We start from the raw sequence: 144,179 nt of genomic DNA, 5'->3' as shown, positions 1-144,179 counted from the left end.
CAACTGCTCCCTTAGAGGCACTATAAACTGCATGATCATTTAGTGCGCAACAGCTTGCTTGGGATGATACATTAACAATACTTCCTGCGACTTTTCTTTCTATCATATTTTCAACTACTACTTGTGAAACATTAATAATGGATTTTATGTTAACATCAAAAGTTAAATCGCAGTCTTCTGGCGTGACAGAAAGAAATGGATTTAAACACGCTACGCCAGCATTATTGACCAATAAATCAATTGGTAAAATATTTTTTATTGCCTGTCGAGTTTCCTGCCAATTACGTAAGTCTACACAGATAGTTTGAATATTTGGTTCTTGTTTGGTTAAGATATCAAGGTACTTTTTTGTTTTAGATAATGCTATAACTGTTGCATTATATTTTGATAAACGTAAAGCCAAATTTTTTCCAATTCCTAATTATTAAAAAGTTATTGAATGTATTATATTTATATTTATTGTTTAAATTATTACGATATTATTGACAAATTCTAATAATAGTGTAAAGGGCTTTTAATTTTATATTATTAATTACAATTTTCTATTGTTTTTTAAAGATGATTTTATTAAAATATATTTTTACAAATATTTATATAGAATAATTAAACATATACAAATTTTTTTTTAATTGCAATATTATTAAAATAAACTATAATTATTATGTATATTAATATATAATACCTCTACTTGCTCCTGTGACAAGAACACGCTTACCATCAAAACTAATGTTCATAACGAAGAATTTAAATACTTTTGCTTAGTAATCTAAACGCTTGTTGTTTACTGTAGATTGGTCTGCTGTATACTGGAAAAATTTTAACTTGTTCCAGTTACATAAGATCTGTGAATCTTCCAAAAGATGATTAGTATAATGGCTGTAAGTAAAAAGTGAAAAAATAAAGAGTAAAGTTCAGTAGTTAATTGTGATAATGTATCCCAAATGTTATTCGAAATATAATTTTAAGTGCACACACACACACACACACACACATGTGCGTGTGCGCGTGTGTGGATTCTATTCAATATCATATGATTTGCGACGATTACAAAATTAAATATATTTATTAATGAATCAAATAAAAAAGAATATATTCCCAATATTAAGATTAATTAATTAAACACATTTGTTATTTAATTATAATTAAGTAAATTATTTTTAAATTAAAAAAAATCAATTTCATTTATACTTATAAAGTATTTCAATGTAAATAGAATTTAGTATAATACAAGTTTAGTTAAATAAAATATTTTGTACTTTGTATTTCGAATACATTTAAAGCTTGTATATTCTACTTATATTTTTCTTAACATATTTTTTAATAATTGAATATTATACTTTATCAAATAATTATGCATTAAGTTAAATTTTTAACTAATTATCTACTAATTTTTTAAAATTAATATTAAATAATTTATAATTATTTGATGACTTTATTGTATAAATATATATTTTTTAATTATTTTTTCAATTTTTTCTTTTAATTGTATTAATTGTATCTGGAAATTTCATATTTTTGTTTAATTTCACTTCAGATATATAATTATTATATACATGTGTTGAAATATATAAACAAACATGACTTTATTAGTGAGAATAAAACAAGTAATGCATATAAATCACACATATACAATGGGCAATTTTGGTTTTAATATTTAAGAAATTAGAAATTTTAGAAATTTAGTTTAAAAACTGTTTACCACATCAGTTATAGCATTTATTATGAATCTATTCGATATGCTATATCTCAGTCATACGTATTTAAACAAAAATGAATGTATATTTTATTCATTTCAAATCTATTTTTGTATCTTTTTACTCTCCTTTATAGTTATGTCGTTTATGCTTATCTAATGCTTTCATTTATTAAATATTGTTAAAATAATGAGTAAAAATAATAAAAATAAATTTTAAAAAACTTTACGTATAAGACTGTGCATCACTTAAAGGGGCAATTCCATTCATGAAAGAAGAAAATATTACAATTTTAATTCACATATTTCAGTTTTCTAAAAAATTAGTTAAATAAAACGAAACTAAAATGTATAGATTATGACAATTTAGTATCGATTCCATATAAATCTATGGTTTCAAACATTTTTTTATGATTTAATCTGGTTTTGAATATTATAATAAGTGAATTGAATAAATTGTAACTAAACATTTAGTAAACTCAATTTAATATTTTAGTATTCAATGTTCTAATCAAATAGTATATAATATGCTGAAAAGTGATGCGGTTCTAGTTTAATTAATTACGTTCTTAAATTATTCAATGAACTATATCACTAATTAATTTTATACAGTTTTTATTTATATATTATCAATGCATATAATCTAAAAGAAAACAAAGCAATAGTAGTAAATTGATTATTTAAATTTTTCACATTCTTTTTCACATATTTATTAAATGGAACAATTAATTATAAGGTAAAATCAATAACTAAAACAATAATCAAGTAGACTGCATTATTATTTAAAAATATTACAGAAAGATTCATATCTATTTTTCAAATATAAAATTACTCTATATAATAACACTTAAACAGAAGTCTTTCTTAATATTATTTGAAGGCAATCTATTATATTACAAAGTATTTAAAAATAAATTATATTTAATGAATCCTTCAGTCACATACAAGAAGGGAAAAGAAAGTATAACCATTGAATAAGTTATAATAAGTCAAACCAAGCCTTCTCAGGCTGTTAGGCAATCTATAATATATCATGACATAGCTAGAAAATATATATACACATACATAAAATACATAAATCTAAATTGAATTAAATATATTTAAAGTAACCTTTAGTTTTTGTTCATTACATGTATTAATTTAAATTGTTTTATACTTTGTATTTTATTTTATCCAATTTCGTTACAATAACAATATGTTTATAAAAATAAATAATATAATGTAAAGGCCAAATGATACTATTGATATTCAAAAAACTAATTACCATTTGCTTTAGGGTAGGTTACAGTTGCATTTACAAGATCTGAAGAACAACTAACTCTTTTAATGTTTATTATCTTATGTCAAAAATATTAACTTGCGAATGCATAATCACTGTATAATTTGATTTTTTATATTGAAGACATATTTTTAATAATATTTTTAAATACTCAACATTATACTATAATTCAAAATGTATACGTTAGAAAAGAAATAAGTAATATTAGATTAAAAAGATATAAAGTTTTATAATATTCGTTACAAAATTATATAAAAGTATATTGATATAAAAGTAATTACATGGCAATTGAATATATAAATAAAAGTGATTATGATTGAAAAGCTTATAAACGTTAGAATGAATTTACAGTATCATGTATATGAGTAATTTTTAAAATAAGAAAAAAATTAATTTTAATTTTTAATTTTTAATTTTAATTTTAATTATTTTAATTAATTAACATTAGCTTTTTAATTTTACTGAATTTTATGCAAAATAAAAAATTAATATGAATGTAACTTTAATTTATAAGTTAATTAATTTTTCTGTATACATTATATCTTCATAAAATAAGCTTTAATTATATTTAATTATAATTAAACTTTAAAATACAAAATATTTATAAAATATAATACAATATACATGTGGTTGAAAATAAATGTAAAATAAAAGTCTATTTACTTTGAAGAGAATACATTTATATTTTGCATTTTTGAATGTTCTATAATTATACAATACATTTTGTTCGTAAGTACAATTTTGCTTTCTTATTTATAAATTTTGAAAATATCTTTTTCATATATGATATATTTTGAAAAATTTTATATAAAAAAAATGTTTTACATTTAATAATGTTATGTATATTTTCATATTATATACATGCAATAGTACATAACAAAGTTTTTTTTGTGATAGAACATTTTATATCATACATTTTTAATTATACATAAGTATCGGTACGAATGAGAAATATAATTTGTTCGTATTCATGTGTATTCATAATTTTTATGTATGCGATGCACTAAATATTATCTTGATCTTTAATACATAAATTTTCTTTATATTAATTTTTTAAAATGCCTTTCTTTCAAACACTTGCTTTTACCTTTTTTAAATCACATCTAAATAGCATTAAAATTATTTGAAAAGCATAAATTTAATAATATTTAATTACAATAGAAACATGTAAAGATTTTCTAAAAAATAACTAGTTATTATTTTCAAATGAGTCGTGTAGTCCAAATGAGTCCAAATACAAATCAAATTATATTATTATCAAAAAATATATATGTACTTAGAGAATATCAAACTTCCATTATTAATGCTTTGTAATAATAATGTAATTAATTGATAAATACTTACACATAAGCGCGTAGATGTATGTTATATAGAGTCGGCTTAGCTGTTATCAAATAAGTAATATAAAAATTAACATTAAATAAAAAATATATTCGGTATTTATTTATGAACTGATGGAAAAGTTACGTATGTTAATTTTAATCAAATAAAAACGAATATCATAAAAGATAATGAGCATCACTGCGTTTTAAACATGTTGAAATTTCCTTTGTTGATATATTCTCAACTTGTGGTACTTGCGCCATTGTATTTGAGCCATGGATTTCTAGGCTTGAGTTATGACTGTCGTATTGTACATAGTTATGAAAAGTTGATTGCACTGAGTTCAGAATTGGACTCAAAGAGTTGCGATTAGAACGGGAAGGTAAGATTTCTGCAATTTTGGTTAGTCTGAAACGAGTAATTATTGTGTTATTATTTTTGCCATATTAATAGAAAAAAAACTATTAAAAATGTTTATGTAAATATAAACAATATATTTCAAATATATAGTTTAATATATACAAGTATATTTAACTTATATTTATATTTTATTTAAATAACCAGTCATTAGTATGTGTAATTTAATCATTTAGTTAAATTAAATCGTAAATTAAATTAAATCATTTAGTACGTGTAATTTAATTTTGATTAGTTATTAGACGGTCAATTTATATAAAAATTGGTGAAAAACAATTAAAATTCTATTGAGTCAACATGATAACTGTATTTTGTGTAATTTCTTATTTTATTATGAATATGTCAATAGAAATAATAGAAAAGCAAACAATGTATGAATTTAAATGTGCACGATTACGTAAGAACTATACTAAAATAATAATAACGGAATAAATCGTTATATGAATACTATTAATTTGTATTGAAAAAAAAGTGAAAATAAGTTTCCATTTGAGTTATATTAGATAACAGATTTTGTGAATAATGGATTTGTATAAAACTTAAAATATCATACAAAAATATCTCATAATAAAAGTTTCTCATAATATTGAATTAAACGAAAATATGGATTAATAATTCAATTTTTCATTATAGTTAATGTACGTATGTAAAAAATTACAATATTCATTTTTTATTACGTCTGAGGTAAAAAATTAAGGAAGTTTTGAATATTTTCTGGTAAAAACTTATGAATTATGAATAAAAACTCAGAAATTTAAACAAATTAACATTTTTCGAAAATAGACGAACAAACACAATTTTTATTACTAAGGATGTCTTAATAATAATAGTGGTTTTAATGATGCACAAATAGATTTTTAAATTTGAATTTAAAGAATTTAATTTTTTAAAAAGAAGTAACCCACTTAAATAAGCTTTGAGCTAATACTAAATCTATTATTTAGGTTATTACAAAAATTTAAAAAAATAATACTTTTAAAGTCAAATAATACTTTTTTCGATATTATAAAGTCATTGAGCTGTGACATGTATATTACATAGGTATTTCCGAACGAGAAAAGAGTAGTTTTTATGTAAAGTAAGTTTCTCATGTTACCGACACTTTGCTGATAAACTTTTCTCGTAGGAAAATTAAATGCATATATTTTTTCATTTAAAAATCGATAGGAATGTTAGTCTTTATTGTAAAATACAAGGAAAACTAATTACATTAATTAATATTATTAGAATGATTGAAGTAATAGTAAAATTATTAGTATAATTGAATTAGTATAATTGAATATTTTTATTATAATTTTAACATATGTATTGATAATAATTCATAAAGTGAACTCACATTTATGTTATAAAACGAATATTAATTACAACCACTACAAGTCGATATAAGCATGAATAATATTTTACTTCAAAATTTCATTTATATTGATGTTCAAAAATCGACATTATTATACCAGTATTCTATACATTATCAGTTAATATATTTTAAATTATTTTATATTATAAAAATAAATAATACTTAATTGTAAGTAAGTTTAATACCGATATTATGACTTATCGTATGTTCGTGATAAATATAGTTCATATTATAAGTTTAACATTTTACTTTAGTAAAATTATTAATAAAATAAAATTATTAATAAATAAAATAAAAATAAACTATTATTAATAAAAAAATTAATTTATAGACTCTTATTGTATAATAAAATAGATTTAAATATTTTTTAGTTACGGAAATCCAATAAATTAAATAATAATATAAATAGCTTTAAATTTAGTATGAGTAGTATAAAAATGATTGAATATTATTATTTTAATTTAATTAATCAATTAATTAATTATATTAATGAGATACATTGAATTATATTAGAAATTCATATTTATTTATATATTTATAGCTTCATTAAAAATATTATTTAATTGTACGTTTTATATAATATTATGAATATATTTGAATTAAACACCAATTAAGAATATTAGATATAAATATAATATTATCATAAAACAATATAGGAAAGAACCCGACATAAAAAATTTGAATACATTATTAATATATAAATGCATTTCTCATGGTGGACGGGTTTAGTCGAGTTCTTACAGTCTTTTGTGCTACTTATTAAATTTCAATCATTTTTATCTGGTGATCTTTTCTTATATTAAAACATATTTAAATTACGAAGCCCCCCCCCCCCCGTCGTACGCTCCATCACTTCATTCTTCTTTATGTAACTGCTTATTCGTCTATTTATCTAACTTAAATTTTTATCTATCATTTTATCTATCTAACTAGTAAATTAACGAATTCAATTTTTATTCTGTAAATAAAACAGAAACTGTTATTTCATTCTATAACAATTAATACGTAACACCATTTAAATAAACTCATTTATTATTAATACAACTTTATATGGTATTATTAAAATTTTTATTAAATATGTGAATTATATAAATGAAAAGGCCAAATAAATTTATTTAGCTAATTTTATAAGTCATATCAAAACATTTGCAATGCAAATTTTTATTTTAAGAAATAATGCAAATGAAACCATCATTTCTTAATGTATAAAATATACAAATTAAATATAATAAATATTTATTTTTCATAACAATAGTAATTTTTAAAATATATAAAATACTGTAAAAGTATTTTTAAGTATAATGACGATATGGTATAGCTATGATAAATTTAAATAAAATTTTTGAGTATTTAATTTTTTATTAATATTCTAAATTGATACATTTTCAATTGTAAAGTTATATTAAATATGTTTAAATTTTACATATAATCTATATCATATATATTACTCCATAAATAGGTCAATATTAAGGTTAAATCTACCTTCGATTATTACTTGATAATCTTGTAGTATCTATCGGAGAAAGTTTAACATTTTTCGGTAAAATTGTAGGATATCCTGATGTATTCCATGTTTGAATTTGTGGCTTTGATAACAAGGATGTTTTTCTTCTTTGAGATAATATTTGCTTTGTATTATCTTTCTTCATAGCTAAAACAATTACATTTAATATATTTATTATATATGAGGAATTCTATGTAGACTTAAAATTATAATCTAATAATATAAATTATTGAATATAAGATATGAATATAATAATAGGCATTATTTTAATTCCACTTATTTAATAAAAAAATTATTTTTAATAATTTTATACTTATTAAATTTGAAGGAAATATTTATAAATTATTCTTAATTAATATATATTAGTTCTAGTGTATTTTAAAATATTTATATAAGTAACTCACGAGAGCGATTACTATTAGAAAAATTCTGATTTTCTATTACAAAGTGAACTGGAGCGTTACTAAGAGTAGAAAAACTTTTTTTCGTTGTAGAGATAAATGGTACTGGACTAACGATGATCTTTTCGTTGAAAACAGTGCCTAATCTATTTCTTCGAATTTGTGTATCCTGGTAATTAGGTTTTTCCACTTCTTTCTTTTTTTGACGTTTACCTTTTGCTAGTGTATTAGTTCTCTCATTGTTGTGGTAAAAATAGTTCTTAACAAGAGGGTTTTTTTTAGTATATATTGGCGCAGGTACAATTTTCAAAAATTCATGATAATTATCATTAAAATTATCGACTTTTTTTGTCATTTGTATTTCAGATATTTCTTTACAAATGAAATCAATAATAATATCAATAATTTTATCTTTACATTGATTTCGATTTGACTGAAAATGAGATAATAAAGTTTTTTTAAATTAAAAAACTAAATAAAGTTTAAGTAAATTGTTGTAAAAAATACATTTTTTTAATGATTATCTAAAGAAATGAATAGAAATTGTTTAAAAATAAAAAATATGAATAGCTTTGATAAATATATATGTAGTTGTAACTAATGTGGCATAATTTTAAACGAATTTTTTAAATTAATTTTAAAATAAACAGATTTTTTTATAAATTTATTTTGATGCTTTTTGGTGTATTATATTTATCTTATTAGTTATAGAAATAAATTAATTTCATCAAGATTAAAATTAAATGATAAATATATAAATATTCTATAAGGGAGAGGATTTTAAATTCATATTTTTTTATGTATTTTGAAAAAATCATATTATATACTTGACTATTTTCCAATAGTTTCTGAATGTACTTATTGATTTATTAAGTAGTATATTATTTATTATTATTCATCATTTAATCTATTTTAAAGAAAACAAAACTTTTTATGATTGTATTTAAAAATATTATATTTAACGAAAAATTTATTATTCATATAATTAAATACACTACAAGTACTCAATCACTTAATATAGTTATGAATATAATAGATCTATTTTTTGAGTTTATTAAAAATATAATCATCAGTACGGGTTACAAATTTAATTCTTTGAAAGTAATTTGCAGAGCGTTTAACTTCATTGACTTGATTTTGTTTATGTACAAAGATATTTTTATTTTTATATTTTTATTATTTCAAATGACGAAGAAAAATTAACGATGTAATACATTCACAATCAGATACTTAGATTTTATTTTTAAGTTAATTTGTCTAAATTCGAATTTTTTTCTGATAGCTATATTGTTGCAATTATCATCATTCAGAGTGTCATTATTATAAATACGACTAGTGCTTTAATAATCGAACAATAATTTTGTTATATTAAGCCCTTTTACATATTAAATGTTATAGCAGTATTTATTTCTAAAGTTACTAAATAACTAAATAACTAATGTTTTATTATCATAAATGAAAGCATAATGCAATTTCTTTTCAATATATATTAAAATTTACGGTGCTACCTCTCGAGAATGCAATGATTATTTGCCTATCAATAACTCAAGCCAAAATAATTTTTGACTACAAAATAATGAAATATAACATAATAAATAAAAATTATATGACTAAAGATACTCAAGTATATATATATGTATATACATATATATATATATATATATATATATATATATATATATATATATATATATATATATATATACTAAAGTCCAAATTTGCTTAAATAATTGTTATATGAACTACACGATCAATAACCAAAACAAAACTATTCAAAATTGTATATCATCATTGCAGTTTTTGTTAAAATTTTTGTAAGATTTTCCAAAAATTGTAAGTAAATAGTTACCGTTAGATATCTGAAGCTAAATACAGTAAAAAAATATTCAAAAAATACTGACCTTCACAGAACAATCATACTTATAACTACAAAGATTGGTGCCGTAAGCATTCTTCTTGTTGCTCGCGTTTATTATTCTTGAATTTCTTTTATCGCACACAGCTTTGCTCGTTTTATTTCCTTCCTTTAAAATGTTCCGACCAAGGATTCTAAACTGACTCAATTGATTTCTCCACTGCACACATTCATCAAAAAGTAATCCTACCGATAATTGGTCCTGCTCATTAAAGAGTGTACGCTCAACAATGCGCCACTGTTCAAATATTTTGTTTGGTGCTGCATTTTCGATGTCTTCCGACCAGGAATTGTGATTTGTCCAATAATTACATCTGTATGTTAAACAATCCTTTTTATTGTCATCAACGCAAATATGTATGCTGTCGACGTCTGTACGCCGTTGAAGAACTGTCATCTTAGTAAATCGAATTTTCTTATTAGTCAGCTTATATATCAAGCTGCAAGCACAATTGGCCAATACTTTCCTCCTTATTTACAATCACGTATACTTTGTTGAAATATCAAAACAATCGTTTTAAGCAGCTAGTTTTCTATCATTTTTACAACTTCATCAAATATTTTTACTAAAATGACTATTTGCAGGATGATATACTGTAAAAATATACAATATACTTTTTTTTATTTTCTACTTTTCAGCACATTATATTTTAGAAAACTATAATTTTAGACACAGAAAATAAAAATCTATCTTATAAAAAACGATATAAATTTTATGCTTTTTAATTTAATAATAATTTATACGAATATTTAAAATTTAAAAATGCAAAATGAATGTAACATATATTGTAATATAGAATAAACAAATATTTTATCATGTAATTTATATAATTCTACTGATATTGAAGTAATTGAATATATAGAATTTTATAATAAAGAAAATATATATTTTACAGTTAATTTCTAATAGAAAATATTAATATATTTAAATTTTATAGATTATTTCAAATAAAATATGATATTTCTATTTAATTCTTGAAGTATTTATTTGAAAAATAGATTTTTAATTACCTATGTTCAAATTGATAAAAATTTTGTTAACTAAATTTTAACTATAATAGATATTTTTCATTTTATTATGTACACAGCATGTATTATCTAGTATTTATCTAGTTTTCTTTTATAATTATAATATGATAAAAAGTCGAAGAAATAAATAAATAGATTCGATAAAGAATATCTGTTGTAAAATGGAAAACGTGAGATTTGACACTTGGTCAAGTGTTATCGTATGTTGCTTTTGATTGGAATCTTTTTCCATATATTTTTTTATCAAGAATAGGCATAACTATATCTATCTTAATTGTATTATACAATCTTTTTAATGCGTCATTTTCAACCTGAAAATTAAAAGTAGTTTTAGAAAGGTTTAATATTTTCTAAATGAAACTAAATAGATGTAATATAATATTGTAGTTAATAAAGATTAATACTTCTGTATTGAAAAACATTTACAAACATAAAACAGAAATTATAAAAGTGTGTAACTACTAGTACAATTAGTTTGTATTATTATTTTTTTTTTTGTTAATTACACTATCTAGGTTTGTTTGGTGATTTAATATATAAAGAAAGCTGTGCAAGAAATCTCGTTGCAATATATATTTATATATTTACAAGCGTGCGTGCACACAACTCGCACGCGCGCGCGCACACACTAATATATATTATATATTATATATATATATATATATATATATATATATATATATATATATATATGCGTGCATTGTTTAAAGATTGCTGTGGAAATATCACGCATACTTACCAATATATTTTCATCAATTTTTTATACAGCACGTTTTTCTTTGTTCTGAAATATCGCTCTGATTAAATTTTGAAAATTTCCTGTATCTTCGTAACAATGTCATATATGAAAATAGCTGTTTATGCTACGAGCCTTACTTCTTCTTTGTATCATCCTTCAGTCACGTCAACTTATTGATTTTTCTTTTCATCAACTTTATATTTTTCTTTTGAATATCACTGTTTTTCACTTATTCGGAGCAGCGGTATTTAGTTAGATTCATGCTAATAAGTAAATTGTGAACTAAATTTTCAATGATAGTAAAAGTACGAAAAATTTGAAATAACAGTCAATCTAACCAATGGAAAATATACTGAATAAGACTTGTAGATCTTGCAAGTACCTATTACTATGTAATAAAAAATATTTCGTTATTGAAAAGAAAAGTAAGAATATCTAATAATATATAACGTATAAATTACGAGAATTCATCCTTTTATAAGATAGGAGCTAACAATTAAATAGGTTTTGTTGTGTTTTTGTTAAATAGCTTCTTAATCGGCTGCTATAGCAGAAGGTTCAATCATCGCGGCAGTGCCATCTGAAGACGCCGCTGCAACTAAGTCATGACATATTAACAGTTGGTTGACGCACTGTGAAATGGAACATCGAGCAGTGTCTAGCATTGTTGAGTCGCATTTTGCAATGCTTCTGTATTTATATTTCTATCATTAAATATAATTCAAAGTACAATTTAAATTATTTATCCTAACTGTTTTTAGTGGGCATAAAGACTTATTTGATTAAGTCTACATCTTGGGAAAACGTTTTATTCTCAGATATTATTTTGTAGTACAAATTTTTCTTTTATAAAAGGAAAGAAATGGCACAAGAGGAAACTTTCGAACAGGTAGAATAATCATACCTAACCTATAATCATTTTAAATGTTTCCCATTCAATAGTTTTTCATTGTTTTTTTGAAAATTGTGAAGTTTCATTCATTCTAAAAAAATATCATGTTAATTAAAGTTTTAATTTATTATTAATATAGTATATTAATTTTCTATTAGGTATAGCAATGAATTGCAATTATTTTTTAAAAATAAAATAAATGAATTATTTTAAACAATTTCGGATAAAAAATTAATTAGATATTTTGTGAAATATTTCGTTTTTAGGAATTAGAAGAACTTTATTGTATTTTAACACTAATATTTGAAAATATGAAATTCAAATATATTTTTATATTTTGTGTTATGTTTTTCAGTTTGAAGATGAGGAGAGTGAAATTCCTATCGGGGGCACTTTAACTAGTGGAAAAAAAAGACTTTTCTCAAAAGAACTTCGTTGTATGATGTACGGTTTTGGTGATGATCAAAATCCATATACAGAAAGTGTTGATTTACTTGAGGATCTTGTAATAGAATATATCACAGAAATGACTCATCGTGCTATGGAAATAGGGAGAACTGGAAGAGTTCAGGTAGAGGATATTGTGTTTTTAGGTAAAAATTTTTTTATCAACCATAATCAGAAATCGTCTTATTCATTTTTATTAATTTGTAAATAATTATAAAAGAATGATTGTCTTTTTATTTTAGTAAGAAAAGATCCTCGAAAATATGCTAGAGTAAAGGATCTCCTAACTATGAATGAAGAATTGAAGAAAGCAAGAAAAGCTTTTGATGAAGTTAAATATGCAGGTAACGTTACTCAATAAAAAAAATATAAATTGATGTAGTTGTGTTAATTATTTTCTTAATAATGAAATTTCTTAATAGTCTATAATGCATTAATTAACTTTGTGTGACAAAGTTTAGTATTAAGTTTATACCGAAGAAAAATAAAATGCATGTTAAATATTACTTAAGCATGATTAATTGTTAAAATTGTTAGATAAGATTTAATAGTTATTTATAAAAATTTTTATTATTTTTTATTCTTTTGTGTATAAAATACTCTAGAAATTTATACGTAAAAAAATTATTATTTAAAAATTATTGTATAACATTGATGTAATATAACAGTATTCTTATTTATTATAACATATATTTTACAAATAATTTTGAATTTTAAAAAGAGGTTTGCCCAGAAATTTATTTCCATTGTTTTAAGCTTAGAATAATTATTTGCAAGACATCATGTTACATAATGCATGTGAGCATGGAACCTGAGCTTTAAGTAAAAGGCCAAATCACTAAGCAATGTGAGAAACGGCCTTTTTTGCCGACAGAATAACATCATTCAAACCAATTCCATCAAATGATGAACCACAAAGTGCCAAGGGTATTTTATGTGCTGATATATAGTTTTGAATCCGTTGTACTTTTTGATAATGACCAACAACATATTGTGGGATGCAGTCCTTCAACACAGTTACATCATACTCTACTGGATCCTTTTTCATATTAAGTATACTTTTTGTTTGATTCACTGCTGTCGACAAGAAGTGTTCATTTGTTGGATTATCACCAAAGTATTTATCAAACCATACACCTCCCATCATAACTGTCAGTACCTGCAAAATGATATTTTTATCATAGAAGTATTATATGTGCCATTTTAAGAAAATATACTTTTTTTAAAATTATCAATGTATTATTTAAAAATTCTCAAATTATTCTTTTTTATGGTTAATATATGACTTATCAAAACATGTTACAGTTTTAATTATTTACCGTGCTCGAATCCTTTTTAAATATACTAGAATCAAACACAATTCCCAATATTGGTAAGTTTTCATTTGGTGGTACAAGCAATCCAAAAGCTTCAAGTGGTAAAATATTTTCAGAATAACGGAGATTAACAACAGCTACAGTTACAAATGGTATTGTTTTAATTTCTTGCGCCAATTGTGGATGCTGTTTTTCTAACAATGGAGCAAGACTTTTTGCTGAAATGCTAGAAATTACTTTGCAATATTTTTCAACTTTACCATTAGTTAATAATTCTGCCACACCCGGTTTAAAAGTCAATTGTTCACATGGTGTGTTCTTATAAATTTTAATATTAGAATTAGAGTTTAAGTTATTTTTTAAAGCTATGGGTAATTGTTCAAGTCCACCATGTAGGCCCCATGCAAACCATTTTTCAACTTTAGCTCTATTAATTAAATCAGTTGTCAATTCTTTCTCTTTATGACTATTTGTTTTAAAATTTGACAAAAGATGCCTCATTAAGTTTAAAACAATACCTTTCGTTATTGAACCGTATTTTTGTTCGTATTCAAAACCATTTTTCATTAAAAATTTTACACTTATTTCTTTAGCATTTCCTGCACAAATTCCAGAAATAAGTGGACTAATTAAAAAATCAGCAACATCTTTTCCTAATCTTCTTTCTGTAAAACTATATATACTCTCATCTTCATTTATTTCTTTTGGAACTCTAACTTCATTCCATGCTATTGAAATTAAACGTCGATTAAATGGTTCCTGAATTTTAAATAAGTTTGTAACATTATTTGGTAAAACATGTAATGTTTCATTTGCATAAATTAATCTATTAGAATATGCTGGATGGTTCCATTTAATTGGTATAATTTTAGAATTTAAATTTAGTTTTTCAATTAACATTAAAGTATTTTGCGCTGCTTTATTTCCTAATCGAATAGTTCGTGGACCTTTTTCAAATATTACTCCACTAGGTGTTGTTATACTTTTAATCCATCCTCCAAGATGCTTTGATGATTCATAAAGAGCAACAGACCCAATTTTTGAATTTTCAAGACAATAATATGCTGCACTTAAGCCCGATATTCCTCCACCTAAAATTGCTGTCATTTTAAATTGAAATTTAATATAAACTTTATATAAACTAAATAACTTTATATAAAATAAAATTTTATATAAACTTTAATTTGTAAATTTGTAACTTAATGAATTTCACAATATTTGAAATATGCTAAAGATGAATCTTTCTAAAATATTTACAAAACTGTTTTATATACACTTAATTCGATCTTTAGAATCAAATTTAATAAGACTTCATTCAAATTTGAAATAAAAAAATGTTCGACAATTATTTTAAAGAATTCACATTTTTAGAAATATTTTCAACTTATTTCTAATTATAATTAATTATTGATTGTATATATTTGGTACAATGATGCTTGTAAAGTTTAACCTAGTGACCCATAAGATCGTAGATGGCGATAGATAATGTAGAACAGAAAAAAAGTAGCAGAATATTTAACAATCGATACATCGTCTATATTACGTATTTGTTATCGTCGTATCGTGGCGAGTGGTTTGCGTTTATCTTGTTTTGACATTTATCAAATCTATTTGACAAGGAAGAATTTTTATAAAGGTAAATATTATTTTGCTTTGTATAAACACATTGCATAGATTTTTTGTATAGTAACGAGAAAGGAGTATTAAAATGTTTCTGCTATTATATGAACTCCAAAAAATTTATTTGAATTCTAAAATTTCTATATAAATATGAAAAGGTATGAATGGAATGTATAATATAACCTTTTCAATTATTGTATGAGTGCGATTTTGAATAACAATAGTATTTTGATGTAGTTAATAATAGGATTTGATATTACTAATGGAATTATATTAATGCTATTCAAGAGTTATCTTCATATGGATTCTTTGTAAGCTTTAGTTCTAAAATCGAACACTAAATTGAAATAGTCAAATATTAGACATTTTTTACTTTTTAGAAAGAAATAATATTTTTTAAAATGAAGGACGGTAGTCGACTTTTAAGAGTATTACTAAAAGTATCTGAAAAAGCAGCAAATATTGCACGAATTTGTAGACAAAACAAGGCATTATTTACATTGCTTATTCAAGAAAAGTCAGCACAGGAAAAAAATCCACGATTTTTTCAAGATTTTAAGACATTAGCCGATGTTCTCATACAAGAAACAATTAGACATGATATTGGATTAGAGGTAGTTACTTTTATTTAAATTTTCAGAAAACTTGAGACAATAAAAATGTGTATAAGCAATATCAGTTTCCAGAACTAGCTGATGCAGTTAAAGGAGAAGAAAACAATGTTTTTAGTAATACTTTGGGAGAGACAATTATTGTTAAAATTTGTTCTAGTTCAGAAAAAACTGCTGAACTTCTAAGAAAAGTTTTAGATGATGATCAAACAACTGCAGAATTACTTTCTGAAGAAGTACATAAAAATATAGTTTTAACCGATGTTGCAATTGATCCAATAAATATTCCTACAGATTTTGAAACTGATATATCAGACCTTGGAATATGGATTGATCCAATTGGTATAAAAAATTGATATATTATATATTATTATATCTATATATCTGCAATTACTAAAACTAGAATTAAATTATATATCTATATATAATAAATTATCAGAATAATAATATATTAGGTTTTTTAACAATAAATATCATATGGTATATATTATTAAAGCATGTAATTAATGTTTTTAAAAAATATTACATTATTATTATAAGGATATAATATATATACATATAGATCATTTGACTTACAGTATATTATATACATGTATGTACATCTAAATAGATTCAACAGCTGATTATATAAATGGAGGAGAAGTTATTGATAAAATTACTGGACTACATATGAGTGGATTACGTTGTGTTACTGTACTTATTGGAGCTTATTGTCGAAGTTCTGGCCTACCAGTTATAGGAGTAGTAAATCAACCATTTTACTCACAAATAGAAACTCAGTAAGCATGGGAAAATATAATGCAATTATTTATATGAATACTATTTATATGAATTCATGCTTCAATTTTAATTGAAAATATTGTATGAAGTTAATCATTATTTTTTTAATTATGTTTTAAAATTATTGGTTTTTATTTTCTACTTTTAGTGTAATAATTTTTATTATATAATGTAATATTTATGCTTCAATGGTTTAAAATATTATGAATGATTAAGTATAAAAGTATTATAACAAAAATTTCTCTCTTAAACATGTTGCAATATGTGCATGCACGTGCGGGCACACGCACGCACAAAGTAAATATAAAAATCAGATGTTCATTATTTTGTTAAATTTGATGATACTATAAAATAATACTCTTGTAAGTATTTACACTCTGTAATACATTAAAAATATAAAATATTCTTTTGTGTTAAGGTTAATGAAAAATTTCAATGAAAAAATAGAAAAATTGTTATTTTTTTTATATCAAAAGGAGGATAGAAGATAGTAAATTGATTATTTTATTCTATAACATCATATTAATTCAATTATAATAAAATATTAGTTGAAATTATTCCTTTTTAGATAATTGTATAATACATTCATTTTCTTTTAATATTAATGTTTATTTTATTCTAAGAATTAATAGTATAACAGATTACTAACTATTAAAATATATTTTATATTTGAAATTGATTAGAAGTAGAAAAAAGTAAAAGTGATTTCTTTCTTTAAGGTGGAAAGGTATGTGTTATTGGGGATTTTCTGATAATAGTATATCTTGCTGCTCAATTCCTAACAATGACGAACCACCAAACAAAATAGTTCTAATTAGTAGAGTAGAGGATCCAAGTATAAAACTTAAATTAGAAGAAGCTCAATTTAAGACTGTGGAAGTTGCAGGAGCAGGTTACAAGCTTATAAGTGTTGCTTTGGGCCAAGCTGCTGCTTATGTACTTTCTAAGAGTTCAACTTATCGATGGGATATATGTGCTCCTCATTGCATATTAAAATCTCAAGGTGGTAGTATTTTAGATTTTAAAAAGTACATAAATAATTCTGATTGTTATACTGCTACTATAAAGTACTCTGGTTTTGACAATGAAATTTCTAATGATGGAGGTTTGATTGCTTTCCAAGATACAAAAACTTTAGATATTTTAACAAATGTCTTATGTTAAAAATACTCATAAGAGATATCTACTTAATATCTTTTAAGTTTGAAAGCTAATATCTTATTCCATTTAACGAATTTGTGATCTATTTGATTTCATTTTCTTATTTTATATTAGTTAATATTTTAAATAAAATTAAGATATAATAAATAATGCAAATTGTTATTTTAATAAATTTTATACTTTATAGTTGATTATAAAACATTAAGTATAAAAATGATTTGTTCTTTTATTTTACATATGTATAAATATGTTTCTTCTAGTTGGACTTCAAGACGAATATAATCCATCTAAACTATTATTTATGTTTTTAAAGAATTATTATTTATAAATCTTTATGTGCTGATATAAATTGTATAAATATTTATTCCTATTATTTTATTACTGTACTATAAAACCTAAAAATATTATACAATTTTATTTTAATTATTTTGTACTAATAAATTATTTATAAATTTACTTATTAATTAATTCATTGATAATGTTATATTTAATTTAAATAATACAACTACATAATACTCTCGTCAACTCGATTTCATAACAAAAATTTAAAATATGAATTCTATTACGAATGCTAATATATAATACTGCTGAATTATCTTGTTAGGTGCAAGCTTAAGGCCTGAATTAAACCTAATGAGAATAAAAAGGGAAAAGAAAATAAAAAAAAGGTATTGATTGAATATAAATACAAAATGTAGAAAAAAAGGTACGAGGAAAGAGCATAGGAAAGGGAAACAGCAAATTGTGTACATTCTGTTTTTATGAGAGAGAGGGAGAGAGGCAGAGAGAATGTAATCTGCATCATAGTATAAATTGATTGATTTTTTATCATGATTTATGTAATTATATTGAACAATAAGCATATAATAATAGCAGTGATCTAATAAGTATTTTTATATCAGCTTCATGATAATAACTGATTTATTTAATGCATTTCTAATTTACTATCGAAATGTAAGTGAATTAACAAATCTTCCAAATTTCAAACACTGGATAAATTAGGAGTTATCCTAATTTAATTTATCCTTAGAATAATTTATTAATTTATCCTAAGTTATTTATTATTTATAATTAAGGTATAATATTATTTAGATTGTTAAATTCTATTACTATATTTGATAGATATTTGTAACGAAAGTATACTTATGTGAAAAAAATGAAAAAAATTTAATTTTTTCCTAAATTAAAATTCTTTTGAATACTTTATTTAAAATTCTTCTAGAAATACAAATTACAACTAATTTATAAGTTTCTGATTAAAATTTTTTATAAATTAATCGATTTATATTTTAACAACGTTTTTATTCTTTTTTTCGTTTTTACAATTTCATATATACATACATATTTAAAGAGTATAATAAATATTTCTAACTAATTTTGTAACAAAATAACAATATTGTAAATTAGACCTTAAACGATTTTATAATTTAAAATTGAAAGTATCCGTAACTACAATTTCATTTTTTTATTGATAATTCAAAACAAAATAAAAAAAAAAATTGTAAAAACAATTGTATCATAACTCTTATATCATTACTACATATTTTTATTAATTTTTTTTAAATTATTAAGGAATAAAAAATTAGAATTTTCTTGAAGTAGTACATTTGATTATAGTTAAGTATAGTCAACTTTAAAAACACAATTTATTTATTTATTGTATAATTTTTTACGTCTATATTTACTTACTTTATGTAAGTATGTAATTATTAAGTACAAAAAAATGACTATATTTTCCAGGAAAATATTGATGTTCAGAAAATCTTCAATTTTATATGAATGATAAATGATTCAGTAATAATAGCAAGAATAAACCCAATTCTAATATAGAGTTGAATTTGTTCACTCATAGTAAACACATTAAACGTGTAATAATGGCACGTACAAAAGAATATTTTCTGAATTATAAGATTAATTATACTACATTGAATTGCATTATTATTTAATAATATTTTGAAAATTGCATAATTTTAGTCATATCTGTTATGCAATAAACATTGATTACTAAGTTTAAAAATTAAGTTTTAAAATTATATAGCTTCCGACTACATCATCAACTGTAATCTTTCTAATTGTTTCTGCTGATTAATTTGATATTTTATCGTATACAATGGCAATTATACCCTAGATTCTGCAGACTGGTGATGAAAAATGATAATTTATTCTTTATGAAAATTTAGATTTACAAAGTATATGAACAAGAAGTAATAATAATTCTTTTTCTTAACGTTAACTGAGTTGGTTTTTAACAAATCGAATTTTACAATAGTATAATAGTAGATTTAACTCTATATTAAAAATTTGATTTAATAAGTGAAGTATAGGTTCAAATTCTACAGTTTATGCATTATTGGATATTATTGATATCATGAAATAATTTATTTAAATGTCTTTAAAATGCATTTAATTTTGTCGATGAAATTAATAATCATGTATTTATCATTGCCCTTTTCACCATAAATCATTATTCTACCGGTGACAAGGCTACTACGTCTAAGCTTGTAGTTGATAAATTGGAACGATAACGGAAAGAGACTAGAGGTATGTATTTCGCATACTAGAGCGATAGATAAATAAAACAATATACTTCTAGTACATTCAAAAAACAAATGGGTAAATAAATATTTCTGATATGGTAAAAATGTAAAAGATCCAACATAATATATTTTTTAAGCAGTATAATGACAAAAAACAGAGTGAAGGTGTCTTATGCTTTAAGAAAAATGTAACAGAAGAGTAATAAAATTGAGGTTTGGTCTTATTCAACAACGCATTTAGCATTGTAAAATCAAGAGAGATATACAACAGTATGAAATTAACGAAATGAAATCAAATGCGTTACAAATGTAAAAAGTATAAGAATGACTACAAAAATGATTATAACTGCAAGTTTATAATAAAAAAAGCAGTGATAATCTGATTTCTTGATCATAATATTAAGCTGCTTCATGCAATAGATTTTTTAAAAAGCTGTAAAATCTCTTGATTGAGTACTAATAATAATAAGGACTGATTCGAAGTCTTAAAAGACATTCTATTTTTATTTATTTATAATATTTAGTTTCAAATGAAAAAATCTTATAATAAAGTTAAAAATTAATTTAAAAATTATCAATAGCTATTAATTTATTATAAATAAAAATATTCAAGCGATAATATATTGAACTTACAAAAGTATAAAACTTGTATATTAATACAAATTTATCAATTTGTTTATAGTGATTTAGAAACTTAAAAGATATTTTTATTAAATTAAACATGACTACAAATAAGCATTTATATAATAAATAAATAAACATTATAAATATATTTATAACATGTAAATTTAAAACGTATTTCTTGAAATTTCATAATATAAATAATCTCATTGCGGAGGCTTCTATTTAAATATATAATCCTTTGAAAATACTAAAAAAATTAATATGATTTTATAAAAAAAGGGATATATCATATAATATACAATAAAATAATTATAGACTATGCTTTGCAGGAATAAGCACTTGTATTGAAAAATGTATACACAAAAATTAAATTATTAAATCAATATATTATTTATTTAGACAATCATAAAAGTCATTTAATTTAACTAATTAAAAACTTACATTACTTTTTAATTATAACAATGCTTATAGTTTTAAGTTACTATAATAATTGTACTGCGATCAGTTTTAGTTTTGGTATTATAGGTATCAAAATAATTACAAAAATAAATTATTTACAAAGATATTGAACAATTAAATAATTTACGGCGTGACCTAAATAAATCGCTTTCCAAGTTTTCTTTTTTTCTTCCGGTTTAAACAGTTCATTGATAGTGCTGTTACATTACATTGCAACGGTCTATGTTAATTCTGAATTTTATATTTCAATTTATATTAAAATATTTTCCCTATTTTTTCAACAAAAAGTTCAAAATAATCAAAATTTTATATATTAAATAATCATTTTATTTGTCATGGCTTGTGTTAATAATATTTACTATTATTTATTCATAATAAAAATTTAAAAAATTTTTAATTTTAATTTTTATACATAGTTCATTATAGAAATATTTTCTAGGCTCACATTTGCTACTTTTAGTTTAAGTTTTTATAACTTGTAAACTACTACTGTTAACATTGTGAAATGAAAACTTCCTGTTTTCTTTAAAACGTAAATGACTTACCTATGTCTACATATATTTTATCTTTTCAGTCATTGTTCTTTTATTGTTGTCATTTATATATTTTATTTTTATTTAACTGAAAACATTTCTATTTAAAAAACATTCCTTATATTTATTTATATAAAAAAATTAAAATCGTGCTTCTTCTAATCGTAAAATCTTTTTTATAGATAATATAATTTAATATATAAAAAATATATACAATTGCATCTAATATTAAATTAAATGATATCTTTCTCATGGCATTGGGAGTATACTTGATTGTTACTATATAAATGGTATCAACTACAACTTTAATGCACTCTCATTTTCTCTCTCCACTTAACAAATTTGGTATCTGTTGATATACTAGACCCAATTTCGATACTACACATATAATTTAGTTATACATTATTGTAATGTAAAAATATAAATTCAGTTAAATTTTATATTATAAAATATCCTTGATCTCCATTTATATTGACATACGCTCCAGGAATAAAATGACTGATCCAATGTTGATTTCTTTATGTTATTACAATCTCATCGGATTTTACAATTTTAATGATATATATTGCCACAAGATTTTTACTGACTCTTCTATATTTCTATTAATTTAATTTATATATGTTAAAACGTATATATATCTTTTGTTCATCAATAAACAATTCTTTATATAATCATATATCAGAAATATTATATAAAAAAATTCATCTTATTAATCATAAAATTAACTTTACGATCAACATAAATATAATTTTATCAATTGCCCCCGAATAATTTTAATATATAATTCAAATATAATAATTTTATTCGTAAGTTGGACAAAACTATAGCTTCTATATTTATCAGCTAAATATATTGATTTGATTATATGATTTATTGTATTACTAATAAACTATAGTCTATTCTATTTTTATTCTTATTTTTATTTAACGATTTGTTTGGTCGGTACGAGAGCGCATGAAAATCGTGTGACTTATCAGTGATCATCAAGCAAAATGAATAAAGTATTTTTTATTTTATATTTTAAGAAAATGGAAGAAGAAGCACAGATATGATTTTCTTCAAAGAAAAGCCCTGTTATAATTTATACATTTTTTGTTATAAATTTATTATCAATCTAGATACAAAAAATATGTTAATTTTTTATTTAATTTTTAAATAATTCTATGTCATATTTTTTTAAATTTTGAATGCTTGTGTAAAAGTTAAACAAAAAAATATATAAATAGTATAATCAGATAAATGCGTAAAAACATAATATAATAAACTGAATATGAAACGTGAAAAGTGTTCTCAAACAGTCTCTATTCTTAATATATTTTAGGTTTTAATTTGCATTTAAAGAGACAAAAAATTCGTTAATTATTATTATATTTGACTTAATTTATGCGAAACAAGACAGTTTTTAGTTATACAATTCAGTTTAACAGTAGTGTTATACGAATATAAATTATATATATATATATATATAATACACTTCATTGTTCTTGAATTATTCAAATAGAATATCTAATTCGGTAAATATGCATCTTTGAAAGCGATGAAAAAGAGGTATTATAAGGCATTACATAATCTAGGCGTACAAAACTTCTATGTTATGTTTAATAGAATTAGAATAATTTAAATATGTATAACAATTTACTGTTCATGTGGTTAAAATGAAAAATTGAATTAATACTTCATTTAATGTTGTTATATTTAAATACTATTTTATTTTGAAAGAAATTAACTTTTCTTAACAATAATATCTAATTATTGTATTTTTATAATTTTATTTAATGTTGTAATTCATTTAGAATTTCATTTTTATGGTAAAATCGTTTTACATTACTATTTAAAAGCCAGATGAAATTTTAAACATAACTATTCTTTAATAAATATTATATTGTAAGTTGAATTTATTGAAATGAGATAATTACTTCAAATTATGTTATGTTGTTAATTGATATATAGAAACCTTGAAGTAAATTACGCGCGTCAAGGTATCGTTAAATTAATAAGGAAAAACTGTTTTGATAATATTTTAAGTATTAATTTTGTGCCATTAGTGCTGATTATTCATCTAATGAATATTATTAGATAGTTTTAGTTGGCTAAAAGTAGTAACTGCTATATAATAATAATGAATTTGGATAACACTATTATCTATAATTACTATTAGATCTATACATAATTTTTATTTCTATTATAATGAATTAAGTGAATATTTAATTAAACATTAATTAATTCATTGATTAAAATAAAATAAATTATTTTTTATTTCATTTTTACATTGTATTTTTTGTTATTACTATTGAAATTCATAACAATATACAATAAGAAATAAATTATTAAAATATGTGTAATCGATATAATTTTTTAAAATAATTTGTTGTTAAATATACTTACCTAATAGTTATGAATATTAACATTATATTTTAGAAAATTTTCATAAGTCCATAGATAAATCATTTCTAAGATAATAAACTGTCTCAAAATGAATGGATTACATCAATTCTGCAGAGTCTGAATATTTTCTACATTGTTAATCTTTTAATATACAGAAATATTTCCCCTTATTTTTTATCCTTGGCCTGTCCGTTTAGATTTAACTCAATTTTCCCGCGTATCTTACCTCTTGTGCTTATTTATCATATCCTTCCTTTTTCATTCGTGCGCAATATTTCCGCTTCGATTGCTATGTTCACATCAGGCCATAAATTCCCCGCCGAAACGTGTACGTGAATTAGTTAAGGTTTAAAGCTTATAAATTGAGTAAACGAGCAATTAAGCCACAGTCGATAGAAATATATACAAATACTTTATATCATAAATAATTTTATTCAAACTATGTATACAATTTTGAATTTGTTATTCTTATTGCCGCTACTAATCTGCGTAAATTGCAATTGTTTCATGCGTGAGTATCGTTATTTAGTTTATACTGTATTTTAATTTAAACCTGCGAAACTTAACATAGATGTTTTATTGTTACGTATCAATATTTATTTTTTTATAAAGTTCCCAAAAGTATTAATTTTTTAATATTATTAATTATATTAACTGGAAGAAACATAAAAAATATTAAAAGTAATGAGTTGATTATAATTTGTAGAAATCTCAACATTTTGTTATAAAAATATATATTTTTGATATATTGCAATTGAATTATTTATTTAAATTGATTTAATGTTATACTTAGCTCATTAAATAATTATAATAATTCAGAAAAAGATAAAGAAATAGGATGAAAATAATGAAAAAACATTATGTATATGATCTAAATAATTCTTAATTAAATTTTTATTGCATATTTAAAAAGTAAATTTATTTTAAATATAGTCCTGTTGAGTACATATGGAAATGAACATATGAAATGATTAAAAATTTTTTAATTTCTAGTAGAAGAAATGAAACAAAATGTTATTATTTTCGCTGAAACAAAAGCATTAAACATATTCAAATTAAAAATTTTTAATCATGTATAACAAATATGAATTATTTATTTTTCATTTGTATAAAAAGTGATTAATTTGTTTGAACAAAATGATATTTACTCAACTATATTTCCATCCTTACTATACGAAACACATATAAACATATTGTCTTATATATATTTTTTTAGTTTAATTTAATTTTAATTAGGTTTCAGTTTGAATTTAATCATCCAAATAGATTTTTTTATTGTTGATTTTCTGTAATGCCCATTATATGCAAATTGATAAAAATTATTTATGTTTATTCCTTTTACCAACAAATAATATATAATTAACAAAAGTAAAAATTATTAATAATAATATAATGAATATGTAATAAAAAAAAATTTTAACTAAATATTTTAAAAATTTTAATTACATTAATAAATCTTATTTATTTATATTTTCTATATTTTTTTTCTTTAACACGAATGTTAATGATTTAATTTTCTAAATATAAGAATAGATAGATAAATAATATGCTTTTAAAATAATTAATAACCAATATATTTCTTTAATAATTAAGTGAAATATTTGTTAAATATAATCATTTTTTTACGATTTCATATATTTACGAAAATTTGTTATATATTAGAATTGGTATATCAAATCAAACTATGATTTAATGTAACAATATAGAGTATTACTAGTATTTTTGTAAGAATACCAACTACGAAAATGAAATGTAAAGTTTCAGTCTATATTGTATTCATCATGTGTATTACATTGTATATATATATATATATATATATATATATATTGTGGAATAAAAAACAAATGTTTTACATTCCAACTAACAAAATGAATTAATTATATCACACTTTTACAAATTTACTTGTACTTATTTACAGAAAAGAAACCTTTGTGGCTTGAAGATAGTATAAACAATATTTTCTATAGATTATATACTGGGTACTTATTCTTTTTATTAAATTATATAAAAATATAAAATATTTCAAAACTATAATTATATTATATCTTTTTCATCTAATGTGGAAAATTCATTTTTACATTTTCGTTGAGTTATTAAAAATGTTTAATTTATTATATTTAATGTCAATACTGAAAATTTTTTTCTAATGTTACTTATAAAATATAAAAAGCACAAAGCAGTTTATTTGGGATAAAATTATTTAAATCGAAATCAATTTTAAACTCAGAATATATTAACATGAAATACGTAAAAATTACTTCAGACGAAGTTTTTTATTTCTGTTGACCGATGAGTTTGTAGTATTTTCTAATTTTTATGAATATTGATGCAAAATTCCAAAACTTTTATAGTATGTTGATGCATATTCTATTATTATTTACGCATCTATGAAATTTTGTTCAATCTAAGTATTTTTTTATATTGTCATCATTAAATGTAGAAAATTCTTTCGTTTCATGAAATATTATAATTGTTTTATATTGACATTAATATAATATTTTTATTTTATATCATTTAATTTGCTTTCAAATTAAAACGAAACAATTTATATATATTTATTTTCAATATTTACAGAAAAATTATTAACAAATATATTTGAAAATCTTAATTAAGAACATCATTTTATCAAAAATAATAAGCTTCAAGTTTTGTCATAATCTTATTTGAAATAATAGTCATCGGGTTAAAAATATGTTCAAATGAAATGTAATTTACAAGTGTATATATGTTCTTGGAAATCAATATCATTAACAGTCAGATCGCTTCATCTACTTCATATATTGTATATTTATTGACATTGACAAATTAACGCAGATGATAAAAATTACATACCGTTATAAACTTTACAAATGACATTTCCTATAAATTTCGGAATATTTCTGAATAAAATGCAAGGTTTAGATTTCTTAACGTTTTCAAATTTATAGTTAATTATCGTCATTCAATATAAATATATAATATATATTTATATAATATATAATATATATTTATATAAGAGATATAAATTTATAAAAATTAGTTAGATATAATAAAAATTATAATAAATTATCAATTAAAATTATAAATATATTATTTATGGGTAATTAATATTTCTTCTGTCTTATTATATATTTATCTGAAATAATTGAGCATAATCTATTATTTATATTAAATAGATGTATTATATAGCATTATTTAAATTAATAAGTAAATTAACTGAAAAAATACTAACATAATTTTAAAAATGTTTATTTCATGGAAATTTTCGAGTTTAGATTAGAGTATAGTTATTTATTTATCGGATTATTTTTTGTTTATAGTATAAGCATCAAAAATTATAAAGATGCGTTTCTTCAAGACATTAATAAGCTAGTTACTGATATGGATTCCAGAAAACCAACTGTAATATATTTACATGGTTATCTAGGCAATGTTGAAAGTGATGACGTTATTGCTATTACTTCTGGTATGCAATGAATATAATATTTTTAAAGTAATATATTATAATTTAATTATTTTAAAATCAATAGTTAAGATTATTTCTTCAAGCATATCAATTTTAATAATTAAATTCGTTACATTCGTCAATCAAATATTTGATTCAGTTTCCTAATATATTCATATTACTTGTACTTGTGTATATCATATTTTCGCCGGCTGTAAAATAATAAGCAAAGAGAATAATAAAAAACAGGTAATTTTCAAAAATAAAACAGAAATATTTTGTAATAAACATTAATAATAAATGATACTATAAATTCGTAATAAAAATAACAAGAATGTTTTCAAAATAAAAATAAGCTTCATAAAGTTTATTATTTTAATAAATTTTAAATATACTGAATAGAAATACTTTCATGTAACCTATATGCTGTAAATATCTTTTTTCTATAAATTATTTATGATCTTAAATATGATTCAAGTAATGAATGATAGTTATTCTTTAAACACTTTTGATATAAAATATAGATAAGTTGAAGAATGTTTGCTAATAAACATTTTATTTAAAATGCTCAGATTTAAAATAATAAAATGTTTAAAAACATTGTGTTGATATTACTCATCTTTAGATTGATCGTCGATTTTCCTATTAAATTATAGTATTAGATAGCAGTAATTAAGTTTGTCATATAATCGATAATTTTTCAGTTTTTTAAAGCTTTATTATAGTTTTGATTAATTCAGTACCGATTATAAAACTTTTATTTACTTTATGATAGGATATCTTCAGCGTAGAGATCATAACGTAATAGCTATAGATTACAGAAATATATCTTCTCAGAGTTATGCAGATTTAACAGATAGTGCAGGTTTAGTTGGAAAAGTAATTTCTGGAGGTATTAATCAACTAATCAGTTATGGCATATCTAAGAGAAGTATTCATTTGATTGGGCACTCAATGGGTGCCCAAATTGCTGGCATCGTGGGACGTACTATTGGCTTTAAACTTTCTCGAATTACTGGTGAGTATAATTATTATTGATTATTTAGGAATATTCGGATATAATGTTAATATATCATAATAAATACTTTAATAAATATAAAATAATTACAATGAAACATATTCATGATTTTGCTTTCTTTTAGTATTACATAGATATATAAGTAATTAATTAGTATATTTCTGAGACAATACATTCATATAATGTTGTAGTTATCATTCTAATATATAAATAATTTTATTTGATACACTAATAGGATTAGATCCTGCGGGTCCAAATTTTAATTATCCAGAAGCGCATCTTTCTATGAATGATGCTGCATTTGTAGATACGATTCATACAGATGCAGGGGCATATGGAACAGCACGTCTTTCTGCTACGGTACAGTTTTATGTTAATAAAGGATATCGAGTTCAACCCGGATGTCCGATTCATTATGAGTTTTTTTCTGATGAAGGCAAGTGTTATTCATTTTATTTTTTATTACAATATAGTATATAATATTAATGTTGATTTTTAATTGGTAAAGATTTTTATATACAAGAATTATTGCTAATAAAAATTAATAAAGTGTTAATATTTGTATTGTCTGAAAAAGTTATCCTAAACAATTCAAATATAATATTTTTTATTAAATTTATAAAACTTGTAAAGGTATCATAATGAATTTATGAATTAAGTGGCAATTTATAGATTTTTGTAGTCATCATCGTTCATGGAAATATTATGCTGAATCTTTAGAAACAGAAAATGCTTTTATTGGCACATATTGTAATTCATCTCAAATGTTTGATTGTGGAACTTGTAATAAAAATATGAAAATACCAATGGGATACGCAACTCCAACTAATGTGTTAGTTAAATGCATAATTTAAAAATAATTTATATAGATTTATGTTATTTATAATTAATATTCACTTAAATCTAATAGTTATTATAAATAAAACTAATCAATTTTCATTTTAATAAATTTTTATGGATTCATCATGTTTTATTTATCATATTTAATATTAATTATAAATAATATTTATCTTTGCGATATTATAAATAATATTAATCTAATTTTCTCTATAATTAACTATATTATAATATAAGAACTTATATTAACAAAAATTGTTTTAGAATGGGTACATTTTACCTGAATACAAGAAGCCAATCACCTTTTGGCATGCAGATACGAGGGGCAGTATCAAACAATTTGTATATTGAACTCGAATAATTTTATGACATTAAGATAAAATACATGTTGAAATGAATATATTTTGTCTTCAAGTAATCCACTTTTCTTTAAGATTTAAAAATGTACATTTTAATTAAATAAGAATATTCAAAATTTAGTCGAACTTTACAATCGATGGGTTTGATTTTAATAGTTTTTAACTTAGTATTTAATTTTGTCAATAATTATTTCTATAAAAGAACTTATATGCTTAATGTAAATATTTATATAACTATTTTATAAAAATTGAAATGCAATGGTAAATAAAAAATCGTATTATTATTTGATAAATTGTATTAAAATTAATATAAAAAATAGTGTTAAAATATAGTAATTTAATTTATATAATGTTTTAATGTCAAATCGATAAATATTATTTGAACATATTATTAAAATAAAATTATCAATATTTTTTATTGTTATTTTATTTATGTTATTTTTAATGAATATTTGATTCAACATGTGATCTTGTATATTTAGAAATATTGAATATTAAAGTATCGTGAATGCATTAACGTATTTATTAATACTATCAATATATTAAAAAAATTGTATTAATTCTAATATTAGACGCTTGGATTAATTTTATGTGAAGTTAATAATAAAAACTAATTTAAACATTTTTTAATTATGAAATAATAAGTACTTTCTGAAAAATTTCTGTTTAATTTTTCTTATTTGAAAGCTATCAATGCGTAAGCCTTGAAGTACATGTTTGTATTTACTTTTTCATTTATTCATTATTGTCTCTAACAAAGTACTTTACTACATTTTAGTTAGTTACTTAGTTGTTTACGAATAAAAATATAAAATTTCAATGTCGAATTTCATTATTGAATAAAAAAAATAATAATGATGATGATGGAAAAAGAGACGCGTTCAAGGTTCATTAAGAGAGCGAATGATGATTATAGACAATTTTGGAGGTATTAAAAATCCAGTAATTGGAGATGAATAATCTTGAATCGTGTTTGTTTATAATATTTCTATTTTAATATGCTTAGCCTATAAATGTGTATAGTATCATCCGCTACACGCAGTTATGCAAGCTTCAATTTTTTTATGCGCTGGCTTAGTATCAATATGATAGGTAGTTCCAATAGTTCTTTTTTCAATGCCGCTAGCGCATGTTTGTGGACCAATTTATACTTGATAACATTTCTGCGGCTTTCATATAAAAATGTACAGGTTATAACGTCAATACCATTTATTTAAAATACTATGAACTATGAATATACATAAGAAACGCATACTTTGGATTATTGCAATGATGTTTATAAGATTTTATACTATAAAATTTAGTATACGTGAAATAATATAAAAACTATGAATATTTTATAAGTTATGAATATTAATATTTTGATTTATTAATTAAAATGTTTACATTAAAATGCTTAATTAAAAGAAAATATTTTGCTTAAACAAATAAAAAAAGTTTTAATAGAAAAACCTTATTACTAATGACAGTATTTTATTTTAATTTATAATCAATTAAAAGGAAACGTGTACTTATTTTAGGGATTAGAATTATATCGGCATCATTGCCAAAGCCCTTGGTAATTTGGTAATTTTAATCAGGTGATAGTTCACAATAAAAATATAAAAAATTCACGAAACAAATAAAATGAAATCATAGTACTATAATGAAAAGCTATTTGTTAATATTTACTTTTGACATAAATGTTTTATATTTTTATCTCAATTTAGATTACTAACAGTGAGCTCCATATTCGAATTAAAAAAAGGCTTTTACAACAAATTAAATAAACGAACTTATATATATATATTTTTAAATTTAGTATATTTTTTTACGTTTGTCCACGTTATTTATTCGTATGATTTTTAACGTTAAATTTGATATCAGTACTATTTTATAGACATCTAGCAACAATTTTTAATCATAATAAACAATTAGAATTAAATTGAAATATTTATATCCAGTTACAATATAGTCAATCACAAAATTTTTAAAGTATTTTTTAATATATAGTTTATAACAATTGTTCACATTTTTTATAAAATTCTGAACAGAATATTAGAAAAAAATATGCCAGCAGTGAGAATTTATTAAGAAACGAATTTATGTGGGAATTCAAGGATAAAAATAGCTTATCCATTATAATATGATTCAAATTGATGTAAAATAGACATTTATTTTACAATTTATTTAGCAAAATAATTGAGTAACTGTTTTTTTTTTTTGCTAAAAATTCAATATTGTATAAATAATCGTTTCAGATAACACGTGTACAAAGAAAACTTAACGAGGAAAAGTTTAATAATAATAATTTGTTCTAGTCGATACTTACCTCAATATAAGTATGTATAATTAAACATTATAATGGAAGCAAAGATATTAAGAAATATTAAGTTTTTAAAATTCCAATCTATAATTAGCTACTCGTTATTGTGTATATATTCAAAATACTTTAAAATTTTTATAAAATTAATATATATACATAATATTGAAAATAATTTTAATATTTTTTTATAAATATGAAATTATGTATATAATAAAGTGGTTATTTTTCGACGTAATGTATTCGTTTTCTAAACAAAATAGCACAAAAGCAGTGCATTGAAGAGTTTACACTACTATAATGCAATTACATAAATTTAATTGTATGATAGATATATCTATCTATCTAAAATACTAATATCGTTAATTTAAGTAATTATTATGAATTACAATATTAAATTTTAAAGGAGCAAAAATTAAATTAATCAATTTTCTACTTATAGAAAAAAATATTTGCCAACATTCAATTTTTTTAATTTATATGTGCAATGTAATTATTACATTTCCCGCTTTATTATTTAGATTAAATACATATATTTTTAAATGCCTTCAAAATAATGTATTAGATAACTTTAAAGAAGGAAACATAATGTACTCCAAAAATTAAATGGTCATATTCCTTTAAAAGAGAAAAATAACAGATTAATATTTGTAATCGAGAATTTTCTTATAACTGAAGTAGTCTGCAAACTATATAAATAATTATCTTTGCTGGTTCTTAAATTAAAAAGATACATTTTTATATAATCTTAAGATGTGAATAATATTTAAAATTATGTGTAAATGTAGATTTGCTAGTTATCTTTAAAAAACTTTTTATAAAAATATTTATATTGAAAGACTTCCTTCGTGACAACAGATCAGTTATATTTTCTAAATTTCCATTTAGAAAGAATTACATTTGTATGTTTCAAATTTTATTCATTAATTCTCATACATTTAATAGGTCTTTGTTATGCTGAATAAGTTGGATATGTATGTGTTATACAAGTTCGCTTTCAAACATGAATTCATTTCAAAATAATTTAATTGAAGAAGCAGGAAATCTAACTTTAAAACATTAAGTTTGAATTGATATTAATTTGTACAATTTATTCAAGAAATTAATGTATTGAGCTAGAAAATAGAAAACAAGAGTAATTCTACATTATAATACAATATTATTTATGTCTAAGATACAGTTATCAGCCTAGAAATAATTCTATAGCGAATAGTTTATTGGGGTTTTATTTCATATAAAATTAAAAAAAAAAAAAAAATTAAAAACTATTTTAAAATGTAAATGAAAAAATATATAATAGAAATTATGTGAAATTGCCATGTTTCAGTTTTTTAAATAATATACTTGATTTAAAAATTTTTTTAAAATTTGTTTAGTAATACTATTTATAAGATCAATATGTACACATAATATGTACACATACTAGATATTGTAAAGATATATATATTTAATGAAATTCAACGTGTAACATACAAACACACAAAAAATACAGACAACACAGAGAGCACGCGCACGCAAGAGAGAGAGAGAGAGAGAGAGAGCTACACGTAGCAATAAAAAAAATTTGAATACATAAAATAATTATTAATACGGAAATAAATACAATTAATATAAATTATACCATAAACTAACACACAGATAAACAATAATAAATAATACTCAAAACATTATTAAGTAAATTTAAAAGTAGTTTTATCTACTATATAATAACTTAAATAAAGGATTGATTTTTGATAAATATTATAATTATATTAGTTAAACTAAAATTTAATTAATTTGATAAAATAGATATAATCCTTTTAAACGATTCGATTAGTTTCCTTTTTGTCTTAAAAGTTATGAAATTATATTATTATTATTATTATATTTCTTATATTTTGATTTGTTTAATATTGCAATAAATAATTGAAACGTAAGTTGTACGTTCAGTTAATTATTAAATTTTACAAATTATTTAATGTATCTTAAATTGTAATCAATTTATCAATTATCGTTCTTACTTTCTTTTATATCACGTGATGAGCATGCTTATACGCACACACTCATTCTTACATTACTTATATAGTCAATAGATTTAGCTGAGTGACAGATACACTACGTCAAAACAAATAAACATTTTATCAATAACGTATCAAATACTTCGTGATTAGTATTTTGTATTTGTTTTATCGTAATTCAAGTTATTTTTCTTATACAAAGAATGATTGGTAAAATGAAATAATTATAGTCATTGTATTTGAGATATTTTAAACAATTAATTTCGTATTTTTTGTTATTTCATTTTGTATATTATATTTTGTATTCATTAGTGTTTTATATAGTGCAATAGTTTATAATTTAAAACTATGAGTCAATGGTATATGCTTGTGCTTATTATTACAAATGTTTTAAATGTGATTTCTACTGTTCCTGACAGACCGCACATTATTTTTATTCTGGTTGATGATTTGGTAATTGTAAAATACTTATTGTAAGATTAAATTTTTTAAATTAAGTTTTTTAAAAAAAAGTTTAACAATTGAAGATAATGTAATCGAAAATAGATATTCAATTTTTCATAAAGTTTAAAACTATTAATTTCATTATTAATTTTTAGCAACTATAATTTATAAATACTATTTACTTAATATAAGTTATAAATATATATCTATTATTTATTTATGTATTTATTTAAAAATTAATTAAGCATAAGTTTATGGAAATGATTGTTATTAATTTATTCAATTTAAAACATAGATATTTTAAATAATTTAAAATTATTTTAATCAGTTTTGAAAATTTTATCAATTAAAATATATATAAATTCTATATTCATAGAAATATAGATTATGTACAGAAAATTATTACACAAAGATAGAAAGTTAAATTCTGTTAAATAGTTTCTTATTAAAAAGACTCATAAATATTTGTAGAAAATATAGACAAATAAAATTAATTTATGATAAGACAAAATCATAAAATATAATGTGTTTCGTAATAATTAATATTTCAAATTATAATTTTTTTTGTACAAAATAATTATGCATGTTTATGTTTGGTTATATATTTATGTTTAGTTTTTTATCATATTTTTGGATATTTATCGTACAAATTAATACAAAATGTAAATTGCAATAGTACTTTTTAATACATTAATATTTATATTAATTTATATTCGCATTTAATTTGCAAAAATTAGGAAAAAACTATTTTACAATATACTCATTACTATTGTTAATGTTAATAATATATATTTTTTAATAGTATTAACTGAAATTGTTATTAATTACATACAAGTAATTACATATTAATCATTACATCTTCATAAAATTAGGTTGAATAAAATGATAATAAATAATCATAAAATCAAAATAAAGTATTATCTGATTGTATTGTAAAAAAAATTTATCGTTATATGATTATAATTAAAACGCTTTTCATATAAAGGACAAGGAAACATTTCGTTATGTCATATATTGTTTATAATAAAAAAATTTTAATTAAGAATGTATGCTCCCAATAGTAGTAACATTCATAAAAGTGTATACATTTAAAAAAATGTATAAATTTAAAAAATAATTTAAAAATTTAATATAACTTTTAAAATAATTAAAAAATTTAATAGAAATTTTTTATCCCATTTTGAAATAAACAGTTTGATCCCATGTTTGAATTTCTATTGGATGAATTAAAATTCATTTCGCAAGATATTTCTAAAAATTATTTGGGATTTGTTAGCTAATATTTATATTCAATAATAAAATATTTATTTAAAAATTAAAAACAATATAATTTTCTGAACTTAAAGGGATGGAATGATGTTGGATTTCATGGTTCAGGGCAAATTCCAACGCCGAATATCGATGCACTTGCTTACAGTGGTTTAATTCTGCATCAGTATTATGTTACACCAATATGTACTCCATCGAGAAGTGCATTAATGACTGGAAAGTATCCTATTCATACAGGCATGCAACATGGGGTAATTTCCATAAAATATATTTCAAAGAATCTATAAATAATAAAATAAATGAAATTTTATGCATTATTATTTGAATTATAAATATTTATGTCTTTACATCTGGAAGATATGTTAAGTATGTATTTGGATCATTTTATTAGAATTACTTTGAAAAAGAAGTAAATTAAATAGAGATTTCTTTCGTTAAAATCTGAAAATGTTCCCAATATTCACATAATATAAAAAATTATTGCATTGAAATATTGAATCAAAAATATTAATATTTTTATGTAAGATGATATTTTACAGTTTCAAATATTCATTTAGAAAATGAACGAATAAAAAGCACTTGTAAAACGCTAATAAAATCTTAAAGTAACCATTTTGTATTAAAAAGTAAAGCATTTTTATTCTGATAAGATAATTATTTGCATTTCCACTTAGATTTGCGATAAATCTTTGATTTATATAATTCTTATTAAAATTCTTTTAGTAAATTTAATTTTGCAATATTTAAAATAATACAGAAATTAAAATAGATTAATAATAATAATTTTTTGTTAGTATTGATTGACGAAAAATTATATTCGATTATCATGTTTAAATTATAATAGAAGAAACTCTCTCTTATTTTTAATATATAGTTAGTAAAAAGTTTTACAATCTGTATCTGACAATATACATATATGTAATTTTTAAAAATAGTAATAATACTATTTAGGTTGCACTATGATACAATATAAATATTTTTTTATTTTGTTAACTTGTATAATGGAAAATTACGGATAAATTAATTAAAATTGAAAATTATTTAAAATTTATAACACCATAATTTCAATAATCTAAATTTTTTCAATAGAAATAAATTCAATTTTTTAAAAAATTACTTATATATGATTTTAACATTTCATTCCCATAAAATGGTCACACATAAATATGCCTTTTTAAAAATTAAATTAGAAAAACAATATATGCACTAAATTACGTGAGCTTAATTTTAAAAATATTCATATAATCAGCTAAATAACAAACACATATATATTTATGTATAAATTGTTTGTCAATTGATTATTTATAAGATATTATGGTAACTTTGGTTACAATACTGTTTCTTATATTTCTTTAATATAGACGTCATCAGGTGAATTAATTCATCACTCATACAATAATTATAATACTATCTACATACTATTCTAGATTTTATAGTAAATAAAGAAACTACTAAAACAAATATAAATGTATTGTTGTACCTTGTTTTCTTTTATTATAAATATTAATTAATATTAATCATTACAATTAAATGAAATAAGCATAATCAGCATCTTACTTTATATTATAAAAACTTAATTTATATATACAAAATAACATTATAAATACATTTTTTACGTTTATTAATGAATTAACTAAATAAATTGTAAATGCATGAAAGAAATAGATATTTTTTAAGAGAATATTAATAATTATAATGTTAAGATAGGTACTCAAAGGAGCAGAACCAAGAGGCTTACCATTGACCGAGAAATTACTCCCTGAATATCTTCGGGAACTTGGTTATCGAACACACATTGTTGGCAAGTGGCACCTTGGCTTTTATAAAAAAGAGTATACACCGACTTTTCGTGGTTTTGAAAGTCACCTGGGATATTGGACTGGTCATCATGATTACTATGATCATACTGCTGTTGAAGAGGTGATGTGTATTATTTTATATTACGTTTAAGTGGTTTAAAAATCTAGTTATGAAAAAAAATCCCAATTGTATGTTTTGTATAATAGAATGTAAATATTATGTAGTTGAACTTAATATTAAATATTTCAACGTTTTAACTGAATTGCAGTTTACTGTAAAAAATGTTAATTTATGCGAATTATTGAAACGAATAATAGAAATGAATTGAAACCATCTAACTGACTATCGGAATAGTCTAAGTTCAAATTATATATTAGAAGAGAAATACCAGAAGTTTGTGGGCCAATCTATTAAATATGTTAATATGATATACGTCAGAGCACGCAGTAGACCCGTAAGTTCTTACGATCTTGTGTGACTGATTTGATATACTAGTGAGAACTTTTAATATTTGTATAATTTGATTGGCTTACAAACTTCAATTTGACATATTTCAATTCAAGGTTAAATTCTGATTATTTAGTAAACGATCCGTATGAATCGACATTGATATTATTATAATTATGTGCCAGGATTAACAGTAATCCAATCATAATACATCAGATGCTGAGTAACCAATATTAATAGTAAGGTTCACAGGGTAAATACTACAAGAAGATAACTTTTTTTTCACTTTTTTATATATATAGATAATATATATAGATAGATATATATAGATTATAGACAAAATACAGTATATTACTATGAGCAAATCAATGTTAAAAATAAATCTCAAATTACATAATCAAATATATTAACTAATCTATTAAAATTAAAAAAAATTCATTAATTAAAAACAATAATAATATATTTAGTTTATAATATTTTCTATTAATTATATTTTTAGAAACATGCTTGGTTGATATGAATGTAAGTATTTCATTTATGTTAATGCATAATCATTTAAACCTTAACTTGCTCATAGTTCAGAAGATTCATTAGAATCGATATAAAAGAGAATATAAATAGCTATATAGAGAGAAGATAGATTTTAATATCACAATTTAAAATAATTGTGAATAAAATAATATGAAAGCTAATAAAAATTAAGCATTTGTTTCTTTATTTTGAATAAATTGAATTTTTCATTTTCATTTTTTACAATAAAAATTACAAAGATTTTATAAAACATATAAAAAATTTAATTATCAAATAAAGTTAAAGTATGTAACAGATATCAAGATAATTTCCGAATAAATACATAAGTAATAAACTTTAGATTGCTTCAAGATAGATTAGTAACAAAAGTTATAATCAAAGAAAGAAGTGTCAGAATAATAATTCTTGACGCATCGTCATGCTAGTTCTCTGCTCGATAATGTAAGAGTATTGTCACTTCTGAAAATGATAGTAGTGAGAGTTCATTTGTGGAGTAGATTTGAGGTAGTGTTTATATATGTAAAATGTTAAGTATTTAATTGTTTCCTATTATACAATAATATGTCATACGACAATGTGTCAATTGAATTACAAAGTGTATTTCTTAAAAATGATTTTGTTTATATATATATTGCTTACACCCCTCAAATCAAATTAAAATAAAGTAATAATCTTACAGTATTTTTTTTTCTATTAGTATAAGTTTTAATGAAACTTTTATTTCCATCACTAACATTAAGTTTTCAATTAAAGATTAATCTGGATTACTATTATTTATTGCCAATCCAAATAAAATATATTAAATGATCGTTAAGCTCAAAACAAAACGAGACTATGTATTTTATGTAAACTAAATCGAAAAACATAACAAAAAAATTATGATTTTTCTAATGATATATAATCAAAGGTATATTATTTTTATTATATTCAGAATTAATATTTTCTAAAATATATAGAACCCATCTAATCCTATACTTTTAATCTACATGCATATGAGATACTGCTTATGGTGGTATAGAATTTTTTTCTTTATAAAAATTATCTTTATACTTCTAATTAAAATATGTAATACAGAAAAAATGTACAACATAATATATACTCTAACAATTACAAGGGAGTTATATAAAAGATTTCACAATAAAAAATAATTTCTATAATTATACCGACAACTATGGATTTTTGATAATTAATTGATAATATTACCATTACTGGGGTTCATTATTGGTGTTTAACAGAATTTAATATACATTTGTTTACTTGCATGTATTTAAAAATTTATTCATTAAAATAATATTTATCGCAAAATTATATATTTGGTATTTTAAATTTGTTAAAATATTTTATACGTAAATGTTCTATTTTCAAATAAGTTTTGAAACCATTCATGAGATAAAAGAAAAAAATAATATTCATTTTATATGTAACGAATAAACAACATAGAATTATAATGAAATTTAAAATAAGAAAAATAGTCGAATTATATTTATATATATATATATTCTTTCTTTTCATCTGACATTCTATTTGTTATTTTTTTATTTTTTTCGTAAACAATATCGATATAATTTCATTATTGACCCTGATCAAACTTCATTACATTGATTCTTTTTTGTTCAATTCCTAGTCACCTATCTTACCTCATTTAGTTATTCTAACATAGCGATAATTTATTCATAAATTTATCCTATTTCTTTTATATAATTCAATTACTTAAGTAAAATTAAAAATAATATTATATATTTATTGAGTAAAAAGCAGAAATAATACTATTTTTTTTAAGAATAACATTTATAATCACACAAATCAAATTTAATATTCAAGAAATAACTAGTTTATATATATTTAATATATAATATGTATATTAATAATAACATAATTAACAATTCACTTCAGTATATTGAAAAATAATTTTGTTCATTCAAACATTAGTCTAGAATAATATTAAAATAAAATTGAAATATATTAGTAATGTATTAGCGATAATATTTGTAGGAAAATATCTTTAAAAATACTCTCGATACCAATTATACAAATTCAGATTTTTCTTTTCGTTCTAGTTTTGGAGTATTAGACTGTAATAAGTCGTATTAAAGAATAATATTTTGAGATTATAAAACATCAATAAAATAAAGTAATTTAAATAATATTAAAATCCGACATATTTATAATAGATAGTGCATTAGGTTTCTTTAAATAAATTATATTTATAGAAAACAATTAAATAAAATATTTATTAACTAAATTAATTTAAAATATTTTAAGGGTAATATTCTTAAATGTATGTATTTTAGTAAATTTCAATAAAATATGTGTAATAGAATTGGAATAATTATATGTATTATTGTATGAAATTACTAAAGTCTTTCATGATCGTCATGACATATATACGTGTATTGTTGAGTTCATATTATCATAGAGACAATTTATAACAATATAAATAATATATAAAATATATTACATAGTATTAAAGCACTTGTACTTCCTTAAATATAGATGCTTTTTCGAACTTTAAAAAAAAATATTTACGTGTCTTGACCATCAAAATAGTAAGTCAATTAATATATATTTCATGGAAACTATCGTTAGTATATCCTCTAGATAGTAGTTAGTTAAACTTAATTTATTACTTTACTACAATAAGCCTTTGCTAATGATATTTTCATGTATTTTACATTTAGGCTTGTTCATTCATCTAAATGTACTAATTTCTGTCTGAGTACTCTATGATACTTTATATCGGTAGTTGTCCTTGAAAATTTTCTTTATTAAACTTGCTTTTTTTTAATTTCGCTCAATGACTTAAGCAGTCTTCGTAATCTCTATACCTAAAGTTGTAGATTAAAAACAAAAACAGAAGAAATAAAAAATAAAAAGTAAATGCAATAGAAACTAATTTATAGTCACGAAAGAAATGTATTGATCGAATGGTTTAGTGAATATATATAATAATAAAATACTAGAACTTGTATTTATTATATAAAGCAGGATATCAACAATAATGATGTCCTTGTTCAGATGTCGTATAGAGGTTCTTTACACTGATTTATTTTTTAACATAGATTGTTCGAGATCGTATCGAATTTTATTGCAAGAAAATTTTGATTAATTATATAATTTAAAATAATCTCAATTTAAAAAAATTCTAAAATATGAAACCTCACAAAGTCTTAAATATATTTTACACCTGAATTAACAGTTTTTACACATACAATTATAATAATTATCTAGTAAACTAATAAAAATAGGTAATTAAAATTATTTTATTGACATCAATTATTTAAAAATTAATTTTTGTGGGAATAACAAACTTAATAATAGAATTAAAAATTCTAGAAATCGAAGATCAATATTTATATTAGTTTTCGAAATTTCAAAAACTTAATATATATATATATATATATATATTTAAAATCAAATATAATTAATAAAAATTTAAATCGCGATAAATAATTTTATTTTGCAGCCATATTGGGGTTTCGACATGAGGCGTAACATGAAACCCGCTTGGGATTTACACGGTCAATATTCAACTGATGTATTCTCAAAAGAAGCTGTGAAATTAATAAATAATCATAATGTCAGTGAACCTATGTTTTTATTTCTTGCACACGCAGCGGTACATTCAGCAAATCCGTATAATCCATTACCTGCAGCTGATGAAATCGTCGATAAAATAAAAATACCTGAATATAAGAGACGTCGTTTTGCTGGTAAATGAAGTACAAATTATTCTCCTGTAAAGGTCTCTGTATTAATTTAATGAATTAATTTAAGAAATTTATAGATGTTACATTTATAAATTACCACTCATTATATTAATGTATTCATACTATATTTCTATTATAAATTTAATTGTTAAAAATTGAATAATTAAGTATTTATCATTGTTTTAATTTTTGAAAATTTAAATTCTTGTAATTTCACGAAAATTCATTTGTAAGTATTTTAAGGGTAGGATATAAATGAAAATGGCCTTTTACAAACGAAATGCCCTCTATTGCATGAGAATATCTTAATAAATGTATACGTGTCCGCGTTTAGGGCACATTTCACGATACGAGTGTATTCCGTGTGATATCAGCAGTACTCGTAATAACATCGAATATTGCCTCAAGAACTAAGAGGTAAAAAATCCAAATCTTATGGTGTAAATAAGGTTTCATGCTTCAATACGTTTTATATAACATTTAATAGTCAAATTTATTTTATCGTCAAGTTTTCATCCGAGATTTCATTTCAATTATTATATGTAGATTTGTTCAGCTTTTTTCTCATTTATACAAATTTATTCAATTATTACATAGTATGCAAGAAACTTAGTATTTAATTTTAGTCTAATACGTGATCTTGAATCCTTCGTAAAAATTTGATATTCAAATCTTCATTTATTCATTAGCATCTTCATTTCTGATTATTTTTGCAACAATAAAAATAATTTTTCATGAAATGTATTAAATAATAACTTTACCATCATTAATATAATTTTAATTAATTTTCTAAAATAATTATGTATTAGCAAAATATTATATGTAAATATAATTGTTGATACTGAATATTAAATAATATAGAATAAGGATAGAGGATAGACTACTTACTACTTTACTATTGCACTTTGATTATTATGAATATTGAATAATAAAAAAGTATCCCCATTTTTATTAAAAAATGAATGTGTCACTATTTCTTTGATATTAACCAATAAATTATTGAATACTATGTAATCAATATTATATACTTTTATTAATGATAAATTAATATTTTGATAAAATATAAGCTACTTTATAAAGATTCTGACGATTAATTTGTTTTGAAGATATTATAACTAAAATTGATCTGCAACTCTTTACAAATACTATTAATATTATATGCAATAGAATTAAGAACAGATAGAAGTAATAGAAGTATATACTATTACTGTACCATATAGATAGTTATTGCTTTTTATTTTAATTCCCAGTATATATATATATATATATATATATATATATATATATATATATATATATAGGTTATTCTTTCATTACTGTGGTATGTTTTCTACTTCACTTTTGGACATCATTTATTTAATAATTAGTTTTGTATATTTTTACTACAATATATTCTGTTATTTTTTAACACAAATAATTTAATATGTTAAGTTTCATTAACGATTTCATTCGGAAAACATGAATTTATTAATATATTTTTATTTTAAAAAGCTATAGCAAATATCATGGATTCATCTGTTGGTAAAGTTGTGGAAGCACTTGGGAAAAAAAATATGTTGGAAAATAGTATTATTGTTGTTTCTACGGATAATGGTGGACCTGCCCAAGGTTTTAATTTTAATGCTGCTTCTAATTGGCCATTAAGAGGTGTTAAAGATACTTTATTTGAAGGTACATGAGATATAATTAAATCAAATTATATTGAAAATATTTGTACAAAGAGTACGCTTATATTAAATTCTACATATTTTATGGATATTTATTTATTATGTTTTACAAGTAAGTTTAGTTCCAACTTTAAGTCAATAAATAATTTCTTTTTTTATTATTCTAAAGCTATCTATCTTACATCTTTCAACTAATTATATATGATAATAAATTTATAGTAGTTTTTAAAATATCTATGTTCTAGTTCAAATTTATAATAAATTTAATTTAAAGTTTTTTAGAAAATAATATCCCTTGAGTCATTGTTAAAGGTGGAGTACGTGGTGTTGGGCTTATTTGGTCAAAGCACTTAAACAATCCAGGACGAATTTCAAATCAAACACTTCATATCACTGATTGGTTACCAACTCTATTGTCAGCTGCTGGGGGATATCCAAACAATAGTAGAAATATTGATGGTCTGGATGTATGGAATGCTTTAAAAAAAAATACACAATCACCTCGAAAGATAATTTTACATAATATTGACAATATCAAAAATATTTCTGCAATCACTGTAGGCGATTGGAAACTCATCAAAGGTAAATTAATTAAGTTAATTCAGTATTAAATAAAAATAGAAATTTATTTTATGATGTTTTTTTCACGTAATATCGAATCTTTTTAATGCTATTATTGCAATAAAATATTTTTGGCATAAATATTATACACTTACATAATAATAATTATTATTATTATCATTATGGACATAACTATATTAGTAATTGTTATGCATAAGTAAATTAACAAAATTTAAATGCAGTTAATAGATGCAAGTATTTTGTATGTACTACATACGTATGTATGTTTATTATATATATATCATCTAAGTTGGATCGAAGAAAAAATAGAAAAACTTTCGCTAATGGTAAGAGTCAGATGTAGTCTAGTTGATTTAAATGAATAACACTTTATTAGTTCTCGATCATGCAGTGTTGGTAAATTTGGAGAATTTATATTATATTTATATCAATTTATATTGTTATATTAATGGGATAACTAAAATATACTGTATTTCAAAAACTTGGCTCAACAGTATAGTAAATGAAATAACTTTATTCTAGTCGTTACAACATTTTTTGTGTAATTACACGTTATTTATTAAATCGCGTATAATAAAATTAACGTTGTCATTGCGTAAAATACTGAAGTTTTATTTCCTTGTTATCTCAACAGGTCGAAACTTGAATGCATAACTACTTTCCAACCATCATACTTTTTAAATTCTTCATTTTATTTATGTATTGAATATTGACAGTACCCTCAAAGATAAAAATTCATTAGTTTTATGTCAGACTTTTTTCTTACAAAATGAAATTACGACTTAATATTGAATTCGAATGATCTCTTTCAATGTAAGATTTAGTGTTATTTTTATGGTGATTTTAAGTATTTGCTTTGAATAATATCATATTTTTTAAAAAATATATATGAAATTTGAAATATACAATTGTAAATGTATATTTATATAAAGTACTAACAATCAATTTCAATCATGGTCCACTTTTGGTCACTGGATACCACTGAAATTTTCTTCTTATGGTGGATGTTTCTGTGTTCATATAGATAAAAAAATAGAATAATACTTTGATTTAATGCAAATTTTAGGCGTGCTTTATTTCTATCATAAGAAATATATTATAAATTAAATAATAGCATTAATATCTCTATGATCATTAAATGTATATAACACTAAGATTTTTTTAATTTTCGTATCTGAAGTGTTAAACGCGAGTAGATAAATTAATATAGCTATTAATTTTTTTGTGTGTATATTTTATGTAGTTTCTGTATTAGTTAAACAATTATATTAAAATAATATCATATGCACTCGCTTAAAATATATTATATAATGATTAAATTTGTCTCTAATTTACAGAATAATTTTTTTATATTAATAGTTTTTGTTATAATATTATTGTAAATCTACATCAACCAATTAAATACATGCATAAATTTCATATTTATAGAAAAAAAGCAATTTAATTCAATACTTATTAAAATATTACAAATATTATTAAAAAATTGATATGTGATGAAATATATTCTGTTTCATAGAAACATGCTTAATTATATGAAAATAAAAATAAATATCACTACATTTTAAAATTATTAATAAGTAAATTTTTTTGTCTTCATAATAGTAACTATTATGTATGATATTCATGTTTTAACGTGAAATTTCCTAGTTGAATATTTTCTTGATCAAAATCATCGTCTTTAATTATCCAAACTTTGTACTCTTCTTTTTCATTTGATCATGTGTAATCTTCTATGTCCGTATTTCCATATATAATTTTATGTATGTATTGGTAACGCTCATAATCGGAACATAGTTACATGTAAAATATCGTTATTATTCAAATTTAAAAAAATTTGTATTCTAATTTTAAATTATGCCGATTTTCAAAATATATTTATGAAAACATTTATAAAAGTGATAAAAGCCTTTTTACATTTACTTTCCTTCAAAAAATTTATAATATTATTATAAATAATGAATAACAAATAAAACAAATTTATTTTTCTTTATTATGAAAATATAACTAAAATTTTTATCTAAAATTTTTAAATTAATTTTATTATATTTAATATTTATGATTAAAATTAAATTGTTATTAAATTAAATTACATATTAAATATCTAATTAAATATTAAATATAAATTAAAATTATATATCTGATAAATTATTATGTATAAATATGAATTATTAATTTATTATCAAACTTATTAAAACGCAAATCTTTTCATTTGAGCATAATTATAAAAATTTAGTAAAATCTGCTATTATTTTTAATTCTTTCTTGTATAATAATGTATAAATGATATATATATTATATAATCATGTTTGATGAAAATATAGTATAATTTTTTAATATACTTAAGTTATAATTTAAGAATTGCTTTTGATTCACGTTTTATTGTAATCAAGTAAATTTTATTATCAATTAGATTTTAATATATTATCAGTTATAACTGACTATGCAAAATGAAAAACAAATTTTTTTATAATCTTTATTGTTAATAAATAGAAAAAAATTGTTCATAAAGGATGGAAATGTATAAAAAACTTATAGTATTTTCATCTATCTGAATGATGTTTTATTTTGCTAACAGGAAGTTCGTATAATGGAAAATGGGATCAATGGTATGGACCATCCGGTCGTGATTATGATTATGATCTAAACAGCATCATTAATACATGTCCGGTAGCCAAGGCTTTAAATAAGCTTGGGCTGAAACTAAATTCAAAAAAAATTTTAGTATTACGAAGTATGGCCACAATAAACTGTGATTTGGAAATGGTTAGTAAAAGCCCATGCAATCCAATGAATTCATCGTGTCTTATTAATATTCGTCAAGATCCATGCGAGAAGCAAAACTTGGCCAGCAAGTAAGTATCATAATGGGTCCAGATTTTACTATGATACATTAGACATATAAATGTCAGAAAATTCTTATTTCTGGTTTTTGAATAACAGTGTTTATTTTCATTTTTTGCTTTCTAATTCTCACGGCCTCTTTTTGGTTTGCTTATATTTTCTTTATTAAATATTGAATAGATTTAATATTTCATTTTCCAAGAGATGTTTAATTGATTATTTCTTTATATTTCTTTATAGTTGATTATTACTTTTAAAAAATTACTACAAATATTATGAATACTATTATATAATTTAAATAAAAATATGAATTCCTTATCAACTTAATAAATGATTTGAATAATATATTTGAGAATAATACTTATGACAGTTTCGTAATTTGAAATGACATTTAAATATGATATCATTATGATATAAATTTAGATTTCTTTAGTGGCTTCTCAAAAAAACTACAAATTATAAGTGACTTTTTGAGTTTTACTTCAATATAACTGATACTTGGAAAGTATTAAGGTCTATAATATATGAAGCATAATTTATTGATGAACTTGTAAAATTATATAATTTTATAAAAATTCTAAAATATATATTTTATATAAACGATACTTAGTAAGTAATTCTCGTAGATAAAATATATATTTATCTAAAATAACACTATTGATAAAACTATTAATCAAGTTACTGATTTATTACCAGAATATTTATTATATGAAGTAGTTATAATTTATTTATGAAAGCATCATATTTTACTTTATAGTTAATGAAATATTGGTTCTAAAAATTAATATTAATTTATTTAATAAAAATTTAATCTAAATTAAATATTTTTACTAATTAGTTATATATTAATTTATTTCTGGTATTTTTAATGTATAAATAAACAAATTGCAGTTAGTTAATGTATTGAAATTGTAGATCGTGATTTACAATTATAATTCGAAATTTTCAAACAATCAATTAAAAAATAAGATAATATATAAACAATAGTATGATAAATTTAATAAATGTATAATGTCATATTTTCATAATACAATAATTTTACCAATTAATGTAATGTAAAAGTAATTTTTTGGTATCGCTTTGCTTTCGAAATACTTAAAAAATAGTAATATTTTATAATATAAAAATGATTTTATCATTTATTCATTTTTTTTATAAATTATTTTCTTGCTGTATGTTGTTTAAAATATAATGAACTCTTTACGTCATATTTTTCAAATCTTCAATTTTAGAATATTTAGAAATATTTAAATTTTAGAAACATCTAACTTACAAATTTTATTCTATTTCATATTATTCTTAATTATACTTAATTAATTAGCTATTATATTTATTGAATATTATTTTTAATAATTATATTTATAACAATCATTAATTCACAGGTCACTAGACAATTTAAATTTTTATACTATGTAATATTATTCAGTATTAAAAATATATTAAATATTATCTATATTATAAGTATATAATTTTACCATAAAATAATAGTTAATTTTTTAACACTTATATAACTTTTTAATTATGTAATTACTCTTGTTGAATATCTTATAAATATAACTATAAATGTAGGTATTCTGAAATACCCAAGAAAATTCATAAAACATTAGCTTTGAACAAATAGTTAAATCAATTATTTTTAAAACGTTACTTTTATTGAATATGTATCAATGAATTAATTTCAGTAAATTTATGAAATATTTAAATTGAATATAAACATTTTTAATCTTTCGATGTACATGCTAACATAATTAAAAATGTCAAAATTGTATATATTTTATTTATATAAATAAACAGATTACTAATGAAATTAAAAAAATATATAGTTTTTGAAATATATTAAACTAGATTTTTCTTTTAATAAATTCATCACTTGTTATGTGAAAATCTTTAATATTTTTATTTAATTTTTTTTTAATTTAATAATTTTTATTTTCAATATTTATTTTTTCTACAGTTCTGTTTATTGTTTAATTTAATTTAATTTGTTAATAAAATTTTATACATTTAAAATGTACTTGTATTATTTTTGAATGTATTTATAATTAATGAAATTAATTTTATATTTTTCATAAAGGTAAATATAACGTATTATAGTAAATATCAATTACAATGTAAATTATGAAACTATTGTTTCTTATTAATTCTTATTAATAAAATGAATAAGAACCATAGTAAATATTAATAACGAATAAGTTTTTTCTATATTTGTTAAAAGATTTCCCACAATAGTTAAACAGCTCGAAGAAGAACTTTCTAAACTAAATTCATCTACTGTAAAACCAGGAAATTTACAATGGGACCAAAGAGGTAATCCTGGAAACTGGGATCATACGTGGAATAATTTTGGCGATTATGAAATAACAACTACAAAATAAATATAAAAATCTATTATATGGTATATAATAGATAAAAGAATAAGGTACTCTCGTGAAAATTTTTCGTAGTCTATTTTTTATATTATTTTTTATATTAAATTTTATTGTACTTCTTAATTGTCATATGTAGCATTTAAAAAATATTTATGAGTTTCAATTTAAATGAAAATATTAAAATTTTAAACAATACATACAAAGTTTTTATAAAGAATTTTCTTATAATATATTCACTTAAAAATATATATCTTTTTAAATTATGTTAACATTTAACGTATTAATATATTGTACTGAAATTTTCAATTATCAATTAAAAAAAACCGTTTAAGGCCTGCTGCAAAGCTAGAATATATTTAGTATCTTTAAATTTTACTTATTATTTTTTTAATACAGTGCAGGTCGTGAAAATATAACTGGAGCAGGTATACAAATGATTGGAAACGAGCATAGACTGAGAAGGTACATTACCAACAACGAACAAGAGATACAATATTTTATATTATAATTTTACATTGATTTATTTATATTAATGCATAACTCAAAAGTAAAAGACAAACATTGTATCTCATGTATCTCACAGATTAAAAACAATTAAAATGTATACATACTAAAACATTCAATTATTTATGGTATGAAAATTATTTATGGCTCGACTTTTTTTCATTTATTTCCTTATTTCTGCTTTATTGATACAGTTCAATATAAACCACACACTTGTAATGTCGCTCATTTTTAAGCGTGAAATTGTATTATGCTTTTTATTATCTGTTGCAATCAGTATATATATATATATATATATATTTATTTATTTATACTATATAATTTCTTAAATTAAATAAAACATGTTAATTTTCCATATTTTCTTTCTTTTACGTCTCATCAGGAACTTCATCATACTAAAGATTTTGTATACAGTTTATCTGATGCTTATTTTTCATCATACCTTCCGTCCTGATACATATACTATGATACTAGATATCTACTTCGAAACTTATACAATTATTGCGTCAATAGCTATAGAACAAAAAAAAAACAAGATAAAAGAGTTAAAAGAGAGAAGAGTAAATTGGCTTGATTCGCAACAAAGATGACAGAGAAATTTATTTTTCGAGACTTCTTACTTAGTTAGGGTATTTTAGTATAACAGCGTTTGTACTTTTTTTCAATGTTCTCAAGGTCAGTGAATAAATACAAGCTTATTTTTTCAAATTCTTGCAGTTAATTAGAGCGATATAATCTTCTTAACAGTTAATAATAACTGCGTTTAATTTTTAAAATCTTTCTAGTAAGTAAGTTATCGAAAAATACCAACTATTTTATGAAAGTAATCATCTGTGAAAAAAAAATACACAGGTCCATCGAAAAATGAAGTGATGAATAAGTTTTTTACGTAAATTGTAAGTGAGCTACAGTCACTTTAATAAACACACACGTGCGTAAGGCCTATAATATTAGTATTGATTCAATATGATTAGAACATTAACACGAGCATTGCTTCCATCAAAAACCACATCTCAGAAATATTAATAGTCAATACGAAATAGCAAATTACTTAAGTTGAGTAATAATATAATTAATATTTTATATTTTAATAATTCAATAGAGTATTGCATCTTTTTTTAGTATTAGATAATGCTCAAAGATGATATAAGCATACGTGTCAGCGATTTCAAAAGAATTAATAGTATTTTGAACGACAATCAAAATGATAGCGCCATTTCCCCTAGTAAAAAAGTGAACAACAAACAAGCTTTTGGCTACATGTCTACTGTTTTTCACTGAGCATTCTTAGAAAAAAGTAACGATACTAATCGCTACAATTAGTAGCTTGAATTTTACTGTCATTTAAATTACTAGACCTACTATTCAACGATCCGGAAATTTTTATTAACGATTGCAAAGTGTTATTTATAGAAACGTTTAATAAATACCAGTGGAATTTATTAGTTGCATAACTACGAGTAGATACAATACAATAAAGAACAATTTATTGAGCATGTAATTTTTGTTATATGGTATATGGTATATATATAAATATAAATTGAATTTTATAAAATTCCATTATACTAATTTGTTTTTAATAATATAGAAAAAATTATTAGATTCTGTGACTTTTAAGAATTACATACAATAAAAGGAATAAATTTATATTGATATTGATTTATATATAATATAAGCTAAAACAAGTATTCAAATATTCGAAAAAGTTACATAAGTATAAAAATAAAAAAAATCAATGTTATATAATCTACATGGCTATAGGCTAACTAAATTTTGATAAAAATTCGTTATCTTAAAAATTGGATATACGAAATAATAAAAGATTAGATTTATGTTGTCTTTATTTTCAAGACTACGTAAAAAAACAATTATTAAATTTTTATTCAATTATTAAAAATATAATTAAATTTTGTTAATTATATATTTTTATTATTAATTAAACCACTTGTCTTTATGTCTCGTCTTCTAATTAGGTAAATATTTACAGTAAAATATTAAATAAATTAACAAACATTAAAAAAAATAAGTCAAAGAAATAGTGCTTGTATCTAAGGAATCAAAGACTGATCATTAAAATATTAGTGATTTTACAATTATTAACAATAATTAGTTCAAAAGATTTTGTTTTGTCAATGCAGAGCATATAATGAATTCTAGTTTATAGGTGGTTCTCTTATATTTATCAAATGAAAATTCGTATTTTTAATAAGGAAAAAAAGTGTATGAACTTTATGAAATTTAACATTCGATTAGAAAAATGAAAAAAGTTTTATTCTTAAAATTTATGTCTTTTAACATTTTTGTATTTATGTTAATAATTTTGTATTCAAATTAATTTTTTAATTTTTTACACAATTACGAAAATAATTCTAATTAAGAAAAATTATCGCGTTTTTTATATTACATTATTTTTATAAAACCAAAATAAAAGTGAATAGAAAGTAGTTTATAAGAAAACATGTTTTCATAATCTTAATAATATTGTAGAAAATTTGAAGTTTAAAATTACTGTTACTATTTTACGTACTTTTATAAATTCATAACTATGTATAATGAATCATATAATTGCTAGAATTACGATTTTAATATTATTGCTCAATATTCTTTTTTTTTTTTTTATATTTGCTTATGTTAATATGCTTATGTTAAATTAATTATTTAATTGAAATACAATAAAATTAAAAAAAAGATACTTACATAAAAAATATTCCTATTGAATGTAAAATAACGAGTGTAAAGTCTGGATATTGTATGTACCTCTATGATATTCCAAAGATTGCCATAAAAGTTGTTGAATTATGATTATTAAACTCTATATTTCATTTTATTATACATAATATGTTTTAAATATATAATTTTAAAAGAAATATAAAAAAATATAAATATAATTTTTTTTAAATAATATGGTTTAAAATTGTTTTTACATTTTCAAGTCAAAGTAAATATAAAATTACATACACACACATATAAATAGTTAATATATATTAATATATATCCATTAACATAAGGAATATTTAACTTAATAATGTAAGAAATAATTGATTTTTAATTAATAAAATATGACAGTTATATAATAATTATATTTAATTATTAGTGCTATTTATACAGAGATTTTAATAAATAATATTATTGACAAATCTTCTTCATTTGATTTTATTTCGCCAATTTTTATATTTGATATAAATTGATATTGAAGTACACTAAATTTATTATATTATTAAATCGTAAACTAAAATACCACTTGTCGGTTATATATTGTTTATACGCCTAGAAATATATGTATTAAAAGAATGTTAGATTCTTTTTTAAAAACAATTTTATTATAATATAAATATTATAAAATAATTATAGCAAGTGGAAATTTAGAAAAATTGAAGATATTTTTATTTCTTTCGTGAATTTAAGGCTGAAAATTCCTTTTTCTTATTGACACCTAAACCCATCCGAATAAGAGGGTTTCCTGTAAATTTAACGTGACAACAGCAGCTTACAGGAAATTTAAATACTTCTGGCTTGATCTGACCGGTCGAGGATATAGCCATCAACTGTCTATAAATATATTTCTGCTTGCACGTAGTTTTATAACCCTCCGCAAAGTCATCGACTAAATTACATACACTATTTTCTTTTCTAAAACAATAAACATAATAATCAATTTCAAGTAAAATTATATTAAAATTTCTTAAGTTAATTATATTATTATTATTAATTTAATATTACGGAAGATATAAAAGTAGGGTGTTAAAGAAATTAAGACTTTCATATTATCTTTTAATAATCTTTCCAAAAAATATAAATTATTTATAACTCATAATTGTTGATAAAAACGAGTCTGGCAATTGATCATACAGTTTTTCTAATGAACATTACATGTAAATTTGGGATGTGCTATATTATATGAAAGATAAACATAAATGAAAATTTATTAAGAAATTAATATGATTTATTCTTTTATAAAAAATAGAATTTAAATTACATACACACATGTTTCCACTCGAACGCTTTGAATGAAATCGCCTTGATTAATAACAAAAATCCATTCTTTATCTTGATTCTTAGCGGCCTTTGGATAAATAACCATTTCCTGTAATATATAATTTTTTTATAAAAAGTTGATAAATAATATTCCCTTGATACATATAAATAAATGAGGTATTAAGAAATTTCTATTTATTTGAATTTATAAATAAGATTTCGAATTTGGTTGAATTCGAAATTCTTGATCATTTTAATTATTACACAAATTAAAATAGTTTTTTTTTATATTTCTGTCATAGATAAATATTTAATAAATAATTAAATTAAAATTAAAACCTTTTATTACTATTATTTAATAATATCGTTGTTGATAATGATTTTTTAATTATCATGATTTCATTAATCACCAAACACTTTAAAATTATTCCCTATTCTTCCATTTTCGTTATTTTTTAAAATCAAATATACATATACATCAAGTAATATATACATTTATTCAATATTTGTGAAGATTACATTGTCTTTATTTCTCACATATATTCTATTCAAATATATAAAAATTTTATGAATGTAGAAATGAGGAAAAACACTTCTTGATGTTCATTTAAAGAATCATAATGAATTATATTGATAATATACTATTATTTAACATTATAATATATTAACATTACAATAAAATAAATGAAATAGTCGTTCTTAATAAACGGAGCTTACTTTAGAATCGCATAATGGATAATCTTCTGGTGGTACATTAACTCGATGTACTACATCAGGTACCTATACAAAAATTCAATGACAATATTTTAGCTTTAGACATTTTGAAAAAGTTACATATTGTATTATTAAAATACCATTTTTAATATTAATTATTAAAGTTAATATTATAGTGAAATTATAAACTTTTATAATCTTTAAATAATATAATCTTTACCTAATCATACAAAAAAATTAATATATAAAAAAAAATTTACGTACTAAATCTACTCCCGGAAGGAATTTCAAATTTTTATTCATTCTTAAAGCTGTTTCCACTAAATCGTTTGGATAATTTAAAATATTTTCACAAAATGTAGAGTTTTCGCAGATGGGGGATGGTTCTGGTACGTATCTCTGCGGTTGATTATCCGTGTCATCTGATGGAAAAATTATTTTGCCATCCTTTCTGTTAGTAATATCTTTATCATATACAAATATGTATTAATAATTAAATATATTTGAACTCATATTTATGTAATATTATAATTTTATGAAATTTTTGTAATCTAATAAATATTGTGTATTAAAATATAATTACGGGCCAATTACATTTTAATAAATAATGCTTTAGCCATATGCTTTTAAAATAAATAAAAAACTTATTTTGATCTTATGTTTAAATTAGAAAATAATACTATTATTAGATTATATAAATGATTAGAACTTGAAAAATCATATACACTTATGAATGGCTAAAATTATAGTTATTAAACATAGAAATTTCTGTAAAAATGAATGATTATTAATATTTATAATAATTGAGAATACTAAACAATTTAATTAAAAAAATATTATTAATTTACTTAAGTTTAATTAAAAATTTAATGATCCATAAATTTTTACCATAATTTCCTTTAGATAAGATTTTACGACGAATGGAGATAGACTCCGACATATCTATTCTTTGAGGCACTGCTGCATGCGAAATATTAGTCATCATATGTGTATCAAACCACCTACGAGAGTACCCCATGGTAGTATTAGTAACCTGCAATAATTAAAAAAATTCTGCAATTTGATTATAAAAAGGATGTATATATGGGTACATAAAAGTTATTACATGTGTATATTTTAAATTATGTAAGCATCAAATATAAATATATTATAGTCAACTAAAACAGTTTTTAACTAAGAACTTCAAGAATTAAAATAAAACGCTTTTATAAATTTTTTGAACATTAAAATTTCATTTATAATGAAAAAGAAGAAGATAATAATGAATTTTTCTTAATTTAATTTTAATATAATATCCTATATCAATATCTCATAATAATCTAATCAATAAATAATGTTTTTAATATTTTGTAAATATTGCTCATATTTGATTTTAGAAAAATATCGCTAATATTTAACTAAGTCAGTTTCATTATAATATACTTTAAAATTATGACTTAACTGTTTTTATTAACAATATCGTAATAAAGCAATATTTTAAATAATTTTAAATATATAGTTTTCCATTTTTTTTTTAGATAATATAATAAATTTGATTTCTCAACTTTAAGTATAATTCATTTGCGTTTTAGATGCGATTGCGATTTTAGAATTTATTTTTTAAAATAGATGATCGAAAGTATTCTTTTATATATTATTTTAATTATTAAATAATAAACAAATTTAAGGTGCAAGTAAAATATATACAGAAGTATAAATATCTTTATGCGATAATCACATTATAATTATATTTCTAAATCAGCTTAAATAAGCTTAAATAATTGCTAAATTTCAATATAATGTAAACCTTGTTTTGTTTTGTATATTATCAAATCTGATGTATAAATTTATTATTAACTTGAAACTTAAAATGAACTTGAAATGACCAATAACTAAAATTACTAAATTTTATTTTTTATTATCATATAATATTTGTTTAAAATATCTAATTATGAAAAACCATACATTTTTATTATAGTAAACTCTTCATTTCATTTTCGCTTATAATGAATTAAACATTGAATATAATTTATAATTACATGTTTTAAATAATTTAAATTAATATTATTTTAAAAATTGAAGTTTTTGCATTGTATTTATTGTGTAATCAGTTTTCAATTCATTAAATGACGCAAACAAAAATTTTACCGCACACTCAATTCATTTATGTCGGTAGTAACTTGCAAATTTACTTTTGCGGAAAGTACTTAATTATAAAATAATCACATGTATGAAATATATCATGTAGATTTTTATACGATTAAAAACAGTTGTTTCAAATAATATATAAGGTATTGATATACGTACATATATATTTATGATAATCACCTACTGAAACTTTTGTACATCTAATTTATTTAAATATGCAGTAATTTCTAAATCTTAATTTTATAATTAAAATGAAATCTATTTTCATTAAAATCGGCATAAAACTTTTTAAAGAAATTCAATTATTTATTAAAATCAATGATCATTACGTACTAAAAATGAAAAAAACTTTTTCTTCGCTATCAAAATTATATCAAAATTTAACTTGATAGTGCCCTCTATCTGATAATGTATGATGTAATATGTTATTAATAATACTTCAGTAAAGTAACGATAATAAAATGAATATAAATTTGTTTTGTTATTAATAAAAATAATGTTGTAATAAGATAATAATATCTTTATATAAATATTTAATTGTTGAAAATAGAAAAAGATTAACTTAAATTAGCATATGCATTGAGGAAGATTATAGTAAGTTAACTAGTTACAGAGTAATATTTTTTAACATTTCTTATTTCTTATATTTTTCACTATACTATATTATAATTTAATATATTATATGGAAAATATTTAATCTTATATATTATTAAATATGAAGAAATTTGTAAATATTTATCACAAAAATGTATTTTAATTATGAATGATAAAAAATAGAGAAATATTTTAATTCTAAAATAGATGTTAATAAATCTATTAGATCAAATAGTAATCATATTAAAATAATATCGTTGATGAAGTTGAAATTATTTTTATTGTGATAGTAGTTTAAATAAATATACATGTGTATTGAAGTCATTTATGATTTTTCGTTCTAAAAAATAACTTATTTAAAATAGTTATAATGGCCCTAATATTTGAGTAAAAATAATTTCTTAATATATTCTTAAAATTATTATCTTACTATGAGTATCAAACGTAATTTATATTTAACTAAAAATATATATTTTTAGATTTTGTATAATATTTATTATATAAATCGTTGCAAATAGTATAATGATGATTTTTATAAATCAATGGTCTTTCTCTCAGTAAAAAATATATACAACTTAACAGATATTATATATAGTTAATATTATAGTATTATTAATCGTTAATATACTAACTAAAATGTAGTTTTTTTTAGTTCATAAATTTTCTGGAATTTTGTAATATTATTATTGAATAGAAAAAAAGGTTTTATATACATTTATAAATTTTCAATTATTAATAATGAATTTTAAAATTAGAATCTGTAGTAACATCGACTTACATTCTAAAGTAATATCTCAATTGGTTTATATTATAAAATTATACTTTTAAAAAATTGTTATTGTAAAAATAACATTATATTATATTTAAAAAATAGTTATTAATTTTTTAACATAATCATAATCAATTTATCTACGTTAATGTGTAAATGATATTGATGAAATCTTATATACTTATACTGAAATTGGTTTTAAGTAAAGTAGTTATAAGTTTTAGTTAGTTTCATAAGTTTAATCACAATTAAAATTTTATTAATAAAAATATTAAATTTAAATTCAAAAGAAATTATTGTGACATTGATTTAAAAAATGAAATATAATGTATAAGATAAAAAGAATTTTTTTATAAAAAGTAATTTTGGTATATTATATTTTTATGAAAGGCACTCAATTTTAATTTATTAATCATTAAACTTATCGGTTATATTACTAAATATATTATATTTATTAATTTTTTCATTTAGTCTATTATATTTATTAATAATTTTATTTTTTCAATTTTATTTATTAATCATTATATTTATTCAATTACAGTTATTAATCGTTTCATTAATTCAATTACACTTATTAATCATTTCATGTATTCTATAACATTTATTTACAATTTTATTTATAAATTATGTCATTAATTGCATATTATTTATTTAATTTTCTTGATTAATTAATATTTTTTATAGAATCTTATAATATTTCAGTTAAACTTTGATAACAAATATTAACAAGCGATATACTGGTTTAATTATAAATACATTTAAAATATTCTCATACGAGTTAAAATCAATTAAATTATTTAATTGGTTTTAAAAACGATGTAATTGTTTCTAATTAATTTGACATGATAATTTTTAAAAGTAAATTATTTTTCACAAATTTAATTCTTTGGCATATTATCTTTAATTAAATCGTATACTTTGATATTAATTTTTATTCCACTTAAATAAGCTGTGTATCTTAACAATTTAACTATGTAAATTTCAAAATCAATATCATAATAGCAATATCATTGTATTTAATTAATAAACAGTAGTTACATAGTAGTTTAATTGAACAAATACAGTTTATGTTTTAAAATTTACATAAACATATATGTAAATTTAAAACTTAATAAATGAAATGATAGATTTAAATAATACTTTAAACTGTGACTAAAATCATGAATAAAGGCATAAACAATTTTAACGATAAATTATATCTTTCGGATAATTTTTATGTGTACTTTTAAATTTACAGCATTGTAGAATTGTCAACTGTTGCTAGTGTCGTAATAACTTTATAATGATGTAAAGGTAGAACGTTACCACTTGCAAAGGCAGTCCTTTTTATTTTATTTATCATAGCATTTTGTATAGATACAATAACACTTTTAAGATATATATAATCCATTGTGACAACGTAATATAATACTAATTAATAGTGTTAGAATTATAATTTTTTTATTAGCCTTGCACTCCTTCATATATTAACATACAAATTTCTAAAAACTTAAGTTAAATAACGAAAATTATTTTTTATTTCATTTCCATTTAAATATAAATAACTTCAAATGTCAATGTTATTATTATTCTGAATGTGAAAAGTACTGTGTGTCTATTTTTCGATGATAATATATTAGAGAATTCAAAAATTCAAATACATTTATAATATGCGATTTTTAAATATTGTAGCGTGGAGTTATTTGTTTCATTTCATAAATTATAAATAAATAAAAATTTCGTACTAATAACTAAATAAAATTATTATCTTATTTGAATAATTGGATTATAATTTTTTAAACGTTTAAACTTATTAAAAACAAATTTATGAGAATTTTAGAATTTATTATACTCTAATAATATAAAACTAAAATTTCAATACAAATATATTAAATATATATTATTATAAAAATATAATAAATATTAAAATTAATCTTTTGCTGTGTTTAATTCATTTATTCTTACAATGGTTACGCTAAATCAAACATATTTATTTCGTATGACTTAACTGATAAGATAAATTTATCCGATGAATTAAAAAAAAAACTTTGCTACAAAATAAAAATCTTTAATTATAAACTATTTTATCTAAAATTTTATACAATCTAAAATATTCAAGTTTTTTAAATTGGAATATACAAAGCTCGGTTAAATAAAAATATATAGTTCTATTCCATTGTGAATAATTATTAGATAATTATAAGAATAGCAAAACAGCAGACTCATCACTGATGGTAAATGGAAAACACGCCATTGATCAAATGCTGAAACTATAGTATAAGTAAAACTAAAGGAATAATTAAAGCTATTAATTGTTTTAAAAAATAAAAATGGAATTACCAAAATTAAGATAAAAATAGTGAAAAGCAGATCCAAATCCCTTGGCATTTTACACAAAAATTTTGACCACATTTGTATAAGCAGCAATACGTTTTTGACATGTAGCAGCTTATGTACTGTTTCGTTGTTCACTTAAAAATCTTTTTTTTCGCGAACATATTCGCTAATATATTACTAAGATAGATATAGTCTTCAGTGGAATAATATATACTCACATCAAATAGGTAATAATACGTACGAAAAATAAGATGGCAGTCGCTCACGTTACAATCGAAAATAAATCGTTGAGAAACAGCCGAGCTTTTATACGTGTAGCTTGCCCTTAATTCGCAAGCGCATTCTTATAACTTGTATATATTTATGTTAACAAAATTTTCAATATACCATCAAATAATAATAAACACTTGAAGCGTCTGGAAGCCGGTGCGCATATAGCTACTTAAATATACAAATGAATACCGGCAAGAAGCAAGTAAAGAGCTCGTAGTTTCCAACTCAACAATGGTGGGGATTACTTAAGTAGTCACACGACGAAAAGGCTTCACACGATTGACATTCTCACACACTATATTCTCTACGATGCTACAAAATGCGGTACATCGTTTTTTATTTTATGTTTAATTATTTATCTTAAAAGTATATTTTCATTTATCGTGAATATTTATAAGCATTGACATATAGACAAGTTTGCTATATTATTACATGATGTAGTAAATGTACTTTTAAGTACAATAAATTCAAATAATAGGTTTGCAATATTTTTCTACATTAAGTAATATTATACGAGCACATTTTTAAATACAAAACTTTTTTTTATTATTATAAATGCTAATAAAGCATTATTCATCAATGATAATTTAAGTAATATATTAATACATAATGATGGCAAATGATAGCACAGCCATTAAAATACAACGATATAAGAAATAAATTATATTAAAAATTATTTAGTATACAAAAATTTATTTATTTCTATTATTTTATTTGAATTTATATTAATTTTAATGTATGTATGCTTATGATAACTTATTTTATATTATACTTATAATAATATAATAATATTTTTATTTAAACTATTCTATAAGAATTTGATCCTATAATAAACATTTTCATACAAGACTTTCTTTTCTCATCTTATCATACATATAAAAGTGATGAAATCTATATTTACTATAACAAATTTTTATTATATTGTTATTATAAAGTATTTGAATATGGTTAATTAAGAAAAATAAAATAGTTTTTTAAAAATAAAAATGTATAACAATTATCAATAGCTATATAATTAAAAACAAAACATTTTATATAAATAAAGTTTATGCAACGTCAAACAAAAATTTAATTGTTTATATATTTACAATATCATTTTGTTAATACTTCTGCGAAGTAATTTTGAATTCCATAATTTATTAACCTCAACATAAATATAAAAATTTAATAGTCGTTTTAAATTTTCGATTAAGTTTTGCATCAAGATACATTTATTAAAAAATCATTTTAAGTAATCAATTTTATGGTCTATATAAAGATTTTATTAAATATAAAAGTTAAAAAATCAATAATTCGGATAAAAATTAAATTCTTAGGAAAAATAATATTTCATAAAAATTACTAAAAATTTTTATAAAATTCTATAAAATATATATATAATATAGTTGACTATTGAAAATTGTTACTCCTATATTTATACATAATTTGAATCATATCATTTATAATTATGTTATTATATTAATCATCATACACATTTTACGTATAATGTACAATGTTAAATATTTTGCTATAAAAATTCCATATATTTTGTAATTTCAAATAATATATGTAATGCTGTACCTTAATATTTTCTTCGCAATACTTATATTATTCTATATTATCACATCCTAATTAAAATTAAATTTTAATTAATTTAAATATATATTTATAACTATTTTCAAGTTTATAAATCATTCTCTATCAATTTATATAAATTAACAAATATTTTTTATTTATATTTAAACATAAATGAATAACGATAATTATTTATTGAAATTAGATTACAATAATAACAAATTCGTAATAACTTCAACATAGTTGCCACTTCATGAACCTAAAACAAGAATTTTTATACTAGAATCACCGCTTCAAAAACGAAATATCAGAATTAATATTACATATCTCTATATATCAAGCATGACATAACTTAATATATAAAATATTAATATACTTTTTATGTAGATAAAGAATAATGGCGATGCTAATTAAAGTTAATATGAATTATGTTTAGTCAGTATTTCATTTACTTAGTCAGCATTAAATAAATAAAAAATCATTTTTTCTATTTGTATATTCTCAAATAAAAATATAATCTTACATTAAATATTATTATAAAGTTTTACAAGCTTTTTCTGTTTTATGAAAAGAGAAATTTTCTAAAATGAAACAAGAATCATGTGTAAATTTGATAGTTATCATTTAAGAACATTTAAGTTGACATCATCGTAATGAATCGTAATATTATTAGCCCTATAATTTTTATTATAAGAAAGCCTGCCATGGTGAAAATCTCTGTTTTTAATATATATATATATATATATATATATATATAAACGAATAAAACATTTAATTCTATAATAAATATCCTTGTGCAATTATATTTTTGTTTTTTTTTTACTTATTTTATTATTTTATAATAAAAAATATTTAAACGAAAATATAATAATTCAGATACTGAAACAAAAAAATAATGTGCTTTTTTAATGGTACATGTAAATAGAAATTGCTATCAAGACCTTTTTAAAATATTGCCATTACGTGCGCTTACCCACTAATATGTATATTATGCCAGATTTTTCTTGTACAAAAAAAAAATATATTTGAAGATTATTGTAAATTATATTTATAATTTACATATAAATAAATTATAAATTTAATGATAATAATAATTTAATTAAAAAAGGCTAAATATTTTTAATCGTGACAATGGATTTGTTTGTCATCAAGATAAAATAAACATATTTATAAAAATAATAGTATTAATTTTTTTTAAAGAACTTTAGACAATGAAAAAAATTGTGAAAATATAAAATGTATAAATTAATGTATTCAACTAATGATAATAGTATTTTGTACCACTCATGTATTATATTTTAAAAATTATAAGATAATACGGTGAAACCATGAAAATTGAATAAGTTAGAGTACGTTACAATAGGTTTGTTACCAACTTGTTTGTATGAAAGGAATAATATAAAATTTATTCGTAGTGTATATATTGAGTCTAAGTATAAAATTATATTTAATTAAAAATGTACGCGAATGAAATTCAGCAATCATTGTGGGTGAAGATAATAAAAGAGGATTAACAATTTACATAAAGAAAATCACATTTACTTCAAGTTGTTAAATGATTTTCTCATGACAAAAAATTTTTCAAAAATAAATAATTTATCAATTTATATTCAAATTTATAGTAAATTTAAAATAATAATTAACTTTAATCTTTGAACGAAAAACGAATAAATTCTTCTAATTTATTGAATGAATTAAAATTCTGACTACTAATGCAAAGCTTTCAAGGTAAATGAGAGAATAAGTGAATGATTTATGATCTCTGTAATAGAAGCTTTTGAGTTATACAAAGGGCTTTTTTATTAATGACATACTCTTGCTCTTAAATAGTGGAATTAAACTCGTTCAGATAAACAGCACTAAAATTTGGACTCCAGAATAAGATGTATATGTTTTTCGTTTAGAGAAGGGGTGCATGTATAACCTCTACCGGCTTGTTTAATAATTAAGTAAGATTTTTTTATTTAGTAAATTAAAATAGCATTCATTAATGGAAGAAAGTATTATATGTATATACAATGCGTATACTAATTGACATTTTAAAAAGTAGAGTAAAAATATGGTAATGTTGACAGAAAAATTATATTGGATTTTGATATGAAATAATTGATCAATGCCTAGAATTATTGCGATGCTGTAAAGTTAGATATCTTTAAATCATAAAACATCACTGATGTTCAGCATAATGAAGAAGATAATTAATAACGATAAATTTTGAGATAATAAAATTCCGATTAGTAAGTAGTATCTATCAAAGGACAATAAATAAAGATAAATTTGGAGACAGAAAAATTCATTGCGTATCTTGTAAATCAGCTACGGACATTAAGTATTGCTTAGGAATATTCACTTTTCTTATTAAAATTATATATTCAGAACTGTAAAGTTGTTTCTATTCTTATAAAAAAAGTATATTTTTTTTAATTTTTAATTCACATAAAAATTTAATTTACGTTAAAAATGTATGGATCTCTGCGAAACTATAATTATTGATTGAAATAAATTGATAATTGAAATTGTATCCGCATTGCCAGCCCTCTGTAAGCAATTGTTAAAAATTGGTGAAAACAATATATCTTATAAATATCATATTATTTCTTATATCATCATAATATATTACATGTATAATGGTATTTACTTTTACACTTTTTTTCTTCGCTCACTAAGATAAGGATTTTTGTATACTTTTTTAATAAGATAATTTAATTATTCAATTAATTCAACTATATTTATGAACATTATTAAATAGTATATAAATTTTATTTTATTATAATAATATAATTAATAACAAAATAGGCGTATTTTAATATTTATATAATAATATTTTTTTTAACTTTTCTTCTACTAAACTTTTTATATTATTTATTAGATAAATTTTTATCCACAGTAATGATATTTCATTTTAAAAAATTCTTTTGTGCATCTCGGTATTTTACACATTGTACTGTATATATATATATATATATATATATATATGTATGTATTTGTCAATTTGAAATATGCTTATATCGCTACATTTTTAATTTTACAAGATTTATGAAGCTCACCCGTGTAAATTCGTATCGAAAATTTTTATTCTATTTTGATATATACTTAATGTATAATTTCTATATATATATATATATATATAGAAAAGTAGAACAATTTCTCAATTGTTTACAACAGTTAGAATTTAAAACCATAACGTAATATTTATGATAGTACATAAAAACAAACAATATATTAAGTATTTAAAAATTTTAATTTATAATAATTATCTTATATTAAGGATAGTATAAAAAGTGAAACAGCATGTCAATTGTTTATAACAATTAAACGGTCTGATAACACAATTAATTGAATCGCCGATGATTAATCTCAGCCGATAGGAAGCAAAGTACGTCTTTTTCCAATTACACTTAAAATACCTTGTTAAGTAAAACGGAAGAGCCTTAGAAGAGTTGTAAATACATAAAAAAATAATATGCTTTCTCACACACGACTTTCTATGGTAACATAATGACCGTTTTCAAAGAACTTCCAATTTTTCCTTATACGAAATAGAAACTTTTAAATAATTTAGATATAATATATATCAAATATATATTTTTTAAAAATATAATATATATTAAATATAAAATTATTAAAAATATAATATAAATTCAATAATTAGTAAACTCTATAGAAGAATATCTAAAATAGTTTTATAAAATTATTTGTAGCTATTATATCTATTATATTTAATACACTTTTTGAATAATTACTTAAATTATAATATTTTGTTTCGTCACTTTTTGTAGATAGAAAAAAAACATTAAAAAGGTGGAAATAAATATAAAATATTACTAATATAAGAAAAACTATAAAGTATAAAATCTATAAGATGTAATTCGGAGATGTTCAATATGCTAGAATCGTCATATAGGTACTACACAATCACTATTAAATGTTTAAAATGGCGTAAAAAATAAAAAATTATTTATATCAAGATCCTACAAAACGAAGCTTGTTACTTTAAATTATAATATTTTTCTTCGAACATTTAAAAAAAAATTAATATATTAAATATACACGCAGAAAAATCTATCAAAAGCGATTATTTAGTCAAATATTGAATGGGTTTTTTTGTGAAATTTTCTTATGAAATCATAATTAATAGGATTGAATTAAATATATAAAATAATAAAAATATACAAAAAACTAGCAATATATTTCCAAATACAGAATACATTTGCAAATTTCGACAATATTTGGAATGAGTAATTTTCAAAATAACGTATATATTAAAATTCAAATATTAGATTTATAAATTTTTATTGTAAATTTAACATAATGAAATAATATTATATATGGATTATTTTCTTATTTTGAATGCATAAATAATTATATCCAAACTATATTATAGAGCATATGTAAAAATTCTTAGTTAATATAATTATAAATATATAATACACTTATGAAGACATAAATGTGCGTGGTTAATTGTATACAATTTACTAAGAAGCATAGTAATTTTCATATTCCATTAATATAAATTCAATTGTTTTGTTTTACTTTCATCATTACGTACTTTCAAATTCACATTGGGAATAGATTGGAAGGGCGCGAAATTGAATGTTGTATATGGATGGTGCATGCGACTAGCTAGAAGTGGGAGTGAGTATAAAGACTGGAAATAATCGATAGCACTAGTTAGTGAGTTTAGTGAGAGTGCCGTGAGCTTCGACTCATCGCGAAAATCTAACATGAAGGTATAATGTAAAAATATAACAACTTTTTATTTTCATTATTTTTTTATCAACTTAAATTCTTTTCAAAGGTTAAAGTTATTGCGGCATACTAAAAAATACGATACAAAAGTATTATAGTAATAAAATGAATTCTGGTTCGTAGAATGCAATGGGAAAATCTGGATTAATCACTTAAGCAGTTTTTCGAAACGATTATTATAAAAAATGAATTTCAACACATCAATTTGTTTTTTATTTATTTTTAAAAGATAACGATTTTTTCTACATCATATATACATATATATTATTATTAATTATTTTATTATAAAAAATTGGACGTATTTCAATATCTATTGCTATCGGTATTATATTTATATCGTTATTTTATATACATTATTAAGTACAAAAATAATTATTTTAAATAATAAATTTATTGTAAATAATAAATATTATCATAATTATAGTAATTCATTCGACTATTATATTAAAAACTCATTTTTATTTGTCAATTAACTTAAATTTTGCAAAATTAATAATTATATTCTGTTATATGTAATACATTATATATACATACATACATTATATATATAATTTTATTTCGTAAGTTAAAAATAAAAATCAATTTAGAAATAAAATAACTATAGCAGTGTAAATTAAAAAAAGGCAATGGAATCATAATATTAAGGAAATGTTGGATTTACAAATTGAAAATTTCATATGTAGATATACAAAAAGTCATTTGTAGTGTTTTTTGCTAAACAAATTTCTTATTATATACTTTTCTTTTTAGCTAAAGCTAAGAAATAAATATTCACTTGAATTTGGATATATGAGCTGACAGTGATCGTACACATGCATCTGTATGTGAAAGTTACATGTAACCTGTAATCTTTTATCCGATCTCTTTCTCTTTTCTGTATATTTTCATTTTCTTTTCTTTTTTTTTGCCTTGCATGTTTTCTGTGGCTATCTTTCTCTCCTCTCATTCATATTCCCTTTAGTATGTTCTTTAATACTTTTAATTTCAACTAATATCAATAGAAATATCCAAGCTTTTTAAATACATTTTCACAGTTAATGATAAGAATAAATATGAAAAATAACTAAATCAAATACTAAAACAATTAATTGCTGATATTTTCAATTCTTAAGTAAGTATGAGTGAAAGAAAATATATTTGACATAGATAATTCTTTGATTATTCATAATTGCAAGTGTTCTTGAATATCATCTTTTTTACGATATACATTTATTTTTTTATGTATCAGCAAATGTAAATAAAAAAGGTACATAATTATTACTAATACTATAAGTAATAATTAAAATAAAAAAGAATTTTATACAATTGAAGATTTATTTTAATATCTATTGAAATAATATTGCTAGAGAAATAACAATAATTAAAGAATAATTGTATTAATGATCTATTAATGACAATGTATTAGAGAATTTTTCAAAATAATATAATAAATTAATATAATGATAAAAAATGTTAATATTTATTTTAATTTTTATCACATTAATTTAAAATTTGAAATATTGGTTTATACTAAGTTAAATAAATAAAATTTATAATATTAATAATTGAAATATATATGTATAATGAAATATTGGTTTATACTAAATTAAATAAATAAAATTTCCTCTTATATAAATAATTTAAATTTAACTTTTTTTGGGAACAAAAATATGTTTCTTTTAAATAAGTACTTAATTTAAACGTGTGAAAATAATACTTGTAAATATAAAAATGATTCCAAAGTCAATAATTATTTCTTAACATAAACACCAATGTTCATTTGGGAGTTATAGAATCAGAAATAATGAATAAAGACATACATGTGTAAAACATAATATAAGCATTATAACATAATTCATAAAAGAAATTGTAACCACCTTAAAGTATGATTTTTCAAAGTAGTTTTAATTGATAGAATTTTCTATATTTAAGCAATATTTGTTGTGAATCTAGTATTATATTTTACATTAAATACTATAAGTTTAATATTCCCATGAAATAATAATTTGTTGTTGGTCAGTGTTTTTATAGTTACTAAAATTATTTTCTAGTTATATAGTTTTTTATTTCGTCATATTAAATCATGATGAAACTTTTTTATTTTTACAAAAAATGAATATATTTCAGCGAATAAAAATAAATATACAAAATTTATTTTTCGCTTACAATTTCGAATGCTAATATATAATCGAATATATTGGATTATCTTAATACTTAATAATTGAATGAAGATGAATTTAATATATACATATTTCAAGTTATACATTAATAAAAGTTTATTATACTAGGGTGCTGAATTAATGTACACACAATATTCAATAGATTTTTATAATATGAAGCATGACAACTCTCTGTAAGGAATTTATAAATCGTAATAAATCTCTGTCATGAAGAGTGTATTAATATAATAAATTATAGTTTTTGTAACTATTTTTCAAGTTTCTTTCATTTCATTTTTCCTTTTTCATTTTTAATGATTTTCTTATTATTTTTTTTATTTTTGTAGAAGCTTTAACTTTCACTACTTACTTATTTTTGAATACTATTAATAAAGTAATTAAATACAATTGCTATATATATAATAATACATATAAAAGCGCAAGTATATTAAACATAATTAGGTAACAACTTTTCAAATAAATTCTATATGTGATATATCAAATATTTCAAATATAAATAGTTTCTTTAACTATCATAAGCTCTTCCGTTTGTTAACTAAATAAAAACTATAATATTTCGATAAATATATTGAATATTTTTGTTATGTAATTTGCTATTCAAAGGTAAAGGTTTATATTAATATATTATATAACTTTAAATTGTTTATTATTTATAATACCTATTGAAACAAATATAAAAAATTATGCTAATAATAAATAACCCATATATATATTTTTCAGATTGAAATATATGATTATAAATTTGAAATTAAATTTGATATTAAATTGATATTAAATAATATTAATTTATTTATAAACTAATTTCAGTATATCATAAACAAATGTTTATATATATATATATGTATATATATATATTTATTTTTTTTCGGAGAATATTTCGTTCAAAAAAAATTTTTTCAACGTTGTACATTTCTTTTAACGATAAATAAACACTTTAAATACAGAATAATAATTAAACTATTGGAATATTAAATATGATTAAAGTTAATAATAAAGGAAAAAATTGATTTTAGTATAATATTATTTTTAAATTTTGATATAACTTTCTTAATATAAGGGTCGCGTATAATAATTATAGAAACAGGAAAAAAGAAAATTATAAAAAATTCGAAAGTACGTCACCAATTTGACAAAATTGTAATATTTATGTTAATTGAGAAAAATGAAATATATTATTTTAATCCATTAAAACTTAGGAGCGAGACGACTCATTACCGAAATTTATTGTCGAAATCATGAATAGAAGACAATAGAATGGTAAGATTAGTAAGGAGGAATTCAATTTTATAGCAATTCGTAAACTCTACCTTGAAAAAAATGTTCCTTTCGATTTTCCTTTTTCATTTTTCATTCAACCGCTCTAATATGTGACTGTACTTCTAAGTACGTCAAATGCAATCGACATTGAAACGTTAGAGATCAAGGAGCATATATCAATTGCGTAGCATCTACGCGATTTATAAACTTTCACCGTAAAGCTATGAACTATTCGTTCCACTTGCCTTGACGATTCTCGAGTCGCTTTCATAAAATACTCCAATCGGTATTTATTATTGACTGCTATGTCAGTATGCCATAATCATGTTGACTATGATTTTAATCTTTTACTTATTAAATTATTATCGTTTGTACTCAATTTTATTACCACTTTCCAATATCTATAAGAATCGTCATCCATCTACTATATGGAAGCTACTTGTGACATACTTATTTCGCAGATTGTAAAAAACAAACAAATAAAAGAAATTCTTCATTTTTTAAAATATAGTTGTTGATTATTATATTTGTAATTGTTGGAATTAAGATATTTGGTGCATATTTAAAAACAACATTAATGCATTAAAATACATGTCTATGAATATTTTATTTTTATAATTTTTCAACAGAATCTAAAAGATTTTATTCTAAAAATATATAAATAATGAATAAATTCAAATAAAGTATATTTATGTATAATTATTAAATATAAAATAAAGTATTGCTTTTGATATAATATACTTTTATTATACAATTTTATATATTATAATTATTCTCGTATATATACTATACAATATTAAACCATTTTTATCTGTATAGAATTATATAAAGGTTATATCTATTTTAATTTATTTCAGTTTTCATACCTACCATACCTTTTCATACCTTTTGCATATTTTTCGTTGAAATTTTTCGATAAAAAATATTCGGATAGTTAACCGATATTAAATGAGTCGATGCATTTTGACACTCGTTGATTGTAATTGATTCGGGAAAACTTTAGTATATTTCAGTTTACGGAAGAATAATTTGTTTTAATCTACAGAAGGTGTTAATAGTTTTACCATTATTTTCAAACTTTTGAATGCTTAGAAGTTTGCGATGATATGTATAATAGATATTATTTCAACTACAAAAATAATATTCATTTGATTATAATGAATAATATTAGCTCCGCTATTCTTAATAATACTATTTGTTGATTTAACAAATGATGGTGATGGCTGAAAGATATTACATATGCTTAATCAGATCGAGTTGTGGCTACTGGAATGGAATAACTATTTTTTATTCAAGTGTTATTAATTCAATTAAAAAAACTACACAGTATATCAGCTAAATATGAATCGATCGAAAGAGCTTGAGTATCATTGGAAATGATGATTTAACATTACCAACTCATGTTTAATTATAATTTTATACAGGGTTTATTATTAAGGGATATTAACATAAGAATTTGAACTCTGATTATATATATATAAATACTATTTCTTGATACAATTAATAAATTCCATATTGTAATTTAGTTTAATCAAATTAGAAAAAAAGTTCAATTAATGCTTTAAAATATAATATTTGAAAATATTTTAAATAGAATTTTGACCTACTAATATATAAATGATTATTTACTTAATTTTTAGTATATGGTAAAAATAATAGATCTCTAATTTAAATTAAAGTCTACATTACTTTTTATGTCTAACTTAATTTTTAATTCTAAACTATTTTAATTTGAACTTATAAAAATTCTATACTTGTTCAAGTTATAAAAGTAAAAAAATTTTGTAATTTTTCTTTATGAATATAAATTGAATGAATAATGTTGCTAGATATTATATATACAATAATTTTAATACAATCAAGAATGGTTAGTAAGCGTATACATATTCGCAAACATTAGTTATTAATATAATAATAAAATATAATAATATAATAATCATATAACATCATAATAATAATATAATACTAAATCCTTAATCATATGGTAATGCTATTTTATGATAATTAATTATGTATTACATTTTCAAATAAAATATGTATAATTATATACTAGTTTGTATACCTTTTAAAAATTTAACGTACTCAATGATGTGTAAATAAGTATACATGATCTTGTATCGAGTAGCACAAGCATATTTATATTCTTTCTAAAGGCAAGTTCTCCTTTTAACGACCACAAAGTATACATCTTTCACTATTGACAAAAAACTAACTTAACTTAAATGGTGCAGATAGCGGTGTTTCTCGTCGTTGCTTCGTGGGTGACGAGCTGCTCGTTAACAAATGAGGCCACATTCTCTCGTGTGACTGCAGTCCAACTACAGAGACTTGCACCTTTTCGATTATTCTTTTTAGACAAGGATACTTCTAGAAGGACTAACAAGCCTCTTCATCAATATCTACAAATTCCAATTGATTTTAATGAGCTTATACGCATTTTCAATGGCTCGGAATCATATGATAGGCGCGTAAATTCCATAAAGCTTAGTTCTCAACAGATAGATGCTCTGAACAGGTACACAGACAAACTGATACAGAACGAGCGTGTACAATCGTACGTCCAGGAACGAATCAAAAGAGATGGTTACGATGGAAGCTATGGAACAGGAGGGGGTGGCTCCGAATCATTTTTATCAGAACTAGCAGGTCAACTAGTTGGTGGTGTCGTTCAGTTGTCATCAACCGCATCTAAAGGGTCATCTAGCTTTAGTGGATTTAAGTCCCCCCCGCCGGTATATGGAGCACCAGTATACCACTCGGTTAGTTTTATACATATTATTTAAGAATGTAATACGTCTCCTATATATTAAATTCTTAGTCATAATAATATTAAATTATACCGATGTATTTTTACAAATAATTCGATAGGAAATTTAATATGTTTGAGAAAAATTAATATTGTTATAGATAAAAAATATAATGTATATAAAAAGTGTATTTCGATCGGATTATTATCTTTACTTATAATTCCATTATAAATATTCCAATTCAACTAATTCTATTTCATAAAAATATCCAATATGAGAATTGGATATATTATACGTGAATATTGTATGAAATTGTGAAAACTGTTAATTTCTAGTAATAGTACTTAGCAAAATAAATATAAAAATTCAGAAATTTATTCTTTATAGCTAAGTAAATCGAAAAATACAAATCTACATGAAATCGATTAGCAATAGTCTTTTATAATTTTGCAATATTGATATTATATTCATTAAAATGTTATTATATCATTATTAATTATTATAGTTAATGTTATTATTAATAATTACAATAAAATAATTATTATCATAATACATTATTTTGAAATTTTATCTGTAATTTTATAGAATTTATAAACAAAATGGATTGTAAGATATTTGAATGCAAAATTAAGCAAACTCAAATTAAAGATATTTTTTATTTTACAATAAAAATATATTTAAAAAATAAAATATATGTGCCCACGTACTTTGTTGTCTTTGAAGTATATGAATTTATATGAATCTTTGAAGTATATGAATACTCTTGCATAAAAATGAAATAAATGGATACATTATACTGTGGAGTCACATAATACATTTTCATAAATAATCTGAGTATATTAACGTTTTTATTCTTTTTTCAATTTATTCATTATCATTTTACGTGCTACCTTTATTATTTCATACATACATACGCATTAATGCACACACACATACGCGCGCGCACACACACACACACACCCATGCACACCCATGCACACCCATGCACACCCATGCACACGCATACACACGCATACACACGCATACACACACATACACACACACACACACACCCATATATATATATATATATATTTGAACTCATTCTATAGAAATCAAAATTCATTTCATCATAGATTTTTAAATGTATATCTGTTTATACTACTTAAATTTTTATATAAATAGGTACATTTAATTCAATTGACTTAGCAAAAAATAACAGTATTATAAAATATATTTACAAAATAATTGAAGTAAGAAGAAATTTATGCCCAGAATATTAATATTTGTTTTAAATACAATTATAATTACATATATATTAATTTTTTTAATTATTTAGATTAAAATACAAATTTTTTCTCCTATAAAATATAGTACAGATTTCAAATAGTCGGTTACAATTTAATTGTAAATAAATATATTTAGTTTATTATATAAAAATATAATATATATAATTTTCTAATTTTCATTTATTGCAAAATATATTAAATTTGAATTTTATAATAAAAATAATTTATCATAATGTATTAAGAACATATAATTTCAATAAATTCAATTTTCTTTCTAACGAGTGAATCATATTTTTATACACTCTGAAAGAATTTTAATATAACTATATTATCATTTTTATTAATGCTTAATAAATAAAATACGAAATAATAAAACTAATTCTAGTGTTTTAAAATTTTACTTTTATTTCTTTAATTTGTATGTATTCATTTACATATCTTCAATATAGCATACGTAACATAATTCAATAATTCAGTTAGTAAATATGTTATTAATAAAATTTCTATAAACTAAGGGAAATTCTTTATAATTTAATCATTGTGCGAATCAGAAATTATATAGATAATAACAACTTACTTAATTACACAATAATTTATGTATAGGGGAGAATTACATTCCAATATGTTAAATGTAAGCGAGTGATTTTAATATTATTTTGAAGATTATTATAATTATATAATTTACATATAATTAAAACAAAAATTACACAAAAAATATATCTAAACACTACAAGTCAATTAATATGGATGCATATTAATATGTATTTGACTGATCATGTATTAAGAATAATTATACAGTAATAAATTTAAATCGCTTAAAGAAACTGTTTTCATAGTATTCACAGATTTAGTTTAGGTAAATTAATTTTATGGTATTTATATATGATAAATGCAAATAAACCTCAAATATCTTAAAATTTTGCATTATAATATAAATGTAGCTATTTATATTTTATATTTATATTTTATAGTATACTATAACATATAATAAAAAATAATAAAAGTATTTTATTAAAATTAATTTTTGGCTTCATAACCTTTCGTTTGTAAAATTAAAATAATAATTGAAAATATTTATTAATTCATTAATAAAAATATATAAATAAAATTCACAATATAAATATTTGTATTACCTTATTGTCTTTTTGATCTTTTTCTCTACTGATATTATCAAGTAAATTAAGTGGAAAAGTAGGTTTTTTTTATTTTGAAAAATTGACTTATTCTTTATTATAAATTTTATCTAAATTACGTGTTTTTAATATTATATTAATCTAGAATATTAAAAAATATAGTATAATTTTTTTCAGGTAGTTTTAATGATTGCAAATAATCGTTCATTTTAAAGTATAAGAGACCTACTATATCTAGGTCATTGTTGTTTACACTTAAGGAGGGAAACGCTACTAAGAATTTCCCAATTTTTTTAGTTGCTTCTCTAACTTCGTTTATATAGATATCACTTGCTTACTATAAGGATAAAAAATTCATAGCTTGCTAAATTAATAGTAAAATTATATATAATGTTAAAGTATAAATAGAAAATAACTTATGAAAATTTGAAATGATAGGAAATATTTATATCTAGTACAATTTAAATTTTTTTACAGATATTCTTTTATAATTATATTTTTATAAACAATAATTTAAAAACAAATTCTCTATAACACTTTTAAAAACACAATTATTGATATTAATTATTATAAAGAAAAACAAGAAGAGGTTCTAATTTCATATGCTTTTATTTATGTCACATTAAACTATTAATCATTACTATTATGCATCTTATAACTTTATATTTTTCTGATTTTTTAGTATAGTAAGGATAGTTTCAATATCTGGGACTTCAAACGGGCTATCTTAAATACGCTTATCCAAGCAGTGAAGGCGGTTGGCGGTGGCGTGTTAGCCTTAAAGGGTCAATTAATAAAAGGAGGCGGCTTTTTAGTGTCTACAAAGGGCCGTATAATTAGTAGCGCTGGAGAAGCGATTTCGGGGTTGGGTAAGAGTCTGGCAAGTAGCGCCATTATACAACCTCTTCCACATTATCCAGCATATGGGCAAACAGGAAACAAGTTAGAGACACCCCAAATTATAGGTGAGAAAGTGATAAATTTTTTTCATACTACTTTTTACGATTGTCTGTGATATCTTTTCTTATGTTTCTTAGATTCCACAATAAGAACTTTTTAATAATATCTGCAATTTTTTAAAGAAAACATTTTTAAAAAGTTCACAAAGTAAAATCATTTAGGCTTAAATTTCATTGGAGAAGCAAGTATATATATAGACTCGGTCAGTTGCGCTTAAGTTCAATAATTATTAATTTAATAAAAATAAAAGCAATACCGGAACCTGTGTTTCAATTTATTTTTAAAAATATTATTTTTAGATATTACTATATCATAATCTCAATGTTCATTCTTTATAATGTACTTGCGTAAAGAAACTTAAAAGAAAAGAAAACTTGTTTAGTTTCTTATAGTTTATATAGCTATAATTTCTTATAGCTTATAGTTGTAAAGAAACTTAAAAGAAAAGAAAACTTGTTTAGTTTCATATAGACTAGATACCAAAAGATATAATTAATTTAGTTCCATTTACCGTACACTAAATAAAGAACTCAGTATACAAAATACATATAGCTCTTCACTTCGTTAAAATCATTACTAATGTTTACTTTTCTCCTCTCATACTCATTAATAATATTTAACAATTCATTTCAATTATTAAATATAGTAATGTATTAAATATTGCTCTCTTAAATTCTGCTAATATATATATATATATATATAGTATTAGATATATACAGTGTTAGAACAAATATATTAAATATAAAACATTCTTAAATTGATATAAGCTAAAATAAATTAAGTATTTAAATTAAAAATAATGACATAACGAAGTATAATATTGATTAACTATATCATTTAATTTTATGTTATTCATAATTTTTATATGATTTGATAATATTACTAATATTTTCCACTTATTTTTTATCGAACAAATCTTAAATAATAAAATTATCCCCTACAATGTTAAGTTGTCTATATAAAAAATTTGGTCTTACTCTATCCTAATGTTAATACATTAAAAATATATTTTCATTAATGCTTTGTCTTTAATAATAACAGCTCATCATGAACATTATGAGGGTCCACCACCAAGTCCAGATGAATACCATTCCTCATTTGGGGCAAATTCGAATAGTGAGTTTCATTTTTATATAACGACATTACATCATTTACTTTCAAGTTCGTCAACACGGATAAAAAATTGTTTTAAGCTATTGATAACCGTTTAAATGATTCTATTATATTAAATGATACTAATGAACTTTTCAATTTGCTTGCTTTATATTTAATTCACATTTTCAATCTTTCTGTTGATTATATTAGAAATATGCCATAATAATAAAAATACACTACAATTAATACGTTAATTACATGAATTAAATTTAAATAAAAGAATCTATGATTTTAATTATTTACCATTTATATTTAATATAAATATTAATATAATATTAAAAAAAAATTATAGTTCATAATACTTATTATATATGCATTGTAATTCTTATACATATAGATATAAAATTAAGGATTAAACTTTAAATCGCTTGAACGAAACTAGATCAAAATCCATCGTGATGAATAAATATTAAAATTATAATTTATATACTAATGTAATAAAAAATTGCATTTTATTTAAAACATTCTAAATATTTGAAATTGTAAATTATTTGTTTTTTCTTCTTCTTAAATTTTCACAAATAATTGTTACATAAAAAATAATTGAATACTACTGAAAAATAAAAAAAAATTATAAATATATTGACTACAAGGTGTTAGTTGAATAAAAATATATAATTTTTGTTACACTAGGATACTTCATGCATGCTATAAATTAATAATGCATTTATTTAGGATACTTAAAGAGTTAATAGATCGAATATTATTAATTTTCAACTATTTTTAATAAAAAATATTTATTTTAACAATAAAATTTTACTTATTTAAATATAATTAATAATTGCTACTATCACTACATTATTATTGCTATATAAAAAGTAATCTTTTAAATGTAATTAATTAAATATACAGAATTTATGGTGTTAAAATTAAAAATAATATAAACGTATTTTTTATAAATAAGTAAAAAATTAAAATAAACAAATTAATTACTTTATTTTAAAAATTAATCTCATGTAATAAACTAATAATGAACTGACATCTATATTTGGTAATTTTAATAACTCTATCATTATTGCATTATCTTTGCAGTCAATTGGTTCACGTATATTTTAAAATAATAATGTTAAGTCCGGATTATTAATTATTAATCCAAAGATGTCCGTTATAATTCATATGAGCAAATTTCAACGAAACCATTATTCAATTGACAAAGATAATATTAAATATGAACAAACAAGACTTAGATTCTCATAATCCATACTGCAGTATAAAATATGTGGTAAAAAAATAGTTGGTATATTAAATTTCAATGAAGAGCATGATTTATTGATAAAAAAATTCATAATTTTCAGCAAATTTTCTTTTAATATTAAATTATAATTCAGGTAGTCCAAAATTATACCCTTCTCTTAAAATTTTTACAAATAAAATATATTTTTAACTATTAAATTATAAAAAATCAGTTGTTTATTTCAACAGTTAAACTAATTAAATATGAAATATTCACTTTTCACTTATATTTTGTCGAAATTGCTTTATATACTTAGCGAACATAGGATATTGACATTAAAATTTCAGACGGGGATAACAACAAGTTCGCGTTGGGAAGCTACTCACTATATAGTATTCATCGACCTGGACTTCATGTTGTTACTATACAAGAACCATTAAAAATACCAATTTTGGAGTCTAATATACCGAAAAATCTTGGTTTTTTGACAAGTTCCCCAATTCCGGACAAATTTAGAAAATATGGATAAAACATAAAATTTAAATAGTCAGTTAAATACGGGTTGCAAATATGTCAAGATAGTTCTAATATTCATTAGAAATAAGAAATAATTTATAATTAAAAAACTTTCAAATACATAAAAATAGGAAGTTAACGTTATGTCACAATAATTTATCTACAGTAAAAATTATAGAAAATAACAAGACTGACAATACGCGGTAAAAATTAATAAAATTATACTCAGTTTTTTTTAAATTTTAATTAATTTGGATTTTATCATAAAATAATAATTTTTCCTTTGTATGTAAGTAATATGTTCTTTAAAAAAAACTTGTAAATCTATTCTATACTAATAATTAATTATAATATTCTTGTCTTACTTTTTACTTGACTACATTATATTATCTATTAAATGAATACTTATTTTTAAAAAATTCTTTAATCGGTACATATTATAATACATATAAATATAATGTAATTTATAAAAATAGTATTTAAAATACTAATTGATTTATTCAAAATGTACATAAATCGTCAAATTATTATGAATAATTTAATTATAAAATTAACCAATATACATTCATATTCATTTCAACCTATATTTTCTATATAAAATATACAATGATTTATTTGAATTAATTTCTACTTGTAACTGAGAATGTCGAAGACTAAAATACAACATTATAGAAATGATTACAATATTGTTAAAGTACATCTTGCATATATTTTTATTATTTTTCAATTTCAGTTTAGTAATTTCAAATTCTATAAATACATTTAAAAATAAAAAAAAAAGTAAAATATAAATGTATTACAATATTTTCAAGAAATTTCACGTATTAATAAAAAATAATTACTTACATATAAAAATAATTATTTAAAATAACTAATCATTATATTAAACGATATGAATTTTGAACGTTGAAAAAGTGTAATTATTATATTTCGTTTAAAAAAATAAAACTCAGAATGAATATTATAATTATTTATGAAAATAATATATTTTTCCTATGAAATTGTTTGAATATTTAATTTCAAGCTGGTCCAGTAATAAAATGTTTTGCATACAATTTTAAGTATTCTAAATGAATTTTATTTATTATTTTTTTAATTATATATTATTTAATTCATTCATTTAATCAATTGTATTACTTAGCAATATTTTAAATTATGTTTTTTGAAAGATACATACTTATTATAAATAATTAAAATACAAAAAAAAATAAAATAACTAAATATAATTAAAAATAAATACTGAAATTATCGATAATTAATTTTATTGTTCAAAGATTTTTCTTACTATTGTTAATAAATGAGCTAATGTGATGAGTTTATTTATAACGGTAACAACAATAAAAGAATAAAATATTAAAACTTTACTTTGCAAACATAAAAACTATATATGTTCTTTTTAATAGTAAGAATTTTTGTAATCAAATATGTCATTAGTCGTTTCGAGAATATTTTAACTGAAAAGGTAATAATTATATATCGTGATTACATTACTTAAACGTCGTAAAACAGTGTTTCAGAAGCTGCAACGTTTATGAAGCTTACATCGTATAAAAAGTATATTGTTTATATAGAATTAAGAACTTGAAATAAGAAATTATAGTATTTAATTTAGTATATGTCTATTTTGTTTACAAATTTCGAAGGAAAATTTAATTTATTAGAAACAAAATATATCGCTGTTTACATATTATATGTGCCGATATTATAAGTATACGAATAATACATAAAATTCTTTAAATATCATATTAAAATATAATTATATTATATAATAAATATTCATAAATTTTATAAATGAAATTGTAAATACTATGAAGAAAAGAAAAACGTTTTCATCATCGTTTCTGTCGTTTTTATACGATTTTATTTTCATTTTCCTTTAATCTGTCCTCGATGCTTTTTTACATAAATAATTTCATATGAATAGTGAATCTTTTTGAATTCGTTCAATAATATTTAATTTCTTATTATTTAATATAAATAGTTTTTTAAGTAACAATAAAAAGCTTTTAAAGCTTTTATCATACCAGTACATTCAATAGAAAATTAAATATATCTTTGAGGTGTGTACACTATTTCCAACATAATAACATAATAATTACAGAATTAAATTAACAATTTTCAATAAAAAAATCAAATATTATTATTTAATTAGGAATACAAATATCAAATATGTAATATAGTATAATGTCTATATAACATATAGACTACTAAAAATACTACTAAAAATAATTATTCAAATTCAATAAAATATTTTATAATTCATTTCTAATTCGTGATACATTCGATTAATCTTTAATAATAAGTAAAAATTTTTATGTACAATATTATATGCTTAAAAGCTACAGAAAATTATTAAATTTTAAATGATAATAATGTGTTACAGCGGTATATGCCTACGCGTATTATCCACAATATCTTCACTACGATTACCGAAGATCTAAGTCAGTTGGTTGATTCGTGTGTGTGCGTGCATGCGTGCACGTGTGTGTGTGTGCGTGCGTGCGTGCATACGTGCGTGTGTCAATGGCAAGAAGTCTACGAAGCAGAAGATTACCCAAAGATCTTTAACTATGATCTATCACAGTTTCCAGCTAAATTTGTTGACTCCAATTATTATTAATTCTTTTCGTAATTGAATGTTTTTTTAAATAACTACTATTAAATCATTGTTTAAGTATTCATTTATATTTAAGTATTCTTATTAATGAACGTTAAGGCAACAAGTGAAATGCTTGAAATATTGAAATTGTATATCTTTTCCAATATACTGTGTATACAGTCATTTTTGTAACCTTAATAAAACAAAGGCATATATATTTAGCGAAAAATAACATAAGCTTTTATTTGCTTTAATTAAATATAAATAGCCCCATTTAAAATTAAAATACTTCAATTAACAATGTAAATTTACAATATTCTTTATAAGTTAAAAGAAACGTATATTACATTATATTATATTTTTATTATAAACAACACTACATATAATTTTATCGGCTACTTATACATTATTTATAGTTTTGGCAAAATTATTATTATATGAAATCATAAATTCATTTTTTGAAGGACGAAAATTATAATACATTATTAATTTATACTTACCTAATTAGTTTAATCGATATTGATCGTATTAATTTTAAATGATCAAGTACATTGATACGTGAACCTCGAAACATAGCTATAATATTAAGCTTCCATATGTAGCAAAACTATTTATTAGGTATTAACAAAACTGTTATCTAAGAAGTCAGAGACTGACGCCGTTGAAATGATCAATAATTAAGAATCGATGCAACAAAAACTATTATGAGACTAAATCTGGATGCAGCTTTTTCAACGCTATAAAAAAAATAGATGAGAATTCGTCAACCTTAAATTACATATTCTCGTAAATATCATCAGTAAAAATGGACAAGTTTCACATTTCACTGGTGTAACGAATTATAGCGTTAAATACAGCATGCGTACGCTGTCGTAAATCTATACGAGAAAATTGGGACATGTATGGGTTTGAAAGAAGGGAAAATATACTAATCAAAGAAAGATCTACAGAAACTGGAATTGGCAATATCTCAACCTTATTTATTATGCACTCAACCTTGCATTCGTTTTCTTTCAATCTTTGAGCTTTTAATTCTCTTGCATTCTGTTTTTTTCCCTATTTTTTTTTCTTCCTTACTTTTGTCTCTGTGTTATATATACTTATTGCACAATGATGCATGCATATTACAATATTTATACATAAAAATATATTTTTAATTTCTTTCTTTATAGAATATAGAAAGGTAGAACAATTATTATTATTTATAGAATTATTATCTTTCGCATCGCATACGCTTACATTTGATTCATATTTTTAACATCTTATTGTAATTTCAATGCTACTAAATCTATTAATATGAATCATTGAATTATATATTACTACCATCTGTTCCCTTTTTTCCTAAGGTAATTGATTGGTAATTAAAATTCGATAACTCTTTACTTTTTGATATGCAGATTGACTTCTCATTTTCTATATTAATATTTTTTTCTCAATTGCAATTCAAGTATATGAAGAATTGTGTATACAATTAACTTATAAGCCATGCGACGAGGGAGTAAAACTTCCGATATATTTGGTGCAGTTTTTAATCTCCTGATATAATCTAGCTTTATGTAGTCATGATTGGTATTGCTAGTGAAAAAACTTTTATCGGCTTATTGATGAAAAGGTAAAATCGTGTGTAAATTATATAGTCATGATTTTATATATTATTCAGCAGATCGTGCATTTTACCATAATTTGTTATTTTTATTTGAATAAGTTTGATTAAGTCTGTTAATTTTGAGTTTGATTACTGGACATATAGTCTCTATAGACTAATTATTCTTTACTGTATTGTATGAATATATGAATATTGATTAAGCCTGTTTACAAGGTTCAAAATTTATTCACTCATTGAAAGCCTTCACTGAAGCGAACCATTTTATGGTGAACTTAGATAACGTTATATGTATTTAGATAGAATATGATAAAATTAGAAATTTACTCGATGGCTATTCTGATTCTGAAAATACAACTACACTTTTTTCTTAACGCTGAATGACTTTTGTTTCGCAAATTATTATTAGGAATTCCTTCATAATTTAAATTGTGTGATACTGTGTAAGCGTATTTTTATACATATTTTGTACTAGTAGTAATCAATGAGTCTTAGCCGTGTGAATAATATATAAATTTAAAAAATAATAGCATAGTTATTCTTATACGGTCAATACAGAGATATGTTCTTCAATATAATTATTAATATGTATTTATATTAAACTATAAATAAATTTCCATTGTTTTATGCATACACAAATTACAGAGATTACCACATATATGAATACTTATAACTATTTTTTCATAAAATTTATGAGAAAAACTATTTTTTTAAGGTTAATTTGAAATATAATATTTTTCTCTATAAAGTTTAAAAAATTTACTCCGAAACACATAATGAATTATTTATTTTATACATTGCACAAAATGCAATAATAAAATATGAAGATTATATAAAAAAAGTTAGGCAACGTCTTATTTAAACTTTTGTTATAAATACATTGCTGAGAGAAATTATCTAGAAATAAATAAAATCCATATTTGTAATATTCACTTATGTTGATCGCAGCTATGTTTAATGTAGAGTAAAATGTATTATGAGATATTTATTTTTTAATTATGCTTTTATAATTAATAAATTTATACATTATAATATATTAATATTTTAATATATTTATACATATATAAATAATAATTTACAAGGGAAATATTTTTGAAATTACTTTAGAAAGTTATTTTTATAAGATATAGTGATCGTTATACAAAAGTAAAATGCAAGAAATTACTTATTCTGGAATTTAGAAAATCATAAATAAACTTCAGTAAATATTTTTTCACACTTTAAATAAAATTAAAAAATATTTGATTATATATAAATATTATTTTTAATAAATTTTGGATTTAAGAAACCACATGGAATATTAAATATATATATTTATAAATAATAGTAATTAGTAATATATAGATTTAAAATGTATGCAATTAAACATTAATCATATATTGTTAATCGTACATCATTATAAAACTTCGGAACATACATTTAGATTTAGATATATAATGATATATATAGAAACCTACTTATGATTAATTCAATATAAATAACGATAAAAATACTTTGTTCCATTCTCCAATAACATTGTAATATATATATCATATATTTAAAAAATTTTTAGATAAAATTTATAAATTTTACAGTCATAAATCATATTAATATAATATTATTAAAATTTTGTTAAAATTTTTTTAATTAAAAATAATATAATTGTAGAAACTATCTAATTAATTAAAAGTATTATTATGTTTGTTCTAATTAACTTAAGTGAAAAGTAAATTATTGATTTAATTCATTGTAATAAATTATTGCGTTCTTTTAAAAAATTTCTTATTTAAAGATATTTTCATTATGTAGTGCAAAATGAAACGTAGCAAGAGGATGCATGCACGTTTCTAAATAAATTATAAGCTATAAACAAATTTGAAATTATTCTCAAAACGGATGTTCGGACATAAGATGATAGAATATATGCAAATAAATAATACGTGAACTGAGTCATCAATTTGGTGCATCTAATTTAGAAATATTTCTTCTATAAGGGGAATAGAGTATGGAGTTAATCATACTTTGTATCATAGAGTGTAGGATAAATTAATATTTATTAAAATGATTTTTAATCGTGAATATGTATTTAAGATTATTTAATATCAATATGAGAAGATGTTTAATAGCACTGCGTGTCTTATTATAGATTTCATCCAGTTGATTTGAAGCTATATAATTTAAAAAAATATTGTTTAATAACTTCGTATGATTGTATCTTATTTATTCACGTGGAAGTATAAAAACTGTTTCGTTATAAATATATTATAATAACCTAAAGAATATAATTACATATTTAACACTTTTTTCATGGAGATGAAATGGCAAGAATGGCATTAATTATTTTTTAATAGGTATGTAAATATCGAGACAAAGATGGATAGATAATTAAAGATAGAAAGAGAGAGAGAGAGAATCGAGTTTCACAGAACAAGTCGGTCAACCGGACCTTAACGCCATCGTGGTCACTGCTTCACATTGCTGCATGAGAAGACCTCACGTATACGGAGGCGCCGGCTACATGCGAGATAGAAAGATTCTGATACGTGCACACTAGAGAGAGTGACTGCAAGAAAGGAATCTAAGAGAGAGAGAGAGAGAGAGAGAGAGAGAGAGTGAGAGAGTGAGAGAGTAATATAGCGGGAAAGAACGGGAAGAAGGAAGACAGTCTGGAAAGTATAAATGAAGGACAATGACCTAATTGTGTGTAGAATAGCCAAGTGCTTCCTCGTTGCCTAACCAAGTGAAAAATTGTGTATACGCTCGTGTGAACAGATACCGTAACATCAAAATACAATATGAAGGCAAGTAATTAATTTTTAACCACACATCCCTACTGTTTCTTACAGTATTTCAATCTTACTATAGATTTAATTGAATGCAAAAAAATGTATATTTGCAAATAAAAGTGAATATGTCATTATCTCATTCAAGATCCATTCATCTGTAAATTAATTAAAAACTCAATAAAATATAGCATTGAAAGTTTCATTCTATTAATATAATTAAAATTCGCTAAATAAATACTCCAAAAACAGATAGCAATAAATATATTGACGTTCTACACTTTATTTTTTTTTCATGATAAAAACTTAAACTTTAATTTTAAAGTTAAAAAATTTCTATTACGAATTGACCGGAATTATTTTTTCAATAAAATTTTAAGGGCAATATTTGTACTCCATAATATTTTAATATAAATAGATTATTTTTTTTCTTTTATTCTTATTTCTTATTTATTCTTATTTATTTTTATTCTTTTTCTTTCAAATCCCGTAATTAAATTAAAAACTATCGGTGAAGTTTAAATATGAAGTATTTCATTTGATATAATAAGAGAAGTCGGGATTACTTTATACTTATGTATATATACTATTTAAGCTACATAAAAATTTAATTCAATTATTGATGATTCATTTTATTTGAGTTTTATTTTTTTATCTTATTTTTCATTTTATTTCTTTATTTTTATTCCTTTTATTTCATTATATTCAAAATAAATTAAAATTTTTAAAATACAATAATCTATTACTAATGAATAATAGATCGAATAAAAATCTTAATTATAATTAAATATAACATTTTTCTCTTTTTTTTTATTGGCATTTCCTTATTTTTACAATTTTCGTAATAATTTCATTAATCGGCATATTAATTGTTTAATCTAATACCAATTACATAGATCAATGACACAGGACACTCAATATTATAAATAACATATATATAGTTACATGCAGACAAGCTACAGATGTTATGGGATTAATAGATTTTCCTTTACTATTGAAATTTGTAAATACAGTATACTTATACTTAATGTATTTAAAATAATTATTTCTAATAATTAAATTCGAAAAGATTAGTGCAAGTTCATTACATAAACATTATAAGATCATTATTACAATTGCCATAGTTTACTCAGAACTATTATATAATCTTATTTTGTCTTAAGGAAGAAAAACGAACTTAAAATAATTAAAAAAAAAATTAATTACAATAGCAAACATATTCCCTTTTCTAACCATTTAAATACACATTTGTATAGGAGTACAAAAGTTTTAAATGATTCCTTCGATAATTTGTTGGTACACTTTTTATTTAAACTCTTGATTTATCAACATTATTTACAACTCTGTTTGAATTGAATCGCATGTGCAAGTATGAGCATATGTAAAGGATTTTTGATTCATGGTTTTTTAAAGCATCTTTCTCAATTCAAATGCTATAGGCACAAGGCTGCAAAGGCTTGTTTATAAACATGCGTTGTACCGTTTAGCTAATACCGTCAAAAGATCTTCATGGGTATGTTAAATGTGCCGCGACAATATGATATGGAGACGCGGTAGATTTCATCTAGTTGAATTGTTCATGTAATAAAATTGCTTAAAGACTTTTAGAACTAAATTGAAAAAGCTTTTGAATAGAGAGCTTTTAATATTTTAATACTTTTAATGAAAGGTCATGACTGAAGCTTATATTACATTTTAATTATATTGTTTATTATACATATTTAAATATTTAATTTATCAATAAGTCGCCATAATAATAAATAATATTAAATTAGAATCAAAATTATCTTATAAAATAATAATTACTATACCTACTTTTATTAAAAATTTATGAGCCATATAAGTTTCATTAATTACTGATAATGTTTCAAAGAAATAAAATATTTAAAATAACTTCTTTAATACAATTTCAAATATTTCTTGCTCATTATATAATAAGACTTTGATTTTAAATTAAATTAAACAAATTTCATACACAAATTATTTTTATAGAATGAAATATATTAAAAATACAATGTACTGATTATAAGAACAAAAATAATAAAACAAAATATTGATATTTCACAAAATTTATAAATTAATTTGAAAAAATCTATAAAATGTTCATAATATTTTATTAGTAATAGAATATTAGTAATTTTAATAAATTTAAAAGATTTAAAGACAAAATTTTAAAATATTGTATTATATTATATTCTATACATTATAGCTTTATTATTAACAGTGTAATAATCAAATTGTATTTAAGTATTGAACAGTTGAATTAATTAATATATATAAAAATTTATTGCCGCAATATTTATTTAAATTTTTAATAAATTATAAAGATAATAATTATTGTAGAAACATTTTTCATCATATTTACATATTATTTTCTTATTAATATTTCCGTAAAAAAAATTTAATAAGAATTTATAAGAATTATATATTTTCCATATTATTAAAGTATTAATATACCGTTAAATTCAAAGGTCTTTACAAAAAATATAGAATAATATATTATTTAATATTAAATATATTTATTTATAATCATTTACTGTAGATGAATTAATTATATTGTAAATAAAAGAAACTAATATATTTGATAATATTTTACTTATGAAATTTTCTTGTTTTATAAATTATTTAGTCATCAAATATTTTTGAAATTGTTTTGTTATAAAGATATGCATGAAATTCTAATAAAATTTTTATAATAAAATTGAAATATTATTTACAATCTAAAGTGTATTGTATAATTTAATATTTAATTTAATAATTATAGTTTTAAAAAATATAAAATAATAAAAAATTAATAAAATTTAAACTCTAATTGTTAAATATTGTTTAATGTAAGATTAATCAATCCAATACTTTTTTTATAATATTTCGATAAAATTATTTTACGTAAATCTTTAAATTTGCAATAAATCCTATTTTCTTTATTGCCAGAGAACTAGTTGGCTATGCTGGTTCTTTGTTTTCTCAGTTATTTACTCTTCAGAGGCGCAATACAAGTTTAGGAGATTGCAGCTTCCATCACCATCACTTTCTCGACCACCACCACAGATTTTCAAAAAATCATGGACACCAGGATCGAGAATATCTTCAATGGGAAATTCTATTCATATTGCAGGGAATTTACCTCATAAAAGGCCACCATTAATTCCTACCAATTACCGGTAAAATTTTTATTTGATCAATACGTTTTACAATTTTTTACATTTATATAATTAAAAGACTTAATTCTAAATTGAGCTCTTATTATATTGATATAAAAGTATATTGAATTTTTATTTAGATTTCAGTAAATTAAAGTATTGTACTTAATATAATATATATTAATACGTTACGCTCTATATAATTTTATGAAAGAAAGCATTAGTTTAATTTAATTTTATTTAAAAATCAATAACATCCAACTTTTACATTAAATAAAATTTAATTTTAGTTAATAATGATATATAAGTTGATATTTAAAAGCAAGTATTTGGTTGAAAGAACTTTAACATTTGAGTAAATATTCACTAAATTATATTTAACAATTACAAAAGTTTTTCCGTATGTCTAAAAAAAAAATTTACTTTAATGTAACATAATATGAAAATACAAATTTTATTTTATTTAGATTATAAAAAAAAAATATATTAATTTGATGATGAAGAAAATATGAATGCATGTAATATAATAATATAAATTTTCTTTAATAATATTGAATGAAAATTTAAGGTTTTATCATAAATTATGATCGCGAATATTATCAATTCTAAATGAAATGAGTCAATGAGTCAATTCATTTAAAGTATTTTTACAATGTGAAGATTATTTATCTATATATAGAGAGAATCATTTGTAAACATTGTAGAATTTTGTAATATTGTTAATTTTTTATTGTAAACGTTTAAATAAAATAATTAATAAATGTAATTAATTAAAAATAAGAAAATTATTTCATATAATATGTCGAAATCTGTCTATAGATGTAATTAGTAAAACTTCTCTTTTTAAAACTTAAATATCAATGTAGTTACTTAAAAATATATTTTAAGAAATTATCCTACTCAAATTATATATTGCTAAATATTATTAACTAAATGTAAGTGACTTATTTTAAAATTATGAATTGTTTTATTTGTCTTTAAATGATATATCCTTGTAAAATTATTATTCTAATAATAATAGAGAGTATTTTCCATTAAATATAAGCATTTAATTACATTATAAATTTGCTATAAAAATATTTAAAAATTATAAATATAACAAATATAGATTTACCGATTATAATAATTTAACTATCTAATGTTTTATAGTTAAGTAAATTTCTCAAAAAATATTATTTGTATAGTCATAATAGTCAAAATACCTAAAGTATTGAAGTAATTTAAATTATTTTAAAAAAAATCAAAATCCTATTCTCAAACTGAAAATAATGTATAACACTTACATATAAACACTACATAATTCTGATCATAAAGATTTCGTCGTCCTCCTGGACCACCGCTTCCTCCACCACCTCCGATGTACAATGTTTTGTCGAACGTATACAAAAATCCAATACCACCCGTCCTAGGAAAGATTGATACTTATGGTGGTATGGTGCAACGAGTATCACCAGTTAATGAACTTCAATCTATTGTAAAAGATCCACAACAGTATAATTCACAATATCAATTAAAAATTGAAAGTTTATCACCAAATATTGACAGTTTCGATGATGATAAAGGACCCATACACACAATTCCTGCACCAAATTTAGGTCCTGCTAGCGCTTCTTATCAACAACAACAGCAGCAGCAACAACAATATCAACAACAAGCATTGTTTAACAGCCAGGGCACAAAGAAAGATGAAATAGTTAGAAAACCTTACGCAGTTGCTCAAATAGACTATACAGGCGCTTTTGGCGATCATGGTATGTTGCTAAATATGAAATTTTTATAAAAATTTAAAATATTTTTAGATTGATTTTAAATTTCTTATTAAACATCTATTCCTTTTCAAATTGGAAATTATTAGAATAAATTAACAATTATAAAGATATTTAACTTATATTAAATATTTACATATATTAAATAAAAATTCAAATCATTTTTATAATTTTTTTCTATATTATTCAATATATTTATAAAAATATTAAAAATAAATTAGAAAATATTAATAAAAATTTCATCCTATATATATAATTAATTACCCTATGAGTATATAATATTGCTAATTACTCATTATTTTAAATAAACTCGAATAGAAATATCTCAATATTAATCAAAACAATTACTTTTATTTGCTTATAAAATTGTAAACATTTACGCATTAATCAATAGAAAAATATTATTATTGAAATAATATAGGATCTAGCGAAATATCTCAACGAATAGTATCAACTAATAATAATCAGCACCAATATGAAGTAACAGAATCAAATGAAGTTAATAATGCAGTGCCACCATTTTACTTTACACCTGAGTTTAATTCAGCACAATATTCTTCGTCTGATATTGAACAACAACAGGTTTGTAACATGATACTTAAAACGTTCATATTAATAGAAATAAAAAATTTGTACATTAAAATTAAAAACTAAAACATATTTTAATATTATTTTTTAAATATTACTTATTTAACCTTCTATTAATTTTGGAAGCACATACACACATACATTTACTCAGGGTAAAAAGGTTTTAATTTTGTTATCCTGAGTATCCGATTTCTATGATGATATACGTTTCTACAGACAGGCGAAAACAATGTTTATTTGAATCATTCACCTACTCCAACGTCATCGTTAACAAATTCACATTCAAGTAGTATAGAGCCAAGTACTTCAATGCAGACTAATCTACATAGATCAATGCACGTGGGTGTCTCTGGGCCTGGAACGGCAATCAGCCAACCAACTTATACTTCAGATTTACATGAGGATTTTACTAATCCTGATGAACCTTCTATACCCACTGCAAAATTGTACGAATTGCTAAATTCTTTTCCTCGTCAACTTAGAGATCACTATACTTCCGACCAGCAACCTGAAATACAACATTTGCCCCAACATCAGAATAAACAGAGCGATGCCGTAAAGGTAAGACTTATTAATTTTATTAAATAATCATTATCCATTACAATTTTCTAGATATAAGACTCTTTAATTTTAATTGTATAAGTTAATTATTATTTAATATAGGACCTAGAATTATGTAACAGCTGATTAAATAATTATATTTTTAAATATTCGTATATTTTCTAATATTTTATGATCTGAAAAAATTATATATAATTAATAATGTCATTACAGTGGATGATTATTAGTTTATTAAAATTTAGTTTATTATTTATGTATATTTTTAATTTTGTACTGGTAAACTAAAAAATAAACGTGTATAACATTGAAAGTTTTATTTAACATGTTTTACGATAAGAGTAACAACAACAAATATTTAATAAAATCGTAATTAATGTTTCTATTATACGGATTATACGGCATTATACGGATACCAATACCAATGCATAATATGCAATAACTTTAATTGCACAATTCTGTTTATGTTTATATTTTTAAATTACAATATAATTTATATTGACTATAAAAATTGTAAGTAATAAACTTTACACTTTACATTTATTAAATATATTTAATATAATTTTTATAGTTTATCATTTTATATTGAACATATTTATTAAAAAAATTAATATAAATTATTATGATTTATAAACATTGAACTTTTTATGTATATATAAAAAATCACACTTACTTTTTAATAAAAACGTTATACCTTATATTAATATTTAATATATTAGTATTTTTTTTAATAATTGATTTTTGAATATAAATTAACATTAACAATATATAAAAAATACAAATTAAATATAGAAAAAATATAAATATATACATTTTAATATTTAAACCTTAATAAGCAATACTTTTAATTATTAATTGTGTTTCTTATTTAATCAATATAATATTTTAATTTTGTTGAGCAAACTTTTAACTTTTAACTTATAATGTATATATTTCTTATTTAATCATATGCATAAAAGGTCAAATACATAAAAAAGTTAATAATATTATACAATTTGAAAAATATAAATATTTTATAAGAAATTAATATATTAAAATCTATTAATTATCAAACCAATTTTTAAATTAGATGTGCTACATTATTTTCCATGATAAATTATATTTTGTTTACAGCCAATATTTTCTCAACCAACATTTCACTCATTCAGTTTCGATGAGCAAGCTAATAAGCAACAGCAACAGCAACAAAAAAATATATTCATAAATCAAAATTATGCTTTGGGAAAAGTAACTGCAGATTATAGTTTAGCCCCTGATACTTTCAATGGTGCGGATACAAGTGAACATCAGGACAATAATATAGAATTTCAGAATCCTGCAACTCAACTTAGTCCTGCTTTACATTTTAATAAGGTATGAAAATTATTAAAATAATTTAAAGAAATAATTTGTTTCATTTTTACTAATTTCTTAATAAATGATTTTAAGCGATTTTATTTTATAAATAATCAAATATTTTTATAATAAATTATATTTATTATTTGATTACAGTGATAATTATGTATGTTTCTATATTATTGTCAATTTTACATCGAATCTAGTTTTTGATTATCAACTGAATATAATTCTAATTTAAAAAGTATTTACTTAATTATTATTTTAAATATTTTTTCCCTCATATATTTATTTCCGTGTATAAAGATGACAGATTTTATTTTATGATGACATTGATTATTTATATAGACGAAAGATGCATTGATTTTTATTGAAAAATAGCTAGAAAATTATTTCATTATGCAGATTAAAGACCATCAAAACATAGCAGCACAATTTTATACAACACTTCCAAATCAAGAGACGGCGGAAAAACTAGCAGCTCTAGCAGCAGCAGGTATTGTCAATAGCCAATTAATTAATCAATTGAAAAATCAACAACAAAGACAACATGAAAGCCAAAAATTAGGACAACAATCGGCTATTGGCCAATCAATTCCAGCAAATCATAAAGAGGAGCATGTAGGCAATGACGTTGCAGCCGGTGTCAATCGAAGTACAAAATATAGTGAACAACATCAGCAAGAGGAACATCAAAAGAAACTTCTTCATCGCCAATATAAAATAAAAGAAGAACAGACACGAATAGAAGAGGTAATTTTTATTAAAATATGCCATTGGTTGAATATTATTTAAAATGTATCTATTTATATACAAAATCTTTCATTTCTCTACGTCTTTAAAGTATTTATATTAATTTCTATTAGAAGTTATACCCTTCTAATATGATTCATATAAAATATTTTTCAAATTTTTATATATTTTTCTAAGTTTAATCGGTTTAATTTTTTAATTGTACTGAAATCGAAAGATTTTTTGAAATTACATAATTTGTTATTCGTGCTTTTATGATCGTTACATTTTTGTAGTATAATTTATATACGTATTTTATTTTCAAATATTTTAAATCAAATTTTAATAAATTCTTAACAAAAATATCTTCTCAACATAAATTTATTTATAATATAAAAAAATATAAATGAAATTAATATTTATTTTTAGGAAAACGAAAAATACAGACAACAAAATAACGAAGAAACAAAACGACCATTAAGAATATTTGTACCAGAAGATAATACTGAAAAAGAAAAAGATTTGACAGCAGACTATGAATATGAAAATGATGAAGTAGAAGTTCCACGACATAAGGAATCTTCTATAGAAGATTCAGAATATGGAACACGTATTGTCTCAAAAACTGGAAAGTGATTTTATGTATATAATTGATTAAAAATTTTTTAAAAATATTTTATTAACACAATACAAAAATAATAAAATAATTTTGAAAAGTTTCATTTTAGCAAAAGGTTATTTATAAAAAAAAAAAAAAAAAAAATAGAACATTTATCAAATCCAAATAGATTTGTATAAATACTACACATTATATTTGATCAATTATAATAATAAAATGTAAATATTAAGCAATTTTTTAATTGTATTCAAAAGGTTTTAAATAAGACTTTTGAAATTATAATATAAATTATTATGTACGTAAAGAGCTTTAAATTAATGTTGTGTATGTAATCAGTTTTATTTTATGTACAGTATTGTCAATGTTATTGTATCTTTTGTACTTATTTATTTAATTTATTAAAATTTTTAAAGAAAGTTTGTTAGTCTGATTGTTTAGTCCCTTCTTATATATAATTTTAAAAATTAAAAAAACTTCTATTTTATATTTTATTTTCATGTATTTATTATATATAATTGATTTTATGAGGAAAATGTCCATGGAATCCTAATATTCATCTCCGATGTCTCAGTTATATAATCAATAAAAATGCATAAGGTAATGTTCAATAATTATTCTGACTAAATAATTGTAATTAATAAATAATAAAGTATTGTTTCTTTGCATCATCTTTTCAGGCTATAGGTTGTTGCATTTTCAGCCCAATAGTTCGTGCTAATTGGATATTTTGCAACATTTTTTTTTATATTTCAATATTTCTATACCCAGATTAAAAATTTTACTCCATTCCTACTTCGTCCTTAAATATTATTATACTTCTGTACTATATTTTTATGTTAGCTAAAACAAATACTTAGTATATTTAGTATTAACCAATATTGCATATTAACTAATTATTATTGGATGTAATTTAAATTTATAATTTGTGCACAATAAATATAATCCTAATGAATATAATATGCATGAGAAGAACAAATGAAACAATAAATATAAGATTTAATTTTTAATAATTAAAAGATGTATACAATAAACAAAAAATATAAATTATAAAACCTAGTTGGTAAAAGACACTGTACATATAACGCATATTAATTTATCAGAAATGTATTGATAAATTCTCTATCGAATACATAAATTTATACATTTTAAATTGTATACTATTTAAATCATCAAAAAATAGTTTGAAAAATTTTATTAAAAATTAGAATTTTAGAAAATTTAAATGTTAGTATTAAATATTCAAATATCGATTAGAGAATTTGTCAGAATAAGCTTTTATATTATATTACTGACATAAATTTTCATTTATTTACACCAAATAATTTTTAAAGTATGTTACTAAGAACGGTCCATGAACCAAGGGCTACCATCATTAGATAGTCTTTTTGTTAAAATATCGCAACCAGTTTCTGTAACTAAAAGTGTATGTTCAAACTGTGCTGACCACATGCCATCCGCAGTAACCGCAGTCCAATTATCAGGCCACATTACATCACGCCATGTACCTTGTGATATCATTGGTTCAATTGTAAAACAATGTCCAGCTTTCATCACTCCAATTGCTTTATTTTCTAAAAAATGAAAAGTTTGTTTATTATAAAGATAATTAAAAATTTTCAAAACGTGAAGACTGAATTTCATTTACTATATATTATATTCACAAAAATATACAAACATTCTAATATATTCTCTAACAAAATTTGATTTTATACTTTATAAGCTTTTAATTTAAAATAAATAAATTTTAAATAATGGTGATTAATTATATAAATATTAAAAAATCTTACTAGCATAATGTGGAATATTTGGAGTTGTATGAAAAAGTCGATGAATACCATGTCCACAATAACTTCTGACAACACTGAAACCATGTGCTTGAGCATGTTTTTGAATAACATTTCCTATTTCTCTATATTTTTCTCCTGGCTGTACAATTTTAATAGCTTTAGAAAGACACTCATGAGTTACCTCAACAAGCTTTCTTATTTCAGGCTTAACGTTTCCAGCAAAAAATGTTTCATTTAGATCTCCGTGAAAACCATTGTGATAAACAGTTATATCAACTATAAATTAAATATATAGATATACAAGTATAAATAGTTTTTAACTACAATTAATTTAGTTATAATGATAAAATATATATAACTATTGCAAATATAAAAATTTCAATTAATCAATTAAACAAATTTTCTTTGAATGGTATGATAAAATAAATAATCTGATTTTTTTTAAAATAAAGTATTAAATTCATTTATAAAATATCAGTTTTCTATGACTATTTTTTTTATTTATTTAATATAAAAATAATGAAATTTTATGAAACATAAATCAAAATATAAATATATATATATATATATATATATATATATACCATTGCAGATATCACCATTTTCTAACGGTCTTTTATCTGGAATTCCATGACAAATTACTTCATTTACTGACGTACAACAACTTGCTGGAAATTGATAATAATTTAAAGGTGAAGGATAACATTCTCTTTCGATACAAGCTTCATGGACAATTCTATCAATTTCTGCAGTTGTCACTCCGACATCACATACCTTTGCAGCCTCATCTAAAACTTGTCTTCCAAGCTAATAAAAATACAACCCCTTAATATTAAATATGAATCCTAATTATATCAAAAATTTAATTATAATACAGATTATCTAAGTGAAATTTTTAAATAAAATTCAAACCTTGCATGCCACGCGCATTCCCTCAATTTCTTCATCATCTAAAACTTTGATAATCGCTGAACCTTTAAGTGCTTGTTCGCTTAATGGTATACCTGTTGGATGTAAAGCATAATCTGGTTTAGCAATTGATTCTGGTACTTTACGAATATGCTCTCTAGGTGCTGGATGTAATTTTCCTGTAAAATTATAATATGGCCAAGGATTGTATACTTCTGCTTCATTTTTGTTATTGCCTTCTGTAATATAAATAGAATGATAATCTCACATTATTTAATTAATCTGTAATTCATTTTATGTAATTTTGTGCAAGTAAAATATCAGAAATTTACTAATGCATTATATCTATGAGTAAAGTAGTTTAATAGTGGCTAAAAATTATTTAATTATACTGTATAAATAAAAATTTAAATTTACTTGCAAGTTGGTGAAGAACTTTATGAGATTTCCAGCTACTTTTAAAACAGTCCTGCAACTCTCAAAATAATTAACATAGAAAACGAATAAGTACATGAGGTAATGTTAAAATTTATATATATCTTACCTGAGTACAAAAATAGGAACCTTGAATTCCAATTTTCAAACAAGTTGGACATTGTAAATTAGCAGGAGCTTTACAACCTGGAGTTTCACAACAACCTTGTGTTTGTGGCATTATTTTCAATATATTTAATTAAATATTATTCATTAACCGGCTCCCAAAGGCAGCCTACGAAAAAACTTTATAAATACGTTCAAACGGAACTGCGTTAGTTCAGTTTATGAATTACATTTGAGTAGAAAATAATTTTACCGACCGAGACATTTGGTATCATATTTATGCTAAATATCGCTAGATAGAGGAACTACATAATTATATACACGAATGAAAAGTAGAAATACTTTGCCCCGATTCAAATAAGATAAATCAGTATATATAAAATAAAAGAAAAGAAAAAATTGTTATACAAATTTCTTAAAGAATTAAAAGTTTTAATTTATACAGTTTTAATTATTAAAACTTGTTAAATACTAATAAATATTTCTTAGAAGCAGTTTTATATTTCCAACATGGTTATAGACAAATATAACAATAAAAGACTAATAAAAAATTAATATTTGAAAACGAAATAGTAAAAAATTTACAGAGAAATCATCGAATACACTGTATACTATAAATCAATGGTTGTGACAAAATAAGAATAAATCAAATTTTAAAATTTCTAATTTTTTTAAATAAAATCAATAAATCATGACTTTTCAATCCGCAGATGTAAAATTCTACTGTTTTTTTTTTTTATTTAACATACAAAGAAATATGTGTGTATTAAATATACTATAAAATCAATAGAATATTTCATAAATATGATTGTATATCAAATTTATAATGTTCATATAGGGAAAATTGAATATTTATCAATATGTATTATGCATATATAAAGTATAAAAAGTTTATGAAGAATATAATTAAAAATTATTCAGAATATACAATGTCATTTCTATTATTAGAATTCAATAAATTTAAAAAATAATTATTAATACATTTATACATACATTTTCATATTAAGAATAAAATACTTATTGAAATTGACTTTTCAAAAATGAAATTACTATTTGTAATTTTCTTATTTATAATAATATTATTAGTATCTTGTCAAAACATGTCACTTATTATATAATTTTTTGAAAAATGAATACAATTTTATTATTGCATTCAAGTCTACTCATATATTGATACGTTCTACGTTCCAAATATAAATAAATATATATCTGATAGCATACCGATATATATATATATATCATATATACACATCTAAAACGAAGATAGAATCATTGTTTTATTCCGAATTTTTCTGATTAGTTTAGAATAAATCAACTTGTGTATTCAAAGAACCAACTCGTTGTAATTTTCTTCTGATTGATCAAAAATTAATTTAATAATTGATGAAATATTTTACTTTCTATAGATATTCTATTAATATCTATTATATGTAGTTGCTATATTCGCATTTTCTATCGTTAACTCTATTTAAAGAATTTAACTAATTAAATTGATAAAACTATGCATGAAGTTTATCGTCACGTCTTATTTCCAATAGAAAACATTTAATAGAATGATATAAATTTTAAAAATATAATTTTAAATATATAAATTTGTTACAGTGAATAAAATTGATAATCTACGAATTATATAACGAAAAGCACAAAAATTGGTTGAAAAATATAATATAAATGTACTGATAAATTTTTTTGAAGCTAGCACAGTACAAAAAACAAAAATAATTGATTTTTGAATAAATACATGGAATTCAATATTAATCTGATCAGTCAAGTATTAATCCTTGGGATTTACAAATTGTTATAAGTGTACTATTATTAATAAAAATAAGTATATTATGAACTATACAGCCCTAAGTAAATAATATAATTTTATTGGTATCCTTCAATTTTTGTATACTATTTACAATTATATTTTCAATTATATGCCTTTGTTCTTAGTAATAAATTCTATTGTAAATCATCAGTATTCTTCAATTTTTATTTACATTTCTTTAATGTTTTTTCTTTAATTTGTTTTTTCTTATAATTATAATGTGTCTTTATATATTTATCATTATGTTAACGTTTAATTTGATCTTAAAGTAATGTCAATATTTTCTTATCTTATAAACTTGAAGTAATATAAATACACTTATATAATTTTACAATTTAACGCATGTTAAATTTAAAACATTAATTAATCAAAATAGAACTTTAATTTATTAATATTTTCATTAATATTAATTATATTATATTTTTATTTATAAATATATTTATTTATGAATATAATTTATATTAATGATATTATAAACGATAATAATGGGCCGTTTTTACTATGTTTTTTTAATTAGATTTAATACTAGACTTTTGTTCTACTTTTATTTTCTACAGCAAAAACTCTTTATCTAATGAAATTTAATATTTATTTAATAACAATATTTATTTAATAATAGTTTTATATACTATTTATTTATAAAAATTAAAAAAACTAAAAATTAATCGAAATTTTATTGAAAATAATGATATATATAAATTACCACCTAATAATGTTAGAATAATAAAATTATTATAGTTTTATAATAATTAGTATAAATTTAGTATCGTTATTATTATTAATATTAAACATTAAATTAACTATTAAAACAACTAAACAATTTAATTATATTATATAGATTTGTCATAGTAAAAAGTGATTAATGATATCATTGATATTAATGACATTAATACAATGTATTTTTTAAATTTCTGTAACCCCTATTACATTTTGGATAACTTATATTTAAATATTTTATAATTAGAATTTAATATACTAATGAAAATCACACTTGTATTAATAACAAATATTTATATTAATGTATAATTTGAAATCTTTAATAAGTGAGTATGATACGGAAAATGTATGTATGATTATGTACGAACTAAATGTATGTATGTTTAATGGTGCTTTAGTTTCCATTGACATTATAAATAATAAATTATATACTTAAATAACTCTCGATTTAACCGCGTAATTTATACAGCCCGGAGAAAAATCACTATCTTAGCACTTTATTATCAAAATTCAGCTATCATACTTACTAATTATAATATACTTTAAATATGAATGAAACTATCGAAAACAATAGATCCCATATACTACTGAAGATTATTAATAGAACTAAAATTGATGAATAATAGATGAACAAATAATAGATTTTACGGCATAAGGGTTCTCTTTTTCAAGTAGTATGGAAACAATATAATTACTGATAATTATATCATGTTATACTTAAATAACCAACGTATTTACCACCGTATTTGAAAATTATCATCTTTGGAATATTGTTCGTTCACTAAAAGCAATAATATTGCGGATTATAAGGAATTTATTATGTTACTAATCGGTGAATTTTTCATTATTTATAACAACGATTTTCATAAATATATGACATAGGATAAAGTTTTTTATCAATATCATTCTAAATTAATTGCAGTACATTTACTTATTTAGATATTATTTAGATAAATCTAAATAAAAATTATTGTATAAACCGTAATCATAGCAATATTTGATACAATGCGACACAATAATAATAAAAAGGCGTAAATTCTTCATATTCTACAAGAATTTTAAGATGATTTAAAATTTCTATCAGCTCAAATTTCCTCATGAATAAGTCCGTTATAAGTGCGTACTAAACTAGTTGTTGTCTTATGTCAGTTACATCTTAATTTATTGAAATCATTGTTAAGTTTACAAATTAAAAATTATAAAAGTATATATTACTAGGATATTATCATCAAAGTAGTAAAATATGTTTTTTTTCATAAATTACATAGATAAATGAACCATATAATAAAGCAACAAAATGTTGTTAAAATTACAAAACAATAAACGACATTAAGTCATAATTCAACATAATGAATATATTAAGCAATTTGCTATCCTCATATAATAGACTGTCAGTAAGCATTTTTAAAGTCAACAATGAAACAAATAAATGCAATATGCTACATTGATTATGTCCTACGAAGTCAAATTTATAGTATGGTTAAAGACGCTTTTCTTAATTGATTATGTTTCGAACTGTGGAAGAAGATATGGAATACTAAAAAATTCAATATATTCATTAATTTAATCATATTCAATAATGTGACTCTAAGGAGGCAGATGATCAGACCCAATAGACATTCCTTAAATATTGTGCTATCCAACTATTTTTTCATTTAAAATAAAATTCATTGCCCGTGTGTCAATGAAAACCTCAAAGCTCCTGGTATCAATGGTAATGTCATCTTTGTAAAAATTATTGAGTTTCAAAAGATTATCTTTTAAAGATAGTTTGACCATTGCTACTTTCATTTCCCAATGCTGAGTAATAACAGTTGCATATCATCACGCCATTCTTTCACACATAGATAAAAGGATATTTTTAAGTAAGCATTCAGTATGTCATATGTTCTCTGCCTGTTATTAATTTCATTGAAACAAAATTAGAACTTTTATCTGAAATGAGATATTTCGAAAATAATGAGTTAAAACATTAATGACGTTTATACAATATTTTTAAAAAACGCCCTTATATCTAAAGTACGTAAAATATGAATATTTGCAAGCAAAATATAATATAACCATTAACATCGCATTTTTCAAGTACTACAAGTAAACGAATATAAATCAATATATTTTTAGTTTTAAATTAAATTCACAATTAATGGGGCGTAGTGTAGTCAAAAATTTATTTTAAAACTGACATATTCTCTTACCCTCGGTTGTTATAATTATTGTCGGTAGATATAATGAAATTGTCTATAATGAAATATAATAAAAGTTTCATAAAGATAAAACTTATAATGTGGCGCATTACGAAAGAATGAGTGAGAAAAAATTGAGAAAAGGAGAACATGCATTATCGAGATGAGTGCATTTCAAAGTTAGTGAAAGAATATAAATAAAGAAGAATAATGAAAGAAAGTACCTACTATAGCAGCTTTCAAGTCGTAGATATATATTAATATTCATTTATGTCATTAAAATATATTACATACTAGCACTTCCTTTCAGATAATTTTACATACTTTTGTTACAAAAAAAATAAATACTTTCAGAAAAACTATTTATGAAAAATCATTTATGTATTATATTAAAAAACAATTATAAAGATTAAAGTAATAATTATAATTTATGTTAAAATATAATTATAATTACTTATCTTTAAAAATATGTACCATTTTTTTTAAAGTTTTTTATTTATTTGCTTTATAATTAACGTTAATTATTTACTTTAATTCTCATATCCCTCTAAATGTACATCAATTATTTATATTAAGTTTTGATTTATAATAGTTGATTTATAATAGTAGATTTAAAATATAAAAGTTTATCCATTTTATGAATGTATAAATAATTTAAATAATTAAAGCCAAAAGGTATTGTTGTTGTTATCCTAAAAATTATAAATTGAATCAATTATATCTTACCCGTAAATAGTTATTCACAAAAATAATTTTTATAATTATAATAACTATGTAGTTATAATTGAAATAAGGATAAATATATTTTAATTATTTAATATAAATTTTTTGCTTTTTAAAATAAATAAATAATTGATGTATTTATATTTACTTTTATTTAGAAATTGAAATTATGTAATAAAAACAATTTTCATTGAAAATTTGTAGAAAAAAATTATTTAATATGAATTGAATAATATGCTTGAATTCATTTTGTAGACTTTTCCATTACAGTATTACAAATACTTATTCATAATCAATTTTAAATTAACTCGCTAAAGTTTTTCTTCCACATTGATAGTGTTTTTCAAGGACCTACAGGATATAATAAAACTGCAAGTCCAAGAACGAATTCCTTCCGGCTTGTCATAATCTAAAATGTATGTTAATATTTTGTTACATTAACATGTTATAAAATTTTAAAACTGTTAATAATATGTGCTTACTTGCATTCCCGATTCAATTTAAGTGCTAATTTGCTTTATTAAATAACTGTACCACACATGATTTTATGACATTTTTAATTTAAAAATTAAACGTTTCAAAACTTTATTAAATTTATAATTAAATTAATCGTGTAGATAAGTTTATAGTAAATAAATAACTTACGAATTTTTTTATTTGGCATCAATGAAACAATAAAAATGTATTTGTTAATTAAAAGATTTTGTAAACAGAAATATTGACAAAAATCATTTTATCTTCTATTTAATACATTTTGAGATTACATTAATTTGTGTTTTAACAATTAAATAAAATCTAATGCCGCAATCGTGATAATTTAAAATAGTTAAGTAGGATAATATAGTAAAATAATTGAATATGATGAATTATAGATAATATGCATCTTTACATGCAGTAAATATATTATTAAAACTGGATTAAAAATTTTGGAAAAATAGAAGGTTTGGGAAGATAATCTGATATAAAAATCTTTTTTGAATTAATGTTAATATATGTACATTGTAAAATATAATACAAGATTATTATTTTCTGGTATAAGATGAAATTGTAAAAGTATATTCTAAGTAAATAAAAAATCAAGATAAAAATGCAGTGAGTTTATCCTCCCTCGCAGTGACTAATGCTTTCAGTTATTGACAAACAATTCAGGAAGCTAGATAATATCAAATATTATCTTATCTATGCGTAACATATATATATTGAACGAATAATTTAATAAACATGAACTTGCATAAAGAAATGCGTTAAGGTACCGACAAATATAACTTTCATATTAATGATATCACTCTTAGCTAATGAAAGATCAAACGACATAAAAAATCTTGCGCTGTTCAGTAAATAAAGAGTGAATAAAAATATATTTTTATATTAAAAAGAAAATATTAAAGAAAATAATAATTTTTTATTTATAATAATCTTATTTTGATTTAATAATGATAATGATTTTTTACCTCAAGATATTTCAAATACCATAGAATGCTTCTAAGAATAAGATGTATATAAATAAATTATTCTTCAGAATTACAGCTGAACTTTTCAGAATTTTATTTTACTATATAAAAATAGTATTTCAGGAATATACTTTTTTAAAATGTTTTTTTATCAAAATTAAAAAATACTATAATACCTTAAACCATTGCAATATATAAATACGAAATGAAATAGAGTAAAATTCTTTTTTAACAAATAATTATTTTCTTTGAAAGCATAGAAAGAAAGATTATTATAATATTATTAAGATGTTATTTTCAAATAATAAATTACGAATTAAAAATATATATAAATTGCACAAGCAATTATCAAAACAATATATATGTCAAAATTTTACTTTATAGCTAAATGTTATACAATTCAAATTTTCATGAAACCAATGAATATTATATTTTATCTAATTTATATAAATGTATATAATGGACGTTGTAATTAATGTATAAATTAATGCGAAATTTGTAATTAATATTTATTACATATATAATATAATATGAATATATATTTATTATTTAAATTAAAATATTACTTTTATAAAGTTGAATCTAAAAAATTATCTGTAAAATAATAATATATTTATTTAGATTAATATAAAAAAAATTAATATAAAAAATATAAAATATTAATACAAAAAATGTGATTGTCGTATATGTATAATTTTATGAATTGTCCCATATAACCACCATAATAAATTTACCATATACCTTTTTAAATTTCAATGTTAAAATATACTAGATCACTAAATATATATTATGTTATTTTTTTGTAATGAAATTATGATGAAAAATTTTTTACAAATAATAATTTTTATATTAAAATCATTTAAGTGTACATATTTTTTTTAATTTGTACTTTAGAATGTATGGCAGGTCACTATTTATATTATTCGATTACTTTAAAATTAAAAGAAAAACTAATAGAATAAAAAATCTTGTGTGAATCATATTCAATCATTTCTGGCATTGCCAATAATTAACATTTATAATAGAATACCAAAATCTACACAAATTTACTTTAATTAGTAGTAGTTAATCAGTTATTTCAGTAAGATATCCCGATTTAATATATTTAGAATGATATAGATTTTATTTTTAATATATTTATGCTTATACTTATTTATTATATTCATTCATGCAAAAAAATTTCAAAATACTAAAAATTAATAATTACGTTCAGACATCGCATCAATTTAGAAATAATTGAATATTTTATAGGTCGGTATTATGAGTGCAAATGAAAGTTAACTTCTTGAAGCATTCATTTAGGTCATAGCCACAGAAATTATATAAAGTTATATAAGATGATCGTGAACAACAATTTATTCAAAGTTATATTAATAAAATACATAGTAAAAACAGTAGTTGAAAATACAATATTTTATACTAATCTAATAGAATAAAGGTAATCGTTAAGATCTTATTCAAAATTTATGATATAATCTTTATTTTTAATATATCTTAAGGAGGATAATAAGGAGTTAAACAATATAATATCAAATATAATTTAGATACATTTCAATAATGCAAAATAAGCATATGTGATAAGCACAATTAAATTCTAAAGATAATGGGCTAGCTTATTATATTTTATGTAATATATTTATAACAAATATATTATAATAGAAATTATGAAAATCAATATTTATACTATTTTTATAACTATTAAGTTTCGTGCAATATTTTGAACTATAAAAATCACTTTGTGAATACATTAGTGGTTTCAGGTAAAATTACAATAAAGGATACAATCAGCTTATTTGAAAAATTAACATGAAAAGATCACAGAATGGCATGATTAATATAAAAACCGTAACCTTTCATGATCTTATAAGAATAAACTGCAACTTACATATACACAGGAATGCTAAAAAATAAAATTCAACTAAGGTAAGCATATATAAGAAGCGCTTAAAACGAGAATGGAAATAGAGAAAATATTTCTACATAGTAATAAATACATATTTCAAAAGCGATCATCATTTAATGATTTCGAACAATGATTTAATGAATTCAAACAATGATTTAATGAATTCCAAAAATCAGTTAATATATAGCTTTATAAAAGTTTTCAATATGTGTATATATTTGAAAAAATTGCATTTGCAAAACTTAACGAATTGGAAGTTTTTAATACTCGTTTCTAATATTAAAATATCTCTTCTATGAGAAATATTTTATTAGCTCTATATTTTTAATCTTAATTTTTAAATATACAAACTTCTTTGAAAATAATTTAGATTTAAATAGTAGTCGATATGGTACATATTTTTTTATAACTTTGATTAGAAATGACACATAATCTCTAATTAATTCTTAAGGTGTTAATTTATTTTTATTCTTATTTTATTTTGACAAATAATCTTGATTGATATTGATCTGTATTAAATTATTTAGCTTCATTACATACTTTTTAAACTAAGTAATTTAAATTATTGTAATATATAATGCATGATGCAACATTTTTCTAATATTCACAATAAAAATTTGTCATTTTTCTTTTTCATAAAATAGCATATGAAGATTAATGATAATCTAATTTTAAGATAGATATGTGATTTACATATTCAGTCATTTACATATTCATTAAAAAAATTATTATATATCCAATATTATTGTTTTATTTTTTTTTTAATAAAATTATTAAAATTATTGGCTAACACTTATAAAAAAATGCTTAATACTCACATTCATAACATGTAAATCTTGATCTAATAATAAAATAATATGACAATTGGTAATAGTTAAAAATTACTACAATAAAGAATTGCTTTTACAATACATTTATCAAGAACAAAATTAATAATTGAAAAAGTAAGCATATATAATTATATACAAAATATATTTACTAAAGTAAAAAAATTTCGACAGAATTGGAGTTCACATAAATGATTCTATCGCTACTACGTAAGAAAAGAAGGGCTTCAAGTATTGAAACACATGATAACGCGAGTTTCTTTCTCTCAGGTCGACAATTTTAATTTAAATGTTCAGATATGTGTTGTCTCGCGCCCGTGCACAGTAAGATACATTAGGGTGCTCAATTAAGAATAAAAGCGCTCTGACAGTGCACTTGCGGGCAAATCCCCCATATAAAGCCTGCAGCGGAGGAAATGTAGAGTACGTACAAGTAAGAAGCTCAATGACAATGTGGCACCCACGGTTGCGAGGAGGAAATTGACAAAGGGGCGAGTGAAAAGTGAGCGAGAGACAGAGTAAAGGATCTTGTATCTTTCTCTTTCCAGCCTATGGATCTCTTTCTGTCGCTCCCCTTCTCCTCATCACCCTTTGCACGTAGAGAGCGAGCGATTAAACGAAACGCGGTTGAGTGCCTCATGAGGGTGGGAGTATGAGAGGGGTCGGGGTGGAGCGGTAGCAAGAGATAGAACTACACACATACACACACATGTACTGACGTGAACATATGCATATATATATCATTTGGACCATAGTTATATACTATATGTGAATATTTTGAGTGCATGCGTGTCGCACGCGCGCGTGTGTGTTTGCGAGAGAGCAAAAGAGAGAGGGGGGGTGTGGGACAGCGAGCGTGAGGGGGCGAGATGGCGAGCGAGAGAGAGGGGGGAGAGGGAGAGTGAGGGAGAAAGAGAGAGCGAGAGAGAATTAGCTAGAGGGGGAGGAGAGTAAAGGAGAATGGGCTGAGCGGAGAAGGCAGTGAGTGATCTTGTGGATTCGTACGTGATCGGTTGCTGCTGCTGGTGTTCCGTCGCTGCCATTCAGTCGTCACTAATCCAGAGCCACGTAATGGCTTGCTACCGAGCACACAAAATTCTTTCTTTCTTAAGCGCGTTGACATCATTATTATTGTAATTTCTTATTACTGGTGTTAGTTTTAATCATCGTTCATAATTTGATTATTCTGGAATACGTGTGTGTCTTTTTGTCTTTTGTTTTGTATCGTGTTTGTGAATTTCGGTACAAAAAGAATCCTTTAACGTAGCTGCAAGCACGCGGAATCACTGCTGCGATCACTTATATAAATTTGTATGCAATCACTTTAATCAACATCGTTTTGACATTAAAGAAACTATTTTGTCCCAGGAAAATTAATAACTAATTTTTAAATGATTATTAACCACAAATAATTATTCAGATTATTTTATTAAAAAAGTTCTTAATTTTATTTATGAAGTTTGTAAAAATAAATTTTGGGTGTAATTAATAATTGCGATGTATAAATTTCTTACTATAAAGTAAGCCGCGATAAATATCTCCATTAAATATTTAAGGATTTATTATAAGATATTAATTAATAAAGCATAAATTCTAAAATTAATTAAAATAAAATTTTTGCTGTATCTAATTATTATTACACAGACAAATGCTACTGAAAATTGGCTTACATTATCAAAATAAATAAACATTTTATACAATTGCTATAGATATTTCCATTATTTTTTAAAATTAAGGAATTAATCCATAATGATTATTTTTAAAAGTATTAAAAACACTTAAAAATGAAGGTGTTTACTAATTTTATTAATATGATAATCATTACTACTTGAATCTGAGTATTTTTTAATATATATTGACAAAATTTTATCAAATAAGTATTTTAATAAATCATTTTTATTAATTAAGTTTATTAATTTATTAATTTATTAATTTATTAATTTAATTAGTAAAATCTGAAATGATAATATTCATTATTATCTTCTTTTATCAAAATTTTTAAATATTTTGGAAATATAGCTCGTCAGGTGTAATATTCCACATTGTTGAGAATAATTTCTAATATGCAAGCTCGTCGATTCATTTGTAGCCTGATAGAGTAAAGTTTATAAATTTAATTTGGTGGTGATTCCGAGGTTCGCCAATCCGCAAAAATATAAGAAGAAAGGGTTAACAGCCTTTAAGAGATTTTGTATAGTAGAAGCGCGTGGCTTGTTAATAAAAAGAGAGACGGAAACAACCGCACCGGGCATGTGCGTACACGCGTGCCCGTCGATACGAAACGCTAAGTTTTTGACAGTCCGATATTTCCAGCTCTTGGATTCCTTATATAATATATAAAAATAATTGATAATGATCACGTACTAGTTGCTATAAATTAATTTTATAAGCATATAAATAATTTTTTCACGAAAAGCTCAAGGGAGCTACAACAGTAGATGACGGAAATTTGCTTGTGAAATGAATAAATATATTATTGTTAATATTATTTGTCTTTAGCTATAATATTATCGTAAAGCTCATAGTAAAATAAAAAGTAATATATTGGGATGGTGTAAATACATACAATGCATTGTGTAGAATGTATTTAAAATCTATAAAGTAGAATTTTTCAGTAAAAATTGCGATGATAATAAATGAGACTAGCTGGATTAAACTAATAATCATATAATTTTTTCGTTCTTATTAAGAAAACTTTATTATTATAAAGAGCAGATAATTATCATGTGCCATTTTTATATATTATTTATACATTACATGGTCTCTAAAACATGTTTTCCTTAATATATAAACCCACATTGGTTCCTGTACCTTTAAAATATCATGTTCAAACCTATTTAAAAATTAAAAAATTCTTATATGAGATGCACAAATCAATTATTGGTTCAACAATCAAATAATTGACAAATCACACTTATGTGTATACATACATAAACGCACATACACGTACATACGCGCACATATACTTGTGTATATATATATATATATATATACACAAGTATATGTGCGCGTATGTACGTGTATGTGCGTTTATGTATGTATACACATAAGTGCGTATACATATATATCATATTTAAAAACTTAAATTGAATTCAGTAATCAAAATATTAACAGATATTTTATTTAAAAATTGTTATGTGAATAAAAAAAAAAGTTTTGATAAAGAGTGGTCATCTGTCATATTTTTAGATATAAATAAATAGTCGCAATTAGATGAAAATCATATGAAGAAGAACTTAATATAAAAACAAAGTGTAAAGTGAAGAACGCAATCGTTCTCTTGACAACAAAATTTTTAGTCTACCAGCTCGATTGAAAAGAAAAAGAAGACAGGACACAAGTATACACTCCAAGAGCGATATCGCAAACAGGTTTGAGCCCTTGATACGACAGCTAGTAGATAGGAAGAGAGAGAGCCTGCAAGGCACGAATGAAGTTAGAGTCCAATGTTATGAGAAACGCGTTATTCGAACGCTGCCGTTGTCGCTGCCAACGTCAGACTCTCATCAGTATTTTCTTGATATGAAGCCGTTGTTCTGCCTTACTTTGCTTCTCAGCAGCAGCATCGTTTGGAATAGCAGTACCTTCTTCGTTCAATCACGAAGATATACTAATGCTGAGTGTGATGAGTGCCAAGAGGCAAACGGGAGCTTGATGCAACGTCGGCGACGATACACTGTTGATGAGCTGCTCAATATCAAGTTCCCGAACCTCATCACGGGAGACCTCGACCTCGACATATGCAAAGCGGGTTAGTTATACGCCCAATTACGAATTATGACTATTTTGATTACCGATTGATATTTGTAAACGTAGAACACTAAATATGAATAATACTTAATACTTTATGGATGCTGATGTATCGAAAGAAAAAGGATGAACTTGAATAATTAACAAAAATTAGTAAATTTGATACTAATTAAGTAAATTAAGATAATATTTAAAAAATAATTATACTATCTTATTCTTATTAAAAATAATAACAAAGATGAAGTTTTAATTACCAATCTTATCACAACGATACAATTTAATTTATCTTGATTCGTTATTTTTGCTATATTAATCGATTTGAAGACGAGCATCTAAATAAATGAATACTACTCGTTTAAATTATTTTATTTAGATTTCGTGTTTTTTTAAAATAGGATTAAAATTTTATAAGTTTTTTTTCATTTTTTCGTTTAGAAAGCCTAATAAACTTTATCCTTAACTTATAAAAATATAATATTAAATATATTAATAGATTAATCTCAATATTTTCAAATACATAAAAGTGAATACAAGGGTATTTTTTAAATTATATTCATTTCAATTATTATATATTCTAAATAATTATTATTGCAGTTATCGTGAAAACGTGATGATTAATAATAAATTAGTATATAATTACAATATTTACTTTTAATTTATAATTAATTTAATTTATACTTTCGTATTTAATGATAAATTATAATGAAAAAAATAAATCAATTAAGAATGAAGATATTTAAAAATATTAAAGTAATGTTACATTACATTACTTTTATATGTTTTCAGGGTGTATTAATTTCACACTACCCACTTATATACTTGATAATTTATTCAAATACTTAAGATTTTGAAATACATAAATAGTTTTTTCTGAATACAATGGATAATTCATATTTTAACAAATGATATTTATATTTATGCATTCTAATGAGTTCACTGCAATTAAAAAGGTTTAATTTTCAATTAATTTAATTAATAAATTTTATATATTAATTTTATTTTCATAACAGTAATTCTTGAATTATATCTTCGATATTAAATTTATTTTTAAATAATATTTAATATGTATTAGTTGTAATAAAAATAGTTAAGAATATAAGCTACTTGACTTTTTCGTGAACAAAATTATTTTTTAAAAATAAACTATTTTTATGTATATTTTAATAGTATCTTAAGAAAGTATATATGAATTTAAACTTGATTTATTTAAAGTTAATACATATATACTTATTTCATTATCAAATAATATTATTACATATACGTTTCTAGTTATTTTACCAATGAAACCATCATATTGCAACAACTTAAAGCATTTATGATAAGACTGGATAATAACAAAAAGAATTGTTAAAATATAAATATTTATTTATTGACTTTTAACTACGAAAGAACAATTAGATAGCTTCATATTTTATGATGTGTTTCTTGTCTTTATTATATTACGTTCAATAAGACTTTGTAAGATTCTATATTGTTCAATTTATTTCGATTCAACTGTCCGTCTCAGCTTCATGACACAATGAGTAAATAATAAAGTAAATGATTGAATGACTAAGAACATCAGAATGTTTAGAATGACCAAATGTAGTATCGAAGTACCAAAATTGATTAAGATATTTAAAGTAATAGCTTCAAAGATGATATAAGATTGAATGTCGTACTTTAAGAATATATTTTTTACACTATACTGTCTTCTTAATGTATATTAGATTATTAATTTTGTGCAAAATTACTTTTTTTTATAAAATGTGAATCAACTTTTCATACGAATTAAGTTAAAATTATGAAATAGTACGTATTGCAAATTCTTGTTTATCTAATTAACCTGGCGGCATTAATTTCATTTAAATAATATGTTAATTTTGCTGTAAAATAGGTTTACATAGACATTGTAACATCTATATATTAACATAACATTTAATTTTTTTTACAATAATAAAAATTTAACATTTAAATCCAACCGTGCTTAGGTAAAATAAAAACATTTTTTATTTACAAATTACAATATTTTTTATCACGAATTTAATAAATTAGTAATTTAATCTATTTCATTATAAAAGTATATATATTATTAATGATTACTTAAATTATTAATTATTTTAAATTATTATTATTAATTATTACATAAAATTAATTATTACTATAATTATCTGTTGGTACTAAAAGAGAAAAGTTTTATTTTAATTTTTTAAATATTAACATTATATGAATAAATTTATTTGTTATTGTTTAAAAAGTTATATATATATATATATATATTTATATATATATAAGTGTATATTAAAATACAATAAAAGATATTTTTTTAAAGTCATAATATACATTTGCATCATTAATTAAAGAATAGTTATTTTATTTCTTTTTAAATTTTTTTCCAATTTCATTTATTTTCAAATAAAATTACGCAATAAATGAAGCATTAAAAAAAATATAAATACGTAAAAACAATATAAATATCTATAAATATATGAAAAGCTGCATTTATTGAGTGGGTTTGATATTTGTGAAAACGATCTCTAGTATATATATATTTACAAGAATGAAAATAAAAAAAACAATATCTCAAACATTATTAAGAATCATTAAAAAGTATAAAAATTATTTAAAATTAAAACAGTATAAATAACTATAAAAATACTTTCATTCGTTATAAATACAAAGTTAGTAAAATACACGGTACATATTAAATGTAAAATGTTATGACATAATTTAAAATCGAATATAATATATACATTTAAAAAAAATAGTATATGTAAATTTTATTAAATTAAATATTTAAATAGTGTTAAAAATCATTTATGTATAATATTTTATAAAATTTCTATAAAATATTTAACATTGATTTAATATTATAAAAAATATATCATATACTAATTTTCATTTTGATACAATCAAGATTGACAGAATAATCAATTTATTATTGAAATATAACAAATATAATAAATTTCTATCTTATAAGGCTTTTCATTTATTTATAATAGATTCAATGTTGAGATTAGTTACATACATCTCTTAGCTGTAATTGAAAAACAGATTTTCATAAAGCAAGATTTTGTAAAAACCAATATTTTCGTTTTCTCATGTAATAATCAAATTCACTAAAATATTGATTTATTGCTTAAAGTTTTTATAACAATTTATTTGATATTTAGAACAATTCAAAAGTCTCTGCACTGTTACTATACCAATGTAAAAGAAAAATATGGTTTCAAAAAAAAGAATAAAAGTGTGAAGATTTTCAAAGTACTCTTAATATAATATGATACAAATGATCTATTTCATATTTGAAAATAAAAAAAATGGAAATAGAAAAGTCGAAATTTAAAAGTAGCCCCAATATTCTTTAGTAATGAAAACTTAAAGAGTTTGACCTTTTCTTTTTGTATGCATCTTGGATTAATCTCGAATTTCTAAAATTTATGAAAAATCAAAATATTATTCGATCTGAAATGGTTTATATTTGTTTTTGGAATTATGTTTTTTGTAAATTAAAATTCTAATTAAAAGTTTTTTATTTTTTGTATTATAGCTATATAATAACGATTCATGTGTATATACAAAAATATTATAAATAAAACTTACTAGTCTTGTAATTCGAATAATTAAGTCTTTAATTATAAATATCATATTTCTAATACAAATGAATTATCAGATTACTAATACACTCTTTTCACTCAGCTATTTTGAAATTAATGTTTTGTAATTAATCTACTGCCATTTTAATTCTAAATTATTAATTTGATCTATGGATAATCGTATCAACTATGTATTTTTAAATTACCACTAAGATTTCTATTAAAATTTTTAATTCTCAATTAATTTATACTTTAATAAAAATAATGTCTGATTTTGAACAATTTCTATTTTTATTTTTACATTTAATACATACATTTGTTTTACATTTTTTACAAAATTTAATTTTTGTAATGTATTTTTCGTAAGATGAATGTATCTAGATTATATAATACATAAATTAAATATAAATGATATATAGATGATTAAAATAAAAAGATGAAACAAAATAAGAGTTATTTTTTAAGTTATACATTATAAATTAATTTGTCTAATCTAATAAATTTTATTTTTACTTTATTATAATATATTGATAAATTGTGTAGTAATTTTTCATATTATTAAGTTATACATAATAATTTAGTAAACTATAATTATATAAATATTAGTTAAAAATAATTACAATTGTATTATATAATTCAAGTATGCAACAGTACCAATACGGACAGAAAATAATTATAGCTTAATCTTTAATAACAGAATTTTTATTTGAAAATTTCAAAATAACAGAATAACATTAATTCCAATAAAAATGTTGTATTTTTTATTTCACATGTATTAGTTTCTGCTGTATTGTAATTATTACTTATTGTAAACTTCAAGACGATAAGGTTAAAGTTTATCGCCAATTAATGACCAAATACTGATGCGGCGAGATGCGAAAATAATGACAGATAGGCATATACTGCACGAGCGCATGACATTTTTTTCTTTACTGGTTTTATTATCAATACATACTTTATATAACATTAAAATTATGAAAGTTTAAAAACAGTTACATTCAATTGTTTTCTAACTATTATATAAACTTAAGAAAGTTATACTGATTTGAAGAAATGCATATCTTAAATATTAGATATGAACATTATAAATAAGTGAAAAAATTAATAAACTTTCCTTATTTTCTATTTATTATAATTATAAACAAGCACTGAGATCATTTTAAACAAGACAATGTTGAAAACTTTTTAAATGAAATTTTTATAATATGATTGCTAATATTATGCTAATATTATGTGAAAATTTTTATTGAAATTTGAATTAAACGTTAATTAAATTCAAATTAATTGACAATATATGTATAATATTTTCATATGTATAATATTTATATATATATATACAAACTTTAAATAATCCATTATAATACAACTGATAGATAATAGAATAATATATTATATTTCAAACCTTTATTAATAATAATCTTAGATAATAGTGCTTTATATAATAAATCTAATTGATTTTATAACTACTTTAAATTTATTTTAGCTATAAAATTAAATTATTCATTCGTATATAGTATAGAATTAAGTTTAAATTAATTTAAATGATTTATTTTAAATTTTAATACGTTACTGTAAATGAAAAAAATTAAATCAAGTTTTATTTTTTTTATATAAAAATGGATATAAAATACATTTTTCAACAGAAAAACAACATTACGATATTATCTATTTATTTTATTTTGTATCATGTTATGAATTGTCAAAATGTACTAAAATGAGTACTATTTCAAATCTAGTAAAAATGAACACGAATATATAAAATAATTCTTTAATCGACGAAATAATACTTTATTCAACTGGTTGAATTATAATATAGAATGAAACAGAATTAATACTGTACCTGTTATATTTCACATTAAAAAAAAAGAAAAGATATTCTTCAATCATTAAAAATACTTTAAAATTCTCAATAATTTCAGAATTCCGATATCTCTTACAAATTTACAGTTTCATACGTTCATTATTATTATTCATTATTCATTATTCATAAATTTTTCACATTTTAAATAACCTTATCCTGATTTATAGATTTTCAATCTTCTATCATGCATATACGTGTTTGGAGATATAAATTGGTATTCTTTAATTGAATATAATCTACAAAATATTTGTCGATATAGTATTATATGAAATTTCGACTAAAAAAAATTAGTACATTGTAAAATCAAGATTTTTATAATACAGTAATAAGTAAAGATTAAAAGAGAACATATATATATATATATATATATATATATATATATATATATATATATTGTGTAACATTAAACAGTTTTAAACATATATAACATTAAATTTAAAAATATCTAACAAAGGAATTCAAATGAATATTTTTTAATACCAGACTTGAGGATATATTAATATATTTTCGGTACTTGATAATTAATTAATATTTTTAAATAATGTATTTAACTGTTATTGCATAATCAATTTTATACATTAAGAAAATAACATTTTTTCTATCACATTTATTATATATAAATTATATATAAAAGTTTTGAAACAAAGTTGCCAATCATTATTTAGCACTGTAAAATTTTAATATTATTTATTAAAAAAAAAATCAAGATAAGTATAATTTTTATTTTAATAATAATTTATAAATCTGTTGAATGAAGAAAAGACTAGTAAACGTCCTTTACTCTATAATAATGCGGGATGTATCTACATGATGACAACTGGAAGAATAATCCTTCTCTTTATAAAATATTCAAGTATGTATATATAAGTGTAATATGAAAATTATAAGTTATAGTTCATCTCAAAAAATGGACGGGATTCAAATGAATTCAAATAAAAACTATTGCAAGATGAAACGCCACTTTATTAGTATTTCCAGAAATTAAGCTAGATAAAAAGAATAAAATTTAAGTTGATAAATAAATAAATGAAGTAATATCCTATTTGAATTATCTAGTTTAGATTTTATGTATTAAACACCTGTTTACGTATGAAATAGGATTTATCAATGGAATTAAAATAGAAGTTTGATTATACATACTATAAAGCAGCAGTAAATTTTATGTTCCTTTATTTTAGAACGTACAATATTACATATAAAATACATTAATAAATTAATTATTAAGAATTACAGCTAATTGAGTATATAGTATTAAGTACTAATTTCAACCAAATTATTATTAAAAATTATTATAAAAGACATGTTAACTATTGGTTTTGTATTTCATGATTTTTTGACTGTTAAACTCTAACACTTGTTCCAATATTTTATAATAGTAATTCCAAAGACCTGAATAGTTTCTGAAACGAAGTAGTTTATAAAATTAAATTCCAGCAGATTATGCATTTATATGTACAAATATCAAGCGTTAATTATATAGATAATATGCCATGTTAAATTCAGCGTTAATATTAACATAGATGAACAATAAAGTAAAAAATTTTATGCTACCAAAAATGCGTTTTATAATTGACATAAATTATATTAAATTTAGAGTAGTAACGGAGAAAGTATATCTTCCGTTCAATGCATTAAATAATTTACCAATAGAATAATGAATCATGTAAACTATGAATGCCAGGATTGCAAATATTCAAAATATAAAAATTCACAAAAAAGTAAGAATTTGGAGGATGGAAATATATTCATTATATCAAAATAAATTCATTAAAAATCAATATAATAAATATAATATTTACATGAATGAACACACTTCACTACACGAAAATAAATTCCAATTCTACATAAATTCTTATTAACACGAAGAACAAAATACAGAAAAAACGCTTTATAATATAAAATAAACATGTACAATGACAAAAAATTGTTATATTTCATCAAATACTATGAAAAAGATAATAGCAGTATTTTACCATTATGAAAGATAGATTTTGGTAAAATTAAAGAATTGAAACAAATATTAAAATTTTATTTACAGAAATAACCAAGTTATTCATTTAATAAAAAGTTTATAAATATCTAATAATAAAAATCAAACATTAAATAATTGAAATAAAAGAATTATTTAAAAATCAATTTTAAAACTGAAACTAAAAAATGATTTATTATAAACTTATACAAAATTTTTAAAAAATGGATTATAAAAACAAACATAATAAAAAATAGGTACTTAAGAAAAATTAAAGAGTAATTAAAATTAATAAAACGAATTATATTAAATATAAAAATATAAACATAAAATGGAAAACATAAAATAATTATCTGAGACATATAAAAATGGAATAAGTTATAAAGTTGTGAATAGTGAGTCAAAGCATGTGTACGAAAAATCACTTGTGATAATAATCTTTAAATAATAAAAACTTTTAATAATCTGTGAACTCTAATAAAGAATTTTATAATCGTATTTTTACAAATGGTCGTATTATCATTTTGCTTCATCGTTTGATTATATGTGTCTAAAATATATATGTATAAAATAATAGATATATGTAAATGCTTTAATATAAATTTAATAATTTATGTAATAAGTATAATATAATATAATATTTAATATTATATAGTAACTCAAAAATATTGTTAATAAGCAAATTGTATACTTATTATTTAGTGTACTTAGACATTTATATTAATTTGTTGTCATATAAAATTGTCTCTAATTATAATATTCATAAGCTTCGGAATTACTATTGCTTTATTAGTTATTACTAAAACGAATGTTTTTAATTTAATAAAAAAAATATTTTTTCAAAATTATGTATTACACAATTCTTCATATCGTTATAATATTGAGATTATGTAATTTAGAAAAATTATTGTGAGATAAAAGATTAAAAAAAAGTATTTATGTTGATAAAATATTATAATGATATAAAATGTTGCTTAAATGTTGAGATAAAACATCCTATGTTTTACTATTGCGATTAAGTGTAATGATTAAATTTTAATCTATTTTAAAAGAGGAATAATTGCTTTAATTTGATAAATTATTTCTTTGAGGCTACAGACTTTTATAGGATAATATAATATAGAATAAAGTTTTTATTGATTGAAGTTGATGAATTTTACACATTTCAATACATTTTATAGATTATAAAAGTTTTTAAAATTATTAATGTACAATTTTTTCATACCTTTTTATTAAATAAAATTTCCAAAATTAATTTTATTATTTAATTGATATTTAAAAATAAAATTATTGCAATGAAGTAAATTTTAATTTCATAAATAAAAAATATTATAATTTATTCATTAATAATATTTTTAGGAATATATATTTAGTGCCCAAATTTTGTAAAATACTCTTCTATATAGATAACTAAAAGTATACATATCATATTAAACTATTATAATTTAAATAGTAATAATAAATATTATTTTGAATTTAACAAATTAATTATATCATAATATAATTAATTATATATATATCTGTGATATATATATATATATATATATATATATATATATATATATATCACAGATAAAAGTAAATAACATAAGAATCGACTCTTAAGTGAACTTGCATATATCAATGTTCGTAAATTAAAAATTATTTAACTTTACAGTTTTATATACTAATAAATATCTTTAATGCATTTGACGAATTATCTTTGAGTTTACTGCAATCACATGTTTATGAAAAATGTTCTAGTTTGTTAATAATCATACATTAATATTTAAAAATAAGATGTATTTTAAAAATAATTTAATATAAGGTAATACGATAATAAGATGCTGCATATTTTGAATATTCTATTGGAATTTGAAGTATACAATAGGCGACTAAATAATTATTATATATATATATATATATATATTTATATTCTTTTAATTTAACACGTATATTGCAATAAAATGTAGTTCTGTGAAAACTAATTTTAATTTATACAAAAAAATGCCTGAATTTATTAAAAATGCGTCAATTTTTAAAACATGCGGTAATTATTGAGAATCAATTATTTTACAATCAAACAACGTATTTATGAATTAGATAATTACATACCATACTATGGAGCGTATCGTGACAAAATGTATGTTTCATGACATTTTTGATCTGCGAAATTTTTCATTCCTAATCAATGGACCGTATTATTCTTATCCTCAATATCTACTCAGTATTTTTTTGTTATGTATTGGGCCAAGTTTATAACCAATTCAGTTTAGCATATAGTTTTAATTACATTCAACGAGATCATCATAAAAATTTAGAGTAAAAGTCATTGAAGGTACAACTAACCGATTCTTCTTACTTACGTTGTTTACCTACGTAACAGAGTAAACTGTTGTATACTTATTTTACCTATGTAACGTTCATTACTATGTAGCTTAGTATAAATGTTAGTATAAATACTTGTTCCATTTTATGATAATCAGTAAGAAATTAAACATGCAAATATTTTATTATTGCAAATTTAATATTGAATTTTTCATATTTTTTTATGCAAATCATATAACAATTAGTTACGATAATTAAAAAATGGGAATAAATTGATTTTGTTTATTTTAATTTTGAATGAATTTTGAATGAGTTGTTTTATCTTATCGGTTATCTTTTTGAACTCCAAAAAAATTAAAATTTTTGTTGAGTACATTGAGAGAAATTACAAACACGTTATAAATAATATTTACAAGTTAATTTAAATATTAATTTAAATTAACAAATTAAAATTTGAGTTCATTATTCACATATTGAATTCAACATAGAACATTATAAAAACAAACTGAAAAATGAATATGAACGTTCGTTTATAGACAATTCGCTTTCGATTTGTTTTCTATCCAATAATTTCTAATTACATTTGTATCTGAATATTACAATATATTTTTAATTAAAGTCAACGTATTTTATTGGTTCTGTAAAATTATTTAGTATATTCCATTGTATATTTTCTTCATGAAACTTTTTAATTAATCATTTCATATATAATTTATATATGAAACTTATATAAAATGTAAACATTAAAAATAAAGTTCACTTTCAATAGTTATTTTTACGATAATTGTTAATACAAATATATTTAAATATAATTACATAAATAAAATAATAATAAAAAGTACCAACACAGTTAATATAAAATTAGTATATTTTAATGATATAACTTTTTAAATTAATTTGCTTTTTGCTTGTGAATTAATAATTTAACATGAGATAGAGTTGTTATGAAGAAAATATATATTTCAAAAGTTATGAAATTAAATTAACGCAGTAAATGAAAAGTATGAATATCTTAACTGTATATTCTTTGAATGCTATATTTTCACTTGTAGATACAATGAGAGAGCAATAGTGAGATGATAGTATAAAGAAAAGGACTACACAATTACGGTGGTAGTAATAAATTTTTACATAAATAAACAATAAAATAAAAATTGTCAGTTAACTATTAGTAAAAAAATGTTATATAGCGATGCTTGTTTTACAAACTAAAGATACAAGCCAAAATATTTACGCAGTTATCATTGTATATATTATTTATAATTTTATAAAAATATATGTATAAATATTACCTAACTTTAAGCACAAAAAATATAAGTGCCACGGAAGCACAAAAGTACACTGCAAAGCATAGGTAATTGCATACGAAAGTAGAAATACGATAGAATAAATGAAATGAAAGTTAATTATATTTATTTAATGTAAATGTGAAACCATAAAATTTACAAAAATTAATGTAAGTAATAATGCAATAAGATCATAAAAAACAGAAGATGCAAATGATATATGAACACGGAATGCGAGTGTTGAATACTCTTGTTCATAAATAAAAATAACTTGTAATCTGCACAGCCGATGACTAGTCTTTAAGTACTCCACTAATGTTCGTGCAATACTTCTTTCATTAGTTTCGCATTCAATGAACAATTTCAACGTGCTGTACAACACTATTGTAAAAGAAAATATGAACTATATTATTGTAATCTTATTATTTTCATATACAAGAAAAGATGATTATTCTCTGAAATAATTATTACCATATAGTTTTATATAAAAATTAATTAAATACGTGTACCTTGAAATTCAAATGTTATTTAGAAAATTTCATTACATGCCCTACATGAGCACTCTATGTGCGATTAAGGTGATAGTTATTCATGATATGTTCTCTATGGCTTTGTTAATCGAACAGCAGAAACTCCGCTTTATAAATAGGGATTTTTTAGAAAAAAAAATGTACATGTACAGATACTAGTTGTGTTATATGTAGAAGAAAGTACACGTTTATTCTAGTCATTGAAATTATTACAGAATTTGTTATAATTATTTATAGCAATAATCTATATATATATATATATATATAAACTATTGTATATTTATAAAATCGTTTTCGCTTAATAATTTAATCTATATTGATAGGCACCCATATAAAGTTATATATAAATATTTATATATAAATATGTATTTTTTAGATTATAGAAAATTAAAATAAAAATTTAATATTAAATAAATAATAAATAAATAATATATACTTTGAAGGGAAACAGAAAAAAGAAGTATATTATGCGAATAGATACTGCAAAGAGAAAATTCAAAATATTTATCTTATCTATGCCAATTTTTATTTAATAAAGTAATAGCTCTTTACTTTAAAACGAACAGATTAGGTTTTAAGCTCTGATTATTCAATACGTAATTTATTTTAATAATTAACTATGCTGAAGTGTAGATGTTATATATACTATAAAGGATACCTCCTCCAATTTTAATAGTTTAAAAATATATACATTGATTACTTATACCCATTTCAATGCATTTTCTATAGTTTATGATATTAATTTTATATAAAATGTTTCATTACTATTTTACTTTTACAAATTCGCTTATCTTGTCAGATGTTAATAAATTAAAAAAACCTACATTTAGACAAAATTATAAAAGACTTCAGGTTCTTTGAAATTATGTATGTAAATAAATATACCGTATTCTCCATTAAAAAGTAGATTAATATAATGGAACATTAATATCTTAAAAGTATTTGTTTAAAAATATTGAATATTGTTTAAGATAATGTAAAAAATCCAGTATAATTGAAAACATAATAATTAAGATATATAATCATTTATTAAAAATAATTAAATGAATAAATCCAAAAGCGATTGATAAATTTTAAGTAAGAAAACACTGTAATTTTTATAAACATAATAGAATAAAAATTAACACAGATTATTAACTAAATATACTTAAATATTAAATTACAAATGAAAAAGAAAATTATCTAATACTAATAATATTGAAAATTAGACGCTTAGAGTTCAATAAATGAATTTATATAGATATATAACGATCTATATAGCTTTTTATGGTTGAACGGTAAAAGATGATATAGGAATAAAATTGATATTTAATTCACCATCTGGATGGTTATCTGTCAGTTTTATAAAAGAAATTTTATTATATAATAACCTATTTAAATAATATCTATTTCTATATTTACATTCATAACAATAACAATCAATATTTTAAATAAATTATATTATCAACTGTACATTTTTCTAAGTATTCATAATGTACGATTTTTAAAGCTGTCTTGTGCTAACTAACATTAGATATTTCAATACACAGTAAAATATTTACACACAATATAGAATTTAAATTTAGTAGTAAAAAATGAACTATATTGTTATTTTTAATTGAATATGTTCTTTTTAAATAAATTATCAAACAAACTTTTCTTATAAATAAATATGGTTGTTGAGGTAAAAACGCAACGTATATTGATTTTGTTTGTTTGAAAGTAAATATAAACTACGATTAAATTTAAGTCTCAATTTCAGTTTCAGTTTTTTGGTTGTTTTATAGAGTTTTATAAATATAAATTATTTATTATATTTTTTGATGATAATAATACAAACTTATCATAAGCCTACATATTTCAAATGTGGTGACATCATATTCATTAATAAATGGATATATATATATATATATATATATATATATGAATGTATCAAGCCATCGAAATAATCTTGTGTATATTTACAACTAATTAATATTCGAACTTCAAGATTTACTAAGAAGAATATTTATAATTATTCCAATATTTAGAACAAAAAGTTTTAGGGTATTTAAATTTTTAAAATAACATTTTAAGTTATTAGATCAATATTTATAGATTTAGGTTAATTTTATAAAGTATTTTGAAACATGAAAATATATAAAACATAAATAATAATGAAACATAATAATATATTTTTTTCAAAATATTTTGAAATATTGCCATTCTTTTACTGTCATATAATTTAAACTTTGGATTATATTTCAAAAAGAATTTATTACAATATATTATACTGAATATTGATGAAGATAATTATGAGTTTTAATATATTAGCTATGATTTTCTACTAATAGATAATTTAAAACCGATAAAAGAAGATGAAAATGAAAAAATAAATTTTCATGAGATATATAAATATCTAATGCCAAATAATTTTTCTAAAGACTTAATAATACTCGACATAGTATGATTTAATGTAAGCATTACTATCCTGCTATCAACTACTAACAATTCAAAAAGTTAATACACACAAAGTACTAACATTATAATATTACGTATACAAATCATAATAACTTTCTTATTATTTCATCAGAATATATTTTTCAAATGTCTTTAGATATTATTTCTTATGATGTATTGTATGATTATATGAGTATTTTTTACTTTTATTAATATGAAGTTCTCATTAGCTAAAATAAAATTCTATTAATATGTAAATTTTTAATCATATTTTTAAACTTCCTGTATTATTCCCATATTTATCTAAATTTCAATAAACTGTTGCAGATATACTAGATTGTACAATATGTATTCTATATTTCAAAATATCACTTTATAAAATCCATCTTATAAATAACAAAATTGATTAATGATAACTACATCAATTACTGTTTATTTAAAGTATTAATTAGCTTGTAAATTTTTCAACAGAAACTTTAGCTTATTATTTGATTTTGTCTTACTGCTGTTTTTAATTACTTAATGTAAAAAATTGGAATGTAATTAAAAAATCGAAAAGACTGTATAATATTTTAATAGAACAAATATTCTTAAAGTAATAAAATGTTTCTAAACTTTGTATTATAATACGAAAGATAGTGGAGACGATTGTACAATTATAAAATATAAATTCGGGATAAAAATGTTGAATTTCTTCTAAAATTCTAAATATTAAATAGTACAAAAATTGTATAACTATGTTGTATTAATATCGTTTTATTATGTAATAAATGTTAAAAAAAAAAATTTCTTTTGTTTTAAAGGTATATCATTTTCAAAAAAAATTTTAATAATTTGAATTGCTATTATTTGCTAAATGAAATTCTGTTTCTATTGAGTAATTATTTTATTTTATTGCAATTTTTTGTAAAGAGTTCTTTCAATAAAATAATATAATTAAAAATCAATTAATTGATAATATTCTAGGAGGATTTCTTGGTGACATTGCATTACCAAATTTAAAATACGAAACCGAGTGGCGTAAACAATTATTGAATAAACGTTTTCTTGATGAACTTGAAAATTATAGAGAGGAGATATTTAAAGAAGGACTACAAATAGAAGAAGAAGGTCTAAATGGTAAATATATATATATATATATTTTTTTAAATATAGAATAAATAAATTTAATAAATTTTATTGTATTCATGAAATAGTACATTTTTTATTTTTTAAAACATAAAAAGGTTATTCTGAACTTTTATTTCAGAAATTTTAAATTTTAAGCATGCACATAATTTACACCATATAAACGAAGATGATAAAAAGGAGAAGGAAAATAATATTAAATCTAGTGCACGTAATCATAATCAATATCAAATAGAAACAACTGAAAAAGATGATAAGGCTACTGAAGTTAAAGATTATGGGTTCGTCTTTAGGTAAAATTACAAAATACAATAATTATTCTTTTGAACTATTACATGATTATTATATAGTTGATACGTGATACAAATTATATATTACAAAATGGTAAAATTTTTCAATCTGTTTAAGTAAAACATTTTTTTTAATGCTCTTTAAGATATATTTTAAAAAATTATATTGCTCGCATTGTCTATGAAATGTTCTATAAAAAATTACTTTATGATAAATTTATCTACAAACCAAAAATTTTATAGTAAAAAGAATGAATTAAAAATTCTCAAAATATTGAATATTTTAAAGGAATTAAGGAATACGTATTAGAACAAAACATCTGATTACAATCGTAATTTACTTCACTTCTAAAAACTTGTAATTTAAAATCTGAGTTTAATTTGATACATTTAGCACGCTATCAGATGTAAAAAATATTTAATACTTTATTAATATTATTGATATTTATAACTTATAAATATTAATTAAAATTTTATTTCTAAATATAAGAATTAAATTATAATTAATTTATAATTTAAAAAGGATTTATAGTAATTATAATAATTATACTAAAATAGTATTAGAGCATGGTATAGTATTTAAATAGTATTTATAGAGTATTATAGGAAGTAAAAGATAATTATCATAATATATTTAATTAAACTTACATGAATATTCAATCTATTTTTAAAGTATAAATATTATAAATATAATGTATAAATATAGTATTAATATCTATTAGAAACTTAATAGTGATTGAATAATATAATTAATAATAGAAAGTTTCTTATAGAGAGCACTCTATTATTATAGTGATAAACAACAAATTTTAATGTCATTATTTGAAATTAGTAATATATGTGTAAATAAATATTTAAAATTTTGTAATAAAGAATTTGATTACATTTTTAGCTTAAGTGATGATGTTCCGGAAAAAAGTATGGAAAAATATATTAAAAATACTAGATTAAAAGAAATCAAAGGCTTAAAACATGGTAACAGTGAACAAACATTATCTGAAAGTATAGGTATAATTTTTAATAGACAAGAATTAATACCACCAAAATTTATTGAAGGTCATAAATTCAATGTCAAGAATTTAACGGAAAATGATTTTCCCAGTGAACATTTTTCCACTGCCATACCACAAATTAGAAAAAGGCGATATCATCGACGGAAGTAAGATTTTTAATAATTTCAATTAATTAATTAATGGAATATTTGTACATATATTTACAATTTGTATTGAATATCGATTCTTTATAATTATAAGAATTAATCATAATACGATCAAAAAATTACTATACAAATTATTAAGTGAATTCGAGCTGAAATATATATTATTTTATATTTAATTTACTACAAGAGGTATAACACATATAGATGCTAATAATACTTTAATGAAAAAAAGATTTTTGAATAAATATTATTATTATCTAAAATAATGTTTGTATACATAAAATGTAAATATGATTATTGAAAATTATAGATCATCGTAAATTACTAATAAAATATATGATAATGGATTAAATTATATTTCTTAAAATTATAAATTTAATATATAACGATTTATTAAAAAAAATGTTTAGATATTTACACTCGTAGAATACTTATGTCACTGAGTTCGTAGAAGATCATTAAAATACTTTTGATAAATATGTACTTTGAAAATAAGGTAAAATATATTTAATATATATTTTACTTACATAGTGCAATAAATTTTCAATTTAAATTTAATATTTTTAATTAAATTCTATAATGAATGTAAAATGAAAATTTATTCCTTTTTTATAAATACTAATAACTATTTTATGTTTTTTAATAGCAATTGACGCACGAGATTCCTAATACACCATAACAAACTAAAAGCAAATTAAAATAATTTGTTTATATATTTTTATTAATTAATTATTTATTTGTATTCATACTAAGTCAATTATTTAATTAAGACCAATGAGGTAAAAATATACTTTCACAAATTTGTAAGATTCAATTGTTAACCTTACTTTTTTCCATTTAACTTTTTATATTAAACTTTTAAATGTAGATATTTATTTTAAATCAATGCTTTTGTATACATAATTTAATGTTTTCCATTCAACTAATACGTTTTTAACAGTTAGCTCAACTAGTAAAACTAATCAAGCAATTTAAAAATGTAGTTACAGCATGCTCCTTTCTTTATTATATAACAAAATATTTAACTAGTTAAACGTCAATTTAGCTTGAATCTGATAATGATTTGTCTTCACATACATTTACATAATATATTATACACGTACATTATACATAAACAAAATGTATAATAATTTTTATTCTTATAAAATTGTTAAGCATTCAAGAATTATAACATATTTACACCAAAATTGCATTGATATTTTAATTATTTATCACTTAAAGTACCAGACTTCTTTGAAAAGAGACCGTATATATGTTAAATTGAAAATTATACTAGTATAAAAATCAAACTTTAATTTAAATGTGAATAAAATGATTAAACACAGTTATAGTATGTGTAAGATGAAATTACTAAAACGTTTTATATTTCATAGACCACCGGAAATACGAAATCATCTAGAACATAGGCGCAGCAAGAGTAAGTACAAGCATAAGAAAGGTAGAGACAAGGCTTCAATAAATTCAAATAGCAATCAGCGAGTACAAGATGAACAAAGCAGATTAATACAGTCTTATGAGTTACAAGGATCAGCTGGATTTCGAGGACGGTTGATACGCAAAAAACGTGCAGCAACTGCACGTAAGGATCGCGTCTGGGATCATGGAGTTATACCTTACGAAATCGACGGTAACTTCTCAGGGGTGCACAAGGCTTTATTCAAACAAGCAATGCGTCACTGGGAAAATTTTACTTGCGTCAAATTTGTGGAACGCGTGGCCCGGGAGCATCCTAATTACATCGTTTTTACTGAACGACCTTGCGGGTATGCTAGGAACATCATGGAATTGAATAAAGAAATATATTTTCCATATATATATATATATATATATATATTGAATATATATATATATATATCCAGTAAATTCAAGAAATTTGATTGAATAAAATTTAAAATTTTTGTGATTTGTACATGCTTACTGCATCAAAGAATTTTCTGCATTAATTTTGTATACATTGAATAATTATTCATGGTGTTGATTTGTGATTGTTCATTTATTTATTTATGGTATAAAAGAGTAATGTAAATTGCATGTAATATATACACAAATATCAATATTTCAATTTAGTTAAAATTGCTAATGTATGTACACATTTACATTAGTATAAATAGCATTTTTATAAATATAATCCATAATTGGATTTTTTATTCCATATATATTTATGAAAAATCATTGTCAATTTAAATTACTTTAAAGCAATTTGTGCGATAAACGATTTAAATTTTAAACATTTATAAAGTTATGCGATCAAAACTTCGTTTATAATGTTATCAAATTTGTGTAAAATAATTAATGAAAATAATTAAATTATAATCGACTATATTTTCTGAATAATAAGGAATTTTTAAACAAATATAATTTTATTTTTAATTATATAGAAAATAACATGTTTAGTATCATTATAAAATATATTGGTTTTATGTACCATGTATTGTTTTATGAATTATATCTATTTTAAAAAAATTTTCATTCGTATAATTAAATGAAACAGGGCATTCACATTTAAATATATAAATAGTTTCAATAGAATTCTGAAATTTATACAAAAATTATAAATAAACTTTACATATACTGCTTTCTTCTAAAATATTTGATGTCCGATATTTTTTAATTTATTTGAATTTCAACATATATTTGAATTTAAAATATATCTATGTTAGATGTAAATAAAATATTAGTATTAATTTTAAAGACACTGGAATTCTTATTTTAGATGCTGTTCTTTTGTTGGAAAGCGTGGTAATGGACCACAAGCCATCAGTATTGGAAAAAATTGTGACAAATTTGGAATTGTTGTACATGAACTAGGGCATGTTGTAGGTTTTTGGCATGAACATACGCGTCCGGATCGTGACCGACATGTGCAAATTATTCGTGAAAATATTATGACAGGTAATTTAAACTTTTGATGTAATTTTATAAAAATAATATTCCAAATACATTGTTGGTATTATTATTATTAGTGTTGTTATTATTAATATAATCAGTAAATATATTTACATTTTTATTATTCGCTTGAATATATATTATGATTATTTTTTATATTTTAATGAATTAATAGTGTAATTTTTATTTTTATATTTTTTTTTATTTTCATTAAAGAAAAATAAGAAATGCAATTTTCTTTATGAATCCATGATAGTTTTGAATAAATAGTATTGCTAATAATTATTTGTAATTATATTGAAGAGTGTATTATATCATTATAATATTATTGAAATTATATTAAATAATATTTATTTCAGGTCAGGAGTATAATTTTAATAAACTAACCGAAGACGAAGTAAATTCGTTGGGGTTACCATATGATTATGACTCCATTATGCATTATGCAAAGAATACATTTTCCAAAGGTACTTACTTAGATACTATTTTGCCAATGGAAAGCCATGGGTTGAAAAGACCTGAAATTGGTCAACGAGTACGTTTAAGTGAAGGAGATATAGCACAAACGAATTTACTTTATAAATGTCAGAGTAAGATTTATTCACAATTATACCTTAATTTTCTTTTTATTCTTAAAATATAAAATCTATAAATTACCGAATAAAGAAAAAAATATATATAAGATTAATAATTATTATAATTATTTAATATTTTTATTTATCAAAAAGTTACATTGATGGAATTAATCACTGAATTTTACATACTTCAATTATGTTTTATTAAATATTCTAGAATTACTTTCTTACTATTATCTATTTAATACAAATTAGTATTAATACATAAATATACAAATAAAATGATCTTAAATAATTATTATTACAAGTTAGAAGGACATTACTGTGTATGAATTGAAAATTCATTGAATTTATAACTATCACTTAAAATGGATTAAAAAAAATCATTATGAGAATCGCATTATCTAAATATTAAATCTGTAAACCTTCATATTTATACCTAATACTCATAATTTGATTTAAAATTCATATATATAAATATTTTGCTAATGATAAATACATAGTCTTTAATAAAATTTGATTAAAATTATTTAAAATCTCAAAAACGATTTACTTAATGTCTTATCTTTAAAGTTTTATATTATTAATTTATTAATTATGAATTATAAATTCATTAGATACAATATGTGAATTAAGTAGAGTTTATAACGAAAAATATTAAATTTTGTATGAAGTAATATTATTACAAAAATATAGATTTTAATGTTAATGGTATTTACTAATATATGTTTCAGAATGTGGTCGAACATTTCAGGAAAATAGTGGGACTTTCGGTTCACCGAGCCACCCAAACAGCTCGCCATCGAGTGACGTTGAGCGGTGCGAATGGCGTATTACTGCTACACACGGAGAACGCATTATCCTTAATATCACTTTTTTAGATATATTTAAAAGTGATTACTGTCGTACTGATTATCTAGAAATACGTGACGGCTATTGGCATAAAAGCGCTGTTCTTGGTAAATTAGTACATCCATTTTAGTTACGACTTATAACTAATCAACCTACTATTTTCTTCTCTAATTTTCATTCCTTCTTTGAGAAATTGTAAAGGAAAGCTACTTTACGTCACTTTACTTTTACAAATAACGATAAACATGCGGATATTTATAATTAACGTATTTATTTGTCAAAAACTTTTTATAAGGTATGTGATGATTCGATGAATGAACAATTATATTTCGTGAACATTGAACAATGCTTATCTATTTATTTTAATAAACAGATTTAAGAAATATTATAATATAATATTATAATATAACGCAGGACTTATTTTTAATAACGTAATTATAATTATAATTATCAAAGCTTTAGAAACTATTAAACAGCTTTATTTAGAGAATTATATTCCTAATTATTTTGTTACACTTGTTTTTAAAATATACATTCTTAAAAATTAATAAGTTATTAAATATTAATCTATATACAAAATTATTCCTAAAAATATATAATAGATATTTTCTTATTACTTTCATGAAATATTTCGATATTTTCATATTCTACAATTTATTTTTAAATTTTTATGTGAAATCAACAAAATTTGAAACTATAACAATTTATTATATATAATATTTAATAAATGAAAATGATTTCTTATTTAATTTATGAACTAAATAATAAAAATAAAGATTTTAATATAAATTTTAATATTTGTTTTTTTTTGTCTTGTATATATATATATATTTGTTGTTTACTTATTAATTCCAATAATTTTTTAAATTGGAGCATTAATTTAAATAAAATATTGAAATATTTAACAACTTATATTCCATTGATAAGGATAAATAAATATAATGGAATATTAAATCATATTTTATTTTGTTATTTTAAATTGTAAATTCACGAGGAATCTTTCAACTTTATTCCAATGATTAAACAATTGTACTATTTGACAATGATGATGTCAAATTTTACTGTTATCGGTATAAGATTTTATTTTGTTTACTTTCAAACTTTTATGTAAGTTATTTTAATTTTATGTTAGTTCTCTTTCCTTTCATTTAATATATATCTATATATAAGTAATATAATACACCAGCAAATTGTATTTAATCATCTAAAATTAAATTATGATAGGTCGTTTTTGCGGCAGCGGAAAAATCCCTAATCCCGTCATTTCGACAAGCAGTCGAATGCTGGTTACATACGTTACATCCTCTCGACAGAGTGGCCACGGAGGCTTTAGTGCTGACTACGAGGCAATCTGTGGAGGCGACGTGAAATTGGACGGAATTGGTCATCTCGAGTCTCCCAATTATCCAGAAGAATATCATTCGAGTAAAGAATGCATTTGGCGACTCATAGTACCTCAGGATTACCAAGTGGCCCTGAAATTCCAATCTTTTGAAATAGAGAGTCATGACAACTGTGTTTATGACTACGTCGAGGTACGTGATGGACACGTCGCTGATTCACCACTTATAGGCATTTATTGCGGTTATAAGCTTCCTCCAGACATACGGTCTACAAGTAACAAGTTGCTTGTAAAATTCGTCAGTGATAGCTCTGTTCAGAAGGCTGGATTTTCCGCTACATTTATGAAAGGTAGTTAACTACGTAGGCAATATATCTACTGGTAATAACTTCGAACGCAATGTAGTTTATTATAATAGGTCTAAAACGTTAAAACAATTACTTATTCTTGATCCAGTGATCCCAATTGAGATTTACAAAAGAAGAGTTCAATTTTGTTAAAGGGTTATGGTCAGTTAGGAGACAAAAAAATCAGTATTTTGCGATTTTTTTCAAGATACTATATTACATTAATTTTTGTAAGTACTATTACTATATTGCACTATATTAAAGTTATATTTAATATTGAAACTATTAGAAACACTATTAACAATTAAAGTAGTTATAAGAAATTAAGCATGATATTCGTAAAAGATATATTTTACGATATCAATTGAAATTTCAAGTTAGATTATTTGAAGTGGATATCAAACAAAAAATGTAGCGTAAAATGTAATGTCTTTATATAATTATACATTCAAGGCTAACATTAATTTTATTGTTTCAGTTGTTTAAATAATAATACATCAAACATTGCTTATATAATTTAAATGATTTGTTCAAATAAGAAAAATGTTAATTATAATTTTTTCTAAATGTGAAATAATTTTTAAAATATATATTTTAGAAAGTATAGTGAAATTTTTAAATAATATTTAAACGTAGATAAAAATATTTGTTTTAATCTATATACAAGCGTGTAGCATATACTTTAAAAGCTGCTCGCATTCATATTCCTATTTACAAATTTATTTTATAAGTGTTTCTCATATATATTAATGAATTTTTAGAATATTTTAACCTATAATATTGAAAATAGTTACCAATGCTTTTATATCTGTAATATTAATACAATGCTTAATGTTGCGTTTAAGATTTGTGTTATACGTAATAGTTACTTTTACGTTTTCTTTCCTTAAAATCTTAATGCATTTATGAAAAAAATTCTCAGTAATCGGAACATTTTATTATCTATGAAATTAATAGTTATCGAAATATCTATATTAATTAGCTGATGATATTATAAATAGCAACTATTATAAATAGTTTATAACTTTCTGCGATAGTTTATTAGTACAAACAATAATAACCAAATTACAGACGATTTTTATAGTTTTTTTAATAATCTTAAGATTTTATGTTACAATGATTATTTAATAAGCAATTAACAGTTTAATTATAATAATAATAAGTAAAGAAATACATTCTAATCGAAACTCTACATTTCTATGACATTTTACCATTCGAATTGATTATTCTTGTATAATTTTGAAATTTTTAACGTTATTATTTTTCACAATTTTTCATATATAGTTTGTAGCAAATCATAATTTTATTTATTATTAATTTATTATTAATTAATTTTAATTATAAGTTTTAACTATTATTGTTGACCAATTATTGGCCTTACAATTGTTTGGAAATTAACAGTACATTTATTAAATAATAAATAGTTGTTTTGACCCCAAGAAATTGTTTTAATAGATTGATATTTGTGAACTTACTGTTGAATTAGTTTCAAATTAACTTAAACATATAAATGCTATTTTTTAAATATTGAAGCTTTAAATTTTTACAAGAATAAAAGAATGTTTTTATAGTGTGGAATTTACAAAAATTTATTTTAATTAAATTATAAGTAATTTTATTATAAATGAAAATATAACTTACTGAGTAATTGAAAACAAAGAATTTAAGTCGTTTTAAATTTTCCATTTTATTTTTTTAGAATTCGACGAATGTGCTTTGACCGATCATGGATGTGAACATGAATGCATAAATAATTTAGGAGGATATGAATGTTCCTGTAAGATTGGTTTTGAACTTCATTCAGATGGAAAACACTGTGAAGGTAACGTATAAAACCATAATTAGAATTCGTTACAAATTATCGTTTATTTATTAATGAATGAAGTAAAATAATATTTTTCATACAAAATTGAAATCAATAATACATTGTAATATATTTACTATTTTATTTATAATTGTGTGAACATAAAAATAAATTTATTCATTGGAGTATTAACTGAAAAATGTATATTTGCTTTTTTAATCCAATTATTACTTTTCATAAAACTTAATAGTAGTTGATTATATATAAAGATATATTAAATGTAGACTATGAAAAAATATTTAAATTTTTTAAACACTATTCTATTCTATAATGTATTTGCCTTTACTTATCCATAAAATTACTATGATATTACTTCAGAATAAATGCATATCTATTTATATATAGCTTAGAGTTATTTATTAAATTATTCTTAATTTGTATTATTGGTAAAGATGCTTGCGGAGGCGTGTTTGAGACGAGCAATGGTACTATTACAAGTCCGTCTTTCCCTGAGACCTATCCAGGCAATAAACACTGCTTTTGGGAAATTATTGCACCACCCCAATATCGAATCACTTTGAACTTCACCCATTTTGATTTAGAGGGCAACCATGTTTACGAACAGCCATGCGAATATGATTGGGTTGAAATTTCTAGTAAGCTCGGTGATGACTTATTAAAGAAACATGGCATTTACTGTGGTTCAAAGCCACCGCCCCTTATAACATCTGAGAGTAATTCTTTAAAAATCATATTTTCTTCGGATAATAGGTTAGTAAATACTTATACTCTTTGCTGATTGTATTTTTAATAAATTTATATAAATTTATATTTTATTATTTTATTACGTTGTTAATATTTAAGATACTTAGATAAATATTTTAATCAGAAAATTACAGATTTTAGATAATTGAACTAATATATATGATAAATATTTTCCAGATTATTGATATTTGAAATGATGAAAATTGTAAATTATGAAAATTAAATATAAATACGTAGTATCATTAATTAACATGAAATAAATAATAAATTATTACTAAAATAAGATATAGAATATTCTGTTAAAAATTATACACTATTAAGTTGTATAATAAAGTTATGATAAAAAAATTGTTCTACATTTCACGTGTGTTTGTCCACAATATTTGAAAACCATTCAGTTAAATTTCTATAACACAAAAATATAGATGATTTAAGTTAAATATAATTTTTTTATATTTCATTATTCACTTTATTTCGGAGAACTTCTAAGTTACTTTAAACTATTTTCCTTCACATATTAATGAATTTTATTCTTTTTTAATAAATTATAAATTTTATAAATAATAATTTTAAATTATTTATTTTTAGATTTCAAATATAAAATAACTAAGAACTCTAACGTCAAAGATTAATATTTGCAATTACAATATTCTATCGAGGAATCTGTAAAAAAGAAAAAATTAATAACAGTCACAAAGATTATAAGAAATATATAAAATATATTATATATTAAAGATATTTATGTTTTTAGTAAATCATAAATTATTATAATTATTTTTATTATAATAATTATTATAATCATTATAAATTATGATTTAGTATTATGTATGAAAGTGTTTAATTAATTTTTTTTAATTTTAATTCAGACATATAAGATCAAAACAAATAAAAAAATTACTTATAAAATTACTAATAAAATTTTTTATATAAGAATGTGATGCCAATGTTAAAATAAATAGCTAATAGATTAATCAATGTCCTGTTTTTTCTGAAATTTTAGATGTATAATAGAGATTTTTAATCAATAATAAACATCCTCTAAAATATAAAGGCATATTGCATTAAATATATTATATAAAAATTATATGGTATTATATATTAAAAATATAATGATATGATCAAAGTACCATACTTGCACATAAAACATGTATTGTTACCCTAAATTAATGTTTTGTATAAATATCAATGTGACAGATGAACATGTATATAATTTATTTCATTAAGATAATTTTTAGAGTTCCATGCCCATATTAAAGTATATCATTTTATAAAATAAACATTTATCACTTTTTTAAAGGAGAAACTATGTAAATTTTATTTGCGGTAAGCTGACGTCATTAGTGCATTACTTTAGATTTAAATTAATATCATATATTCCGCTGTTATATATTCTATATCGTATTTTTATTGAAATATATTCGAATTCTTAGACTAAACTATGCCTTAAGTAATAGATACACATATGAACAATTCCTCTGAATTTTTAAACATTAAAGTTTTTATGTAGTCGATAATTTTTTTAGATATCCTTTTAACAATATGTCTTATTATTATAAACATTTTATTAACATGGCAATAAATGCAATTGTAAAAGATAATTAATTAAAATGGATTGTATTGCTTATATCAGATTAGAAGAAACAACAAATTTTGAGTTTAAATTTATTATAAAAATAATTTGTTTAAACAAAATAAATTGATAATATTCTTTATGAATAAATAATGTTTTAATAAATAATGTGGAATAATAAAATGAATCTATCTTATTATTTATAGTTTTTTAATATATCACATGTACAGTCTGTCAGTATAATTACAATAGTAAAAATTTTATAAATCGCTAGGCAGATTTAAACATCTTTTCGTAAAGTTTTCAATGAGGCTAATCATAAAATATGGTACGATTATGATTGAAAATCGACAGCTGTTGTACTAATATTTCTTAATGGCATTTAAAATCTATGTATTAAATAATTTTAATGATAGGACATGTCCAATGTTCATATGTTCATTGGAGCACCTTGTATTCGAATTCTCAATTCGAAATTAAAATGTAGAATAGTTGCATACATATATTTTAGAAATTTTAGAATTTTATTACAAAACATCACAATATTTAAAAAAATCTATTTAAAACTCAAATATAATTTTTATTACTTTTAAATAAGTTACTGATTTAATAATATAAATAATAATATTTATAAATATTAAAAATAAAAGTTATTATTAATTCTCATTTATTTTTAATAAACTTATATTCGTTTACGGATATGATTTCTGCTTATAAAGTTACATTTAATCATTTTAAATTGTGAAAATATTATGATTATAAAAATATTACAGCTAATATTTAATATGAATTATAACAAAAAATGCATGTAATAACAGGATTAACATAATAATAATAATTAAATGTATTCTATTATTATGTATAATAATGTAAAGTTGTTTTATTTTATTAAATTTATATGATTTGTTAAATATATTTATTATTTTTTTACATAGTCTCTCAAATGTATAAATAAAAAAATGTATAAAAAATAGCTATGCAGAAAATTTAATACTTACATTATAATTATGTACAATTAATTACATGATAATGTATATAGTTATACTGTAAATAAGTAATTTCCACGTAAGAAAATATAGATTTATTTCTTGAAAAATTATTCTGCATAATTGAAACCTCTACCTACTAAGTAATTACAAACATTAATTCATGAATTTCATTCCATTAATGTAGCCACTAATTTAACTGCTTATATAATGTTCTAGTATGCAAAAGTCAGGATTCGCTGCACTATTTTTCACAGATATGGATGAATGTGCAAACAATAATGGTGACTGTCAACATGAATGTAAAAATACAATAGGATCTTATCATTGTTCCTGTCACAATGGATTTATACTCCATGACAATGGACATGACTGTAAGGAAGGTGGATGCAAATATGAAATAACTGCACCATCCGGTACAATCACATCTCCAAATTATCCAGATTACTATCCAGGCAAGAAAGACTGCGTTTGGCACTTTACAACAACACCTGGACATCGAATAAAATTGGTAAGCATGTATATGATTACTGAGCTAATATTATTAGCCGCTCTTCTCTCTCCAAACATTTTTATTATTCACTATCTACAAATTATACATTTTAGTTATATAATTAAATATTTTTATATATTTAACAATATATAAGCAGTTAAATTAGTGGCTACATTAATGGAATGAAATTCATGATCAAATCTTTTAGTTGTTTAAGGTATTCGATATGGAACCTCATCAACAGTGTGCTTATGATCATGTTGTAATTTATGATGGCGATTCTCCAGATAGTCAAATACTTGGTCGTTTTTGTGGAAATAAAGAGCCTCATCCAATTTTAGCAACAGGAAATCAAATGTTCATGGTTTTTAAAAGTGATATGTCAATTCAAAAGCAAGGATTTTTTGCCCAACACATGACAGGTACTTTTTGTTAATTTAATGTTACATTGTGTAATCATTATTTATAATATAAATAAACGGCTAATTAAAACTTAGTTTAAAAAATTAAATATTTTATTAATAGAATTATATATACATTAAATTAATAACTTATTTAAAATAAATAATTTAATTATCATAATTCTGTATTTCATCTGAATAATGAGTAATTTAAAAAATGTATAACTTTCAATATAAAATTAATTATTAAATAATATTATATGAAAATATAAGAAAAATTATTCTCAATTTCCTTCAATTATTTGAATTGAATTGTGAAATAAATCCTTGATTTCTTGAATAAAACTAATACATTATAAATAATCTATCTTGTCTACTTCTTGATGTACTTTGTAAATCGTATATAATTGCTAACTTAGAAAATGCTATAGTAATTGTCATAGAATAATTTGATTATTTACGAGACAGGTGTTCATAAAAAAATCACTATTCAATTGTTTAATAAATATTGTTAATTCTTAAAAACCATTATTAAATAACTTTAGTTTTAAATAGATATATTAATTTTTATTTAATTTATAAAATATGCAGCTTGTGGAGGCCATTTAACAGCAACCGATCATGTAAAATATTTTTACTCTCATTCACGCTATGGAAGTCAAAATTACGATCAAAAAATGGATTGTGATTGGATTATAGAAGCGCCTCTTGGAAAAAATGTACATCTTAATTTTTTATCATTTAATCTAGAAGATGAAAATGATTGCAAATATGATTGGGTTGAAGTTCATTCAGGTCTTGATACATCTAGTCCCAGTTACGGAAGACTTTGCGGCAATTCGGTAAGATATATAGATTTTAATATTATCAAATTGTTTAAGCATTTAATTGTTACTGATATTTATCTATAGAATTAATATTTTACCAAACTAAACTTTGGTTCATCAACGTTTATCGAAATTTCGTCGATTTTAAACATTTCGTTGCAATCCAAATTAAGCTCATGAATGTACAATTAATTTATAAACAGCGCTGTGATTAAAATTAGTTCTAGTTGGAACAATACACATTCTAACAATTATAATAATTATCCTGTAATTAGGATACTAATTTAGAGATCAATTAATTACCGACTGAATAAAAAAAAGAAAATCATAATGTGGGGTAGTGAAAACTAGCATTTCAAAAAAAAGAAGATAAAATCAAAGAGCCCCTCATTAAGTCTAATACTATAATAAAACAGAAAGGGCGCATGTCAGTATGCAGTAAAAAAAGAATAATGATAGCAAAAGAGCACATAGGTATATACTAGGTGTATATACTAGGATATATTCTTCTACAAATATATTTAAATATTTGGGAAATACACACCACACAGTAGAAGAAGAGATAGATAGATAGATAGATAGATAGACAGATTGAGAGGGGGGAATAACTATACATGTCGTTCGTATTGGGTTTGTTTGATTCGCAATACTCATGTATTTATTTTTATACGCTCATATAAGCCTATATTTGCATGCTTATTCATGTATATTTGTAGATATTTCAAATTTTGTATTAATTAAATATTTAGAAAAATATTTAATCTGAAGAAAACTGCATCTCAACTGTAAGTTGTATTAAAATTAATATATTTATGTATGAATTAAATAAAATAGTGATTAATAATGATGTTAGATAAATCTTGATAATGCAGATCTTTATATTATATAATGTATTTATGTAAATATATTTATATGTATCAATAAAGATGGTAATATATATTGATAGATATTATAATGAATTAATTTTGTTAATTTTATATCGGCACTTTTGAATATACTTTTAATAATAAATTTAATTTACTGAATGAAATACTTTTCATTTGAATTCAAGAATCTATTTACTGTTTTTTTTTTAAGAAATATTTCTAAAATTTATATATATTGTAATATATTTTTTAAATTTTCAATAAAATTTGCTAAATTTTATCAATAACCATATGCTAATTAAAAAATAGTAAGCTCATCTATAAATAAACTTAAACAGAATTAAAGTAAATAATGAAAGCATGTTTAAATTTTTAAATTATAACTTATTCAAAATTATAAATATAATAAAAGAATATCAAGTGAAATTTATATTTCAATTTTTTTAATATTTTTCATACGTTTCTTTTTAATTTACGGAATTTCTTCTTTCAATAAAAAAATTGTATACTAATATAACAAATTTGTTAATAAAATTTTAAATAATTTACTGTTAATATCTGTTTAAAATATGTTGTTAAGATTAATTAGATTCATTGTTTAACTTTTAGAATACAACAGATATTATATCGATAAATGAGGCGCTACTCGTGCGTTTTAGAACAGATGATACCGTCTCAAAAGGTGGTTTTGCTGCCACATATTTCGCATACGATCGACCGGATAGTGAAGAACTGATTGGAGGAGAAGATGAGGAAGAAGACTTATCGAAAATTTGATTTTATAGGAACATTATCAATTAGTTATTTTGTTCTTTATTATGTCATGTATAATTTAATTGGTGGGACTTAAGAAAGTCTTATATCTTTTTAGTATCTTTTAAGTCTTAAGAATTCATTCTTATTATAAATATTATCTTCATAATAAGAATCAATTTTTTATAGCATAAAACTAATTTTTTACATAGAAAGTTCAAATACTTTTATAAATTCTATTAAATGTATATTTGTTACATTTTTCTGTTTACATGCAAATAGGATCGTTCGGCTATATATGTAGATATATACACCGTTTGTCTAAAA

At 21.5% G+C, this 144,179-nt stretch overlaps 12 protein-coding genes across 18 annotated transcripts in view; 7 read left to right on the top strand and 5 right to left on the bottom strand.

The window, feature by feature from the left end:
* Positions 1-804, bottom strand: part of LOC105368211 (L-xylulose reductase) — a 3,115-nt gene extending 2,311 nt beyond the window's left edge. Inside the window, exons 1-2 of the mRNA XM_011507178.1 lie at positions 683-804; positions 1-417 (exon numbers count right to left, since the gene is read on the bottom strand). The exon at positions 1-417 is cut by the window's left edge and continues 13 nt beyond it. Of these exons, the coding sequence (XP_011505480.1) occupies positions 1-417; positions 683-734 (469 nt within the window). The 5' untranslated portion in view covers positions 735-804. The remainder of the gene's footprint in view (positions 418-682) is intronic.
* A 3,460-nt stretch (positions 805-4,264) lies between these two features.
* Positions 4,265-10,431, bottom strand: LOC105368210 (uncharacterized). 2 transcript variants are annotated; one of them, XM_011507176.1, is made up of 5 exons: positions 9,873-10,431; positions 7,975-8,404; positions 7,549-7,717; positions 4,440-4,703; positions 4,347-4,356 (listed from the first exon to the last, which is right to left on the bottom strand). In XM_011507176.1, exons 1-4 carry the CDS (start codon positions 10,281-10,283, stop codon positions 4,472-4,474), a joined length of 1,242 nt encoding a protein of 413 aa, XP_011505478.1. In that variant the 5' UTR covers positions 10,284-10,431; the 3' UTR covers positions 4,347-4,356; positions 4,440-4,471. The 2 variants fall into 2 exon arrangements, with proteins under 2 accessions (XP_011505477.1, XP_011505478.1); XM_011507175.1 differs by having other exon boundaries at positions 4,265-4,703.
* A 2,085-nt stretch (positions 10,432-12,516) lies between these two features.
* On the top strand, positions 12,517-13,831 carry Taf13 (TATA-box binding protein associated factor 13). The gene is made up of 4 exons (XM_011507490.1): positions 12,517-12,543; positions 12,902-13,139; positions 13,236-13,337; positions 13,755-13,831. The coding sequence occupies exons 1-4, from the start codon at positions 12,517-12,519 to the stop codon at positions 13,757-13,759; spliced, it is 372 nt and encodes a 123-aa protein (XP_011505792.1). The 3' UTR covers positions 13,760-13,831.
* Ppox (protoporphyrinogen oxidase) lies at positions 13,710-15,432 on the bottom strand. Its single transcript, XM_011507174.1, has 2 exons — positions 14,313-15,432; positions 13,710-14,152 (listed from the first exon to the last, which is right to left on the bottom strand). The coding sequence occupies exons 1-2, from the start codon at positions 15,414-15,416 to the stop codon at positions 13,832-13,834; spliced, it is 1,425 nt and encodes a 474-aa protein (XP_011505476.1). The 5' UTR covers positions 15,417-15,432; the 3' UTR covers positions 13,710-13,831.
* Positions 15,433-15,735: 303 nt separating this feature from the next.
* Positions 15,736-18,513, top strand: Ipp (inositol polyphosphate 1-phosphatase). Of its 2 annotated transcripts, none has more exons than XM_011507172.1 (5): positions 15,736-15,945; positions 16,310-16,543; positions 16,609-16,882; positions 17,151-17,319; positions 18,040-18,513. In XM_011507172.1, exons 2-5 carry the CDS (start codon positions 16,331-16,333, stop codon positions 18,482-18,484), a joined length of 1,101 nt encoding a protein of 366 aa, XP_011505474.1. In that variant the 5' UTR covers positions 15,736-15,945; positions 16,310-16,330; the 3' UTR covers positions 18,485-18,513. The 2 variants fall into 2 exon arrangements, with proteins under 2 accessions (XP_011505474.1, XP_011505475.1); XM_011507173.1 differs by lacking the exon at positions 15,736-15,945 and adding an exon at positions 16,139-16,240.
* A 7,633-nt stretch (positions 18,514-26,146) lies between these two features.
* On the top strand, positions 26,147-30,659 carry LOC105368477 (lipoprotein lipase; the record flags this gene model as incomplete). The annotated part of the gene is made up of 6 exons (XM_011507489.1): positions 26,147-26,214; positions 28,319-28,464; positions 29,219-29,461; positions 29,697-29,897; positions 30,134-30,293; positions 30,563-30,659. Coding segments are annotated over 6 exons (915 nt in total), but the record flags the coding sequence as incomplete, so codon positions are not given.
* Positions 30,660-35,287: 4,628 nt separating this feature from the next.
* Positions 35,288-50,657, top strand: LOC105368206 (arylsulfatase I). Its single transcript, XM_011507171.1, has 8 exons — positions 35,288-35,409; positions 36,747-36,920; positions 38,377-38,589; positions 42,911-43,157; positions 44,646-44,825; positions 45,134-45,403; positions 47,979-48,255; positions 50,460-50,657. The coding sequence occupies exons 1-8, from the start codon at positions 35,305-35,307 to the stop codon at positions 50,617-50,619; spliced, it is 1,626 nt and encodes a 541-aa protein (XP_011505473.1). The 5' UTR covers positions 35,288-35,304; the 3' UTR covers positions 50,620-50,657.
* Positions 50,658-54,471: 3,814 nt separating this feature from the next.
* spz (Spaetzle domain-containing protein) lies at positions 54,472-62,105 on the bottom strand. 5 transcript variants are annotated; one of them, XM_011507167.1, is made up of 7 exons: positions 61,854-62,105; positions 61,616-61,789; positions 56,695-56,839; positions 56,071-56,270; positions 55,810-55,872; positions 55,098-55,201; positions 54,472-54,747 (listed from the first exon to the last, which is right to left on the bottom strand). In XM_011507167.1, exons 2-7 carry the CDS (start codon positions 61,685-61,687, stop codon positions 54,501-54,503), a joined length of 831 nt encoding a protein of 276 aa, XP_011505469.1. In that variant the 5' UTR covers positions 61,688-61,789; positions 61,854-62,105; the 3' UTR covers positions 54,472-54,500. The 5 variants fall into 5 exon arrangements, with proteins under 5 accessions (XP_011505469.1, XP_011505470.1, XP_011505468.1 ...); XM_011507168.1 differs by having other exon boundaries at positions 61,616-61,778; XM_011507166.1 differs by having other exon boundaries at positions 61,616-62,105.
* Positions 62,106-68,123: 6,018 nt separating this feature from the next.
* LOC105368204 (uncharacterized) lies at positions 68,124-83,159 on the top strand. The gene is made up of 5 exons (XM_011507165.1): positions 68,124-68,169; positions 73,836-74,363; positions 77,435-77,717; positions 78,754-78,828; positions 82,941-83,159. Exons 1-5 carry the CDS (start codon positions 68,164-68,166, stop codon positions 83,009-83,011), a joined length of 963 nt encoding a protein of 320 aa, XP_011505467.1. The 5' UTR covers positions 68,124-68,163; the 3' UTR covers positions 83,012-83,159.
* Positions 83,160-87,421: 4,262 nt separating this feature from the next.
* LOC105368203 (putative uncharacterized protein DDB_G0271606) lies at positions 87,422-96,305 on the top strand. Its single transcript, XM_011507163.1, has 8 exons — positions 87,422-87,539; positions 90,453-90,682; positions 91,976-92,412; positions 92,849-93,009; positions 93,232-93,576; positions 94,687-94,926; positions 95,314-95,661; positions 96,070-96,305. Exons 1-8 carry the CDS (start codon positions 87,534-87,536, stop codon positions 96,274-96,276), a joined length of 1,974 nt encoding a protein of 657 aa, XP_011505465.1. The 5' UTR covers positions 87,422-87,533; the 3' UTR covers positions 96,277-96,305.
* A 1,191-nt stretch (positions 96,306-97,496) lies between these two features.
* LOC105368202 (methionine aminopeptidase 1) lies at positions 97,497-99,712 on the bottom strand. Its single transcript, XM_011507162.1, has 6 exons — positions 99,500-99,712; positions 99,373-99,424; positions 98,959-99,194; positions 98,631-98,853; positions 98,047-98,322; positions 97,497-97,830 (listed from the first exon to the last, which is right to left on the bottom strand). The coding sequence occupies exons 1-6, from the start codon at positions 99,608-99,610 to the stop codon at positions 97,598-97,600; spliced, it is 1,131 nt and encodes a 376-aa protein (XP_011505464.1). The 5' UTR covers positions 99,611-99,712; the 3' UTR covers positions 97,497-97,597.
* A 10,444-nt stretch (positions 99,713-110,156) lies between these two features.
* tok (tolloid-like protein 1 tolkin) lies at positions 110,157-143,957 on the top strand. The gene is made up of 16 exons (XM_011507488.1): positions 110,157-110,245; positions 112,302-112,863; positions 127,775-127,927; positions 128,058-128,232; positions 129,119-129,385; positions 130,759-131,148; positions 132,099-132,277; positions 132,631-132,861; positions 133,581-133,805; positions 134,923-135,390; positions 137,087-137,209; positions 137,644-137,962; positions 140,732-141,023; positions 141,214-141,427; positions 141,998-142,248; positions 143,709-143,957. Exons 2-16 carry the CDS (start codon positions 112,635-112,637, stop codon positions 143,874-143,876), a joined length of 3,684 nt encoding a protein of 1,227 aa, XP_011505790.1. The 5' UTR covers positions 110,157-110,245; positions 112,302-112,634; the 3' UTR covers positions 143,877-143,957.
* Positions 143,958-144,179: the final 222 nt, after the last annotated feature.

The sequence above is a fragment of the Ceratosolen solmsi genome, unplaced genomic scaffold (genome assembly GCF_000503995.2).
Source record: "Ceratosolen solmsi marchali unplaced genomic scaffold, CerSol_1.0 scaffold6, whole genome shotgun sequence".
NCBI lineage: Eukaryota > Metazoa > Arthropoda > Insecta > Hymenoptera > Agaonidae > Ceratosolen > Ceratosolen solmsi.
Note: the sequence above shows the minus strand (reverse complement) of the source record. Positions and strands in the feature narration are given on the sequence as shown.

Coding starts and splice junctions, on each gene's coding strand:
- Ipp (XM_011507172.1), top strand. CDS start 16,331: ATGAAGGACGGTAGTCGACTTTTAAGAGTATTACTAAAAGTATCTGAA. Junction 16,544..16,608: donor GACATGATATTGGATTAGAG/GTAGTTACTTTT, acceptor AAGCAATATCAG/TTTCCAGAACTAGCTGATGC. Junction 17,320..18,039: donor TACTCACAAATAGAAACTCA/GTAAGCATGGGA, acceptor TCTTTCTTTAAG/GTGGAAAGGTATGTGTTATT.
- LOC105368206 (XM_011507171.1), top strand. CDS start 35,305: ATGAGTCAATGGTATATGCTTGTGCTTATTATTACAAATGTTTTAAAT. Junction 43,158..44,645: donor TAAGAGACGTCGTTTTGCTG/GTAAATGAAGTA, acceptor TATTTTAAAAAG/CTATAGCAAATATCATGGAT. Junction 44,826..45,133: donor TAAAGATACTTTATTTGAAG/GTACATGAGATA, acceptor TCATTGTTAAAG/GTGGAGTACGTGGTGTTGGG.
- Taf13 (XM_011507490.1), top strand. CDS start 12,517: ATGGCACAAGAGGAAACTTTCGAACAG. Junction 12,544..12,901: donor AAGAGGAAACTTTCGAACAG/GTAGAATAATCA, acceptor TATGTTTTTCAG/TTTGAAGATGAGGAGAGTGA. Junction 13,140..13,235: donor AGAGGATATTGTGTTTTTAG/GTAAAAATTTTT, acceptor TTTTTATTTTAG/TAAGAAAAGATCCTCGAAAA.
- Ppox (XM_011507174.1), bottom strand. CDS start 15,416: ATGACAGCAATTTTAGGTGGAGGAATATCGGGCTTAAGTGCAGCATAT. Junction 14,153..14,312: donor TTAAAAAGGATTCGAGCACG/GTAAATAATTAA, acceptor ATCATTTTGCAG/GTACTGACAGTTATGATGGG.
- LOC105368202 (XM_011507162.1), bottom strand. CDS start 99,610: ATGCCACAAACACAAGGTTGTTGTGAAACTCCAGGTTGTAAAGCTCCT. Junction 99,425..99,499: donor GTTCCTATTTTTGTACTCAG/GTAAGATATATA, acceptor TGAGAGTTGCAG/GACTGTTTTAAAAGTAGCTG. Junction 99,195..99,372: donor AGTTCTTCACCAACTTGCAA/GTAAATTTAAAT, acceptor TTTATATTACAG/AAGGCAATAACAAAAATGAA.
- LOC105368204 (XM_011507165.1), top strand. Junction 74,364..77,434: donor GAGCACCAGTATACCACTCG/GTTAGTTTTATA, acceptor CTGATTTTTTAG/TATAGTAAGGATAGTTTCAA. Junction 78,829..82,940: donor ATTTGGGGCAAATTCGAATA/GTGAGTTTCATT, acceptor AATGTGTTACAG/CGGTATATGCCTACGCGTAT.
- tok (XM_011507488.1), top strand. CDS start 112,635: ATGAAGCCGTTGTTCTGCCTTACTTTGCTTCTCAGCAGCAGCATCGTT. Junction 112,864..127,774: donor CCTCGACATATGCAAAGCGG/GTTAGTTATACG, acceptor ATAATATTCTAG/GAGGATTTCTTGGTGACATT. Junction 135,391..137,086: donor TTCCGCTACATTTATGAAAG/GTAGTTAACTAC, acceptor TTATTTTTTTAG/AATTCGACGAATGTGCTTTG.
- LOC105368203 (XM_011507163.1), top strand. Junction 90,683..91,975: donor TTAATTCCTACCAATTACCG/GTAAAATTTTTA, acceptor CTGATCATAAAG/ATTTCGTCGTCCTCCTGGAC. Junction 94,927..95,313: donor CTGCTTTACATTTTAATAAG/GTATGAAAATTA, acceptor TTCATTATGCAG/ATTAAAGACCATCAAAACAT.
- LOC105368210 (XM_011507175.1), bottom strand. CDS start 10,283: ATGACAGTTCTTCAACGGCGTACAGACGTCGACAGCATACATATTTGC. Junction 8,405..9,872: donor AGTATGATTGTTCTGTGAAG/GTCAGTATTTTT, acceptor TCTCATTTTCAG/TCAAATCGAAATCAATGTAA. Junction 7,718..7,974: donor TTCTAATAGTAATCGCTCTC/GTGAGTTACTTA, acceptor TAATTGTTTTAG/CTATGAAGAAAGATAATACA.
- spz (XM_011507166.1), bottom strand. CDS start 61,687: ATGTGGTCAAAATTTTTGTGTAAAATGCCAAGGGATTTGGATCTGCTT. Junction 56,840..61,615: donor CTATTTTTATCTTAATTTTG/GTAATTCCATTT, acceptor TAATTATTGCAG/GTTACTAATACTACCATGGG. Junction 54,748..55,097: donor GTTCGAGTGGAAACATGTGT/GTATGTAATTTA, acceptor TTATTGTTTTAG/AAAAGAAAATAGTGTATGTA.